The sequence below is a fragment of the Canis lupus genome, chromosome 1 (genome assembly GCF_011100685.1).
Source record: "Canis lupus familiaris isolate Mischka breed German Shepherd chromosome 1, alternate assembly UU_Cfam_GSD_1.0, whole genome shotgun sequence".
Taxonomy (NCBI): Eukaryota; Metazoa; Chordata; class Mammalia; order Carnivora; family Canidae; genus Canis; species Canis lupus.
The window spans coordinates 111936281-112080459 of record NC_049222.1 but is presented as its reverse complement, the minus strand read 5'-3'; the positions used below and the strand labels follow the sequence as shown (position 1 = coordinate 112080459).

At 38.5% G+C, this 144179-nt stretch overlaps 3 protein-coding genes and 4 pseudogenes across 7 annotated transcripts; 3 read left to right on the top strand and 4 right to left on the bottom strand.

Moving 5' to 3' along the window:
* Positions 1-3380: 3380 nt before the first annotated feature.
* Positions 3381-4467, bottom strand: LOC100686117 (annotated as a pseudogene).
* Positions 4468-23040: 18573 nt separating this feature from the next.
* Positions 23041-23517, top strand: LOC100688538 (annotated as a pseudogene).
* Positions 23518-39894: 16377 nt separating this feature from the next.
* Positions 39895-42217, bottom strand: LOC111097991 (annotated as a pseudogene).
* A 549-nt stretch (positions 42218-42766) lies between these two features.
* ZNF283 (zinc finger protein 283) lies at positions 42767-63471 on the top strand. Its single transcript, XM_038528663.1, has 5 exons — positions 42767-42899; positions 43500-43627; positions 48880-48967; positions 50799-50925; positions 58613-63471. The coding sequence occupies exons 3-5, from the start codon at positions 48959-48961 to the stop codon at positions 60310-60312; spliced, it is 1836 nt and encodes a 611-aa protein (XP_038384591.1). The 5' UTR covers positions 42767-42899; positions 43500-43627; positions 48880-48958; the 3' UTR covers positions 60313-63471.
* Positions 63472-74888: 11417 nt separating this feature from the next.
* On the bottom strand, positions 74889-100339 carry ZNF404 (zinc finger protein 404). Its single transcript, XM_038528664.1, has 4 exons — positions 100262-100339; positions 89640-89715; positions 86954-87080; positions 74889-79849 (listed from the first exon to the last, which is right to left on the bottom strand). The coding sequence occupies exons 2-4, from the start codon at positions 89646-89648 to the stop codon at positions 78327-78329; spliced, it is 1659 nt and encodes a 552-aa protein (XP_038384592.1). The 5' UTR covers positions 89649-89715; positions 100262-100339; the 3' UTR covers positions 74889-78326.
* Positions 100340-107464: 7125 nt separating this feature from the next.
* LOC100688264 lies at positions 107465-115178 on the bottom strand (annotated as a pseudogene).
* Positions 115179-126372: 11194 nt separating this feature from the next.
* Positions 126373-143952, top strand: ZNF45 (zinc finger protein 45). 5 transcript variants are annotated; one of them, XM_038528656.1, is made up of 9 exons: positions 126491-126607; positions 129420-129505; positions 132662-132822; positions 132913-132979; positions 133551-133645; positions 134487-134534; positions 138261-138387; positions 139438-139533; positions 141365-143952. In XM_038528656.1, the coding sequence occupies exons 6-9, from the start codon at positions 134520-134522 to the stop codon at positions 143188-143190; spliced, it is 2064 nt and encodes a 687-aa protein (XP_038384584.1). In that variant the 5' UTR covers positions 126491-126607; positions 129420-129505; positions 132662-132822; positions 132913-132979; positions 133551-133645; positions 134487-134519; the 3' UTR covers positions 143191-143952. The 5 variants fall into 5 exon arrangements, with proteins under 5 accessions (XP_038384582.1, XP_038384584.1, XP_038384585.1 ...); XM_038528657.1 differs by lacking the exon at positions 133551-133645; XM_038528658.1 differs by lacking the exons at positions 132662-132822; positions 132913-132979.
* Positions 143953-144179: the final 227 nt, after the last annotated feature.

Sequence of the window (144179 nt, the reverse complement as noted above, 5' to 3'; positions counted from 1 at the left end):
GCATGAAGGTTCCCTTTTTTCCACATCCTTGCCAACACTTGCTATTTCTTGTCTTTTTGATACTGGCCATTCTGACAGATGTGAGGTCGTATCTTACCACGGTTTTCATTTGCATTCCCCTGATCATGAGTGAGATTGAGCATCTTTTGATATGTCCAGATACTTTCTCTGGAACGATGTCTATTCAGGCCCTCTGCCCAGGTCGTTTTAGACATTGAGTTGTATGAGTTCTTTATATATTTTGAGTATCAACTTCTTGGATATATCATTTGCAAGTATCTTTCCCATTTAATAGGTTGCTTTTTCTTTTCTTTTTTTTCTAAAGATTTATTTATTTATTCATGAGAGACACAGAGAGAGGCAGAGACACAGACAGAGGGAGAAGCAGGCTCTTCTTGGGGAGCCTGGTGCAGGACTGGACCCCAGAAACCGGGGATCACGCCCTGAGCAAAAGGCAGACACTCAACCACTGAGCCACCCAGGCGTCCCTCTTTTCTTTTTTCTTATCCATTACCTTCCAACCTTCCACCTCCACCTCCACCTCCTCCTGTTCCTTCATCTCAGTCTCCTGTCTTTTCCTCCTATAATACGGGCTTTGTCTGTTGTTGCCTTTCAGCTCTCTGAAAGAAGTGAAGGAGCAGGCAGTGGGTTGGGCATCGGTTCTGGTGCTTGTGCTTGGGGAGGAGTGGATTTCGGATTTCTGGCATCCACCTGGCCTTCTCTCCCCCTCTTCATGATTTTGACTATTGGGAAGTGGGGGGTCTGGTCAGGTGTGTAAAATTTTTGTCTATCCTCATCTCTCTGGACCAGTAGGTTGCTTTTTCATTTTGTTGATGGTTTCCTTCACTGTGCAAAAGCTTTTTAGTTTGCTGTAGTCCCATTTGTTTATTTTTGCTTTTGTTTCCCTTATATGGGGAAACACCAAAAAAAAAATATTGCTTAGTGGCACCTGTGTGGCTCAGTGGTTGAGCATCTGCCTTTGGCTCAGGTCATGATCTTGGGGTCCTGGGATCAAGTCCTGCATTGGGCTCCCCACAGGGAGTCTGCTTCTCCTTCTGCCTATGTCTCTGCCTCTCTCTGTGTCTCTCATGAATAAATAAATTCAATATTTTAAAAAATATTGCTTAGACTGATGTCAAAAAGCTTACTGGGTGTGTTTTTTTCTAGAAGTTTTATGGTTTCAGATCTTACATTTAAGTCTTTAATCAGTTTTGAGTTTATTTTGGTATATGGTGTAAGAAGGTGGTTTAGTTTCATTCTTTTGGATGTAGCAGTCCAGTTTTCCCAACGCCATTTGTTGAAGAGACCATTCCCCTACACCCCCTGCATTGTATGTCCTTGCCTCATTTGTCATAAATTAATTGATCATATAAGTGTGGACTTATTTCTGGGCTCTATTCTGATCCATTGATCTCTGTTCCTGTTTTTGTGCCAGTACCAGAATGCTTTAATTTTTATAACTTTGTAGTATAGTTTGAAATCAGGGAGTGGGATATCTCCATCTTTGTTTTTTCTCAAGATTTCTTTGGCTATTGAGGGTCTTTTGTGGTTCCATAAAAATTTTAGGATTATTTGTTCTAGTTCTGTGAAAAATGCCATTGGTATTTTGATAGGAATTGCATTGAATCTATGGTTGCTTTGAATAGTATGGACATTTTAACAACACTAATTCTTCTAATCAATGAACATGGTATATCTTTTCATTTATTTATGTTGTTTTCAATTTCTTTCATCAATGTCTTATAGTTTTGAGAGTACAGGTCTTCTAACTCCTCGGTTAAATTTATTCCTAGGCATTTATTTTTTTTGATACAACTGTAAATGGGATTGTTTTCTTAATTTCTCTTTTTGATAGTTCATTATTAGTATATAGAAATGCAGCATTTTTCTATATACTAATTTTGTATCTCACAACTTCACTAAATTCATTTATTAGTTCTAATAGGGTTTTCTTTTATAGCATCTTTTGGGTTTTATATATATAGTATCATGTCATCTGCAAATAGTGGCAGTTTTACTTCTTTCTTCTAATTTGGATGACTTTTATGTCTTTTTCTTGCCAAATTGCTGTGGCTAGGACAATTCCAATACTATGTTGAATAAAAGCGGTGAGAGTGGGCATCCTTGTCTTGTTTCTGATCTTAGAGGAAAAGCTTTCAGCTCTTCACTATTGAGTATAATGTTAGTTGTGAGTTTGTCGTATATGGCCTTTATTTTGTTGAGGTACATTCATTCTATATCCACTTTTTTAAATAGAATTTCTGTTATAATGGATGTTGAATTTTGTCACATGCTTTTTCTGTATCTATTGAAATGTTCATATGATTTTTATCTTTCATGTTGTTAACGTTGTGTATCAGATCAATTGATTTGTGGATGTTAAACTATTCTTGCGTTCCTGGAATCAAACCTGCTTGGCCATGGTATATGATCCTTTTAATGTATTATTGAATTCAGGTTGCTGATATTTTGTTGAAAATTTTTGCACCTATGTTCATCAGAGATATTGGTCTTTTGGTTTTTTGTAGTGTCTTTGTTTTTGGTATCAGGGTAACATTCACTTAGCAAAATGAGTTTGGATGTGTTTCATCTTCTTCAATTTTGGGGAATAATTTGAGAAGGATAGGTATTTTTTTAAAGATTTCATTTATGTATTCATGAGAGACAGATACAGAGAGAGAGAGACATGAATAAATGTCTCTCGTTTGTTTATTCATGAGAGACAGAGAGAGAGGGAAAAGTAGGCTCCATGCAGGGAGCCCCATGTGGTACTCAATATCGGGACTCCACGATCACACCCTAGGCTGAAGGCAGGCACTAAACCGCTGAACCACCCAGGTTTCTCCAAGATATGAGTATTTTAACAAGAAAAAATATTTTTTAAAAATTACAGCAGACATATAGAAGGCTATTAGACCCCAACAGCATGGCCAAACCCTTCTTTGGCAGCATTTATGTAGTTCTGATACAGGTCTAAAATATGTTAATAAAGAATTACTAAATATTATCCTTTTTGCTTAACAAAGTTCTAAAAGAAAGTCAAGAAGTGAATATTTTGAATTAACATAATATAAGCAATGCTTCATAGGTTAGATTTGAAACAAAGGATTATATGGAATGGTAGAGAATCATGATATCATGAAAATAAAGGCTATTTTCCCAAGTTTTATTGTGAAAAAATTTAAAGGTGCAAAGCTTTTGAAATATTAGTTCAATGATTGTCTATATATCTACCATCTAGATAGAAATTATTAGCATTTGTCGTATTTGTTTATCTATGTTTCTACATCATTTAGCTTTTGATGCATAACAAACTGCAAATAAAACTTAGTGGCTTAAAACAACAAGCATTTTATGTTTTTTTTATTTTAATTTTTTTCCCTAGGCAAAGAACTTTATTAACCTTGTTTCAAACTTTATTCCCAGGCTTCTTCAGCTTAATTAGCTGCAAAGAATGAATTGTGTATAAGCAAAAACTGAAAAGAGCTGCAGTGTCCAAGGGGCTTGGGCTTAAAAATATTAGAGATCTAGATTTTAACAGATCCATGAACAAAATTTTAAAAAGCAGTCATAATATAAAATAGCAGCTCCCAGTAACTTCTTCAAGTTTTATCTTCTTCAGAAGTTGACTCAATTCAGTTTGCTTCATTCTTGGAAGCTTCATCAAAATTCTCCACAAGATATGGAAGTGGAAGGTATTACGCTGAGTAAAATAAGTCAATCAGAGAAGGACAAACATTATATGGTCTCATTCATTTGGGGAATATAACAAATAGTGAAAGGGAATAAAGGGGAAAGGAGAGAAAATGAGTGAAAATATCAGGTTGGATGACAGAACATGAGAGATTCCTAACTCCGGGAAGCGAACAAGGGGTAGTGGAAAGGGAGGTGGGCGGGGGGTTGGGGTGACTGGGTGATGGGCACTGAGGGGGGCACTTGACAGGATGAGCACTGGGTGATATGATATATGTTGGCAAATTGAACTCCAATTAAAAATTTAAAAAAAAGGAAAAAAATTCTCCACAAGATCTGGAACTTCATCATCATCCTCCTCTCCGGTAGCAAGTGGTGCTTCTCCATCCACAGATTGTTTGGGCAGAGCTTCAGCCAATCTTCTTAAACTAGTCAGACTGTCTGCACCAAGCTGGTTTAAGATACTGAATAGCATTTCTGTCAGCTGCTTTGTCTCAGCATGGCCTGCAATGGTGAAAGTGTTCACTGCCAGCGATGCCTGAACTTTAGGGTTGTTAAAGTGGATCACTGTTCCTTGGCTTGTGAACACATTCACTTCTTCAATACCAGAGATATTGTTTACCCCTAACTTCTTTAAGGAGAACTGAAGTTTTTATCATCTGCTGTAGCTGTTCTATGAACCACCTTCTTTTGGTGAGCAGTTCCTTTTCCACCAATGCGCACTTGTGCTTGCAGTTTGGCGAGTTTCTCCTGGTTCGTGATAGCTTCTTTCATCTTGTTGGAGTGGAAATGGGACCATGCTGGGGAATAGGGTTGGTGCTCAGGGGATCTCTGGCGGACCAGCTGAAATTAGGTGCACACACGCGGGGATGCAAGATGGCAGCTCCATTTTATGTTTTAGTATGCGTTGACTTGATCCATCTCTCCTACGATCTATCATGTGTCTATGGTCAGCTGGTGGATCCAATGGTGGCTGGATGATCTAAGATGACCTCAGTTACAAGACTAGTACTTGGCTGGCTGTCATCCAGGCCTAGTTCTCCTCTAAATGGTCTTTCAACCTTCAGCAGGCTAGACAGGACTTCTTTCATATGGGAGTGGCAAGGTTCCAAAGGGTAGCAAGAAAGGGCAACTTCCAATAAACAAGTGCTTTTCATGCCTCTGCTCAAGTTATGTTTGCTAACTTGTCCCATTGGCCAGAACGAGTCACAAGGCTAGCAGACAGTCTTTGTGGAAGGGCAGTAACAAAAGTGAATAATTTGTGGTTGTTTTTGCTATCTATCATCTATCTATCTATCTATCTATCTATCTATCTATCTATCTATCTATCATCTCTAATGAACCATTAAAAGCAAATGGTAGATATCATTTGCTTCACTCCTAAATAAAAATCCTGGAGTTGGTAAGGGGTCTTTTCTCAATGTGACTCTCCTCTTCCCTCTCTGTGGGCCATTTTTGAAAAGCTAAATGATTTCAATGCACACACATACCACTCTGCCCAAAATAGGACATCCTTGGCCTGTCATGTGCAGTCATGCAAATGCAACATCACCTTTCACACAGTGAGACACACTCTTGAGTCTATCACACACAATGTTCACACACAACCTCTACTACCATATTTGTGCCTCACCATAACAGAGACACACTCCAGTCTTGTCTCACACCTGTTGCTCCATCACGTGTGACTAGGGAGACACTCTGACCCTATTTTGCCCTTGTCACCCTCAAGTCTGCCACACCATCACCTTCTTCAGCTGCTCATGTTCACCTCCAGCACCTCCTTCCTCCTACTCCCACTGTGGGCCAAGGCCAGCATTCCTACAGCCCTCTGTGCCTGAGTCAATGTCTTCTCAATCTGAGTTGATTTCTGCTCACATGCGAACCCAAGAACCATGAGAATGCTCTAGGGGACTTCAGAGACCCAAGGCGCGGTGGCCTATGGGAAATGTAGCTCAGTGCCAGAAAAGCAGGATACTAGAAAACGTAAGGGTCATTGAATGGCCTGGCTTGGGGAGTTCCTGGTAGTTGTAGTTGGTGTCCCAATGCACAGGTGTTGGCTTGTGCCAGCCTTGCACTGTGGAGTATTTCAGCGTCAGGTCACTGAGTACACATCCAGGACGAGTGTCAGTAAGGCAGTGGTGGCCGCTGAGGTGCCCCAGCCCTTGGAGTAGCACTGGGAACACCAGAGGCAGTGTGTGGGGGGATGTGTTGGGGGGGTGCCTAGGCGCTTGGGTGCCTGATATAATGGAGTGGTGGTAGATGGATGCACGGGTGTGCAGAAGCCAGTTCCTACTGGCAGATTCTCAGAGAATTTGAGACTTGTGTTAAACACAACCATTATTTTTTAATTATGTAAATGTAAATAAATATATTAAAAACTAAGGTAACAGAGTCAAACGAATCACTTTCTTATTAATTATCTGTGCTCTTGAGATTATGTCTATAGTGTCTGTATGACAGAAATACCATATGATTGTGTACTACTGCACATCCCTTTCTAGCTCCACTTTTAGTGATACTACTTTGGTAGCTAGAAATTGGCCATGATTGGACTGTTCACACTGTGGGAATTGACAATCATTACAAATTATTGTTTTTGTATGCTTGATTTATTGTTTTTGTTGATTGTTGGGGATGGGGGTAGTTCTCAAAGTCGGTCCTCTTGCTTCTAAATGTCCCACTCGCGCCCTCTTCTGGTAAAGTGTACTATTATGCTCACTTTGAAGGAGAAATACTGTAATCTTTTCATTTCGTTTTGTTTTAACATCTTCTTTCTTTTTTAAAATTCAAATTCAATTAGCCAACATATATTACATCATTAGTATCAGATGTAGTGTTCAATAGTTTATCAGTTGCATATAACACCCAGTGCTCATCACATCATGTTCCCTCCTTAAGGCCCTCCACCCAATTACCCATCCACCCTGCTCCCCTCCAGCAATCCTGTTTGTTTCTATAGTTAAGAGTCTCTCATGGTTTTTCTCCCTCCCTGATGACTTCCCATTCAGGTTTCCCTCCCTTCTCCTATGATCCTTTGCACTGTTTCTTATATTGCATATAAGAGGGAAACCATATTATCTTTCTCTGATTGACTTTATTGCTCAGCATAATCCCTCCACTTCCATTCACATTGATGTCAACGGTAAGTGTTCATTCTTTCTGATGGCTGAGTAGTATTCCATTATATCTATCTCTATCTCTATCTATCTATCTGGATATTTATCTCACATCTTCTTTATCAATTCTTCTGTTGATAGACATCTTGGCTCTTTCCACAGTTGGGCTATTGTGGACATTGCCTCTGTGAACATTGGGGTGTAGGTGCCTACTTGGATCACTACATTTGTATCTTTGGGGTAAATATTTAATAGTGCAATTTCTGGGTCATAGGGGTAGCTCTATTTTTAACTTCTTGAGGAACCTCAATACTGTTTTCCAGAGTGGCTGTACCAGCTTGTACTCCCAACAACAGTGTACGAGGGTTCCTCTTTCTCTGCATCCTCACCAACATTGTTGTTTCCTGACTTTTAATTTTAGCCATTCTGATCGGTGTGAGATGGTATCTCTTGGGGTTTTGATTTGTATTTACCTGATGCCAAGTGATGTGGAACATTTTTTTTAAAGATTTTATTTATTTATTTATTCATGAGAGACACACACACACACAGAGGCAGAGACACAGGCAGAGGGAGAAGCAGGTTCCACGCAGGGAGCCTGACGCGGGACTCAATCCAGGTCTCCAGGATCAGGCCCTGGGCCGAAGGCGGCGCTAAACCGCTGAGCCACCCGGGGTTGCCCGATGTGGAACATTTTTAAATGTGTCTGTTGGCCATTTGTATGTCTTCTTTGGAGGAATATCTATCCATGTCTTCTGCCCATTTCTTGACTGGATTCTTTGTTTTTTTGTTGAGTTTGATAAGTTCTTTGTAGATTTTATTTGTTTATTTATTTATTATTTATTTATTTATTTATTTATTTACTTTTACTTATTTATTCATGAGAGACACACACAGAGAGAGAGGCAGAGACACAGTCAGAGGGAGAAGCAAGCTCCATGCAGGGAGCCCAATGTGGGACTCGATCCCGGGTCTCTAGGATCAGGCCCTGGGCTGAAGGCAGCGCTAAAACACTGAGCCACGTGGGCTGCCCAGTTCTTTGTAGATTTTGGATACTAGCCCTTTATCTGATATGTCATTTGCAAATATCTTCTCCCTGTAGGTTGCCTTTTAGTTTTGTTGTCTGTTTTTGCTGTGCAGAAGCCTTTTATCTCGATGAAGTCCCAATAGTTCATTTTTGCTTTTACTTCACTTTCCTTTGGAGACATGACGGGCAAGAAGTTGCTGTGGCTGAGGTCGAAGAGGTTGTTGCCTGTGTTCTCCCCTAGGATTTTGATAGATTCTTGTCTCACATTTAGTCTTTCATTCATTTTGAATTTATTTTTGTGTATGGTGTAAGAAAATGTCCAGTTTCATTCTTTTAAATGTGGATGTCCAATTTTCCCAGCACTATTTATTGAATAGACTGTCATTTTTCCATTGGATATTCTTTCCTGCTTGGTCAAAGATTAGTTGACCATAGAGTTGAGGTTCCCTTCTGGATTCTGTTCCTTTGATCTACATGTCTGTTTTTGTGCCAGTACCATACTGTCTTGATGATTACAGCTTTGTAACAGAGCTTGACGTCTGGCATTGTGATGCCACCAGCTTTGGTTTTCTTCTTGGCTATTTAGAGTCTTTGCTAGTTCCATACAAATTTTAGGATTATTTGTTTCAGCTCTGTGAAAAATGTTGATGGCATTTTGATAGGGATTCCATTGAATGTGTAGATTGCTCTGGGTAGCATAGGTATTTTCACAATATTTATTCTTCCAATCCATGAGCTTGGAATGTTTTTCCATTTGTTTGTGTCTTCCTCAATTTCTTTCATAAGTGTTCTGTGGTTTTTAGAGTAGAGATCCTTTACCTCTTTGATTAGATCTATTCCTAGGTATCGTATGGTTTTTGGTGCAATTGTAAATGAGGTTGATTCCTTAATTTCTGTTTCTTCTGTCTCATTGTTAATCTATAGATATGCAACTGATTTCTGTGCATTGATTTTATATCCTGCCATGTTGGTGAATCCCTGAATGAGTTCTAGCAATTTTGGGGTGGAGTCTTTTGAGTTTTCCACATATAGTATCATGTCATCGGCAAAGAGGGAGAGTTTGACTTCTTTGTCAATTTGAATGTCTTTTATTTCTTTTTGTTGTCTGATTGCTGAGGCTAGGATTTCTAGTACTGTTGTGAACAACAGTGGTGAGAGTGGGCATCCCTGTGGTGTTCCTGACCTTAGGGGAAAAGCTCTCAGTTTTTCTCCATTGAGAATGATATTCACTGTGGGCTTCTAATACATGGCTTTTATGATATTGAGGTATGTTCCCTCCATCCCTACACTGTGGAGAATTTTAATCAAGAAAGTCTTTGTATTTTGTCAAATGCTTTTTCTGCATCAGTTAAGAGCATCATATGGTTCTTGTCCTTTCTTTTATTAATGTAACATATAATATTGATTGATTTGCAAATGTTGGACCATTCTTGCAGCTCAGGAATAAATCCCACTTGGTTATGGTGAATAATCCCTTTAAAGTACTGTTGGATTCTATTGGCTAGTATCTTGGTGAGAATTTTGGCATCCATGTTCATCAGGGTTATCAGTCTGTAATTCTCTTGTTTAATGAGGGCTTTGTCTGATTTGGGGATCAAGGTAATGCTGGTCTCACAGAACGAGTTTGGAAGTTTTCCTTCCATTTCTGTATTTTGAAACAGCTTCAGAAGATATGCTCAGTTTGGCAGCACATATACTGAAACAGAAGGATAGATATTAGTTCTTTAAGTGTTTGGTAGAACTCCCCTGGAAAACCATCTGGCCCTAGACTCTTGTTTGTTGGGAGATTTTTGATAACCGTTTCAATTTCCTTGCTGGTTTTTGGTCTGTTCAAGTTTTCTATTTCTTCCTGTTTCAGTTTTGGTAGTTTATAAGTTTACAGGAATGCGTCCAATTCTTCCAGATTGCTTAATTTGTTGGCATTTAGTTGCTCATAATGTGTTCTTAAAATTGTTTGTATTTCCTTGGTGTTGGTCGTGATCTCTCCTCTTTCATTCATGATTTTTTAAATTAGGTCCTTTTTCTTTTCTTTTTTTTTTTAAGATCTATTTATTTATTCATTAGAGACACAGAAGAAAGAGAGGCAGAGACACAGGCAGAGGGAGAAGCAGGCTCCTCACAGGAAGCCTGATGTGGGATTCAATCCTGGATCCCGTGATCATGACCCAAGCCAAAGGCAGGCACCCAACCGCTGAGCCACCCAGGCGTCCCTCTCCTTTCTTTTTGATAAGTCTGGCTAGGGGTTTATCTATCTTATTAATTCTTTCAAAGATCCAGCTTCTAGTTACATTGATCTGTTCTACTGCTTTTCTGGTTTCTATTTCATGGATTTCTGCTCTAATCTTCATTACTTCTCTTCTCCTGCTTGGTTTAGGCTTCATTTGTTGTTCTTTCTCCAGCTCCTTTAGGTGTAATGTCACCTTGTGTATTTGAGATTTTCCTAATTTTTTTGAGAGAGATTTGTATTGTTATGTACTTCCCTCTTAGGACCACCTTTGCTGTGTCCCAAAGGTTTTGAACCATTGTGTTTTCATTTTTATTTGTTTCCATGAATTTTTTAAATTCTTTAATTTCATGGTTGACCCATTCATTATTTACTAGGATGCTCTTTAGCCTCCAAGTGTTTGAGTTCCTTCCAAATTTTCTCTTGTGATTCAGTTCAAGTTTCAAAGCATGTGGTCTGAAAATATACAGGTATTAATCCCAATCTTTTGGTATTGGTTGAGACCTGATTTGTGACCCAGTATGTAATCTATTCTGGAGAATGTCCCATGTGCCACAGACAGGTTTTTTGTTTTTGTTTTTGGCTTGAACGTTACATAATTCATGTGAATCACATGTCAATGGATCTGGCATGTGGTAAGCACTCATGTAATTTTCTTAGACCAGTAATGTCACCACACACCCTCACCAGACCCCTGGAGTTGCTGGATCAAAACTACAATACTGCTTGTCATAACTTATCATCAAGGAAATGCAAATCAAAACCACAATGAGCTATATCACCTCATACCTATCAAAATGGCTTAAATTAGCAACACAGGAAACTGGTGTTGGTGAGGATGTGGAGAAAGGGGAACCCTCTTGCACTGCTGGTGGGAATGCAAACTGGTGCAGCCACTGTGGAACACAGTATGGAGGTTCCTCAAAAAGTTAAAAATAGATCTACTTTATGATCAAGCAATCACACTACTGAGTTTTAACCCAAAGAATTCAATACCATTAATTCAAAGGGATACATGCACGCCAATGTTTATAGCAGCATTATTTACAATATCCAAGTATGGAAGCAGCCCAAGTGTCCCATCAGTTGCTGAATGAGATGTGGTATATATATATATATATATATATATATATATATATATATATATAATGGGATATTATTCAGCCATAAAAAATAATGCAATCTTGCCATTTGCAATGACATGGATCAGGCTAGAGAGTATAAGACTAAGTGAAATAAGTCAGAGAAAGACAAATACCAAATGATTTCAGTCATGTGGAATTTAAGAAACAAAACAAGCCAAGGGAAAAACATAAGAGGGAGACAAACCAAGAAATAGTCTCTTAACTATAGAGTACAAACTGTTGGTTACCCGAGGGGAAGTGGGGATGGGTTAAATAAGTGATGGTGTTAACAAGTGCACTTGTGATGAGCACGGGGTGTTGTATGGAAGCGTTGAATTGCTATATTGTGCACCTGAAACTAATAAAACACTGTATGTTCACTGGGATTAAATAAAAAAACTTTAAAAATATACGGTGATTCTTTCATCAAAGAAGGAGATGGCTGTTGGGTGGGACACCACCAGTGACAGCCACACTAGGAAAATCTCCATCATATACAGGGAACAGAGAAAGACATCTCAGACATGGAGGAACTTAGCAATTATGCCAACCACCTAAACTATCTGAGGGAACTCTTAGGAGAGGGGATCCAGCCAAATGATATTTAAATCATAATTAAGCTTTCAGGGGAGGGGAGAGGAGGTGAACAATGGCCAGTGATACTCCTGCACTTCTGACCTTTCAATGCCTTTCAAAACCTCTAAGCACTCTCTGCTCTTGAGGCCTTTGCAATGCCATTCCTGTCCATCCAGACTTTCCAGGAATCCTTTTCTCCCTGTCTTTGTCTGGGGCACTCATTCTCATCTTTTAAACTGTAGCTTAATTACTAATTTCTCTTACTGGCCTTCTTTACATCCATATATAAGTCGTGATCACCCACCAGTGGTTCTCAAAAAACACTCTTCTTTTTGTTCTTGTCATTCCTTATAACATGGATAACTTTACCTTTTTATATTCTAATTATTCTATGTATCCTCTGGTCAAATAAAATGTTCATTAGAATAAGAATTTTGACTCTTTGATTATCCATCTATAGCAGGCATCAAAAAACTATGGTCCCAGGCCAAATCTGGCCCATCACCTGTTTTGTACAGCTAATGAGCTTTAGAATAGTGGTTATTACATTTTTAAATTATTGAAAAAAGAAAGATGAACAATATTTATGGACAGTTGAAAGTGATAAGATTCAAATTTTATGTCCATAAATAAAGTTTTATTGGAATACTGCTACACCGGATTGTTGACATCTTGTCTATGGCTGCTGTCCCACTGCAATGGCAGAGTTGAATAGTTGTGACAGAGACCCTGCCTAAAATTCTTACTGTCTGGCCTTTTACTGGAGAAGTGTGCCAACCCCTGCTCTATACTAAGTAGTGAGAAAAATGCATGGCAGATAGTGGAATCTATTGGTCCAAATTCAGTGTATCACTTAGACATCAGGCATTTAACTCAAGAGCTGGACTTTTACAAGCCATCATTTTTTTTCAGCAGTGCGAAAATAAGAAGTCCCCATAGGGCTAATGGGCAAAAGGAATCCCTGGCTGATGAAAAGTCAAGTTTTCCTCTGATGGTGAGGCAATGAACCTAGACTAGCACAACTGGAGAGATGTGGTGCGTGAATTGTGGAGTCAGATGAGGAGACACTGGTAGATGAAAATATCAGCATGGGGGGATGCTCAGCAGTTAAGCATCTGCCTTTGGCTCAGGGTATGATCCTGGGGTCCTAGGATAGAGTCCTGCATTAGGCTCCCTGTGGGGAGCCTGCTTCTCCCTCTGCCTGTATCTCTGCCTCTCCCTCTGTGTCTCTCATGAATAAATAAAATCTTTTATAAAAAAAAGAAAATGTCAGCTTGGAGACATGGGAGTTTGTCATTAATCCTGTACCTCACAGGCTCTGCATTCAAGCAATGCAAGTCCTCTCTACCCCATCCTCAAGATACGTTTGTTTCCTTATATCACATGAAAGTTTCTCTACAAGGTACATTGGTCCCTCTGGATTTTTCTCACCCAAGTATTGCTCATGTTATTTATTTATCTTTTTACCTGTGCCAACAGTTCTTCAGGGATATTATTGGTTCCCCTTGCAGACACTGTCATTGCTACCAGTGACATTATAATTGCTGCACTGATGGGAAATGAGATCATGGTGTCCCTAACCTATAACTCGAGGTCAGGTGCTTTCTCACACTCTCAGGCACATACCTTGGCAGTGACAGGCTCACCATCCAGGTATCGGATATCTGCTTGGTGAGGTTTTTTTCTTTTTTTCCCCTTTTAGAAAATGTCAGAAAAAGTGACTTTCAGTGTTAGAGCTTTACCTTGGACTCCTAATATGCTTCCTACCTGGGAAGGCTGGAGTGCTATATTAAATCTGAATACTATAGAGGAACGTATAGATGTTCAGGAGAGTACTAAAATGTCTTATGTTTGTACTGTATTTAGAGTTATCATCTTTCCCTTCCCTTCCTTTTTGTTCTTGGCTTCCTGAGACTTCCTGTCCATCCTTTCTTCCTATCAGACTTGCCAGAATGATTCTCCTTTCCCTTCCAATCTTTTAAATGCTTTCTTTAAAAATGGGGACCACAGAACCTTCATTGTAGGAGTGTTATGAGGAATAAATAAAATAACATACATGCCTGGCTTTAAGCACAGACATAGAAACTGTGGTCAGGGCAGCCCGGGTGGCTCAGCGGTTTAGCGCCGCCTTCAGCCCAGGGCCTGATCCTGGAGACCCGGATCGAGTCCCACGTCGGGCTCCCTGCATGGAGCCTGCTTCTCCCTCTGCCTGTGTCTCTGCCATTCTCAATCTCTCTGTTTTCTCATGAATTTTATTTAAAATCGTAAAAAAGAATCTTTAAAAGAAACTGTGGTCAATTCTTCAGAATATTCACAGAGAGCCATCGCTTTGGGTGGTATGAGGAAAATTCATAGGCCATATTCTTCTCAGATTCTTCTTAGACCCCAGGAAAGGAACGTTAGTTGTTATGTCTAAGTCTTTTAAGAAGAGAGATATTTGTAAATATATTTTCCAGAATCAATAATGGACATACAGCCACCCATTGACTACATTGTCAGTGCTGAGACAGAGTCATAAATAGGCCATGACATTAAGACAGGATATCCTGAGTTTGGGCTCTAATTCAGGATAATTCCCTCCCACATGCTCAGGTCTGACCTTACCCTGTCCTTGGTGTGACAGAGGAAATGAAACAAGAAAACATGCCATACAAGGGGCAGGGCACTGCAAAGGGCCCAGCAAAAAAGCCCACTGAATAAAGAGCTATTTTCAACATTAGTTGTTGGTATCTGCAGGAACCATGTGAAGGTTGCCACCTTGCTTCTCCCCACCTGGCTAAAGGCCAATGCCTAAAGAAGGGAGAAATCCTTCCTTACCTTGGGGCTTCCTTTTCTGCCTATCTGACCTCCTGCTATTTCCTCTCTAATGACCAACTCACTTCTCCTTTCTTGCCCTTATATATGGTGCTTTTTTTTTTTTTTTTGACAAAGGAAGCCTGGACCCTAAATACTTGGATGTCCATGTTCCTATTCCATATTAGTTCTCATTATCTCATGCCTAGTCTTCTTTATCCACACTAGGTTTGTTTCCAATAACTTTGCTCATTCATCATAACACACTGGAATCTGGGGACATATCATAGAGTCTGCTTTGGTGTTCATGACTCTGCGCCCCTCAAAGGCAGATTGAAGCAGGGGAACCCCTTGAACATGGCTGGTGTACCCATACCCTAGGTTCTGTGAGTGTTGGCAGCTAAAGCCTCATATCTGCATCCCTCTCAGAATTACCCTTAGATGTAATGCAACTCCCCTACAATGTTACCTGAATGTCCAGTGGCCAATGATGACTGAACTAGAGTCTGTAAGCCCAGCTGTTGCCTCAATGAGACACTAACTGTGCTGCAGAGTATACACCAGGGTCCCCTGTGTGACTGGGACAAGACCACACCCTTGCTTAGCCTCCTTCCCTCCTCTTTCCTGAGAGTTCTCTCTCACTAGAATACTTTGGAAGCTTCTCCATCTCAGGCTCTGCTCCAAGGAACTGGGCCTAAAACACCAATAGTTTTATTTTATAGTGGACATGAGGCTCAGCAGAAAAGGCGTAAGACCTCAAATCTGAGCTGTTAAGATCTGATGTTCCTGTCATCAAAGATACCTCTGAGATAGAGTGTGGGGTCCCTTCAACACCATGTACTCGGAGCTGGAAACGGGAGGTGGAGGCTTTCCCAGTGTGCCATTATTCCTGAACATTGGAAATTCATTTATTACTACTGAGAATAATACCAGATTTGCCTGCCTGCCTGCCTCCTTCTCTCACCCTCCCTTCCTTCCCTATTGGTTTTTCTTTTTCTTTTTTCTCTTCTTTTCCTTTCCCTTCTCTTCCCTTCCCTTCCTTATGCTTCTCCTGTTATGAGAATGGATTTTTAAGGTGATGTTGCTAATCTGTGATTCCCCTCTCCCTTAAAATAAATACTTCAGCTCCCTCCTCAGAATCATGTAGTGTACACACCCACAAAGAAAGGTGAGTGTCTCCTGACTTCTGAGATTCTGGGGTGAGAATTTGTAGACAAGATACTGCTTACTTCCTCCTCTTCTGAGAAGACTTCATGGTTAGATATAACATAGGAGCTGAGAGTAGGAGATTTGGAAATACCATGCTTGGATTCCAAGGCTCCTATATTACTGTGGAGTGATTTTAGATGATTTTTATTAAATTTTTCTTATTTGAAAATGGGCAAGGATAGTAACATCTCTATTTTTTAAAAAGAAGGTAATAACTTAAAGTATGTAAAGTGATATACTTAGAACAGTGCTTTTCTCCCTGGGTTCTATATATATGGCACAAATGGAAGAGCCAGTGATGCCTCTCCCAGCCCTCGACTCCCAGAGTTTATGCTTAGCATGAAAAAAATAATCTATTTTTTGGTCCAAGCCAGGACCATTTAGCATAAAAGAGGATTTAATCAAATTCTGCAGGGCACATTTTTGCCTTTCTCATTCAATATTTCCGTGTTTTGTTCAGTGAGAATGCTGTCTCCCAACATCAACACATTTATTCCTTTGTTTGGTGCAGTGAAACATTTATTTTTTATTTTGTTTATTTAATTAATTTTTTAGTGCAGTAAAACCTTTTTTATGTATATTTTTCTATTGGAGTTCGATGTGCCAACATATGGTATAACACCCAGTGCTCATCCTGTCAAGCGCCCCTCTCAGTGCCTGTCACCCATTCAAACAATTTTTTTAAAGATTTTATTTATTTATTTGAGAGAGAGTGCGTGTGTGGGGGGGGGGAGGGGGGGAGCAGCGGGAGAGGGACAAGCAGAAACACTATGGATCACCCTATTTGCTAACACTCTGTGACTGAACTCCAAGTTGGGCTGCCCAGTGGCTTGAGAGTCCAATATTCAACAGACAGTTTTGAATGGAAAGTAATTTGAGCTAATTTGAGCTTTATTCAGGAATCCAGCCACCTGGGGAGAAGGTGGGCACTTGTCCCAAAGCCAACTCCAGTGTTTCTGCTGGCCCAGTGGTTTTTAAAGGAGTTTAGGGCAATTAATTAGTAAAGGGAGTGCAGTGGTCTGGAACTCTTTCTTTCTTTCTTTCTTTCTTTCTTTCTTTCTTTCTTTCTTTCTTTCTTTCTTCTTTCTTTCTTTCTTCTTTCTTTCTTTCTTCTTTCTTTCTTTCTTTCTTTCTTTCTTTCTTTCTTTCTTTCTTTCTTTCTTTCTTTCTTTCTTTCTTTCTTCTCTTTCTTTCTTTCTTTCTTCTTTCTTTTTCTTTCTTTCTTTCTTTCTTTCTCTTTCTTTCTTTCTTTCTTTCTTTCTATTTTTTTTAAGATTTTATTTTTGAGTAATCTCTACACCCAATGTGGGGTTCAAACTCACAACCCTGAGATTGAGAGTCACACGCTCCGCCAACTGAGCCAGCCAGGCACCCATGTGACATTTCTTGATTACGTGCAGACTCTGTAGTGCCAGCTACAAATATTACCTCAGTGCTCAGGGGTTGTATGAAGAAGTCCAGTTCCTGTTTTGTGATGTGCAGGTGTACTCTGTTCTTTCTGCAAAGGAGGGCAAGATCCACAGATATACAAAGGGAGGTCAGTAAAATCATTTGTGTGACCTAAACAAAGAAAAAATTTTTACTAAAAATAAACTGCTAGGCTAATCAGAAAGCTGCGGTGGCTTCAAAAAGACTTGACGGCCTCTGTGGCCCTGGAAGGTTTTGGTCCTTCTCTCCTCAAAGTCAGTGATATGTCTGCTATGGTCAGCAAATAAAGAATGTGTTAACTTGAAGCTAGTTAACCCTTAAGACCAGCTGGAGTGCTGTTACTTCTTAGAAAACTTCCCTCGCCAAGGACTCTACTTTAAACTCTAAAGAAGGAGCAGAACTTGGTGAGGGAGATTTCTTCCATAAACTGCCATCCTGAGGTTTGATGGAAAAAGAGAGAAGGTGTAAGCATCTGGGGAGAGCTGGTAATCCTATATATGTTGTCATAATTATCCCAATTCAGCAAGGCTTTTAATCTTCCTGGACAACCTGGTCCAATGTCATGCCACCTGGGATATAGTTGTCTAGTGCTATGGCTATGGACCAATACATATCCTTTAACTACAATGTAGAGGACCAGTAAGTACAGAATATCAAAGCCCTCCAAAATTATTTTCTTTCTTCTTCTTCAAACATTCCTCAAAGTTGTGCACATAATATCTTTTTAGGATATTTAAAGCCAACCTATATCTACTGTAATATTCTTTTACAATTATAAAATTGCTAGTTTTTCCCCTTTTGTCTTGACAATATTTACCAATGTTAGACTCATTTATATATCTATTATATTTTTTGTCAATTATAGAGCTATTTTTATTTCTATTTCATTAATTTGCTATATTGTCTTCAATGATATCTTCCTTCTCCTGTCTTCAATAAAATTTTGCTAAATTCATAGGTTAATTTAAAATTTTTTTCAGTTTAAAATTATTCCATAAAATCTGTTAAGTCAGGCAGACTGTGGTGTTATTTTAATCCTCTATATTTTATTAATTTTTGTGAACTGAGTGGCATTCTCAGATAGAAATCTGTTAAACTCCATCTTATGTCCTTATATTTCCTAAAGCTTTTTATGCATAAAGAGGCAGCTATCCATTCAAAATCCTACAGGGTCGAGCCATTAACATGAATAGAGATAGCTGGTTTCATGAAGGCTATTACAAATTATAGGGTGCCTGCCCCAGTCAATGGAGTTGACATTACCTAGCTTCAACAACCATTCAACATGGAAGAACACTGGACAGGAACATAGCATTTTCTTATTTTGAAAGACAAACAAAAGCTTCCAGATTGTTTAAAATTGACATGTAACCTAAAATATTTAAATTACAGAGTGGGAAAAGGAAGTGAAATATCGGGGCTATTTTCTGGCATTGTGTAGCCTATGTTTAGAAAAATTCATTCATAAATATGCATCCTAAATAAGTATATCCTAAATAAAATGCTAGAAAATCATATATAGGAGGAAGAGAACTAATTTACTCTTTCAGAGTAGTTTGAATCAATATTTGGATATCCAATAACATAAAATAGGATTTTGCAAATATGAATAAAGGTGAAATTTTTTAATATTGAATTTGCTGCACCTTAGTGATATACATATTCTTTCTCTCTAGATCATCTGGCTTTGAATAAAACAAACTCATTCTGAGCATTGACACTATGGCTTCTTGTGAGTTGGTAATGGGGATTCTCTTCCTTTTCCAGACTGCAGTTGGGCTCCTAGGGAATTTCTTACTCCTTTATTTTTATATATTGACTTTGTTCACTAAACATACTCAGAGACCTACAGGTCTAATTCTTAACCAGTTGGCCTTAGCCAACTTTCTAGTTCTTTCTTCTAGGGGAATCTTTGAGGCACTGGCAGCTTTTTGTTTGGACTATTTCCTGGGAGAAGCTCTGTGTAAGATTACCTTTTATACTCATAGGGTGGCCGGAGGGGTTTCTCTCTGCACCACCCACCTTTTGAGCGGCATCCAGACTATCACTATAAGTCCTAATAATTCCAAATGGGCAGAACTCAAACTGAAAGCTTCTATATTTGTTCAAACCTCCTGTTGTTTCTGTTGGATTCTTCATCTCCTGGTAAATATTGTTGTGCCAGTGAAAGTGACTCACCCAGAGAATACTATAAACATCACACACAGAAAATTTGGACTGTGTTCTGTAGAAGGGTCTGATTCATCCATAGCCTCACTCTATGCATTCATCTCTACCTTCCTTGATATTTTGTGTTTGGGATCAATGGGTTGGGCCAGTGGCTCCATAGTGCTCTTCCTGCAAAGACATAAGCAGAGAGTCCAGTACCTTCACCACACCAGTCTCCCTTCCAGAGCTTCCCAGAGACCACTGCCACTCACACTGTCCTGCTTCTGGTGAGCTTATTTGTCTCCTTTTATTTTCTATCCTCCGTCATATTACTGTATATGATTTACGTTGTCAAACCAAGCCAGCAACTGGCGAACATCAGTACATTCTTGGCTGCTTGTTTTCCAGCTTTCAGCCCCTATCTCCTCATCAGTCGTGACATTCAAATCTTAAGAACCTACTTTGTCAGCTGTAAAATAAAAATCTCCAGGAATGCTCATTGGTTGAGCATCTGCCTTCAGTTCAGGGCATGATCCCAGGGTCCTGGGATCGAGTCTCACATCAGCCTCCCCACAGGGAGCCTATTTCTCCCTCTGCCTGTGTCTCTGCCTCTTTCTATGTGTCTATCAAGAATAAATAAACAAAATGTTAAAAAAAAAACACTCCAAATAGTCCCTTTACAAACAGCCACCACTCATTCAATAATTGTTTGAGTGCAAAATAGTCGACATCTGTAGGTCTAACTGTAGACTCACTTAAAAATTCATCCTGGTTATTTTTCAATGTGAGATTTCAGTCCTGTGATTTAATTTTCTAAATGCATTAACATTCTCATTGAATATTGCCTTCCAGTGCAACAAAATACATTTTATTTTCTGCAGAAACTGCATAATCCAAGAAAAAGGGGCTCACTTATGTTAACACTCGGTGTTACCATAATGAGATGCCAGAGCCTATATAATAATTCTAATGAAAGGCCCACTTGATACTCTTCATGCCCTACCAGGCATGATTTGAATGCACTTTTAAAGGTCTCATCCTTTGGGTTGCCTGTGTGGCTCAGTCAATTAAGCGTCTGACTCTTGACTTCAGCTTAGGTCATGATCTCAGGGTTGTGAGACTGATCCCTGTGTTAAGCCTGGCACTGGGCTCTGTGCCTGAGTGTGGAGCTTGCTTGGGATTTTCTTTTCATTGTTTAAATCTTATTTATTTATTTATTTATTTATTTATTTATTTATTTATTTGACAGAGAGCTAAAGAGAGAGCACACACAAGCAGAGGGAGTGGGAGAGGGAGAAGCAGGCTCCCTGCTGAGTAGGGAGCCTGTTGCAGGGCTCGATCCCATGACCCTGGGATCATGACCTGAACTGAAAGCAGCCCCTTAACCAACTGAGCCACCTAGGCGCCCCTGCTTAGAATTTTCTCTCTTCCTCTCTCTCTGTCCCTCACCCCGCTCTCTCTCTAAAAAGGCCTCATCCTTTAATATGGATCAGCCAAAGACCAGCAGGCACTTGAACAAACATTCTATCTGGAAAGAAAAACACAAAGACAAACAGGTGGCGGGGGAGGGGTAGTAACATGGGGGACAAAAGCATATTAAGGAAATAGAACAGTTCTACAATTTGTGTAATATTATTGATGAGATATAAAACTATTGCATGCATAAGGCAAGGGTAGAATGCTATTAAAATGAATGATAGAAGATTAAAAAGACCTTTTGGGAATTAGGACCATGACGGAAGAGATAAAGTACTCAGCAGAGTGGTTGGAAGGTAATATGTCGCCACCTCTAGGAAATTGGAAGAAGGGAAAAGAACTTAGAAACAAAAAAATAGCGAAACATTCCTGGAGGTGAATATCTGAATAATAGATAACCCTAGGAGAAAGAAATATAAACACAGAGAGGAGAATAAAATATCAAAGAAATTATACAAGATGGTTTGTTACATCTATTTACAGACTAAAAGGCCCATTTGTTTAATGGGAAACGAATTTAAATATGCCAATATCCAAATTTTAAAATATCAGAGAGAATAATACTCTTTAGCTCCATCCATGTCATTGCAAACGGCAACTTCTCTTTGTTTTATGGCTGAGGAATATTCCTTTATATATATTTCACTCATATGTGGAATATAAGAAACAAAACAAATGAACATGGTAGGGGGAAAGAAAGAAAGACAAAGCAAGAAACAGACTCTTAACTATAGAGAACTGATGGTTTGTTTGGAGGAGAGATGGGCAGAGAGATGGGTTAAATAGATGATGGGTATTAAGGAAGGCACTTGTGATGGCCGCTGGGTGTTATATGTAAGTGATAAATCACTGAATTCTACACCTGAAACTAATATTATAATGTATGTCAACTAACTGGAATTTATTTATTTTTTAAAAGACTATTTATTCGTAGACACACACACACACACACACACACACAGAGGGAGAGACACAGGCAGAGGGAGAAGCAGACTCCATGCAGGGAGCCCGATATGGGACTTGATCCCGGGTCTCCAGGATCATGCCTTGGGCCAAAGGCAGGTGCCGAACCACTGAGCCATCCCGGCTGCCCACTAACTGAAATTTAAATAAAAACTTGGAAAGACAAAAAAATATTGGAGAGAAATAACAGATTCCTAAGGATTCTGCAAAGCAAGCAGCAGGTCATATCCAAAGGGAGAAAAATCAAAATGGCTCAGATTTCTAAAGAGCAACATTGAAAACTGGAAGGCAACGAGCAATGCTACCAAACTTCTGAAATAATGATTTCTAAACTAAAATTGGGTGTCTGTCACACTAAACTCTATTTAGAATAGAAAGATTTTCAGGAAGCCAAGTTCTCAAAAGGTTCTATTAATGGTTTTCCAGGAATTACTGAAGGCCAAAATATCTAAAGTAAGCGAAAAAGAAGACAATATGAACCCCTGGAAACTGGAGATTCAACCCACCAGAAACGCTAATGAGATCTGTTCAATGGTAGAGGAAGAAAACCTAGGTTGACAGTTATACAGCCAGCCTAGAGATTACGCAGTTGAACTGGTGGCAGAGGAATGTATTGGAGAAGAAAATTAGGGATGCCTGGGTGGCTCAGTGGTTGAGCATCTTCCTTTGGCTCAGGTGGTGATCCCAGGGTCCTGGGATTGAGTCCCGCATCAGGCTCCCCACAGGGAGTCTGCTTCTCCCTTTGCCTATGTCTCTGCCTCTCTCTGTATCTCTCATGAATAAATAAATAAAATCTTTTTTTAAAAAGCAGAAAGTTAAATTGATAGAATTCTTGACATGTTCTGTTGAAAATTTGGGAATGAATAAATAATTTGTACATGGAGAAGCCAAGCATATTAAAATACATTAATTCTAATTTGGGAAAATTAAAATTGGTATGAGAATAGCAATGTAACATGAAACCTCATATAACTCAGCAGTTAACAGTCATAATAGATAAACGCTGATCATTTATTTGACCAAAATACATGTATTTAAGCTAGTGTGGAGGGTTTATTTGCTATTCTGTCAAATGCATCTCTAAATGATACACTGGCAAATATAATTGAAATATATAGTCTATCCCTGACCCCCAGGTGCAGTCTTGTGAGCTGGATCTGGGAGTTCCCTGTCTCCACCTCCGCTTCCAGCAGAAAGTCATTATGTGACTAACACATTTTCATCAGATTTCCTCTGATTTACCCTGAAGTATATGTGAAAATGATGTGCTCTTCCAAGAAATGTGGAATTAGGTTCCAGCCTCCAGCTATTACCTTAATCTTTGAAAATGACATGAAGGGGAAGGTCACCAATGCACCCTGCCAGTCTGAAACTTTTCAAAGTTTTCAGATTGCAGCAGAGCTGCTGAACAATTAAGGAATAATCCACAACACAAAATTTACCTAGAACAGGTATCACTGAGACAGCTAGAGAAGTTATTCATTTTTTTTTATAAGGTTATTTGTTGGAGTAAAATTTGGCAAAAACAGCACAACAAATTCAACTGGAAACAATCATTGATCTGAAGGAAGACCTGAACAAACTAGATGACAAAGAACTTGCTGAAAGAAAGAGCATCATGAACGTTTTGAGAAAAATCAGAAGAAGGATGATCCAAATTTTGTTTATGACACTGAAGTTGAGTTCCCACAGGATGAACAACTGCAGTCTTATGGCTGGGACACAGAGTCACCTAAGTTCTTTTTTTTTTTTTTTTATAAATTTTTATTTATTTATGATAGTCACACACACACACACACACAGAGAGAGAGAGAGAGAGAGAGAGAGAGAGAGAGGCAGAGACACAGGCGGAGGGAGAAGCAGGCTCCATGCACCGGGAGCCCAACGTGGGATTCCATCCCGGGTCTCCAGGATCGCGCCCTGGGCCAAAGGCAGGTGCCAAACCGCTGTGCCACTCAGGGATCCCCGAGTCACCTAAGTTCTGATATAAAAAACTAAAAAAATTAATTGGGCTAGGAGAAAAATCTATGTTTATACAAATAAACATATATAAACATGTATAAAATATATAAACATGGTTCTAGAAAAATGTAACTGTACGTGGTGGGTCATGTTTGGATCAACCATGTTACTTTTCAAAACCAGCATATGTGGAGTATCTACTATGTAGATGCATGAGGAATTCAGGGAAAATAGAATATTGGAATCTGCCTTTAAGGAACTTATAATATAACTGGAAGATAAGTCAAAAACTTGTGAATAGCTAATTAACAGTATTAGGCAGAAAAAAAGATTACAGCCAAATGCTTGATAAAAGTTAAAGAGGGTCAAAGGCTAGATTACCCTAGGGTAGACTAGTCAGGGAAGACTGTCCTTTAGTGGTGAGATGGGACTTTGCCTGGATCTAGAAATGGTAGTGTTTGGGTAGCAGTTTATATAGAATTCCAGATGACGGAACCTGGGATAAAAAAAGGGGGGAGAGAGTAGTGGTAAAGAGATAGGGATTAGAACATTGTGTGTGAGGAACAGTAAGCAATTTATAGCTGGATAAGATTGGAGGGCATATATGGTTACCAGATTACCTTGTATGCATTATGTCTTTTTCCCCCCTTCACAATTTTCTTGGCTATCTTATTCTTTCAGGCAAGGTTCAGAATCAAATCATCAGACACTCCTTTCAAAAAAATCTGGAATTTTGAAAAATATTTACATCTTTTACAAATAAAAAATAAAATAAAATAAAATAAAAAATTAAAAAACCAAATACGTAGGGGATTATTAGCATCTTTTCAATATGGAATTTTCCCATCTAGTAATATTGTTACATATGATATCCATTTATTGAAGGTTTATATTCCAAAATGATCATAACAATGTTAATTAGCATTTGTTATGTACTATGGACCTGGCACATAAATCCTTGACATTTATTGTCTCATAATCCTCAAACTTATGACATAGGTAGTATTATCATTTTGGTTATATGAACAAAACAGAAACACTCTTAAGCATTTAATATGCATTACGTCTTTATATGTATTTAGCTCTGTTTGTTATGTATATTATTTTGGTCTGTTTGTTATGTATTTAACCCTGGAGTAGAAGAGTAGCCCTGTAGAATGCCCTGCAGCTGCAGGTGGATATCATTTGATGAACAACAGGGGAATTCTGCCCCTCCAGGATCAGGAAAATATATATACTAAAGACATTCTGAAACCCTGAAGTTCTTCCCATAAATAAATAGGTTTGTTTGCAAAATAGGAAATCTACCCATAATATATAACAACAGGCATTGCCAGGTTAGGCCTATTCATGAGTTTGGATCTACAAAGAGATCTTTTTTTTTTAATAACAAATTTATTTTTTATTGGTGTGCAATTTGCCAACATACAGAATAACACCCAGTGCTCATCCTGTCAAGTGCCCCCCTCAGTGCCCGTCACCCATTCACCCCCACCCCCCACCCCCCTCCCCTTCCACCACCCCTAGTTCATTTCCCAGAGTTAGGAGTCTTTATGTTCTGTCTCCCTTTCTGATATTTTTTTTAATTTATTTTTTATTGGTGTTCAATTTACTAACATACAGAATAACCCCCAGTGCCCGTCACCCATTCACTCCCACCCCCCGCCCTCCTCCCCTTCCACCACCCCTAGTTCGTTTCCCAGAGTTAGGAGTCTTTACGTTCTGTCTCCCTTTCTGATATTTCCCACACATTTCTTCTCCCTTCCCTTCTATTCCCTTTCACTATTATTTATATTCCCCAAATGAATGAGAACATATAATGTTTGTCCTCCTTGGATGGACTTATTTCACTCAGCATAATACCCTCCAGTTCCATCCACATTGAAGCAAATGGTGGGTATTTGTCATTTCTAATGGCTGAGGAATATTCCATTGTATACATAAACCACATCTTCTTTATCCATTCATCTTACAAAGAGATCGTTGTTGAATCAAGTTATATGTGTACAAATACATCTTTCATCTTATTATACTCTTTAATTGGAAGAAATTCTGTTTTCTTCAAGAAAAATTAGTATTAATTAAATAAAGCTATAAACATTAAAAAAGGAAATATACTAGGCAATATGAAGAATGGTAAAAGATGGGATCAGAGAAGTGGACAGGGCAGATCACGAAGGAGATTATTGCTATGCAGACCATCTTTAAGAGTTTTTAATTTGGCTCTCATTCTTTTTTTAAAATTGTTATTTATTTATGATAGGCACACAGTGAGAGAGAGAGAGAGAGAGGCAGAGACATAGGCAGAGGGAGAAGCAGGCTCCATGCACAGGGAGCCCAACGTGGGATTTGATCCCGGGTCTCCAGGATTGCACCCTGGGCCAAAGGCAGGCACTAAACCGCTGCGCCACCCAGGGATCCCCTGGCTCTCATTCTGTGAAAGCATTTTTTGAATGATTACTTCATTCTGTTAACTGGTATACAGCTGACCTATGGTAACTGAGTTTTTATTTTGTAATGATTATCCGATCCTCACTTCCTTCAAACTCATCCAGCTCTGATTTCCCATCCTAGATGCCTATTCTTGTCATCTACAACACTTTCTGGAAGCAAATGCAAAGTTCACATACTGGAATCTGTATTTACTCTACCAATTTAAAGCATAAAGAAATTTAAGAAAATAGAGGCTTACAAAATCATTGAATGTACTAGAGGAAAGAGTTCTAGACAGAACTTTCAGGAATGACTCCAAGTAAAAGATGACCAAACTGGAGATACTATTTCTGTAATAGATTTCTGTCACAGACAGGAGGATGGGATGTCATGAGGGTACCAGTGGACAGTCATGTTCAAGACCGGACACTATAGCTAAATCTAGGCACCATAATCTTTTGTCACTGACACTCATTTGACTTTTAACATTTAGTAGCTAAAAATTGGAAATATAACCATCTGTAAATCAGATAATTATTTTCACAACTTTGACAGAGCAATCAGCAGGAAAATAACATGTCTACCTTCTATCTTCCAAACATCAGCAAAATTTTAAAAGAACTTTAATTTAGATTTAAAGAGGGATGCCTGGGTGGCTCAGCGGTTGGGCATCTGCCTTCAGCTCCCGGTGCCATCCCACTCTGGGGTGGAGTCTCCAATCGGGCTCCCTCTGGGGAGCCTGCTTCTCCCTCTGTGTCTCTGCCTCTCTCTGCGTGTCTTTTGTGAATGGATGAATAAAATCTTATTAAAAATGTTTTTAAAAATCAGATTTAAAGGAAGTTTTTAAGAGAATTTTAAAAATCTATTTCACTTCTACAAGCTTAGCTAGAAAAGGAACTGGTAAATTTATCTTTTTTAAGCATCCTCCATTTCAGAAAGGAAAAAAAAAGAGAGAGTGGATTGATCCTGAAAGTCAATTTACTGTATCCATTAAAATAATCAAGAAAAGCCTATTCTAGGAACCAAAGTATGAATGTTACAAAGTCTGGTAATATAATTCACCATATAAATCCTGAAAGTAAAAATTCAGGTATATATCTCCATAGAGTATTAAAATTTTTTAAAAATATTTTATTTATTTATTCATGAGAGACAGAGAGAAAGAGAGAGAGGCAGAGACACAGGCAGAAAAAGAAGCAGGCTCCATGCAGGGAGCTCAGTATGGGACTCGATCCCAGGACTCCAGGATCATGCCCTGAGCACAAGGCAGATGCTCAACTGCTGAGCCACTCAGGTGTCCCATCTTTAAAAAAATCTCAGTATAGTTGACATAGTATTCTATTAATTTCATGTGTACAAATCAATTATGGTGATTCAACAATTCTATACAACCCAGGGCTCATCATGGTAAGTGTACTTTTAATCCTTTCACTTACTTTACCCATCTCCCCACTCATCTCCCCTCTGGTAACCATCAGTTTGTTTTCTGTTTTTTGGTTTGTCTTTTTGTTTTTTTTTTTTTTTGGTTTGTTTTCTTTTGTTTCTTAAATTCCACACATGAGTAAAATCATATGGTATTTGTCTTTCTCTGACTGGCTTATTTTACTTAGGCTTATACCCTTTAGATCCATCTGTCATTGCAAATGGCAAGATTTCATTCTTTTTTATGGCTGAGAAATATTCCATTTTATATATAGATGTAATCTCTTCTTTATTCACTCATCTGTTGATGAATGCTTGGGCTGCTTCTATAATTTGGCTATTGTAAATAATGCTCTAATAAATATAGTGGTGCATATATCTTTTTTTGTTTGTTTTTTGGTTTAGTCCATCAGTTTACCAATGACTTTATTTATTTTTAAAGTTTTATTTATTTATTTATTTATTTATTTATTTATTTATTTATTATTGGAGTTCAATTTGCCAACATATAGCATAACACCCAGTTCTCATCCCGCCAAGTGTCCCCCTCAGTGCCCATCACCCAGTCACCCCAACCCCCAGACCACCTCCCTTTCCACTACCCCTTCTTCGTTTCCCAGAGTTAGGTGTCTGTCATGTTTTGTCACCCTCACTGATATTTTCACTCATTTTCTCTCCTTTCCCCTTTATTCCCTTTCACCAATTTTTATAATCCCTAAATGAATGAGACCATATAATGTTTGTTCTTCTCTGATTGACTTACTTCACTCAACATAATACCCTCCAGTTCCATCCATGTCTAAACAAATGGTGGGTATTTGTGTTTCTAATGGCTGAGTAATATTCCATTGTATACATAGACCACATCTTCTTTATCCATTCATCTTTCAATGGACAACGAGGTTCCTTCCACAGTTTGGCTATTGTGGACATTGCTGCTATAAGCATTGGGGTGCAGGTGTTCTGCACCTCATCTTTGTGTCTTCACTGCATCTATATCTTTGGGGTAAATCCCCAGCAGTGCAATTGCTGGGTTGTAGGGCAGATCTATTTTTAACTCTTTGAGGAACCACACAGTTTTCCAGAGTGGCTGCACCAGTTCACATTCCCACCAACAGTGCAAGAGGGTTCCCCTTTCTCCAAATCCTCTCCAACATTTGTTGTTTCCTGCCTTGTTAATTTTCCCCATTCTCACTGGTGTGAGGTGGTATCTCATTGTGGTTTTGATTAGTATTTCCCTGATAGCATGTGATGCGGAGCATTTTCTCATGTGCCTGTTGGCCGTGTCTATGTCTTCCTCCGTGAAATTTCTGTTCATGTCTTTTTCCCATTTCATGATTGGATTGTTTGTTTCTTTTCTGTTGAGGTTAATAAGTTCTTTATAGATCTTGGATACTAGCCCTTTATCTGATAGGTCATTTGCAGATATCTTCTCCCATTCTGTAGGTTGTCTTTTAGTTTTGTTGACTGTTTCTTTTGCTGTGCAGAAGCTTTTTATCTTGATGAAGTCCCAATAATTCATTTTTGCTTTTGTTTCTCTTGCCTTCATGGATGTATCTTGCAAGAAGTTGCTGTGGCCAAGTTCAAAAAGGGTGTTGCCTGTGTTCTCCACTAGGATTTTGATGGAATCTTGTCTCACATTTAGATCTTTCACCCATTTTGAGTTTATCTTTGTGTATGGTGCAAGAGAATGGTCTAGTTTCATTCTTCTGCATGTGGATGTCCAATTTTCCCAGCACCATTTATTGAAGAGACTGTCTTTTTTTCCAATGGATAGTCTTTACTGCTTTGTCGAATATTAGTTGACCATAAAGTTGAGGGTCCACTTCTGGATTCTCTATTCTGTTCCATTGATTTATGTGTCTGTTTTTGTGCCAATACCACACTGTCTTGATGATCACAGATTTGTAGTACAACCTAAAATCTGGCATTGTGATGCCCCCGGCTCTGGTTTTCCTTTTTAATATTCCCCTATTTGGGGTCTTTTCTGATTCCACACAAATCTTAAGATGATTTGTTCCAACTCTCTGAAGAAAGTCCATGGTTTTCTGATTGCCTTAAATATGTAAATTGCCCTGGGTAACATTGACATTTTCACAATATTAATTCTGCCAATCCATGAGCATGGAATATTTTTCCATCTCTTTGTGTCTTCCTCAAATTCTTTCAGAAGTGTTTTGTAGTTTTTAGGGTATAGATCCTTTACCTCTTTGGTTAGGTTTATTTTCATAGGTATCTTATGCTTTTGGGTGCAATTCTAAATGGGATTGACTCCTTAATTTCTTTCTTTAGTCTCATTGTTAGTGTATAGAAATGCCACTGATTTCTGGGCATTGATTTTGTATCCTGCCACACTGCCAAATGGCTATATGAGTTCTAGCAATCTTGGGGTGGACTCTTTTGGGTTTTCTTTCTTTCTTTCTTTCTTTCTTTCTTTCTTTCTTTCTTTCTTTCTTTCTTTCTTTCTTTCTTTCTTTCTTTTTTATCTACGATAGTCACACACAAAGAGAGAGAGAGGAAGAGACACAGGCAGAGGGAGAAGCAGGCTCCATGCACCGGGAGCCCGATGTGGGATTTGATCCCGGGTCTCCAGGATCGCGCCCTGGGCCAAAGGCAGGCGCCAAACCGCTGCGCCACTCAGGGATCCCTCTTTTGGGTTTTCTATGTACAGTATCATGTCCTCTGCAAAGAGGGAGAGTTTGACTTCTTCTTTGCCAATTTGAATGCCTTTAATGTCTTTTTGTTGTCTGATTGCTGAGGCTAGGACTTCCAGTACTATGTTGAATAGCAGTGGTGAGTGTGGACATCCCTGTCTTGTTCCTGATCTTAGGGGAAAGGCTCCCAGTGCTTCCCCATTGAGAATGATATTTGCTGTGGGTTTTTAGTAGATGGCTTTTAATATGTTGAGGAATGTTCCCTCTATCCCTACACTCTGAAGAGTTTTGATCAGGAATGGATGCTGTATTTTGTCAAATGCTTTCTCTGCATCTATTAAGAGGCTCATATGGTTCTTGTTTTTTCTCTTGTTGGTATGATTTATCACATTGATTGCTTTACCAGTGTTGAACCAGCCTTGCATCCTGGGGATAAATCCCACTTGGTCATGGTGAATAATCTTCTTAATGTACTGTTGGATCCTATTGGCTAGTATCTTGTTGAGAATTTTTGCATCTGTGTTCATCAGGGATATTGGTCTATAATTCTCTTTTTTGGAGGGGTCTTTGTCTGGTTTTGGAATTAAGGTGATGCTGGCCTCATAAAACGAGTTTGGAAGTACTCCATCCCTTTCTATCTTTCAGAACAGCTTTAGTAGAATAGGTATTGTTTCTTCTTTAAACGTTTGATAGAATTCCCCTGGGAAGCCATCTGGGCCTGGACTTTTGTGTCTTGGGAGGTTTTTGATGACTGTTTCCAATTTTTTCCCTGGTTCTTGGCCTGTTCAGGTTTTCTATTTCTTCCAGTTCCAGTTTTGGTAGTTTGTGGTTTTCTAGAAATGCGTCCATTTCTTCTAGATTGTCTAATTTATTGGCATATAGCTGCTCATAATAAGTTTTTAAAATCATTTGTATTTCCTTGGTATTGGTGGTGATCTCTCCTTTTTCATTCATGATTTTATTTTATATTTTTACTTACAAATTTATTTTTTATTGGTGTTCAATTTGCCAACATATAGAATAACACCCAGTGCTCATCCCGTCAAGTGCCTACCTCGGTGCCCATCACCCCCACCCCCCGCCCACCTCCCCTTCCACCACCCCTAGTTCATTTCCCAGAGTTAGGATTCTTTCATGTTCTGTCTCCCTTTCTGATATTTCCCACTCATTTTTTCTCCTTTCCCCTTTATTCCCTTTCACTATTTTTTATATTCTCATTCATCTATTAATTTGAGTCTTTTCTCTCTTCTTTTTAATAAGGCTGGCTAATGGTTTATCTATCTTATTAATTCTTTCAAAGAACCAACTCCTGGTTTTGTTGATCTGTTCCACAGTTCTTCTGCTCTCTATTTCATCGAGTTCTGCTTGAATTTTTATTAACTCTCTTCTTCTGCTGGGTGAACTTTTTTTTTTTTAATTTTTATTTATTTATGATAGTCACAGAGAGAGAGAGAGAGGTAGAGACACAGGCAGAGGGAGAAGCAGGCTCCATGCACTGGGAGCCCGATGTGGGATTCGATCCCGGGTCTCCAGGATCGCGCCCTGGGCCAAAGGCAGGCGCTAAACCGCTGCGCCACCCAGGGTTCCCGCTGTGTGAACGTTTTATTTGCTGTTCCTTCTCTAGTTCCTTTAGGTGCAAGGTTAGCTTTTGTATTTGAGTTCTTTCCAGTTTTTTGATGGATGCTTGTATTGTGATGTATTTCCCCCTCAGGATTGCTTTTGGTGTATCCCAAAGATTTCGAAAGGTTGTACCTTCATTCTCATTAGTTTCCATGAATCTTTTTAATTCTTTTCTAGTTTCCTGGTTGACCCTTTCATCTTGTAGCAGGATGGTCTTTAACCTCCACGTGTTTGAAATCCTTCCAAATTTCTTCTTGTTATTTAGTTCTAGTTTCAAAGCATTATGGTCTGAAAATATGCAGGGGACGATCCCAATCTTTTGGTATCGGTTAAGACCTCATTTGTGACCCAGTATGTGGTCTATTCTGGAGAAAGTTCCATGTGCACTTGAGAAGAACGTGTATTCAATTGCATTTGGATGTAAAGTTCTGTAAATATCTGTGAAATCCATCTGGTCCAGCGTATCATTTAAAACTCTTGTTTCTTTGGAGATGTTGTGCTTAGAATATCTATCAATTTCAGAAAGCGCTGTGTCGAAGTCTCCCAGTATTACTGTATTATTATCTAACTATGTCTTAACCTTGTTTATTAATTGATTGATATACTTGGCAGCTCCCACATTAGGGGCATAAATATTCATGATTGTTAGATCTTCTTGTTGGATAGATCCTTGAAGTATGATATAGTGTCCCTCTTCATCTCTTACTACAGCCTTTGGGATAAACTTTATCTGATATGAGGATGGGTACACCTGTTTTCTTTTGAGGATCATTTGAATGGTAAATGGTTCATCAACCTTTTATTTTCAGGTCGTAGGTGTCCTTAGGTCTAAAATGAGTCTTTTGTAGACAGCAAATAGATGGGTCTTGCTTTTTTATACAGTCTGAAACCCTGCGCCTTTTGATGTGATCATTTAGCCCATTCACGTTCAGAGTTACTATTGAAAGATATGAATTTAGTGTCATCATGATACCTATTCAGTCCCTGTTTTTGTGGATTGTTTCCTTGGACTTCCTCTTTCTTTTACAGAGTCCTCCTTAATGTATCTTGCAGAGCTGGTTTGGTAGTCATATATTCTTTCAGTTTCTGCCTGTCTTGGAAGCTCTTTATCTCTCCTTCTATTCTGAATGAGAGCCTTGCTGGATAAAGTATTCTTGACTGCAGGTTCTTCTCATTTATGTCCTAAATGAGAAGAATATGAATGGGTCATATATGAATATATGATATTCATATATTCATATATGAATATGACCCTGAATATATCCTTTCTGGACTGCCAGGTCTCTGTGGAGAGGTCTGCTGTTAACCTAATACTTCTCCCTATAAAGATTAGGGATTTCTTTTTTTAAATTTTTATTTATTTATGATAGTCACACACAGAGAGAGAGAGAGAGAGGCAGAGACATAGGCAGAGGGAGAAGCAGGCTCCATGCACTGGGAGCCCAACATGGGACTCGATCCCGGATCCCCAGGATCGCGCCCTGGGCCAAAGGAAGGCGCCAAACTGCTGCACCACCCAGGGATCCCCAGATTAGGGATTTTTTTTTTTTTTTTTTTTTTTTTTTTTTTATAAATTTTTTATTTATTTATGATAGTCTCACAGAGAGAGAGAGAGAGAGAGAGGCAGAGACACAGGCAGAGGGAGAAGCAGGCTCCATGCACCGGGAGCCTGACGTGGGATTCGATCCCGGGTCTCCAGGATCGCGCCCTGGGCCAAAGGCAGGCGCCAAACCGCTGCGCCACCCAGGGATCCCCAGATTAGGGATTTCTTGTCTTTTGCTGCTTTAAGGATCTTCTCTTTATCTTTGGAATTTCCAAGTTTCACTATGAAATATCGGGATGTTGAATGGTTTTTATTGATTTTAGGGGGGCATCTATCTCCTGGATCTGAATGCCTGTTTCCCTCCCCAAGTTAGGGAAGTTCTCAGCTATGATTTGTTCAAATACACTCTCTGGTCCTCTGTCCCTTTCAGCGCCCTCTGGAACCTCAATTAAACGTAGATTTTTCCTTCTGGCTGTCATTTATTTCCCTTAACCTTTACTCATGATCTTTTTGTTTTTCTCATTTTTCCTCAGCTTCCTTCCTCGCCATCAACTTGTCTTCTATGTAACTCACTCGTTCTTCTACCTCATTAACCCTCATCGTTAGGACCTCCAGTTTGGATTGCATCTCATTTGATTGATTTTTAGTTTCAGCCTGATTAGATCTAAATTCTGCAGTCATGAAGTCTCTTGAATCCTTTATGCTTTTTCCCAGAGCCACCAGTAGCTTTATAATTGTGCTTCTGAATTGGCTTTCTGACATCAAATTGTAATCCAAATTATGTAATTCTGTGGCAGAGTACTGTTTCTGATTCTTTCTTTTGTGGTGAGTTCTTCCTTCTAGTCATTTTGTTCAGTGCAGAGTGGCTAAAAACAAGTTGTACTGGAAAAATGAAGGAAAAAGGGAAGAAATAAAGGAGGAGAACAAACAAAAACAAAAAAAGAAGGAGGGGTATCCCCTGATTCTATATACTGTAAGTCCTTCGACTTCCCCTGGAGCTTTCCAGTGCTGCGTGGTCAAGAACTTGCTCGTCCCCTGTCCTTCCAGCTGGTCTTCTGGGGGAGGGGCCTGGTGTGCTGATTCTCAGGTGTGTGCACCTGGGGGAGCTGTCCCACCCCCTGCCAGGTGCATGGTTCAGTGGGAGCTGTTTATCCTGTGTGACCTCTGCTCCCTGGCAGCCCCGCTCCATCCCAGGCACAGGGTGACACCAGGAGGAAAAACAACAGTGGCCGCAGCCAGCTCTCCAGCCCTGGAGTCAGCTCCAGCAGTAACTACCGCAGTCTCCCAGTCTGCAGGGGCCTGGATGCTCAGGTGGGCAGGGGATGCTGATCTGCAGAGCTCGGGGCGCCCAGCGGCAGGAGCATCCTCGCTGTCCTATGTCCTCCCGGCCTCTGCCTGTGCCAGGGGAGTGCCGGATCTTGGGCTGTGTCCCCTGGCGCCTTGGGCTCCGGGGCCTGCGCTGCTGGAATCGCACTCCCGGGGAGCTCCAGCCCTTTACTGAGCTCTCCTGCAGCATGTGGCATGCTCTCCTCCGGGGTGCACTGCCTCTGTTAGTGACCCCGGGGACCTGGGGGCTCCACTGCCCCTCCTGGGATCCTACCCGAGTTCCCTGCAAGCACCTTTCCATTCAGGAAGATTGGTAAAGTTCCTGCTTCTCCGGGACTGGGGTTTCCTGTCCTGGATGCTCTTGCCACCTGGCCTTAGCCCAGCTCCTCGTGGGGACCCCTCCCCCTTGGATGCTTGTTTGTTTATTTATTTCTGTCTTTCTACCTTGATAGAAGCACGAACTCTTCTCACTGTAGCATTCCAGCTGTTCTCTCTTTAAATCTCAGGCCGAATTCGTAGGTTTTCAGGATAATTTGAGAGTTATCTAGGTAAGTTGGTGGGGACACATGACTTGGGGACCCTGCTCCTCCATCATTTTGCCCTGCCCTTTGCATATATCTTTTTGAATTAGTGTTTTCATATTCTTTGGGTAAACACCCAGTAGTGGAATTACTGGATCATATGGCAATTCTATTTTTAATTTTTTGAGGAAACTCCTTACTGCTTTCCACAATGGTTGCATCAGTGTGCATTCTCACCAACAGTGTATAAGCGTCCCTTTTCCTCCACATCCTCATCAACATGTGTTGTTTCTTGTATTTTTTATTTTAGCCATCTGACAGGTGTGAAGTGATATCTCATTGTGGTTTTGATTTGCATGGCTCTGATGATGAGTGATGCTGAGCATCTTTTCATGTGTTTGTCGTCCATCTGTATTTCTTCTTTGGAGAAATGTCTGTTCATGTCTTCTGCCCATTTTTAATTGGTTATTTGTTTTTTTGATGTTGAGGTGTATAAATTCCTTATGTACTTTGAATACTAACCCTTTATTGGGTATGTCATTTGCAAACATCTTCTCCCATTCAGTAGATTGTCTCTTAGTTGTTTTTGATGATTTCTTCTGCTGTGCAGAAACTTTTAATTTTGATATAGTCTACTTTTGCTTTTGTGTCCCTTGCTTCAGGAGACATATCTAGAAAAATGTTGCTATGACTGATGTCAGATTATGCTCTCTTCTGGGATTTTAATGGTTTCAGATCTCACAATTATGTATTTAATCCCTTTTGAGGTTTTTTTTTTTGTGTGTGTGTGTGTGTGTGTGGTGTAAAAAAGTGGTCTAGTTTCATTGTTTTGCATGTAGCTGTCTGGTTTTCCCAAGGCTGGTTTTTTTTAAAAAGATTTTATTTATTCATGAGAGACAGAGAGAGAAAGAGAGGCAGAGACACAGGGAGAGAGAGAAACAGGCTCCATACAGGGAGCTCAATGTGGAACTGAATCCCGGGATTCCAGGATCATGCCCTGGGCCAAAGGGAAGCCCTCAACCACTGAGCCACCCAGACATCCCCCAAGGCCATTTGTTGAAGAGACTTTTCCCTATTGCATATTCTCGCCTCCTTTGTCAGAGATTAATTGACCATATAATCATGGGTGTATTATGAGGCTCTCTGGTCTCTTCCTTTAATTTATGTGTCTCTTTTTGTGCCAGTACCACAGTGTTTTTTTTTATTTTTAAAATTTAAATTTAATTTGCCAATGTATAGTATAACACCCAGTGCTTATAGTGTTTTGATTACTACAGCTTTGTAGTATATCTTGATATCTGGGATTTTGATACTTCTTGTTTTGTTCTTTCTCAAGATTGCTTTGGCTAATCAAGATCTTTTGTGGTCCCATATAAATTTAAGGATTATTTGTTCTAGTTCTATGAAAAATGATGTTGGTATTTTGATGGGGAATGCATTAAATCTGTAGACTGCTTTGGGTAGTACGAACATTTTAACAATATTTATTCTTCCAATCCATAAGCATGGAAAATCTTTCCATTTGCTTGTGTCATCTTCATTTTCTTTCATCAATGTTTTACAGCTTTCAGAGTACAAGTCTTTCACCTCTTTTTTTTTTAATTTTTATTTATTTATGATAGTCACAGAGAGAGAGAGAGAGAGAGGCAGAGACACAGGCAGAGGGAGAAGCAGGCTCCATGCACCGGGAGCCCCGACGTGGGATTCGATCCCGGGTCTCCAGGATCGTGCCCTGGGCCAAAGGCAGGCGCTAAACCGCTGCGCCACCCAGGGATCCCTCTTTCACCTCTTTGGTTAAGTTTATTCCTAGGTATTTTATTATTTTTGGTACAATTGAAAATGGGATTGTTTTCTTAATTTCTCTTCCCACTAGCAGTGTATTAGTATTATTTAAATTAGAATATAATAATAATAGATTTATTAGAATTATTATTATTAGGGTATAGAAATGCAACAGATTTCTATATATTGATTTTGTATTCTGTGATCTTACTGAATTCATTTATCAGTTCTAATGGAGTTTTTTTGGGCAGTCCATAGGTTTTCTTTAGATTTTTCTATTTATAGTATCATGACATCTGTAAATAGTGAAAGTTTTACTTCTTCCTTACTGATTTGGATGCCCTTTATTTCCTTCTTGTCTAATTGCTGTGGCTAGAACTTCCAGTACTATGCTGAATGAAAGTAGTGAGAGTGGACATCTTTGTCCTGTTCCTGATATTAAGGGAAAAGCTGGCAGTGTTTCGCCATTGAGTATGATGTTACCTGTGGGCTTTGCATATATGGCCTTTATTATGTTGAGGTATGTTACCTCTAAATCCACTTTGTTGAGGGTTTTATCACGAATGGATGCTGTTCTTTGTCAAATGCTTTTCCTGCACCTATTGAAATGATCACATGGATCCTTTCTCTTATTGATGTGTTGTATCATGTTGATTGATTTGTGAATACTGAACCACCCTTGCATCCCAGGAATAAATTCACATGATCGTGGTGAATGATTTTTTTTTAGTTGCTTGATTTGAGTTGCTAATATTTTGTTGAGGATTTTTGCGTCTATGTTCATTAGAGATATTGATCTGTAGTTTTTTATTTTTATTTATTTTTTTGATCTGTACTTTTTAAAAAAAGATTTTATTTTTAAATAATTTCTATACCGAAAATGGGTCTCAAACTTATATCCTTGACATCAAAGGTCACACGTTCTATTGACTGAGCCAGCCAGATGCCCCTATAGTTCTCTCTTTCTGTGTCTCTCTCTCTCTCTTTGTAGTATTTTTTCAAATCTAGTTTTGGTATCAGGTGAATGCTAGTCTCATAGAATTAATTTAGAAGTCTTCTCTCCTATTTTTTGAAATAGTTTGAGAAGAATAGTTATTAACTCTACCTAAATGTTTGGTAGAATTCAACTGCAAAGTCATCTGGTCCTGGACTTTTGTTTGTTGGAGTTTTTTGATTACTGATTCATTTCCATTGTTGGTAATCAGTCTGTTAAAATTTCCTATTTCTTCCTGATTCAGTTTTGGGAGATAAAATATTTCTAGGAATTTATCCATTTCTTCTAGGCTACACAATTTGTTGGCATATAATTTTTCATAATTTTCTCTTATAATTGTACCTGTGATGTCAGTTATTATTTCTCCTCTTTCGTTTCTAATTTTGTTTATTTGGATCCTTTCTCTCTCCCCTCACCTCTTTGATGAGTCTGGTTGAAGGTTTATCGATTTTGTTGATCTTTCCAAAGAACCACATATGTTCTACTGCTTTTTCAGTTTCTATTTTGGGTCATGACCTGAGCCGATTATAGATGCTCATCTGCTGAGCCACCCAGGTGTCCCAATTTACAAAGTAATTATCGATATATATGTACTTACTGCCATCTTGTTACTTGTTTTATGGTTGTTTTTGTAGTTCCCTGTTCCTTTCTTTGCTTGCTATCTTCCCTCATAGTTTTCTGGATTTCTTTAGTGATATACCTGGATTCCTTTCTATTTATTTTTTGCCTATTTATCACCAGTTTTTGATTTGTGGTTACCATTAGGTTTATATATAACACCTTATTTTATATTATTTATTTATTTATTCATAGAGACACAGAGAGAGATAGAGAGGCAGAGACACAGGCAGAGGGAGAAACAGGCTCCATGCAGAGAGCCCGATGTGGGACTCGATCCAGGGTCTCCAGGATCACGCCCTAGGCTGCAGGCGGCGCTAAACCGCTGCGCCACCCGGGCTGCCCTATATATAACATCTTATGCATAAAACAGTCTATATTAAGTTGATGGTTGCTTAAGTTTGAACCCACTCCTTACTTCATACCCTCCCCCATTTTAGGTATATGGTGTCGTACCTTATATCCTTTTATTTTGTGAATCCCTTCACTGATATAGATAAACTTAATTTTACTGCTTTTGTGCTTTCTACTTTTCTTACTCCTGCTTATTGTCTTTTCTTTCCACTCAAAAAGTCTCCTTTAGCATTTCTTGTAGGGCTGGTTTAGTTGTCATGAATTCCTTTAACATTTTACTTTTTCTTTCTGAACGATAGCCTTGCTGGATAGAATATTTTTGGTTGAAGGTTTATTTTCTTTCAGTACTTTGAATACGTTACACCACTCTCTTCTAGCCTGCAAAGTTTCTGCTGAAAACCAGCTGACCACCTTCTGGGGTTTCCCTTGTATGTAACTATTTTCTTTTCTCTTGCTGCTTTAAAAATTCTCTATTACTACTTTAAAAAAAAGATTTTATTTATTATCATGAAAGGCACACAGAGAGAGGTAGAGACACAGGCAGAGAGAGAAGCAGGCTCCCTGCAGGGAGCCCAATGTGGGACTTGATCCCAGGACCCTGGGATCACGCCCTGAGCTGAAGGCAGATGCTCAACCACTGAACCACCCAGGCATCCCAGCTTTTTTTTTTTTTTTAAACAAGGTTTTATTTTCTCCTTTGAGATTATAATGAACAAGGTCATACCACAAGTCAGAAGTAGGGCACAGAATGCTCACAAGGCTGGTTTGGTTATCTGAGATCATTAAAGATGAATGACTCCTAACAACATATACAAAAAATAAGAAATATAAATATAAAATACAAATTTCCCTTTAAAAATACTTTTAAGAAAAAAAGCAGGGCCTTGGAAGCTTTGTTTCTTTTCTCCTCCTGTGTTGCAGATTCCTGCTATGGCTTTGGTGGGTGGTGGAGCAAAGGTGTCATCTGTAGCTGGCGCTGCCCATGTGGGGTATGGGCAGATGGAACTCCCCACTTGAAGGAGACTATGTTTAGATTCTGAGATGGGAAGTGCAAGGTAAATAGTTCATGGTAGCCTTTGTTATTGTTAGATTTAAGTTTTCCTTTTTTGCTGTCCAGTCATCCTCATAGGTCTTCTGTTTCTTGGTGTCCACATTGCCATCCTCATCATCTTCAGCTGCCTGTGTGTTCAAAGCTGCCTAAGCCTCCCCATCTTCCTCTCCATTCTCTTCCTCACCATCACCTTCCTCTTCCTCCTCTTTTTCCCCTCCCATTTTACCTCTTCTTCATCTACCTTGTCGGCCTCCTGCTCTCCATTTTTCTCATGAGCTTTCCTATTAGCAGATGTGTCTCATCCATTCTCTGCCTCCTCCACAACTCCCTTCTCCTGTAAGTCCTTGGTGGTGATCTCAGAGCTGGTGTCCATGGGTCTCTAACATGACCTGGCACACCAGTGATCATCAGATGCAGTGGATTAAAAAGAAAGCAAGAGTTGGAGGACTCTGGTGGTAAGTCTATCATAGTCTGTGGTGGTGGAGGAGGTCCACGGTGGAGGTGGTTAGGGCTGAACACAGAAACAATGCCAAGATGGCTTTTCAGAGCAGCCAGTGGGGTTATGAAATAACCTTGAATCCCTTTGCAAACATCTCTTTCCATCTTTCCTCCTCTCTGAATTTACCACATTCCTGAATTTTATTGGCCGTATCCTTGTTTTCCATTATCTTCCACTTAAGCACAACATATCACTTATTTTCCTTCTTTTTAAATTTTTGTGAAAGGAACACAGTCTATGTAAATTTCTATGGCTCGCTGCTCATCATATATTAGGTTCAGTAATTTTCACTCCTGTGTTCTATTCTAATGTTAAGGTACTTCACACCTAATTATCCATCCTACTTTTGATAGATATGTTTCATTTCCAGATTTGTTACTGCAATGATATTAGTGAAACTAATGTAACAGTGTTTGATAACATGGAAAGCATTTCAAGGATTTTTAGCTGTGATGAAACCAGTTAGGAGGAAGCAAAAGAGAGACTTCTGGAGGAGAAACAACAAAAAGGTCAGAAAAAAAACCATTTTTTCCCCCAGGAACATTTAGGAGTTTCCTCTGAAATTGTAATAGAAAAGGAATTTTATCTTCTTCCCTAATACTACATCCATTATCTCTTCATCTGTTTTTATCTACCAATTCAGATCTGGAGAAATAGTGTCAGAAATGTCAGAAGAAATACAAATATTTAAGTTCAAATTGGCCACAGAGGAATCAGGCACTGTTCAGGAAATGGTAGTCTGTTTTTTTTTTTTTTTTTTTTTTGTATACTCAGAATATAACAAAATATAAAAAAATTATCACTTTTTGAATAAGACAAGTAGTGCTCTGATGGACTAATTATACAGTCTCAAACAGGTTCTCTGCTTGTATGACCTATGAACTAGGACCTCTAAATCCCTAATTCTGGGCTCTGCTCTAATCTACATGCTTCCACCAGTTAGAAATTATTTCCTTAGTCTAGGGTTTTCAAAATTCTCTAAGTTAAGTACTCTTGATATTACAGAAGATTGGAAACCTACAGCAGCCACTCCATGACTGGATGTTACTTGGATTTCTTCTTTCTTCTAAAATATTGATTTGCTTTCTTTCCCATAAAACAGCATTGACTCGTTATAAAATCACGAGGCAGATAAATTGCAAAAATTTTTCTGCATCTTAAATTTGATGCTCCAAGAAGATGTAATAACACTACTCTATTTTATAGATAATGAAACTATGTAAATAATGAAACTCCCTATCCGAACACAGTCACAATTATTCAGGCACATATAGTGCTTGGCAGCCAGATAATCAAACTAACACATACTAAGCCAGATAACACTGCACTGTTTTGTTTTTAGTCCAGGTGGCCGGTGATCCAGTTTTATAATCACCATAGTATGCACACAAAAGAAAAGTATATCAAAAAAAATCTCACAAATATTAAGCCATCCTTGGTGACTAATATTGACACAGAATGTCACATATCTCATCTTCCAGTCCAAAGAGGCCTTTGCATACGATCACAGTATCAGTTCACGACCACGTATTGTTGCTTTTCAACAGTGGCATATCATCTCTAACACAAACCGCCTTACGCCTAAGGGAACAAAGATTCACAGTAGCACGAACTGTCCCATGGATATAAACAATTTAAGGTCCCAGTCACCGAATGGGACCCACGAACTCACCCGGAGGAAGACGCACCCATCTATTCAACTGGCAGACCCTGCCAGTCTCTCGTAAACTAGGGAAGCTCAGAGTTATTCCCGTGGACCTTACTTGAGATGTTCCCGTGCACCGAAGCCTAAATCCCCGGTCACACTCCTGTCACCTTTCCCATCTTCACCTTCTCTGGAGTCCAGAATGTGTTCCTCAGCCTTCCTCGAGAACCATTCATCAAAGACCACAACCATTTGTCAAAGATATAAAAAAAAGACAACTGAGCCGCGGCGCTCGCTGAGCCGGGACCAGCTCCCTGCAGCAGAGGCTAGAACTCCGGGTTGATTTTGGCAAAAGCGCCTTTGCTACACGTAGCGGAGTCGCACGCCTACTGAGGGTCCAGGATCCCAGCTGCTGGGGGTTTGCCCGCCGTGGACTACATTTCCCAGAAGTCTCCGGGCACAGGTCTTTCTTCCGGGCGGGGCGAGTTTGCCCGCGGAGAGCTCTTTGGAGGGCCAGGTTCCCAGCCTCCGAAGACTTTCCGGCTTTTATTTCCCATAAGTCTGTGGGGCCATTTCCGGCGTCCTGAAGGTGCTTGGGCTCTGCGCGGTGAGTTTCTCGCTTCGGAGGAAGTAATCAGCGCCGGGTTAGAACCCGCAGCGAGCGTAGGGGTGACCCCCCCCCGGAGGCGCCCGAGGTGAGGAGGCCCGGGTCGCGGACAGGGCGTGTCGCGTTCGGAGCCTCCAGCCTGTGTGTGCGCGAGCGGCTGAGAAGGATGGTGCGTGACAGATGGCGTGGCAGGGCCGGCGTGTGCCTCCGTGATGGTGTGTGCGACTGGGAATGTGTGACGGGGTGACGGGGTGCTTTGGCTGTGTGCTGGTACCCTCTAGACTTTCTTCGGGCCTGCCAAAGTTTAATGACCGCAGGAGAAGGAGTCCTACACTAAGCGCTAGAGTGAACGTTTCACGCCAGAAGGCATAGGTCCCGTCTTGGGATGAGCAGTGCACATCTGGAAGTGTCCTCGTGACATGCTGCGAGGAAGACGTGATGGGGAGGTCCCAGAGGTAAGATTCCCACAAGGGCGCGTCCAGGAGCTCCTTGGGAGCCAGCTACGTGTTTCATAAGCACTGCAACCAGACCTCTGTCCCCAACAATTGCTGTCAACGCAAAGATAGATTCCAGCCTTCCTTTCAATTCCATTTGGTTTTGTGTGGTTGAAGGCAGACATGGCTCTAGACGGCGTTGTGGTTTTCTTTTTTTTTTTTTTTAATTTTTTTTAATTTTTAAATTTTTTTAGTTAGGTCTGTGCTCCAAGAAATGCTGGTGTCTCATGATTCTTCTTTCCCCCCTGCCGCTGCCGGGTTTCTAAGAAGGACCCTGAGGAGGAAGGAAGAATTGTTGTATTATTTTGAAATTAAGGTTAAGGTGAGTTTGTGTTTCTTCTTTATTCACACACTTATGTTTGTTTTTAGATCATGAGAATATTTGCTTTCCCTGGCCTGCAGTGTCACTGGTAGTGTCCATCCTGGGTTTTCCTTGTGGTCAGTGACCCCCCACACACACACCCCCAGGCACTGCTGCGTCCCTTTTCTTAGTGACACCTTATTGTCCTTATTCTCAATAGCTACCTGTTCAAAGGGCAAATCATTTAAATCCTTTGGTGCATTCCTCCTTTCTAAGTATGCTGATGGTGTAGAAATAACACCTCCTAGAGATTAGTGTTAGAGTTTTATTTTAGACTATGATTACTTGAGGAGATTGGTATTTAGATAAGGCTTTTAGGGATTGGGCTTTGAGCATAAGGGTTTGCAGTTTGCACCAACAAGGACAGAGAGTTTCAGATAATCTTTAGGTAGAAATCTGAAACGGACGCCTGGGTGGCTCAGTGGTTAAGCATCTACCTTTGGGATCAAGTCCCTCATCAGGCTCCCTGCAGGGAGCCTCCTGCTCCCTCTGCCTATGTCTTTGCCTCTCTCTGTGTGTCTCTCATGAATAAATAAATAAATAAAATCTTAAAAAATATATATAATCTGAAACATTGCTAAACATGAGTTATTTCAGGTCCAATTTTGTGAGTGTTATAGAAGTGGTACTGTGTTATGGTTAAGGGTAAGGCTCTGGATCAGAGCATCTATATTCAAATCATGGCTCTGTTACTAGTGGTGTGAGCTTAGGTGACTCAGGTTCTCTGTGTCACGTCTACAAAATTAAGACAAAATAATGCCTACCTAATGGGGGTTATAGAGATTGTAAAATGAGTCAGAGTATTTAAAGCTCCTTAGAATAGAGTCTGCCCCATGATACAGGCTTAGTGAATATTAAGATTTGCTGTTATGTGGTGATTCTTGATTTTCACATCAGCTTTTTATGATTGAAATTTGAAGAGAAATACAAAGATGATTGTGATGGGTGCTTGCAGGTTTAAAAGTGACCAGATGCTCTAGTGGTCTAGTATAGGGAATCTTAACATGAAGTCTTGTTCCATTTATGAGCTGCCAGGTGATTGCAGACTCCTTGAAATTGAGGCATAATTTATGTAAATATTTGTAAATTTATTTATTTGTTTATTTTAGGATTTTATTTATTTATTCATGAGAGACATAAAGAGGGAGAGGCAGAGATACAGGCAGAGGGAGAAGCAGGCTCCATGCAAGGAGCCCGACGTGGGACTCGATCCTTGGTCTCCAGGATCACACCCTGGGCTGAAGGTGGTGCTAAACCACTGAGCCACCCTGGCTGTCCCTGTAAATTTATTTTTTTAAGTGGGCAAAATGTCTATAATTTCATGAGATTGTCAAGTGTACATGACCCAGAAAACATCTAACTCCATTGGTTTGGAATTAAGATTTAATAGCTGGAAAAAAAAAAAAAAAGATTTGATAGCTGGGATGGAGCTTTTACAAAATTAGGGTCCAGTGATAGAGAAACAGTTAATTGCAGTATATCCTGTAATGGAATAATGTGTACCTAATAAAAATTGAGTTTATAATGAATCAAAAGAAGGAAAAATGAAAATAGTAAAATATTAAGTAATAGTTGTAGTTATGAACAAAAGTCTTCAAGAATATTATGGGTTATATAAAGAATCCCATTCAGTAGGAGAAGGTTTTGAAAGACATATTTCAAGGATTATATCCAAAAATTTTTTTTAATGGACTATTCAGTGAAGAAGTGGAGAGGTGTAGCTACACTTGTTGAGCATCCTTTCTGTACCAGATATTTTTCTGTTTATGTACATATATTTCCTTTCTCAGACTTTGAAGGTAACTTACATAATTGATGTCCATTACCGAGGAATCTTGATAGTGAAAGTGTCTCAGTGTAGTGTTGAGCCATTAGCTATAGGATGTTCAACAGCTGGTAGCTGTACTTTGTTTCTGACCCACTGATTTTCAGTGTTGGATCTGTTTTTTCAGTTTTCTTCATGATTGAAATATGCTCCTTCCCTATTATTCAATTCTTTACATTTGGAAATATCTTTATATTTCTTATTGAATTAATATTCAATTAATTGTGTGTGGCAGAAAGTTTAACAATCCAGAAAACATATAGAGAAGGAAGTTAAAATTACATTCTCTAGAGTTGGGATCCCTGGGTGGCGCAGCGGTTTGGCAGTGTGGCAGAAAGTTTAACAATCCAGAAAACATATAGAGAAGGAAGTTAAAATTACATTCTCTAGAGTTGGGATCCCTGGGTGGCGCAGCGGTTTGGCACCTGCCTTTGGCCCAGGGCGCGATCCTGGAGACCTGGGATCGAATCCCACGTCGGGCTCCTGGTGCATGGAGCCTGCTTCTCCCTCTGCCTATGTCTCTGCCTCTCTCTCTCTCTCTCTCTGTGACTATCATAAATAAAAATTAAAAAAAAATAAATACATTCTCTAGAGTTAATCATTCTTAATATTTTGGTGTGTTTCTGTTTAAATTTTTTTCCCTGTGAGCCTATGTGTCTGGTTTTGTTTCTGCAGAATAAGATAACAGTAATTGGTGATACAGTTGAGTTAAAGACTCTCTAGCTCTTATTTTGAAGGAGAAGTCCAATCCAGATGTGGGGTTTATTTTAATCTTGAATATATAGAAAGAAGAGAGAAGTGTCAGTGATTTCTTTTTTAAAAATCTGAAGTATTCACAACTTTTAAGAATATAGAAACACCATTTTAAGAATTATAAGAGCCACAAAGACATTCAGAATTAGATTATTTTAAAGGTTACTTCCATAGAAAATAGTGATAATTTCCAATGTGTATATTCTGTCTTGTGAAAATCTATTTACAAATACAATTTCCAAGGACAGATACTAATATCAGAAGGTAGAATAAGAAGGTTATAGTTATCAATATTCAGATAAACCACCAATTTGCATAGAACAAGATCAAGCCTCTGGTTAATGTTCTGTTCTTGACACCTAATTGGGTTGTATTTTCTAAGCCATCTTTATGATGCTGAGTCCTATCTGCAGCTACTGGGAGGAGAGGATAACTCCTGTATATCTTTCTGAGAACCTCTTTAAAAAAATTTTTTTAAAGTAATCTCTACATCCAGTGTAGGGCTCAAACACTCACAATCCTGAAATCAAAAGTCACATGCCTCTCCAACTGAGCCAGCCTGGCACCTCTATTGTATACCAATATTTTATGTGGATTTTCTTACATAATCTTCAGTGCAGCCATCTGTCGTAGTTGATGTTCCTATTCTTCTTTTGTGGGCAGGGACATAGAAGTGTTGAGAAATTGGTCACCATCATGCCTGGATTCACGTCCTGAAAGTCCAACACAAGAGCTTTATCTTAATTTCAGATACACTTCCCACATTGTGTATCCTTTACAAATCTGCCCACCTCACTAAGAAATTGATTATGTGTGTTTTTCTTCATCAATTAATATGGTCTGATACCATCAGACTAATGAGAACATAGCAGGTTACAATCGAGCAAACCATTTACTTACTGTTATGTAGTTGCTAATTCTTTGTTGTCATAAATGATTTTTGGTTGATTATTTTTTAAAGATTTATTTATTTATTTGAGAGAGAGAGAGAGAACACATGAGAAGGAGGGGCAGGGGGAGAGGGAGAGAGAACTCAAGCAGACTCTTGATATACTCTTGCTGAGTATAGAGCCTGAGACAAGGCTCGACCCCAGGACCATGAGATCACAACCTGAGCTGAAAGAAAGAGTCATATAATTTAACCAACTGCACCACTCAGGTGCACCCATGCATAAATATTTGCATGTATATGTTTATACTTCTCTAGCTGTTTTTTTTTTTTTTTTTTTTTTTTTTTATGATAGTCACAGAGAAAGGGAGAGAGGCAGAGACATAGGCAGAGGGAGAGACAGGCTCCATGCACCGGGAGCCTGATGTGGGATTCGATCCCGGGTCTCCAGGATCGCGCCCTGGGCCAAAGGCAGGCGCCAAACCGCTGCGCCACCCAGGGATCCCTTCTCTAGCTGTTTTAAGGATACATTTCCATCAGGGAATTTTGGGTAAAAATTTGCCCCAAATTTAAGAGCCTGACATAGTACTTGGAAGGTAATAAAATAATTGAGAAACATGGTTGTTACCTTTAAGACAAGGAAGACCAAATAATATACATAGGAGTAACTAAGGCTAACAGCAACAGAGTCCAATAAGCAATCAGGCTGCCTGTCTTAGGAACTTGTTGGAAGGGAATTATGGCAGAACTATTGGGTCATGACCAGCTTTGTGGAGGCATATGGAATTTGTTCTGAGTTTTATACTGTACGATTTTTATCCTACTAATGCTAGTTGCTAGGTGAGACTAACAGGATCAGGTGATTCAGCAGTTATCAGGGGAGTATCCTGTCTAAAAAGACATATCAGATACAAAATAAGCCCATATGTTAGAAGGTGTAAAGAGAAGCAAGGTTGCAATCTCATCCATATATCCATGACATTTCTTGGGGGAATTTCAGCCATTTCTTTTTTCCTAGGCAGGACATAACTATTTAGAAATTATATAGTAGTATAATGAATGGCCATGATTACAAAAACTGTGCAGAGTACTTAAACAAAAAGAGTATTATGACCACAATAAAAAGAAAAACTTTATTGTCTATGGATGTATAACTTTCTAAGCCATTTTTTCCACTATTGATATCTGATTATTGGTCTTTTCTATATTGATAAACACATATAATTTATAAATATAATCATACTGTACATTCTGTAGCTATTTTTTTATTGATGATATATCTTGATTATTTTCCCCAACTTAGCATGGTTTTATAGCATTCCACTGCATGGATGTTCTGAGTGCATTAAGAGATCAGCTTTTTGGGCTTAGGCAATTGTACATCCTGTCCACTCCTATGTCTTGACTATCTTCAGCCCTGAGCCCATGAAGGATGTTCTGGCTTGGATCATGTGGCTGTTTCTTAGTCCTGAGAGATGGGAATGGTGGGAGGAAGATCCAGTCTGGGCAGGCCTTAGTAGTCTAACCTCTGGCCCATATCAGCATTCCCCAGAAGCAGGCACTGCCAGAACCCTTCCTACTGAAGAACATTTGGGTTTTAGGTGAGAGTTTAGATACCACAAATGCTTGTGGGGGTGTGGAGTAGAAGCAGAAATGGAAGAGATGGAAGCTTATATTAGCTTAAGTCAGGATGGGATGGATCATTTAAGCACACCCGGTCTAAAGCTTTTTTTTTTCCCTCCCCAGCTCTGGCTTTTCTGGATTCTCTGCTTCACCAATAGAGGAACCCCATGGATTATTAACTAGTTCTTGCAATTCTAGAACCATGACTGATGTAAGTTGGTATTTCTCTGTCCTTGAAATATTGTGGTTTTTAGGTCATATGAATCTTTAATTGTCCTAAAGCTTTCTACAGAACAGAACCCCAATCCTGACCCTACTTCTCAGTTCCTATTCCAATAAAGGATAATGCCAAATAGCCCAATCGGTGTCATCATATTTATGGTACACATTATCTAACATCTGTGTGCCAGTCTTCTATCAAAAGCAGTGAAGGGATAGAAGTCTTTTGAGGGAAATACTTTAGCTTCCGTCAAAGAATAACTCAAAGAAATACAGTTAACAATGAACACATTTTCACTTGTGTACAAGGAAAACCAATAGCAGATTGATGTCATCTATCAGCACAAACAGAATTTCTGTAAGGGAAGGAGAAAAGAGAGAATGGGAAGACTGTAGACATTTTGAAAACAACAGTTACTCCTTTTTCAGGTTAAGGTGCTGATTGCTAGGCATCTAAGAAGGAAGCCAGTCAGGATACAATGCCCTTAGACAGTCGGGTGGTCACCCAAGAGAACATTTTCAGTTGCTTCTCTGAAAGCAGAGAAAGAGCTCTCTTCTTTCCCTTCTTTGAAAGAGCTTTGGTATTTACCTAGTGATGAGGGTCTCATTTGACCACACAGGCAAACTTGGCACTTCACAGATCTGAGTTTCCCAGAGAGATGATGAAATTTGGGGTTTCTTGGTCTTGGCCTCAGTTTCAGTAAGGCTTTGCAAGGCTCTTTCCAGGGAAAGTGGTTCCCTAATTGATGAACACTGGCATCAGAGTCCATTTGGTTATTGACCAGGATGCGCAGATCTTGCGTGGCATCTGTGTCATATATGATGTGCCCTTTTGGTGTCCTCCAACTTGGGAATGAGGATGGTGTTGGGTGAGTGGTGGTTGATGGTAAGCAAGAAGGTGATCCAGATTTCTAAATACTAGATGATGAGAGATTCCTAGAATTAAGATCTTTAGAAGTTTTGTTCAGCCTAAATGTATAAATATAGTAGAGATATTAATCTCACATCTATATGATGAACTGAACTGCAGCTAATAAAGACATCTTATGTATTCATCAATATAAGAAAAAAGGCTTACGATATAATCTAACAGTGATTTACTTGAGGCTTAACAATTATCCTTAATTTAATGGAAATTTTCTAAAATATTGATTTCATAGTACATTTAGAAAAAAGAGTTTTCTTATTTGTTTTCTGTATTCCTTAAAGGGAAAAACTAAAGAGCAGTTCATGTTAATAAAGAATTTGCGAAGCAGGCACATAGCGGGTTGTGTGTATGTATACATATTCACCTCACCCCTCTTCAACACACGCTATTTTTATTAAATGGAAGAGAAACCGGGATTATTTTATATATTATCAGACAGGTCTAGTTATTTCACAATATCCAAGAAGTTTTTCTGCTGTAACAGGATTTTTCTAGAATATGCAGATACTTTGCTTTGGTCATATTAATTTCTTTTTTTTTTTTTTTTTTGAGAGAGAGAGAGAGAGAGAGAGAGAGAGGCAGAGACACAGGCAGAGGGAGAAGCAGGCTCCATGCACTGGGAGCCTGATGTGGGACTCGATCCCGGGTCTCCAGGATCGCGCCCTGGGCCAAAGGCAGGCGCTAAACCGCTGCGCCACCCAGGGATCCCGGTCATATTAATTTCTTTACTTTTCCCTACCTCTATATATCATAGGCTTCCAACCTGCTTGATTGTTATATTTTCCTCTTCTTGCAGTTTATCCTTCACAATCCTTTTTGTCCCCTCTTGGAAATATTTTCTTAAATTCTTAAATCTCTTCAATTTCACAAGTAATATATGGGTTTTTGGTTTTAGGGCTTGGTGACTTTCAGGGATGTGGCCATCGACTTCTCTCAGGAGGAGTGGGAGTGCCTGGACCCTGCTCAGAGGGACTTGTACGTGGATGTGATGTTGGAGAACTATAGTAACTTGGTCTCATTGGGTAAGGTCACCTGCCTGAAATACTGTAGAATCTTTTCTCTGCACCATCGGCTTTTGCTATGGGAATTATAAGGCTGTCTTAAAGAAACCAAGTGAATATCTTCTCCCAAAGGGATGTTTTGATATTTGTTGGGTTAGAAATGGGTTCATTGAGTTCCTTCCTCTTCTCATACCTTCACACTTTCCTTTGGTTTTTCCTGCAGTGGCCTCTCTTCTTTGTTACCAAGGAGCTGGATTTGCATGATGGGGTATTAATTCATAACCATTGTCAAAGAAACCAGGAGTCATACTGTATTTAACTTTAGCATGTCTATAGATGATCTGTGTCCTTGCTACTCAAGGTGTGATTATTTTGTTTGAGGAACCATAGGAAGACCAGAGCAGAGTGAGCGAAGGAGAGGATACCAAGGAGTTAGTGAAGGAGATCAAGGCCCAGATGATAGGCAGTTTTGTTGGTTTGAGGAAGGAATGTGGATTGTGTTCTCAGTGATTAGAAGCTTTGGTTTATGTGGGGTTTTAGCTTTTTTTTTTTTTTTTTAAGATTTTATTTATTCCTGAGAGACACAGAGAGAGGAGCAAAGACATAGACAGAGGGAGAAAGTAGGCTCCTCACAGGGAGCCTGATGTGGGACTCAATCCCCAGACCCAGGATCATGCCCTGAGCCAAAGGCAGATGCTCAACTGCTGAGCCACTCAGGCGTCCCAGCTTTTTTTATTGGTATGTATTATATACCTAACATCAGCTTCTTCTGGGGCCTGTTAGGTCTTACCTAGACCTGCTGAACAGAATCTGAATTTATACAGGATCCCCAGGTGATTTTTTTTTTTTTTTTTGGAGTTCAATTTGCCAACATATAGCATAACACCCAGTGCTCATCCCGCCAAGTGCCCCCATCAGTGCCCATCACCCAGTCATCCAAACCCCCCGACCACCTCCCCCTCCACCACCCCTTGTTCGTTTCCCAGAGTTAGGTGTCTCTCATATTTAGTCACCCTCATTGATATTTTCACTCATTTTCTCTCCTTTCCCTTTATTCCCTTTCATTAATTTCTATGTTCCCCAAATAAATGAGACCATATAATGCTTGTCCTTCTCCGATTGACCTATCTCACTCAGCATAATATCCTCCAGTTCCATCCACATCAAAGCAAATGGTGGGTACAGGTGATTTTATACACATTGAAGAAGCACTGCTCATTGTTATTTTTTTGACCCACATGCAAGGAGTATAGTTAGAAACAGGGTCCTGATGTACTCGGACTTTCAAAAGAGCCTTCTACTTTATAGAGAGGAGGATTGGCTAAGCAGATTTATTTCATAATAAGTGAACACATTCCTTTCAACATAGTTGTGGTTGAAAGTTGCAATCTGTGAACTTTGCATTTTACGGTTAAATTCGACACTGAATTAAATCCTAAAAATATCTCATGAAACTTCTTTTCCTGTTAGCAAAATAACAGTAGTAACTATAATAATAATCATACTTTACACTGTGCTTACTATAAACCAGGCTCTGTTCTAAGCAGAACAAATACTTTAGCATTTTAACTTTCACAACATCCCCATGAGGCAGGTAATGTTTTTATTCCCTTTCTATAGATGAGAATACAGAAACACCTACAGTGTGGGTCACGCAGCTAGTGGGAGGAAGTAGCAGCAATTGAGTCTGTAAGGAAGTCTGGCTCATGAGTCTGTGTTCTGAACCACCTGCTTTCTGTTTGCTCCAGAGAGATGGAGCCTGAATGAATCTGAAACAAGATCATTTTCCTACTGATGTGATCTCATGTTTTTCATTTCTGTCATCCTTCTGTTCTGTGAAGTCTTTATCAATATGATTTTTAGTTTTTACTGCAAATTTAACATGTTTTGATCTCATCATTAAAAAAAGGTCTATACCATTTAGCATTTCTTTTCTTGTAAGCAGACACTCCCATTTCTCATTGGATGTGACATTATGGGAGCAAGGACAAGAGTCCTGGATGGTTGTGAGGGGAGGGCCAAGAAGTTGGAACCCAGGAAGTCAAAGGCAGGAAGGAACTATCATTGCAGGGAACCAACCTCATGGGTCACACAGGAGGAAGAGAATAGCTGGGATAGTGTTTGGAAAGCTCCCTACAAAGGACCAAGGCCTGTGGAGGAAAGAAATTGAGATCCCACTTTGGGCTACCAAACGAACTTCCATTTGATCTCATTTCTTACTCTTTGTTTTTCTTCTCATATTTCCCTCCCATTTCAGCAAGGAAGGCATTCTCTTTTTGTTTCTGGTGCAACCATTCTACTTATATGTTTGATCAGCTGCTTTCTAGCCCTTTTGCATTTCTGCATGTGTATGAATGAATGCATTCACTCGTAAGTTCTGCAAATATTTTGACTGCTTTCTCCTAGCTAGGCATTGAACTGGGCACTACCAATACAGTCATGAATAAGATTGATAACTTGCCCATTCTCAAATAGAGTTTTATGTAGTCAGGGAGAAACCAAATATAAGTAAATAAATAGGTAAATAATGTTATGTAATGAAACATGGTGGTCAGGGAGGTAAAGATCACAAGAGAATAGAAAATGATAGAAATTGACAGGGCTAATTTCGATAAGATAGTCAGGGAAAGCTTTCTTGAAAACATGAAGGAAGACTGGGATCAAATTATATGAATATCTGGGGGAGGAATATATCAGTCACAGTGAACAGTAAATGCAAAGGCTCTGTGTTTGCAAAGAAACTGTCGGAGGAATTTTAAGGCCAGGGCAAAGTTAGTAAAGGAGAGTAAAGAAATTAGGTTGGTGAGATAGGCGAGGGCCTGATAATACAGTTTTGTTGTTTTTGTTTTAGGGGTTTGATTATGTAGCCTTTCATTCTGAAACAGTCCATACATCCTTCCTTAATCTGCATTCCTGCTGGTTTTTGAAGACTATAGGCCAGTTATTTTGTAGAGTGTCCTTCAGTTTGTGTTTGTACTTTTCTTTATGATTAGATTTAGATTTATGCATCTGTGGCAGCAGGATCACAAAATGGATGCTGTGTTCTTACATTCTGTCAGGTAATACAAATGGTTTGTCATTACTGATAATACTTAGAGCACTTGATTAGGTTAGTGTCTGCTGGCTTCCTCCCTGTAAAATTAATAATTTTTCCTTTAATGTGTATTTTGTGAAGAAGACTTGGAGACTTTTAAATATGGTCCTCTTCAAATTTTCAATGTATTCATATATTGGATCTTTAGTTGGTGGGTTGTAATCTGTTCTTTTTGTTATTCATTTTGAAGTTAAAAATATTTGAACTTGTCCCAGATTTGATCTGTGAGAACCCTCTAATGAGGCTTCTATGTCCTTTGGCATGTCTCTATCACTGATGGAGCATCTCCTTATTTTCTGACACAAAAACATGTTGTGGGGGCAGCCCAGGTGACTCAGCGGTTTAGCCCGCCTCCTGCCCAGGGCATGATTCTGGAGACCCAGGATAGAGTCCCACGTTGGGCTCTCTGCATGGAGCCTGCTTCTCCCTCTGCCTGTGTCTCTGCATCTCTCTCTCTCTCTCTCTCTCTCTCTCTGTGTCTCTCACAAATGAATAAAATCTTAAAAAAAAAAAAAAAAACATGTTGTGTCAGGCTCATCTTCTACTTCCCTGCTACAGTCGTAATGTCAACCATTTCTTCAAGGTGCTCTGGTTCCTTCTTGTGGAGAATGGTAGAAGCCAAAATCTGTGTATTAGGGTTACTCATTGCTTCTGGGAGATGGCTGGCCGCTCCCAGGTCTCTGAGTGGTCAGAGATAGGGAATATACTTATATACATACATTTGTACACACACATTTACATCTGTATTTTAAAAACCATGAGATGACACCCACCTCCCCTCCAGCAACCCTTTTATTTCCTTTAAGCATCTCTTATGGGTGCCTCCCTCTGTTTTTATTTTTCCTTCCCTTCCCCTATGTTTATTTTTTTGTATCTTAAATTCCACACATGAGTGAAATCATATGATATTTGTTCTTCTCTATTTCACTTAGCATAATACTCTCTAGTTCCATCCATGTCATTGCAAGCATGGCAAGATTTCATTCATTTTTTTTTTTAAGATTTTATTTATTTATTCATGAGAGACACAGAGAGAGAGAGAGAGGCAGAGACATAGGCTGAGGGAAAAGCAGGCTCCCTGCAAGGAGCCCGATGCATGACTTGATCCCAGATCCCGGGATCACACCTTGGGCCAAAGGCAACCACTCAACTGCTGAGCTACCCAGGCATCCCAAGATTTCATTCTTTTTGATGGCTGAGTAATGTTCCATTTCTTACACATACACACACACACACACACACACACACACACACATTCTTTATTCATTCATATGTCAATGGATATCTAGGCTCTTTACATATTTTGGCTGTTGTGGACATTGCTGCTATAAACATTGGGGTCCATGTGCCCCTTCAAATCGCTATGTTTGTTTTCTTTGGATAAATACCTAGTAGTGCAATTGCTGGGTCATACGGTAGTGCTATTTTTAACTTTTTGGGGAACTTCCAAAATCTTTGTTGTTTTGGAAAATATAATTTTCACAAGTTTATTATTTGCATTAACAGGCAATGGTTTATTATTTTCAAGTGAATTAATATCTTTAATTTCTCAGTTTTATTTATTTTTTATTTTTTTAAAATTTATTTATGATAGTCACACAGAGAGAGAGAGAGAGAGAGAGAGGCAGAGACATAGGCAGAGGGAGAAGCAGGCTCCATGCACCGGGAGCCTGACATGGGATTCGATCCCGGGTCTCCAGGATTGTGCCCTGGGCCAAAGGCAGGCGCTAAACTGCTGCACCACCCAGGGATCCCAATTTCTCAGTTTTAATTTCTAATATGGTAAATATCAAAAAGTATAAATCACACAAACAAAAGCTCTTTGAGTCCTCAACAATTTTTTTAACATTTAAAAAGAAGTTAAACCTATATTCATTTACTAACATTGTTAAGCCTTACTTACCAAGTAATTGTAATACAAATTCTTGCATGGCAATTCAGATTGGTTGAACTAAATTCAACATTACTGAACTATTTGTTGATGTTAAACTGTACAAAAGTGCATTTCTTTTAGTTTGTATTTGACCATCTTAGAGTAGTTGTAACATTGGGTTGGTCAGTTTAAATATCTTGGCTTCCTTTTGAGTGCATACATAATCCTTATACCCAAATGTTGATGTATATAAAACAATAAGATACTGTTAAGTTAAACAGCACTTACTGCGGTTTGTCTGGGACCAACTGGTCATGACTAAAATTACTCCCCACAAACACATCCACAGTACTTCCCTACTCTTTAGTAAATCAACTAAAATATTATAAAATCACATTAGACAAGTACACTTATACATGAACAAGCAAAGAATTCACCAATAATTTTTAAGAATATAAGGGATTCTGAGGCAAGTAATTTTGAAAACTACTGTCCCAGATGATGAGTCTTTCAATATATGGTCTTTGTGAGGCCTCAGATGGATGCCTCTTTCCACTTGGGCTGTGTTAGCACTCCAACCGCCTTGTGGAGAGGCACCATATGGATACATAAATTAATATTATGTTACAGATCCGAGGGGGGTAATCCCTGCATAGACTTCTGGGATTGTGTTGAATGCTCCTTTATTATTAAACCTTGAATTGCAAATTCCAGCTGCCTTAGCATCCCTAAACTCAGATCCCAGTGTCTTTTGACCAGTGAGACCATTATACTCTATTTAGAGAGCATTTTACTGTACCTTGTTTTGAAGGATACAGCCAGCCATAAAGGGTCAATATGAAGGTTTTATAATCTTCTCTAAAAGCTTCTCAGCCCTGTGTCTAGTATCCTATTTTATAGCTTTTGGTTGTTTGCAATATGAGAGTTAAGTCTAATACCAGATTTTTTTTTTATAACTGGGACTGGAAATCTCTCCCCTTCATTTTGAAGAATATTTTTTGCTTTATATAAAACTCTAGGTTGAAAGCTTTCTTCTTTCAGCCATTAAAGGTTCCATTCCAGGGGTGCCTGGGTGGCTCAGTTGGTTAAGCATCTGCCTTGGCTTGGGTCATGATCTCAGAGTCCTGGGATCGAACTTCACATCAGGCTCCCTGCTCAGTAGAAGCCTGCTTCTCCCTCTCTTGCTCCTGTTGCCTGTGTGCTCTCTGTGTCAAAAAAATAAATAAATCTTAAAAAAAAAAAAGGATATTGTCTTGTAGCTTCTATTGTTACAGATGTGAAGTCAGTCATAATTCATAGTTGTTACTCTAACTGTAATGCTCCTGCTTGCATCTTTTTACAATTGTACTTTATCTTCAGTTTTCAACTGTTTGCTTCTGTTCTCAGTTGTTGCTTTTCTTTGTATTTATCCTGCTCAAAGTAGGTTGATTTCATTCATACATTTTATACATTTTGAGAACATTTCAACAATCTTTTCAAGTACTTACTTGGTTTTGTCCTCTTTCTGGAATGCTGTTCCCTGATGGATTGTTTGATATTGTTGCACAGATCTGACACTGTTCTCTTTTTGCCCCCTTCTTTTTTCTCTCTGTGCTTCAGTTTTATAGTTTTACAGTTTTAGAGTTTCCATTTCTTTGCTGAAATTTCCCATCTGTTCACTGTCCATCTTTTCTTCCAGAATCTATAAAATTTAATTGAATGGTCTTGCCTGCTGATTCTAATATTTGTGTCATCTATTCCTTGTCTCTTTTCTGTTTTTTTTTTTTGGGGGGGGGGGGATGTTATTATATGTTGTACTTTGCCCTTTCCTCAACTACCTCATAATTTTTTATTGTGTGCTACACATTTTGAAGAATACTAAAGAATGGATGGTTCCCTGCCCCTAGAAGTATATGCTCCTTTCTGAGTTATTTAGGGTGAGGAGCTGATAACTCAGATCCCACAGAGCATGGAGCTGAGCTGGGACTGGTCATAGCTTTCATTAGTTTCACTTTATTTCTGGTTTCAAATTAGATTTAAAAATCTTTCTTTGCCATAAACTTCCCACGTGATCATTGACGCATCTCTCTCTTTGATTGTATCAGGATTTGAGCTAAGCAGAGATTGTGTTACAGTTTTAGTTAGTTTTGTTTCATATGTTTCATTTCCAGTAGAGCCTTGGAACTTAGTAACTGCTTGGTTTGCAGAATTTTGTCTGCTTTCTAGCCCAACACCAATTTCTCAGAAAAATTTCTGTGAAGGAGCATTATGTAGCTTAATGTTTTGTTTTTTAAGTATAGTTGACTTATAATAATAGTTTTAGGTGTGCCTGGTTTTGTTTTTGAGTTTGGGGATATTCTAGATTCTAGTTTATCATGCCAGCCTACACAGTCATTAAAAGTTTAGCTGAACTACACCTGGACACATAAGGGCTTGATTGAAGAAGGGCACATTTGGTTTAGGAGGTCATTCACATGGGAAGATGAGGAACTTGTTAAAATGATCTTTGTGGAATCTCCAGAAAACTATCAGATCAGAATATTAAGATCATAAAAGCTGAAAAGTCAAAGCTGAGATTGTTGTTCAACAGGGTAGAGATGTGATATACTTAGCAGTGAGTTCACTAAGTCTCCCAGCCCACTTATGGGTATTATTTCCCATTTGTTTTGTATTTCTACTATTAAGGGTCCCCCCCCCCCGCTCCCACCCCGCCACCCAGTAAAGGAAATAAAATATGTGGTTTTCTTGTTTTGTTTTTCCAGATTTGGAGTCAACATATGAGACCAAAAATACAAATTCAGAAAAAGACATTTTTGAAATAAATTTTTCCCAATGGGAGGTGAAGGAAAGAAGTAAAACTCTTGGCCTTGAGGCATCCATTTTCAAAAATAACTCTAAGTGCAAAAGCAGATTTGAGGGACTACAGGAACATCAAGAGGGATACTTTGGTCAAATGATAATTAGCTATGGAAAAATGCCCACTTACAGAAAAATTAAATCTTTTAGTGCACATCAAAGAATTCATAATAGAGAGAAACGTTATGTTTGTAAGGAATGTGGGAAGGCTTGTAGTCATGGCTCAAAACTTGTTCAACATGAGAGAACTCATACGGCTGAAAAACATTTTGAATGTAAAGAATGTGGGAAAGACTTTTTTAGTGCCTATCAACTCACTGTGCATCAGAGATTTCATACTGGTGAGAAACCCTATGAATGTAAGGAATGTGGGAAGACCTTTAGTTGGGGATCTAGTCTTGTTAAACATGAAAGAATCCATACTGGCGAGAAACCCTATGAATGTAAAGAATGTGGGAAGGCCTTCAGTCGTGGCTATCACCTCACTCAACATCAGAAAATTCATATTGGTGTGAAATCATACAAATGTAAGGAATGTGGGAAGGCCTTTTTTTGGGGTTCAAGCCTTGCTAAACATGAGATAATTCATACAGGTGAGAAGCCTTATAAATGTAAAGAATGTGGGAAGGCCTTCAGTCGTGGCTATCAACTCACTCAGCATCAGAAGATCCATACTGGTAAGAAGCCTTATGAATGTAAAGTATGTGGAAAGGCTTTTTGTTGGGGCTATCAACTTACTCGACATCAGATATTTCATACTGGCAAGAAACCTTATGAATGTAAGGAATGTGGAAAGACCTTTAATTGTGGCTCAAGTCTTGTTCAACATGAGAGAATCCATACTGGTGAGAAACCTTACGAATGTAAAGAATGTGGGAAGGCCTTCAGTCGTGGCTATCACCTCACTCAACATCAGAAAATCCATACTGGTGAGAAACCTTTTGAATGTAAAGAATGTGGGAAGGCCTTTAGTTGGGGTTCAAGCCTTGTTAAACATGAGAGAGTCCATAGTGGTGAGAAATCTTATGAATGTAAAGAATGTGGGAAGGCCTTTGGTAGTGGCTATCAACTTACTCGACATCAGATATTTCATACTGGAGAGAAACCCTATGAATGTAAGGAATGTGGGAAGACCTTTAATTGTGGCTCAAGTCTTGTTCAACATGAGAGAATCCATACTGGTGAGAAACCCTACGAATGTAAAGAATGTGGGAAGGCCTTCAGTCGTGGCTATCACCTCTCTCAACATCAGAAAATCCATACTGGTGAGAAACCTTTTAAATGTAAAGAATGTGGGAAGGCCTTTAGTTGGGGTTCAAGCCTTGTTAAACATGAGAGAATCCATACTGATGGGAAATCTTATGAACGTAAAGAATGTGGGAAGGCCTTTGGTAGTGGCTATCAACTTAGTGTTCATCAGAGATTTCACACTGGTAAAAACCCTTATTGTACGGAATTTGGGAAGACCTTTGTTAATGGCTCAGACCTTGTTCAACACAAGAGAACTCATAGTAATGATAAACCTTATGAATATAAAGGTTGCGAGGAAGCCTTTATATGGACAACTTACTCAAATGAGACAGTTGATACTGGTGATACTTTATGATTGAAGAGATATAAAAGAACATTTTTTTACATGTACGGACAACTTGTCATGAGGTGAATCTTAATCTTGAGAAAGCTATGAATGTAGGGAATGTGCAAAAGCCTTACCTGTGTGTGGACAATTTACTTGATATTAGAAAATTCATACTAGTGAGAAACACTTTGAATATAAGGAATATGAAAAAGCCTTTATAATTTTATATAATCTTATTGAATATTGGTTTATACTGACGTGAAACCATTTAAATATAAGTAATGTGTGAAGATCTTTATTCATGGCGCAGAAGTCTGGTAAACATTGGGGAATTTATACTTGCTAGAAACACTTTAAGGAATATAGGAAGAACCTAAACCCAATTCAGTTTTCGCTGTGCACATTAGAGAACTCATACTGCTGTGAAACTGAATGTAAGGAATGTGGGAAGGCTCACAGATGTGATAAATATCTTAGGGTACATCATAGAATGCATCCAAATGAGTAGCCCTTTAAACTGGGATATAGGGCGCCTGGGTGGCTCACTGTTTGAGTGTCTTCCTTTGGCTCAGGTCGTGATCCCAGGGTCCTGGGATTGAGTCCTGCATCAGGCTCCCTGCAGGGAGCCTGCTTCTTCCTCTGCCTATGTCTCTGCCTCTCTCTGTGCCTCTGATGAATGAATACATAAAATCTTAAAAAAAAAAAACCTGAGATGTAGGAAGGCCTTTATATAAATACTACTAAAACTATTGTTTAGGGACTAGTGCCAGTCCACAAAATTGTTAACAGTCCATCATGAGATGGATGTGAAAAATAAGAGTATATGTTGGAAACTTACAGCAATTTCATATTGTCATAACATTATTACTGTATTTTGTAAAAGTACCAATTCACTCATGAATGATTTGAAGTTAAAAAGTTTACCCTTTCCCAGAAATAATTTGAGAGACAACAATCACGATTTTAAAAACATGGGACAAGTCACAATATAATTTATTTAGAATAAGAAATACTTCATTTGTTACTTTTCTGATTAGAATAGCAGAATATTCACACTATAGGAAGATTTGACTAACATGAGTTACAACTTTGTTATGTCTGTAAAAGCATAATTTATAACAAATGTGTTCATTTTTGGAGGTATAGAAGCCTTCCAACACTATTCAATTTTTGTTAAACTTAAGCAAATTTATTCTAGAGAATAACCTTATCAAGGTATCAAATACAGGGAATCTCTCTTATATGGCACAAACCGTACTTACTATCCTCACCATTTCCACCTCTTTACTACTCATGGGATGTTGGGGAAAATGCTTATCTCCTCTGGGCATCTTCTTTAAAATGTTGGTGATGGTAACTGTTGCAGAGATTGCATGGATTTAGTATGCATCAGATCCTTGGAAGAGTATCTCAAATGTAGCCTATAGTCAATACATGTTTGCTGCTGTTCTTATTATTCTCAGCCTTAGTATTACTACTAGTAAATTCTTATGAAGAGAATGCTCTTTGGTGTAATGAATTGGGAAAAGCTTCCATAACCACTCATCCATTTCTCATTGGTGTAATGAATTTAGGAAAGCTTCTATAACCATTCATCCATTTGAATTTAGGTAGTTCATTATGGGTAAAATATAGAAAACAAAAAAACTTGAGAGGATTTTTTTGAGAGGATTTTAATTCAAAGTTTATACTTTAAGCTGCATAAAAAAAAATGAAGGCTGAAAAGAAATGTGGATTTAGTAAGTGGTAAGATGTTGGGAATACACCTATTGAAAAACTAGGTAAAGGTGTGAAGCAATTTGCCTGTAATGAATTCAAGCAGAGAAGTAGCTAGTGATTAAAATTCTCTGCTCACATTTTGAGATAAATTACAAATTGAAAAGAAACAAAAAGTTGTCCAGTTGGAATTCTTTCCCCAAATTTTATTATGACAAATTTCAGACTCAGAAATTTAAAGAACAGTGTAATAAACATTCATATACTCTATTAACATTTGGTCATACTTGCTTTCTCTCTGAAACTGTATGTATGATGTGTATGTACACCCACATACTTTCATCTTATGATGTAGAAGTGATACTTCATTCTTGAATATATTAGCATGCATCTTTTAAGAATTAGAACAGCCTTAAGTACCATGATCTCACAAGAAAATTATCTGTAATTCTGTAATATTCTTTCACATTCACTTCCTATGTCCCAGTACTCCCAAGGTATCCTATGCTATTTATTTTCTAGCCAGCATTTTTCTATATTCATGCATTGCATTGGTTATCATGTCTCTAGATTTTAATCTTGAAAAGACTTAACTCTTAAGGAAAGCTGTTTTATAGAATGCCATGCATTCTAGATTTGTTTCTTCCCTCAAGGTGAGATTTAATTTGTATGTCTATCCTTTGTATCTATCATAAAGGCAAGTTAGAGTCAGAAGCTTAAACATTTTTGGCCAGAATACACTATAGTTGGTGATACACATTTCATATTGCAACACACCAAGAACACATAATACCCAGTTTTCTTGCTATTGCTAAATTTGGTCATTTGATTAAGACAGTGACTGCTAGAGCTCTCCATTAGCTAGTTAAGGTTGATGAACCTTTCAACTATTTTTGAGAATGTAGTCCTATCATATGTATAAGTTCTGAATTAAAGAGAAAACTGAAATGATTATAGATTGTTCAAAAAAAGAATGATAATTAAATTGTGTATCAGAGGTTGTAGAATGTGCCTGAAGCTCTATTGAGTGGAAAATACCTTTTAATGTGTTTGGAGGAAACCAAGATACATCTGGTCAGATGGAGGACCAGAACTATGCCTTGTTCCCCCAGTATCCTACATGGTCCCTGTCATACCAAAGTAAGAAGCTAGAAAAATGACAAACCCTAAATCAATACACAGAAGCAACTTATACAACTAAAATTGTCCCAGAACTTCTGAAATTATGTCTTGAAAGTTACCAGTACTGAATAGTGCTTGAGAAACAGTGGGATTTTCTGGTTAAAGAAGCTTATGAAGCAGAACCTACAAAATCCCCTCTCAAGGAAAATCAAAAGCACCTTGTCAACTTATCAGAAAAATAAAGAATGTTCTAGCGAATAAAATTGTTTAACTTTGTGGTACCAGTGTATCTCAAACTTTATCATGGAAATACTGATTTCCAAAAAAAAAAAAAAAAAAAAAAAAAAAGGAAATACTGATTTCCATTACCTATTTCCATCTTAGGGATATGAAACTGCATTGGGAAATGCTGCCATAACTAGGAGACCATAAAGTTGGACATTTCAATCACTAAGTCTGCTTGTTAGTTATGATGGAATGGCACTTAGCATCATGCTCTCAAATGATTACCTTCTAATGTTTTGTTTTATTCATGAGTAAATCTTTGTTGTATCTAAGTTGAAAGGGCTCCTGAGTTATAAAATGTCATTTTATGATCTCTTCCTGCAATTGTATAGTATTTAATTTGTTAATATGATAATTTATGTTGACAGGTTGTTGGATTTTTTCTTCCATTTCTGGATATATACCCAGGTTAATTATTGGTATATGTATGTATTCTGATGCACTGCTAGATTTCATTTGCTACTATTTAGAATTTTTACATCTCATGAATGAAATTATATAAAAATTTTATTTTTGAGGTATTTTTGTGTTTTTGTATTGAACCTTTAAAACTATATGTCTATATTGGCCTGTTTTGAATTGGAGATCTTTCGTCACTTTTCTAGTTGCATCTGTTGATTTTCTTGTCTTTAAAATTCTACTTTGGATACAACTAATTCAGAGTGCCTAGCATAATTATTTTAAGGAGCCTTTGCAGCCCAGCCCTGTAGTACCAGCCAAGATACACATAAAAGGGAATATTCTGACATAGCCCCTCATTGAAAATCCTTCATTATGTGTTCTTGGGAATACTATGTTGGGAAATCAGAGCTCCTTATGAGACTGCTATGACCATACTCGTGCAGGTCTTTCTCCAAATACTGGAAGTGGAGTTGCTTGGATTTGGTCATGGGTGGTATACCTGTGTTCAACTTTAGTAAGTTTAATTTTTCTAATGGGATCCCTGGGTGGCGCAGCGGTTTAGCGCCTGCCTTTGGCCCAGGGCATGATCCTGGAGACCCGGGATCGAATCCCACGTCGGGCTCCCGGTGCATGGAGCCTGCTTCTCCCTCTGCCTGTGTCTCTGCCTCTCTCTCTCTCTCTCTGTGTGACTATCATAAATAAATAAAAATTTTAAAAAAAAGTTTAATTTTTCTAAATAGGTTTCCAAAAATACCTGGCACTCCCACCAACAGTGTATGAATGTTCTGCTTTTCTATATCCTTGACAATATTTAGCATCATCAGCTTTAAAAAAATATTTGCCACTCTGGTAGATACCTTGTTTTACATTTCCATTTTTCTGATTATTTATTAGCTATTTAGATATTTTTGCAATATCTATTTCTTCCTCCTGATACTGGATGTATTGGGTATCTCTGGTTTCACAAAGCATCTGTAAAACTTGTAAGCATTTAACACCTACACAGTGACTCTGTGTGTGTGTGTGTGTGTGTGTTCATCTCCCACCAGACATGAGCTGGTTGATGGCTGTGATGAAATCAGTTTTATCTCTGCATCTGTAGCTCCCAGTAGGAACCATGACCCTTAGTTATTTGATGTAGTTAGGATATACTCAGCAAAAACTGAAATAGCAAACTAGCCAAAGCAATAAGGAAGTATATTGAGTCATATAACGGGAGAAAGGAGGTTCCAGAGATTTTTGATTCATCAGAAAAATTAAATATTTAGAGACTCAAATTCTCTTCTTTTTTTTTTTTTTTTGCTATGTATTCCTCAGTGTTGGCTGGGGTACGAAGATGGCTGACAGATTTCAAGACATCATATACAGGTGTGACAATATTCAGGGAAAGAGTAGGCGAGATCATTTTCTGCGACTCTTGGGAGCAAGGAACATGTCCCATTAGTTAACAGTATGTCTGCTCTTAACTCTAATTGTTAACTTGGGTCATAGGTAATTTCTGAAATAATAACTGATATACTTTAAATTAATCAGAGACTCCTGAAGGTATTATTTAAATAAATGTAGCGGGTGCATAAATTTTATTTCCTTTTTATGCGTGAATGAAGACAGAACCAGTGATCCTTTAAGAAAACAAAAACTTTTACAACAAAAACTTATACACATATACATTTCACAAAACAGATGACAATTTAAATTAAATGTATATATTAAGACCATTATGCTTAATTACAGACTAATCAGAGGTTAGTGTTTACTTCAAAAAGAAAAAAATTCTGAAGTATTAAATTCAGTATTATTAGTAAGAACATTTACTAGGAATTTTTTATTATCTTTTTTTTTTTTTTTTGTAGCTATGATAGGGAAAATATTAAGAGTTTAGCCTTGTAAAATTTTTTGTTCTCCCAGAATCAGAAAAACCTATTCTTTTAATTCCTGGAATTCTGTTAGCTTCAAGGATGAGAAGGCCAAAATTAACAATGTGGAAATGAAACAAAGGCATGATTAGAACTGGGGGGAATGTATTTACTAAGCTCATTTTTATAGCACACAAGCATAGTGCAAAACTCAAATGAATGTTAATATCTCCCCTTTTCTCAAGCTATTCAATGACTCCTTAGGGACAGCTATGTTTTTCATCATCTTCTGTGTTCTTAGGCAGATAGTCTATGTGAATTAGCAGAATTTATTGTCTCAGAGTTGAGATTCAAAACTTGAAAATATTCCATCAATGCCTCATAATTCAGTGACATCCATATACAATTATTTTTTTTTCCATATACAATTATTATGGGTTTTACCAATAAAAATTTTGATTCAGTTTACTTTTATGCTATTCCAGAGTGTTTACTATGGAGAAGAGGGTCTGCATTATCATTGGCCATAGTATTTTAATATGATCCATCCTAAACTGGTTGCCTTCTATGCCTGGTGCTCAAGAGATGTGGTCTCCTCTATCACCACCTCTATGGGGATTATTTTTTTCCGTTTCTCTCCTATATTGAATTTTTAATTTTCTGTTCATTTAGTTGGTGGAAAACTTCTAATTGTTTTCTTAGAAGGGGTGATTTTGAAATAATTCATGTGGTTGAAAAAATTACCCTTCTGTTTCTAGTGTCTCCTTATCTGGACCATATTGTGTTAAATTTATGCCTAAGTATAAGTGATTGATTTTTTTTTTAATTTTTAAAGATGTTATTTGCTTTAGAGAGACAGCAAGAGCAGGGAGGAGGGGCAGAGGGAGAAGAAGAAGGAGAGAAAGAGTCTTAAGCAGACTCCATGCTCAGTATGGAGCCTGAAGCCCAATGCAGGGCTTCATCTTAAGACCCTGAGATCATGACCTGCACCAAAACCAAGAGTCAGATGCTTAACTGACTGCACCACCCAGGCACCCCAAAGTGATTGCTTTTAAAAGATCAGCCCTTGAGGTAAATGCTTAGGGAGGAAGACGGAGAGAAAAAATCTTAAGCACACCTGAGATCATGACCTGAACCAAAATCAAAGAGTAAGATGCTTAACTGACTGAGCCACCTAGGTGCCCCCATAATTAACCAATTTAAAACTAGCAATAAAACCCTGCATGTGTGGTAATAATGTTGCCATTATAACAATGAGGAAAAATAGAGCTTATGAACATTAAGCAACTTGCCCAAGGCACACCAATTTCCAAGTGGGATGATATGGATTTGAACTGTATTTATTGTTCTTCAGGGCCTTTATGGCTGAATCAGTCTTTATTATAGAAATATTAAAGAAGGAATGATCTTAAGGATGAAGAAACTTGAATTTCATATTTTTATCAACTAGTTAGAATTAGCCAGTGTCTAATATCAATGTGCCTTTAAAGATACTGTGTTAAGGGGCAGCCTGGGTGACTCAGTGGGTTAGCGCTGCCTTTGGGCCAGGGCCTGATTCTGGAGACCTGGGATCGAGTCCCACGTCGGGCTCCCTGCATGGGGCCTGCTTCTCCCTCTGCCTGAATCTCTGCCTCTCTCTCTCTCTCTCTCTCTGTCTCTCATGAATAAATAAAATCTTTTAAAAATAAAAATACTGTATTAAAAATATAAACATTTATCTACACATTTATATTTTATGGCACATCTGTATCTTTACAAAGTTGGGGAGACCTGTTTTTGTATGTAACACATTTCTTGTTTCTTGAGATCTTGTATCAGTCATTATACCTCTACATATATATTATTAACACCTGTCCTGATTTCCAGTTGTTGGAATAGAATATTCTATTTGCATATTCATAGATGTTGATTATTCTCAAACCTTGCTAATATAAATAATCGTATGGAAAGTATAGTTTTTCACTTTAGTTTAACCATTACTATGAAGTACGTTCTTTTAAGTTGGTTGCATTTGGGACACTTGGGTGGCTCAGTAGTTGAGCATCTGCCCTTGGCTCAGGGTGTGATACTGGGGTCTTGGGATCGAGTCCTGCATCAGGTTCCTCACAGGGAGTCTGCTTCTTCCTATGCCTATATCTCTGCCTCTCTCTGTGTGTCTCATGAATAAATAAATAAAATCTTTTAAAAAAATTGCTTACATTCAAGACATGCTTATTTTTAAAAAGAGCATAAAATACCCTTTAAGAAAGCTGTATATGAATTATCTTACACCAAATTATTTTGGAATTAGTAGTGCATAAAATTTTGGTACAATGGATATTATTTTTGTAAAGATTTGCTAGTTTTTAGGCCAATATGGAATATTTAATAACACTATTATATGTCATATAAATTTAGGTATATTTTCATGTACACATTTATTTTTTTAATTAAATCTATTTATATTCTTAGCTCAATCTTTTTCACATCAGTGTGTTCATCTGTGTATTGGTATATAAAAACTGCTTATTAGGGTGCCTGGTTGGCTCAGTCAGTAAAGCACATGACTCTTGGTCTCAGGGTTGTGAGTTTGAGCCCCATGTTGGGTGTAGAGATTACTTAAAAATTAAATCTTTAAAAAACTGCTTATTAATTCAGTCCAAATATATTTTGTTTCTTATATGTGGAAAAAAGATTTTCTCCTTAATTTGCTTTTAACTTTGTTCAAGGGGGTGTTGAAAGAGGAGTGTTATTTTCACAGACACATCTGTTAACTATTTATTTCATGATTTCACTGGGATGTCATGCACTCAACATTAAGAATTATAATAGCCTTAATTTCTATTTAAAAATACCTTGGTAGTCTATGTTTTCTTCATTATGTTTCTTATTGTGATAAAATATGTAACATAATGTTTACCATTTTGACAGTTTTTAAGTGCATAATTCAGTAGCACTAGTACATTTACACTGTGCAAGCACTATCACTCTTCATCTCCAGAACTTTTCACCATCCCAAACCAAAAGTGTGTACTTATTAAATATATAACTCCCCATTGCCACAGCCTCTCCTCCCTCAAACTCCTGGTAACTGCTATTCTACTTTCTGTCTCTATGGATTTGATTATTCTAGGTACCTCATATAAGTGGAATCATGCAATATTGTCATTTTATGTCTGGATTATTTCACTTAGTGTAATGTTTTCAAGGTTCATCCATGTTGTAGCATTTATCAAAATTTTCCTTAAGGCTGAATAATATTCTACTATATGAAGTAGATATATATAGTGTATATCTATATGATAGATAACACATTTTGTTTAACCATCTATTGTGGCTATTTTTTTTCTACCTTTGGCTTTTGTGGTATAATGTGAACACTGGAGTACAAATACCTGTTGAAATCCCTGCTTTCAGTTTTTTGGGTATATACTTAGAATTGTTGGATTAAATGGTAATTCTATATTTTAAATGTTGAGGAATCACTATACTGTTTTCCACAGCAACTGTGCCATTTTACATTTCTACTAGTTGCACAAAGATTGCAGTTTCTCTGCATCTTCAACCAACATTTGTTCTTTCTTTCTTTTTGTAAAATAGCCATCCTACTATGTTTGAAGTGGTATCTATTTGTGGTTTTGATTTGCCTAATTTCCCTAATAATATTGATCATCTTTTCATGTGCTTATTGTCCATTTGCATATATTCAGAGAAATTTTCAACTCATTTGTTCATATTAAAAAAAAAGATTTATTTATTTGAGAGAGAGAGAGAGAGAGGGAGAGAGAGCAGGGAGGGGAAGAGGGAGAAGAGAGAGTCTCAAGCAGACTCTGTGCTGAGCACAGAGCCTGACATGGGGTCCAATCTCACAACCCTGAGATCACTACCTGAGCTAAAACCACGAGTCAGATGTTCAACCAACTGTACCATCCAAGTGCTCATATTTGCTCATTTTTTCATTGGGTTGTTTCTTGTTTTGTTGCTGAGTTGTAGGAATTTTTTTTATATATTCTGGATATTAATCTCTTGTCACATAGATAATTTGAAATATTTCCTCCATTTCTCAGGGCCACATTTTCACTTTGTTTATAGTGGCTGCTGATGTACAAAGTTTTTTTAATTTTGGTAAAGTCCAACTCATCTATTCTTTGTTTCCTGTGCTTTAGTGTTATACATGAGAAATCGCTATGAAATTGAGTTTCAGGTTTTCTCCCATATGTTTTCTTCTAAGAGTTCTATAAGCTCTTCCTTTTAGGTCTTTGATCCATTTTGAGTTAATTTTTGTTTATTATCTGATTTAAGGACTTCATTCTTTTGCATGTGGATATTCAGTTTTGTCAGCACCATTTGTTGAAGAAATTATTCTTTCCCCATCAAATGGTCTTGGCCTCCTTGTCAAAATCAATTGACAATATACTGTATGAGTTTAATTATGGTCTCTCAATTTTATTCTATTGATTTGTGTATCTATCCCTTATGTCAGTAACAGTTTTGATTATGATAGTTTTGTAATAAGTTGTGAAATCAGGATATTTGAATTCTCTAACTTGGTCAAGTTTTTAAAATAACCCATATGCACTACAGCATGTATTCAGTGTATGTTAAGTGCATGGCTTTTATAATATGCTCATAATATCAGTGTATTCATCATGCAGTTTTTATCTACTTGAAGTATCATTTACTGAGAGATGTGTTAAAATCTCCTATTATGTGTATTTGAATTTGTCTGTTGCTCCTTGTAGCTTCTTGCATCAATTTCATCTCCCAGTCAGTTCATTTTGTAACATTTTAGGTAGCCTCAGCATTATTGATTTTCAGTTTCTGTTTTCACTTTTGCACCGATGCAGATTTATTTAATATTTGTAGATACTCAGCTATTTAAGTATTTGATAGAATATCATTCAACATTTGAGATAGTTTTCCTCTTTTACTAAGCATTTCTAGTAATTTGTAGGATTTTTCACTATCTGCTCCAAACAGAAGTCTTATTATGTTATGAATTCTTGCCAGATTCTGTTTGTTTTCAGTGTCTACCTACCTCAGTCCCCTTTACTATTATTTCATAGCTCTTACTTGTATTGCATTATAAGTATCCTATTAACTGGTCTACCTTTCTAACTCAACAGGCAGATCTTTGAAGGGACATATATTTCAAATTCATCTCTATGTCCTCAGTAGAAGGGCTATCTGTAGGTTAAAATAAGGTTCTTGGTCTATCATTCTGATGGGAAATAAAATCATAAAGTGTCAGAGGTCATGACTGGAACTTATACAAATTTAGTAAATAGTAGGCTGGTGGAAGAAAGACTTGAAATAATTTGTTTCTGGGCTACAAAAGAGAAAGGTCAATCACATGTCTACAGGGATAATTTGGATCTGAGAATCCATAGGAGTACTTACTTATTCCAGGTCTCAGGGCATGATTTGATTCTTGGGGCGCCTGGGTGGCTCAGTGTTTGAGTGTCTACCTTCAGCTCAGCTCGAGATCCCGTGGTCCTGGGATTGGGTCCTGCATCGGGCTCCCTGCAGGGAACCTGCTTCTCCCTCTGCCTATGTATGTCTCTGCCTCTCTCTCTGTGTTTCATGAATAAATAAAATGTTAAAAAAAAACAACACTTTCATTCTTATAGTGCCAAGGACATAAATTGTGTATTTGGATCTTTCTGTCAGGAATTAAGCTCAGGACAGATTAAGGATAGGTATCCTAGGGATCCCTGGGTGGTGCAGCGGTTTGGTGCCTGCCTTTGGCCCAGGGCGCTGATCCTGGAGACCCGGGATCGAATCCCACGTCAGGCTCCCGGTGCATGGAGCCTGCTTCTCCCTCTGCCTGTGTCTCTGCCTCTCTCTCTCTCTCTGTGTATGACTATCATAAAAAAATAAAAATAAAATAAAAAAAGGATAGGTATCCTGGCCTAGACCTTAATTCCCAGACTCATCTCTGTAGGTCTAGTTTCAATTCTACCCTTTTTTTAAAAAAAGATTTTATTTATTTATTCATGAGAGACACAGAGAGAGGCAGAGTCATAGGCAGAGGGAGAAGCAGGTTCCCTGCAGGGAGCCTGATGTGGGACTCAATCCCTGAATCCCAGTATCATGCCCTGAGCCAAAGGCAGATGCTCAACCACTGAGCCACCCTGAGCCAAGGGCCGACGCTCAACCACTGAGCCACCCAGGTGTCCCTCAATTCTACCCTTTGTGAGCAAAATTGTAATCCCCCCTCTGCAAACTTTGAATGAATCAATATATGGCATTTAATAGGCTGGAGTTCTGTCTCCACTCTTGAGAGAACCTAGGGTTCCCACTGTTTGAGGTAGCACTTTAGATTTATTAAATCCGAGTTTAAGAATGGAATTATTGTAAATTGGCTATTTAGGAAACGCAAAACATGACTGTTCATTCATGGATTGTAGCCCCTCTTTCTCTACCTGACTCAAAGCAGTTTTCTATGTCAATTTCCCAAGGTTAGGCATGGGGGAACCATCAGTTTAAAAGCCAAGTATAGCAGGCTTTGATAATTCCACTATCATAAGCTAATGCTCACTGCTTGTGTTTCCCAAGTTTAGAAGCATTTATTTTACTTAAGCTCCTGTCTTACAATATTCTGTAAATTAACTTGGCTCCTCTTCCCCAAGGGATGGTCTCAAATAATAGCCTCTCATGCCTTTTCTTCCAAAGTTCATGTAGTCTTTCAAAATGTCATTTGGCACTATTTGAATTCTGCTAGAAAAGCAAAAAACATACCCTAGAGGGGAAATATATCTCCACCTTGCACTCTGAATTTTTGATGAGGTGATGAATACTTACATGGGAATGTTCATGTAAAATCTCTGTTTTTGATTGAGATGAGATAGGAACATGTGATAACTGTTCTTAGTTTACAATAATCTGAGTGAATCAGTAAAGTTTATGTTGGCTGTAAGACCCAGAATGACTGGTTCAACCAGGAAAATTTTTTCTGTTGCATGAAATTCTGGAAGTGGCAGTCTAAGCCTGGTGTTGTGGCTCTGCTCCAAAGTCCTCCAGGTCATCTTATTCAAATCCAGGCAGCAGAATGGAGGCATGGAAGAGGGAACAAAGGGTGATAACAAGGTGTGTTTAAGGTAGGTTCCCTCAGGGCAGCCCCGGTGGCAGCAGCGGTTTAGTGTCGCCTGCAGCCTGGGGTGTGATCCTGGAGACCCTGGATCGAGTCCCACGTCAGGCTCTCTGCACGGAGCCTGCTTCTCCCTCTGCCTGTGTCTTTCCCTCTCATTCTCTCTCTGTGTCTCTATGAATAAATAAAATCTTTAAAAAAAAAAAAGGTAGGTTCCCTCAAACTGCCTCATAATTTCAGTTATCTCCAGTTGGCCATAATAGAAGATCCATGGACAAATAAGGTGGGAGAATCCTCATCCTTAGTGGTATACACAAGCAAATAAAGAAGTGATTATTCTTTTATTATGGGAGAAAAGGAGATCAATGGCGTGGGGGTAATTATCAGACTTGGCCCTAATTCAAATACCAACTATGGAATCGGACTTCCTGGACACTGGTATTGAACAAAAGATGTAGTAGGCTAGAATTAAATAATTGAAATGAGGGTTTACTGGTACACTTGCAGTATTTGAGAATCTTTCTGGAATTTGTGGTCTCTCACATCCCATCAAGTCCTGCTGATTCTACTTAATATATGAAAAATATTTAGGCTTTTTTCTACCATAATAGCTGTAGTGAATCTTACTTATGTCCAATCTGCATTATTGTAATACCTAGTAATATTGGACAGATACTTTGTTGTCATTTTTTTATGCTCATCTCATTCCCACACATCTAATATATTTTATATGGCCATCAAATTGAACTTTCTAAGACACAAAGCTAGTGCGACTGAGAAATTGATTTAAATTTCATCTCATTCTAATTAGTTAAATATAAAAACAAAAGCAGTGTAAAATATTTTACCATTACTGGCAACTTTATTGTTTTGGTAAGACTACATTTCACTTCAACCATTGCATTGCATAGATGTAATATAGTGTTCATTTCACGTGTATATGTTGTTTCTAGTGTTACACATAAACACATCACTCATCTCGCTGATGTCAAGCAATTGATGTGTTTATTTGGATATTTTATGAAGACAACATGATTTACAGTGATATGAAGGAAATAATTGGTAATTAGATATAAGTACTTATTTAGTTATAATTAAATTATTATTGTAGGTTAGATAAGTATGTACAGATTTTAAAACTTAAAATGAAAGCTTACTAATGATGCATAGTCAAGTAGAGACCTGTACTATGGCCAGAAGAGTAAAAAATAAGAGACTGGAAGAAGTACTATAAATTTCACAACAAATGCCAATTGCAATTTGCTATGAACAAAGCAAACAAAACCTGTTGGATAATGTAAAAAAAATTAAGTAAATAAAGTAGAGAATATTGTGAGACATTTGCAGCAAATACATACATTTGATGAAAGTTTTTCTTTTGATAACCAAAAATGAATGGATAAAATTAGTTGCCTGAAATCAGAATTAAATGGAAAACCAAAATTTTAAACAACTTTGAAACATAATCTGAACTTATAACTGTATATCTATAAAATGGCTCTGTGTCTTACATACACAATCAAATTTTATGTGGAAATACAGGAAGACAAATTATTGTAGTTATGGAAGTTTTGTTAGGATATTATGAAAAAGACTAAAAATATACACATTTTTAAAGATTTTATTTATTTATTCATGAGAGACACAAAGAGAGGCAGAGACATAGGCAGAGGGAGTAGCAGGCTTTTGGGACTTGATTCCAGGACCCTGGAAATATTATTATTGAGCCAAAGGCATATGCTCAACCATTGAGCCACCCAAGTGACCCTAAAAATATTTTATAAAAAGTAAAAAGAACTTGAAGCCACCAGTCAGCTACCCATAAAAGATCTAACAATATCAAAAATTCAAAATTAATAAAGCTACATGTATTCTCCTCTAGCTTTAGATGAGTTGTACGATATGAAATATTGCCTAGTTAATACTCTGGGTAAATTTTGCCTCAGAAGACTTCCAAATCAAATAGAAATGTTGTCAATTTGGAGCCTACAAAATCAGATTCATAGCATAGATATTTATTTTTTAAAAAAGATTTTATTTATTCATGAAAGACACACAGAGAGAGGCAGAGACCCAGGCAGAGGGAGGAGCAGGCTCCCTGCAAAGGAGCCCTATGTGGGACTCAATCCCAGATCCTGGGATCATGCCCTGAGCCGAAGGTAGATGCTCAACTGCTGAGCCACCCAGGTGTCCCCATAGCATAGATAATTTAAAAATATTTTATATATGTAAAAAAAGAATTTCCACTAGATATGAAAAAAATAATTTCTCATATAGTTAACCAGTTATATGAGGTTAAAAATGTGAATTCCTTGGAATTTTAAAGAGCTTGATGTCTCCCTAATTGATTGTTCCACAGTATGAGAAGTATGATGATTTAATATATGCATGTAAATATTATGAATCATTGTCACTTTATAGAACTGTTGAAACAGAAAACAATGAATTTGTTTATCTTATGTTCTTTGCCAGTGCTCATTGGTTGAATGGTTGAAGTTTTACAAAGATTTACTTTATTTTGAACTCCAAGGTTTTCCTTAAAAAAATACTTGGTAAATATTTCATAATCGGGATCCCCCAAAATGACAGTGTGATTTTCTCACCGGTATCACACTGCATATGAACACACAAATCTGAAACTCCAAGGAAAGGAAACCTGTTTTTGTGACCTAGCTAAAAAGGTAGGAATATTTCTTGAAATTGATACTTTTCACAAGTGAATATTAATTTTACTTATTTTTTTTTATCGTGAATCAATATATGAATGATTTTCACTGGCCTCAAAAGCATTGCCAAAATATACAATGAAGAAACAGGAAATCTTAGTAAAGAAACAAACTATAAAAAAAGCACCAAATGAAGATAATAGAACTGAAAAGTACAATATCAAACATTTGATAGATAAGCTTAACAGCATAATTGAGCTGACAAGAAAAAAAATAAATTTGAAGATAGAGCAATAGATATTATCCATATAAAAAGAGTAAAAATGTTGAAGATAACAGCCAGTGACCTGTGGGATAATATCAAAAGATTTAACATGAGTACTTGGAATCCCAGAAGAAGCAAGAGCAGAAAATTAATCTGGATGTGGACAAAAGTTTCTGAAATTTGGGGAAAAGCATGTGTGTACATATTTCAGAGACTCAGAGAACTCCAAAAAAAGTAACATAAACCATACTTAGACCAGCATACTCAAATAGATGAAAACCAAAGATAATGAAAAATCTTGAAAGCATGCAGAGAGAAATGATACATACAGGGGAAAAATAAGTCAAATGACTTCTCATCACAACCTACAGAGGACAGAAGTCAGTGATACAATATCTTTTTTTAAAAAACTACACAACAAACTCCATAATTCTATGGCAAGAAAGATAATCCTTCAAGAACAAAGGCATTCAGTAAAGGTAACTGAAAATTCACTACTAGTAGATATGCACTCCAAGAAATGCTAAATTAAGTTCTTCAAGCTGAAGGAAGATGATACCAGATGGAAATTTAGACCATTGGGAATTGGAAGTGGGAAATCATGAAGAGCATGGGAAAGGGTAAATATAAAATGAGAGTTTTGGCAGGGTTTTTAAAAAATTTCTTTAGAATAATAGCCTGTTTAAATTTCTCAGTTGGAGTGCCAATGTGACTTTACAGGAATTACTAATTGCAAAGAAAAAATGTACCAATACAATGGAGAGAACTTGTGGTCAATATATGAGTGAAGAGATCAAACAATGTTTCACTTGTATCACTTGTATTTGATATTTTATATCAAATACACTTATCTATGAAGCAGTCTTGTAAAAAATGTTTAATCTGAAACCTAATCAAACCTCTGGACATAAGCTTCAGTTCACAATAAATACAAGGGATAGAGGAACAAGTTAAGCCCACTTTGAGAAAAAGCAGGACAAATATGGAATTATATAGGTTACTTCTTTTGAGTCTTCAAAAAATGTAAGGAGGTGGAGAGTAAATTATTGATCAATTCTTACTGGACCCAATAAGCCATAGTCATATAAAGTATATGAGCTTGGTTTGGTTTTTGGCATTTTAAAAAGCCAGCACTTCTAGAATACATTGTTTAACCAATCAGAGAAATTTGTAAATGGGCTGAATATTATAGAACAATATAAGGTTATTATTAGTGCTTTTTAGGTAACAATGGTTTAATCATCATCTAGAATATTATCCTTAATTTTTATTTTATTTTTTTATCCTTAATTTTTAAAAAAGATTTTATTTATTTATTCATGACAGACACAGAGAGAAAGGCAGAGATATAGGCAGGGGGAGAAGCAGGCTCCCTGCAGGGAGCCTGTTGCAGGACCTGATCCCAGGACCCTGGGATCACAACCTGACCCAAAGGCAGATGCGAAACCACTGAGCCACCCAGGTGCCCTATCCTTAATTCTAAGAGTTGTATGTTGACTTTTTAGAGGTGAAGTGATATCTAAAATGTTCACTGAAAAAAAAACAGCAAAATGATATATGTAAATATACTCTATATGTAATAAGAAGGGACACCTGGGTGGCTCATCGGTTGGGTGCCTGCCTTCGGCTAAGGTCATGATCCCGGGATCCAGGATTGAGTCCCGCATCAGACTCCCTGCAAGGTGTCTGGTTCTCCCTCTGCCTGTATCTCTGCCTCTCCCTCTCTGTGTCATGAATAAATAAATAAATCTTTGAAAAAAACAATATGTAATGAGAATGATATATGGTATATGTGCATCTGTATATATACATGTTCATATTTATGCGAGAGAGAGATATACATTGAATTTAGGTGGAGGCAAACAAATTTCACTGTGACACTATTGTACCTTTTATATAAATTTAAAAACTTGAAGAAAAACTTTTCCAAGTCAACCTAGGTCTTTGGCTACCAAATTGTTCTTTTTTTAATTTCTTTCAATTGTAGGGCATGTGGATTGTGTGTTATCTGTATTGTAGAACTTATTGTAAGAAAGTTTCTTCAAACTACTCTCCAATTTTTCAACAGCTGAACTCTCAATATTCAATAAAGGCACAGGGTTTCTTATTATTAGTCTTCAGGATGTTGAGCTTTGAATAAAAATGTCTTAATATATTCTATGGAATTTTGTCCAGAATGAATTATCTGAAGAAAATATGGATGAACCTTGATACATTAAAAAAATGCTTATAGTGTCTTCTTTCCACATGAATTTATGTATAGTATTAATAGTGATTATCGGGGATCCCTGGGTGGCTCAGCAATTTAGCGCCTGCCTTCGGCCCAGGGCATGATCCTGGAGACCCAGGATCGAGTTCCATGTCGGGCTCCCTGCATGGAGCCTGCTTCTCCCTCTGCCTGTGTCTCTGCCTCTGTGTGTGTGTGTCTCATGAATAAATAAATAAATAAATAAATAAATAAATAAATAAATAAATAAATAAATAAAATCTTTTAAAAAATAGTGATTATCATTAAAAACCACAATACTTACTAAGCAAATATTATGTGCAAAATGCATTTAAATTTTATCTTAAATAATTTTATCTTTACCATAACATCATTAGGTGGTAGAACAATGATAATGGTAAAAGATGTGCCAAAGCTAAGTGCTTTTTGATTATTACATCAAGAGTTTCTCACTATTATGAAATCTTTGATGTTGAGTAAGTTGATAGCAACGAGTAAAGGCCTTTCCACATTCCTTACATTTGTGTGGTTTCACACCAGTATGAATTCTCTGATGTTCAGTAAGTCGATCACTGCGATTAAAGGCTTTGCCACATTCTTTACATTCATAGGGTTTTTCATCAGTATGAATTCTCTTATGTTGAGAAAGACCTGAGATAGAACGAAAGGCCTTCTTACATTCTTTACATATATATGGTTTTAAACCTGTATGAATTGTCTGATGATAAACCAGTTGAGAATTAAGTCTAAAGGTTTTCCCACATTCCTTACATTCAAAAGGTTTGTCCCCTGCATGAATTGACTGATGTGTTTTAAGGTCTCCAACACGACTGAAGGCTTTCCCACATTGTTTACATTCATATGGTTTCAGATCAGTATGAATTATCTGATGTTGAATAAGGTATGAATGAAGCTTAAATGTCTTCCCACATTCTTTGCATTCATGTGGCTTCTCACCAGTATGAATTCTTTGATGTTGTGTAAGTTGAGAGCCTCTGCAGAAGGCCTTCCCGCATTCCTTACAATCATAGAGTTTCTCACTACTATGAATTCTCTTATGTTTAAGGAGGCTTGAGCCCCTACTAAAGGCCTTTCCACATTCCTTACATTCATGAGGTTTCTCGCCAGTATGACTTCTCTGATGTTCAATAAGTAGATAGCTGCGAACGAAGGCCTTTCCACATTGTTTACATCTATATGGTTTCTCACCAGAATGAATTTTCTTATGTTGATAAAGACTTGAACGATGACCAAAAGCCTTCCCACATTCCTTGCATATATAGGGTTTCACACCATGATGAATTTTCTGATGTAGGCACATATGTCGATACAATCTAAAAGTTTCCCCACATTCCTTACATTTATAGGGTTTCAAACCAATATGAATTTTCTGATGTTCAGTAAGGTGAGAATAACGTCTAAAAGACTTCCCACATTGCCTACATTCATAGGGTTTTACACCAGTATGAATGATCTGATGTTGAATAAGCTGTGAATAAAACCTAAAGGCCTTCTCACATCCATTACATTCATAGGGTTTCAAATCAGTGTGAATTTTTTTATGTCTAATAAAATGCTGGAGAACTATAAAGGCCTTTCCACATTCCTTACATTCATAGGGTCTCACACCATTATGGTCTCTCACATGTTCAGTAAGGCATGAATATTTTCTAAAGCCCTTCCTACATTCCTTACATTCATAGGATTTCTCACTAGTGTGAACTCTCTGATGTAGAGGAAGAGATATATGTTTTATAAGTGTCATTTGACTATAACATCCTATGTTAGGCCCCTGTTCTCTCCCAAATTCAATTCTGCACTGTGGGTCATTTCTGAAAATAAACCTCATGAGGTTGAAGGTTTTACTCCTTTTCATTGTCTCCCGATGGTATGAATTTACTTCATAACTGCTTTTTCCTGAAGATAACTTGTTGGTTTCAGTTGTAAAATCAATGTCTGAAAGAAAACAAGAAAATAAACAAATGCTATTTTCCTGTACAGGGGATGAGTGGGGGGCCTTCTAGAGTAAAAATAGTGATAAATTGAAAAGTATGTGCACAACAAGTAAAAAGGTCATACAATCCTGAAAAGCTGTCATGAAAAATTTAAAAGGCAAGAAGGCCTCAGAAAATTATGAAAGTTCATATTGAGAACTATAAAGTGTGAGTAGGCAAAGAGAAAAAGTCAGTAGTTCTCACATTAGTTGGATCAAAATTATAGAGGGAGCTTCTTATATACACTACCTTTTAGATATCCACTTGAGACTGAGTGAATCAGAATTTAGAAGAGTAGGTTCTAGTCATCTACATTTCTAACATTATCAGATGGCTCTATGTAATTTTTTCAATGTTTTTTTTTAAATCTTAGAATAAAACCCTAAGTACATAACCATGAATAAAAAGGATCTATGTTATTTACACAAATTTATCTCAAGCCCTTGGCATCTTTTGTTCCCTATATATTATCCCAGAGCATTTCTTCAGCTACTAAAACATGCCATAACCTTTCCCATTTCCTGGGGCTTCATACAGGTGCTCCACCTTTCAGAAATCCTCTTATCTAGATCCTTTAAATTACTATCTTCAGGTGTTGTAGATTAGAAATCACTTATTCAGAAAGGCTGCCTCTGCTAACTCTAAGTATATTAATATCCTTTATTCTGTGTTCCAACAGCTAATTTTTGCCTTCAAAATCCTTTTCTCTATTACATATTTATTTTCTCATTTGTTTTACCACTTACTTTCTTATTCTAAAACTCAAAACTTCTTCCAACTTCTACTACAAAACAAGTTCTTACCACAAGGTAAATACTAATTGTAGGATAAAATACCGAATTTTAGAAATTAATTTGGATGAAAGTAAAGGTAAATAAGAATGAAAATTAAGTTTAAATCATTAAGCTGAGTAAAATATACATTTAGAAAAAAAAAATAAAATAAAATAAAACATACATTTAGTTTCTGAAAATTATGCAACAGTTATCAACCATGTCTCCTTGACTAATCTTTCATACCTATTACAGTAAAATATGCTTTCCTCTATCATTTACCTTACAGGTGAGAAATATGCTCACCCAAACTAGCTCAGTCAAAAATATAAATGGGAACATTTGATATGTGATCATTCTCCAATTGCTTACCATCTTAAATTGTTAACACATCTTTATCACTATTGTTCCATCTTTCCTGTGCCTAGTCATGATTGTTTTTCTGCTTTATCTCAAGATAACCAGATGGTGTATTACCTTCATTAGTAGAATTTTAATATTATTCATTCATCCTACAGATGCCTACTGTTTTGTTTCTCTAATGACTTTCCCAAATTCTCCCTTCCGTTTCTTTATAGCCAAAGCCAATCCCTCTTGAATTTTACAGAAATGTATTTCAGGAGGGAGAGAGAACATGAGAGACTCCTAACTCTGGGAAACGAACAAGGGGTGGTGGAAAGGGAGGTGGGCGGGAGATGAGGGTGACTGGGTGACGGGCACTGAGGGGGGCACTTGATGGGATGAGCACTGGGTGTTATGCTATATGTTAGCAAATTGAACTCCAATAAAAAATAATTAACTAACTAACTAAATAAATAAATAAATAAAATAAATGTATTTCAGGGATTGCAATAGTTAATGTTATTTTAAAAGGCTTATGAAAGTCTAAGAAATTAAACTTGAGGATGTTGAGTAAAAATAAAGTAACTAAATGCAATGGGAATAGACTTTGGGAAACCAAATGCCTGGGACTCTGCATTTATGTTGAATGTTGGCTAAAAATTGGCCTGTAGAGCAGCCTGAAGAACTCTATAATGTGCTAAATGGGTCAACTATGAGTTGAAGGCAAGTGGGATTCTTCTATGAAGTACAATATGTTCAAAAATTTGAAGTAAAGCAATATCTCTGAACCAATGAGAAACGAGTAGCAATCTCAAAAAGCCAAAACACTTTCTATTGATAAATAAAAATCAACAACTACTGTTTGAGAATTATAAATACAAACTGAAGCCACAGTACTTCTTGAAAACAATAATAAAATTATGATAGATCAGAATCTATGGCCTTTAACTGTAGTGCTACAAACTCATAGACTAAAAAAGGCTTACATCTAATGAAAAATTAAATAATTAAAATAAATGAATTAAATATTAAATCCAAATTAAGAAGAGAAAAAAATTAGAAAAAGAATGATAAAGTCTACTGAAAGAAAACAGAAAAGGGAAATCAATATAATAAAAACAAATTTTAAATAAAATTGAACAATTAACACCTAGACTACCTATTCAAGAAACAAAAGATAGGAAAATCTAAACACAATGCCAGTAGGGAAACAGTCATCAATTAGGAAATAGAGAATGTTTAAGAAACCTGTACAAGGCAACAATGCAAATAAATTTAAGATGTACATGAAATGATTTTTTTTGAAAACATAATTTATAAAAACTGACCTCAATTAAATTTACTGACTAGCTTCTAACAAAATATGAAAAGGAAAAAAATAACAACTTTTCAGTGAAGAAAAGTGACAGAAACCACTTTATACAAGTTTTTAAGGTTAGCACCCCACTGATAAATCATGTTGATCTCACATGCCCCTAACATGTAATAAGAAGGGTACTTCTCTGGTATTCTTCCCCCAAATACATAGTCTCAGTTTAATAATAAGAAAACACCAAACACACCAAAATTTGGAGGCACTCTACTAAATACCTGACCAAACAGTATCTTCAAAAGTATCAAGGTCAAGAAAGAGAAGGAAAAACTGAGAAACTGTCACATTTAGAAGAAAGTGAGGACACAGGATGACTAAAAATAATGTAATTTCCTGGACTGGATCCTAAAACAGAAAAAAGACATTAGTGCATAAACTGGTGAAATCTAAATAAAATATTTAAGGTATTGTAAAATGTTACTTTGATAGTTTTCACAAATGTACCATGGTTATGTAAGATGTTATCATTATGGGAATGATATATTGGAACTCTTTGTACCACATTTGTAACTCTTCTGTGAATCTAAAATTATTTCAAAATAAAAGTAAGACAATCACAGAAACAGATTCCAGAAGAGATGAAAAATCTAAACAAATCAATTTCCACAGAATAATTTAAAAATTGTATATTTATCCCAACAAAGAGATGATTACAATTAGTTTCTCTGTTGTCCAAGTTTCAGTCTCTGTAAACTATTTCCAACTGATGTTAATGAGGGTGCCTTGGAGAAACACCTAATTCCTAGTCCAGGGCAGGGAAGATACAAGGTGAATCTAAGATTTATTGTACTAAAGTGCAAAGAAGCTTTCAAAGATAGAATTAATAACTTGTGCTTTTAGTTATACATCATTAAAAGGGATCAAATTTGCCCTCCTACCTTAAAAACTAGAAAACCAAACAAAATGTATGAAACAGCATCTTTCAAATATTGGAAAATAGATAGTACAGGGTTGAAATCTCCTGAGGGAAGGGAAAACAAATGAAGTGTGCCCCACAAGTACCATTGCTGACCATCTAAAGAGAATTTCTAGAACAGAGCACAGGGAGGGGAAACTAAAATAGTGCAACTGTATCCCTGAGTTGAAAATACAGAGTAGGGAATTAAGGGAAAGAATGAGATGCAGACTGCTGGGGATTTACCCCAAAGATACAGATGCAATGAAACGCCAGGACACCTGCACCCCGATGTTTATAGCAGCAATGTCCACAATGGCCCAACTATGGAAGGAGCCTCGGTGTCCATTGAAAGATGAATGGATAAAGAAGATGTGGTTTATGTATACAATGGAATATTACTCAGCCATTAGAATGACAAATACCCACCATTTGCTTCAATGTGGATGGAACTGGAGGGTATTATGCTGAGTGAAATAAGTCAATCAGAGAAGGACAAACATTATATGGTCTCATTCATTTGGGGAATATAAAAAATAGTGAAAGGGAATAAAGGGAGAAAAATGAGTGGGAAATATCAGAAAGGGAGACAGAACATGAAATACTCCTCTAACTCTGGGAAATGAACTAGGGGTGGTGGAAGGGGAGGTGGGCGGGGGGTGGGGGTGATTGGGTGACGGGCAATGAGGTGGGCACTTGACGGGATGAGCACTGGGTGTTATTCTATATGTTAGCAAATTGAACACCAATAAAAAATAAATTTATAAAAAAAAGAATGAGATGCAGAATTTGCAAAGTAGGGTACTGGAGGGGAGGGAGCTGCACAGAGAGATCTCTAGAGAAGTGTGGCTGTATGTGAATCTGGACATCTGTGTGAAGAATGAGAACAAAGAATGTGCTACTGGGTATGAGTAGACAAAACAACCCCTGGAAGTCACAAAGGGCAGGGGATAAATTCTTGTTTCCACCAACCAGAGTGGAAAGACTCCATAATACATGAAGCATCAGAGTCCCCAGAAGGATATTGCCCCAGTAGTGTGGCCAAATTAGCCCTAGATTAAAACCTGTTCTGTTCTAACAAAGCTAAGCCAACCATGAAAGGATCAACAGATTTCAAATTATATAACTACATCCCAAAATGAAGCCTCAAAATATGTAAAAGAATATTAGAATATTAGAAATCCAGCATCCCAACACAGTAAACTTCACAATGTCTGGCATCCAATAAAAAATTAGCAGGCATGTAAAATAGCAGGAAAATATGACTCTTACGAGGAGAAAATTAATCAAAATAAGCACACCAAGGAATGATACAGATAATATAATCAGTAGATAAGGATACTGAAAGAGCTATTATATATTATAAATGTACTTCATATCTTTAAAATGATAGTTACTTTTCTATTCATCTCTTAATTTTCTATATTCTTTGTTAGACTCTATACAAAAAGAGGTCATGGGGAAAATTTTCCCAAATTCTTACATGTTCAAACTGTTGCACATAGTTATACTTTTTTTTAAAAAAAATTTTTATTTATTTACAATAGTCACACACACACACACACACAGAGAGAGAGAGAGAGAGAGAGGCAGAGACATAGGCAGAGGGAGAAGCAGGCTCCATGCACCGGGAGCCCGACATGGGATTCGATTCCGGGTCTCCAGGATCGCGCCCTGAGCCAAAGGCAGGCGCCAAACCGCTGCGCCACCCAGGGATCCCACATAGTTATACTTTAATTACAAACCATATGGGCCTGAATCTTCTAGTTTATGGGAAGACACCTAATGATGGATTCAGTTCCTTTAGGGCTTATGAGAATTTTCATGATTTTTTTTCTTGAGTGGAATTTTTTGTTGATTAAAAATTTCTAATTTATTTCATTTGATTTCTCAACGTTTTTGGCAAAATGTTTTTCAAAATATATTTACAAGACTTCATGGTTTGTAATTTGATGCCTTTTTTCCTTTCATAGATATTTTTCTTGATTCATGTTGATAGAGTTGCACTATTTTTATTAATTCTTTGAGATAACCAAGTTTATAGTTGTGACTTACGCTTTTATATATTTGGTTTTTATTTCATTAATTTCTGTTTTTTCCTTTATTATTTCCTTTCTTCTACTTTATTTAAGCCTGCTGTGCTCTTCTTTTTCTGGTATATCAAATGGATGATCAGCTTATTAATATTCAATACTTCTTCTAGAATCAAGAGACTCATTGGGAGAGGAAGCTTGAAATCAAAACGGGTAAACAACAAGAGCCATGAATTGGCCCTGAGGATCTAGCACTTTGCCCCTGCCAGAAGCTTACTGATTTTGAGTACAGCTAGCAGCAAAGGCAAAGTAATTAAAAAAAAAAAAAAAAAAGGTAGCCGAGAATTACCAAAACTGAAAACCAGCACTGACCCAGCTCAATCCCTGATTGTATTATAGTGACCAGTCTGCCACCCTATTGATTTATAGAGGAAAATGTAAATACTCTGGTGGAAGTATCATCTGGATACCATTCAGTTCTTTTTTAAAATAGATATTTTATTATTTTATTTATTAGAGAGAGAGAAAGCATGCAGGGGGAGGAACAGGGAGAGATGGACAAGGAGACTTTGTTCCAAGCACAGAGCCCAATGCAGGGCTCAATCCCATAACCCTGAAATTACGACCTGAGCAGAAACCAAGAATCAGATGCCCAACCAACTGGGCGACCCAGGTGCCCCCCATTCAATTCTTTTGTACACGTGTCCAGCATACAATAACAATTAGCCATTATCTTGAATAAGAATTACCATATAATGAATAACAAGAGAGAAGAATACACTACATGCATACGCACAGATGAAAAAACATTAATGAAAAGAAAGTAAATAATGAATTTCAACAGATGGTTTGATGTTATAGGACAAATTGAATTTCTAGAACTGAAAAAGATAATATATGATATGAAAAACCCATCTTTAAGAGCAGACTTATTGTAGCAGAATACAGGATAAGTGAGCTGAAATACAGATCAACAGAAAGTAATGGAGATAAAAGGAGATATATACATGATAGAACTGTGAGATACACTCAAAAGATCTAACATTGGTATAACTGGAGTCCCAGAAGAGAGGAAAGAATGGTCAAATATTTTCCAAAAACTGAACAAAGACTTTCATTTCTCAGTAGAATCTATAAAATCACTGCAAGCCAACATTTCCATGCCCTAAGTATAAAAATAACACCAAAAAGATAATGTACTTGATTCATTCTACACTGTAAAACTTACCAAGGTTCTTTTGTAGCAAGGAGAAAACCAGAACACTATGTTACCTATTTTCCATGTAGGTGGATCAGCAGTTAAAACGGAATATTTGTAGATATTCTGACCATACACATAATATGAAATTTGTTTCCTTTGCCATTGGTTATGCAGAAAAAGTCCTGGGATTCAAACCTTTATTTATTTAGAAAAAGAAGGAATTGCAGGATGGGACAGAGGGAGGTAGGAAAGTAAATGAAAGAAAGATTCAGGTGCCGAATAGAAATGCTGTTTCTATCTCACAACGGTTAAAGTAGACCTTTGAGAATATGGAGATTATGAATATGGAGAAACTTATCTGGTTTCTGGACATAGAGCATAAAATATACAGTGGATAAAGCCTCTATTTCAGATAGCAGATTCTACATCACTTCAGGCAGATGTCCTTACCCAGTGAGACCAAGTTAGTATAATTCTCCAACATCACATCTCTGTACAAATCCCTCTGATCGGAATTTAGGCATTCCCACTCCTCCTGAGAAAAGTCTATGGCAACATCACTGAATGTCAATGGCACCTGAAACAACAAACCCATGTATTATTCATAACAGTAAAGAAAAAAATGTTCAAGATGAAATGATTGAATTGCAGTAAGGGGGCAATATAGAAAAACAAATAGACTGAAGTTATGAGATCATGACATGATTAGACAAGAATAAATATATTAACTTCCGAAGTAGCATGCCAACAGTCTAGAATTCTGTTGGAGTGCACACAATTTCTTTAAAAATAAAGGACAACTTAAATACCTAAATTATGAAAATGAATAAAGTAAACAGACTTTCACAGTTAAATGAAACAGTATATATAAGCACATTACCTACTATGTACCTAAATCACATACTATTAGTAAATGCAAGTTCTTCTATCTTTTCTCTTCAAGGAACAGGTAAGAAGAATTGTTCATTTTCCCTCAAATGAATTATAAAATCTCTTCCAGCTAAGATGAGTAACATGGATTAGACTTACCTTCCCATGTGAAATAACCAAAAACATGAACTAATTGTATTAAACAGTGGTTTTCGAGACAGAAAATATTGGGCAGTGATCCCTGAGAGACAAGTAACACATGAAGTGAGCCTTATGATTGCCATGGCTTACTGCTAGGAGACAGTATTACTACACAATTACTAGAATGGCTAAAATTTAAATAGACTAACCATTTTAAGTGTTGCTGGAGTTGTGAAAAAAAATGGAGCTCACACACTGATGGTGGGAATGTAAAGTGATAAATCACTTTGAAAAATAGTTTATTGATTTTGTAAAAAGTTAAACATATTCCACTCCTAGTGTTTACTCAAAAGAAATGAAAGCATATGTCCACACAAAGATTTGTGCATGAAGGTCCATAGCAGCTTTACTTGTAATAGCCAAAAAGTGAAAAGAACTCAAATATCCATCAACAGAAGAATGGATAGACAAATTTTTATATATGCTGAGAACAGAATACTAATCAGCAATTAAATAGAATGCACTACTAATAAATGCAACAATATGGATGAATCTCAAAATAAATATGCTTAATGAAATAAGATTAAAAAGGGCATATGATGTATGATTCTATTTATATAAAATATTAGAAAATGTAAACCAACTTATAGTGGCAGAAAGCAGAACAGCAGATGCCTGCGCATGAAGGGCAATGTTGGGGGCAGGTAGGAATGGGCAATTATAAAGGGGCATGAGAAAAATTTTGGAATGATGGATATGCTCATTATCTTGGCCATAGTAATAGTTTCACAGGTATATACACAAGTCAAATTTATCAAATTCTATACTTTAAATATGAGTAATTCATTGTCAGTTGTATTTCAATAAACCTGCTTTACAAAGACAAAATATTTAATTTTATGTTAATTATACTTCAAAAAGCTGATAAACTTTCTATCTTAGGAAATAGAGTTTGTGTAAAATTAAGTAATTTTATCAAGATATATGTCAGATTATGCATCATAAGCATTTCCTTTATTCTCACAAATTAATGTTTTCATTTAGTCCCTAAGACATCAGATTTAATCTATTTTAAAGTACTAAAGTAGTATTAATATTATTAAAGTAATATTAAATGTTAAAGTATTATACTATTATGATATTTAGGTTGAACACAAATCTTAACCTCTTCCTCACTGTTCAGTATCATCTACCACTTGTAGTTCTAGATGATCTTCCTTTCTACAATCTGTTACAGAACTCCTGTTCCTAGTTAGAATATAGGATATAGGATTATCAGAACAACTGATTTACTCAAGACCAGCAATTTCTCTTTCAATACAAAATAGACCTTACTACCTTATTAAATTCTCAGTGATTCCCTTAGCCAGAGCTCTGATGTCTGTCTGTCTCTCTCAGCATGCACCAATACCATCTCTACCCAAACCTAAAAGCTTTTTAAAGCTGAGATCTCATCTCACACGTGAGCCTGAGACCATAACCCAATTCTCCTTTGTCTTCCTGGAAAACTAAGGAGAAAGTTTTCCCTCTTGTGGCCAAATAGGTCAATTTCCTTTTCTTTCTTTCTTTCTTTCTTTCTTTCTTTCTTTCTTTCTTGCTTTCTTGCTTTCTTGTTTTCTTGCTTTCTTTTTTTTCCTTTTTTTCTTTTTTTTTTTGGTGGGAGGAAGCAAAGGGAGAGAGAGACTCTTAAGCAGACTCCATGTCCAGCATGGAGCCCAACATGGGGCTCAATCTCACAACCCTGAGATCATGACCTAAGCTGAAGTCAAGAGTTGGACACAACCAACTGAGCCACCCAGGTGCTCTAGGACACTTATTTCTATATCATAAACTACAAACCTGACAAGTTTAGCTCAAATATTTCCTTCAAGGTACTTCACTCTTGAACTGCGCCAGCACTGCTTTTTGACAGAAGGCTGAACACAGATGAATGGATTTTTTTAATGAATAATTTCAAGTAAGTTAGAAAGAAAGGGAGCAAATGAGGATGCCATCCTTTTCTGTAAGGGTAGAAACCATGAATCAGAGATACAGCTTTCATAGTTAGGAGGCATGGGGATAAAGAATGAAAGTTTACATGACTTAAAAATCATAGTATTTAGGAGGGAGACACACAACCACTTACCCAGGTCATGGTTTTCAAACTGCTGATCTTCCTCAGGTTCTCTCTATTAGAGAATCCAATTTCAAAGATGCCAGAGCTGGGAGAGGAAAAAGAGGCCTTGAGGTCTGGTGTATCTCAGAACACCAAAAATTATTTAAGGTAATATAGCTTTTCTTCTTTCTTATTTATTCCTGCTTCCCACTGTCCTTGCTCACTCTCCACCCTCCCAAACACATGAACACATGTCAGGGGATATAGAAATCCAGACAAACCCAGGCCCTTCCCTGTACCTACAGATATAAGCCATGCAAGAGTGTATAAGAGCACAGGCACTCTTGCACCAGAGCTAGATTCAGACACCCACACTGCCTTAATTCTCATAATTATCAAGCCAACTAAAACCCAGTCTGGGGTTGTTCAGTAATATTGAACAGATCCTCATCTAGGCCTATCTTTCAGGGTAAAGACCAAGCCACACAACACAAACTACAACAATCTTCATGTGTCTGGGTGGACCTGGACATGAAATCTTTTGCACCAGATAAAAGACAGAAGCAGTAGAAACCAACCTAAAACCTTGACCACTGTATAACTATCTGCCCATGTGAAGCCTTATCCCTAAGCTAGAGCTATGACTTTCAAGATTCTCTGGGCTAACCAACCTGGATTTCCCTATTAGGATCTACTTTTCTGCCATGAGTCTTGCCTGTGCCCCCAGAAACCAACACCCCCAGTACCTACTAGAGAAGAGTGAATTCATGCTTACTGAAGCCATATAGCAATACATAGGTTTTGGCAGCCCTCTATGTTTTGATAGTCTATACACATTAACATTTAGTTCTGCAGTGCAGTTATTACCTCAGTTCAACAGATGAAAACATAAAAGTTCAAAGAATCTTGAAGACATTTTAAAAGAATTTTAAAGACATTTCTCCATATCACAAATAATAAGTAGAAGTGATGTGTTTTGAATCACATTTCTATACTTAAAAGGCCAACTTATTTTTCCAACTATTGCCTTTGAATCCAGATTTTTTGTTTCCTTATGTGAAACCTAAGAATAGGCAATTAAGACATCACCTATCAAAAGATTTACTAAAGAGATGTTTTCAAGCAATAAGGTACTATCATTTATAGGTATTCATTTTTTCAGACTTTAAGGGTTGATGATGCACCACATATAATATGGTTGAAGGGAAAAGAGCATTGCTGTGATGTCCTGTAGACTTGTGAGAACCTAGTGCGGTTGAGACAGAACAGAATTCTGCATAAGAATTTAACCATGAAAGGTCATTTCTGAGTCTCTCTCCAAAGGAGATAACTGTAAAATGTGCCAGTTAAATTTTTTTTTAAACTGGAGAGAAATTTAAAGGTACGAAATCTAAAGGTACATAAATGGGTGGCTAATTAAATAACTGTAGTGCATTCATACAGTGGAAAATGAAGTAGACTTTGAAAATGATTGTGCATTCCATTGGTTCTCAATGGGGAAACGTTCAGCAATGTCTGAAGACATATTTGGTTGTCAAAATGTGGGAAGGGGTACCATTGTTTCTTTTTTTAAAGATTTTATTTATTTATTTGAGAGAGAATGAGAGAGAGAGGAGGCAGAGGGAGAGGGAGAAGCAGACTCCCCGCTGAGTAGGGAGTCTGATGTAGGGCTCAATCCCAGGACTCCTGGATCATGACCTGAGCTGAAGGCAGATGCTTAATCAACTGAGCCACCCATGTGCCCCCAGTGCCATTGTATGTATTAGATAGAGAACCAGGGATCCTGCTAAGCATCCTATAATGCACAGGAAAGCCCCTCACAACCAAGAATTATCTAGCTAAAATTATCAACAGAACTGAGGCTGAAAAAGCCTGAAGTAAACTCATTAAAGCAAGACAACATAATCCAGAATCTGTATATTATCCACAGTGCCACCATACAATAACAATTATTAAACATGCAAAGAAACAGGAAAAAGTTTACTAATAACCAAGAGAAAAAATCTCTCTCTGTAGAAACAGACCCAGAGATAACCTACATAGTGGAGCTAGTAGACAAGGATTTGAAAACATTATGATTAAGATGCCAAAAAAAAATAGAGGAAAACATGGGTAAAGTTGGATTGAAAATGGGCTCAGGGCAGCCCCCGTGGCACTGCGGTTTGGCGCCGCCTGCAGCCCGGGGTGTGATCCTGGAGACCCGAGATCGAGTCCCACGTCGGGCTCCCTGCATGGAGCCTGCTTCTCCCTCTGCCTGTGTCTCTGCCTCTCTCTGTCTCTCTCTGTGTTGCACATGAAAAAATAAATAAAATCTTTAAAAAAAAAGAAAAAAAAAAAGAAAATGGGCTCAGTTGGTAAAGTATGCAACTACTGATCTCATAGTTGTGACTTAAAGCCCCAGGTTGGGTGTAGAGCTTACTTAAAAAGGGACGCAGGGCCACCTGGTTGGTTCAGTCAGAATGCAAAAGGAAGTATATCAATAGAGATTTAGAATCCTAAAGATTCACATGAACATTTTGTAATTATAAAAATATAGTAGTGAAAATTAAGAATGCATTTGGTAGTCAGTGTAAAGTCGAATGAACAATAATCTTATGCAGAGAGAAAAAAGAACAGAACATTAAAGAAATACAGGAAAGTCAAAACATGAAATTGAACACCTAAAAAAATAGGACAGAAAATTTATTTGAAGAAATAATGTACAAAAACATCACAAATCTCCATGAAATGTTTTGATGCATAAATTAAAAAATTCATCAAAGCAAACCAGATAAAGTAAGGAAATCCATACCTAGGCACAGCATGGTCAAACTGTTGAAAAACAGAGTTTAAAAACATATCCTAATAGCATGTAGTTTTAAAAAAGATAACAGTTAAAAGAAAACAACAAGAAAGAGTTCATTTCTCAACGAAACTATAGTGGCCTGATGAATGGAATTTTATCTTTAAAGTGTTGAAAGAAAAAAAATGACAACTGTGAAGTTTATACCCAGAGAAAATATCTTTCAGAAATGAAGGAAAGATCCTTTTCTAACAAAAGCTTAGAGAATTTCTTATTAACAAGAAATATAAAGGACAACAGTCAGGCTAAAGGCAAATAATCCCAGGTGGAAGCATGGATGTGCAAAAAGCTATGGCATATTAAATATATGACTAATATAACTAAACAGATGGATTGTTTAAAGCAACAAAAATAATATTGCTTGTGGGGCTTGTAATACAGGAAGAAGAAATGACAATACTACCATAAATGGAGTTAGACTATTAAAATGTTTTTATATTATTTGATATGTAGTAAAAGCCCTAATTTAAGGGAGATTGTCTTAAAGATGCATTCTATAATAGCTCAATTAACTATTAAAAGAATTATACAAAGATGTACAACCAGAAAATCCTAATAGAGATAAAATGAAATAATAAAAATACATGATTAATACAAAAGAACACAGGTAAAGAGGAATAAAGAAATAAAAATGGAACAAGACAAAAAATATATTGCAAGATGACAGACTTAAGCCAAATTGTATCAGTAATTCTAGTAAAATGTAAATGTACCAAATATCGCAATTAAAATATAAGATCTTCATATTAGATTAAAGAGAAAAACAGGATCAATTATGCTGCCTATAAGAAATACACTTTAAATGTAAAGACACAAATATATTAGACAATAATTAGAAAAACACTAGTATTGGTATATCAATAACAGATACAATAAATATATGTCATACAATTTAAGAAGAATATGGTAGTCCTACATTTCTTATAACATAGCTTTAAAATATAGAAAGCAAAGGTCAACAGAACTAAAGGATAGACAAAGTTATAATTGAAGTTTGAGAGTTTAATACTCTCTATTGGTAACCAATAACAGGAAGAGAAAAAAAATCCAGAGGGCCATAGAAGTTTGAACAGAATTAATCAAATTGACCTAATTGAACATGCTTCTAAATTAAAGACTACACATTCTTTTCAAATGCTCAGAATATATTTATCAGAATGTTCTGAGCGATAAAACAAGCATCTATAAATTTCAAATGATTAATATCAAAAAAGAATGTATATATTTCTAAGCCTTTGGAATTAGAACTTAAAAACAGGTATTTCTCAGATGTTTCCAAATATAAAAAGTTCATCTTTAAATACGTATAGGTCAAAAACAAAATCATAAACTGGAAACCAGAAAATATTTTGAGCTGAAGGTATAACATAAAAAAACTTGTGAGATGTGCTCCAACCAATGCTTACAAAGACATTTTTTAGCTTTAAATATGTTGTTTTGTTTTTTATAAATGCCACTCATTGTTTAATCTCCATCATAGTTGTTAGGTGTACTACAGATATATTGACACAGCAAGTATATTGGTAGTGAAATGATGGAAATCCTTTGTCAAATTACATCAATGCTAAATAAATCTGGAATTTATTTTCTCCCAGTGGAGAGCATGAGCATTTGTAATAACTGTTCTCTTAGTTTTTTCTTTCTATTCTTTGATCTCCTTCATCCAAACATAAATGTATGTATTATTTAAGTAGAAAGGTTAAAAATAAATGATTTACCTTTGGAAGCTAGAAAAAGAAAAGCAAATTTAGCCTATAGAAAGTAGAGCATACTAAAAGAAACCAGTGACAAAACCTCACATATACAACAAAGAAAAATCAATAAAGCCAAAAACTACCTCACTGAAGAGATAAAGTTGATAAGCCTCTTACAAGTCAAGAAAATAAGTGTCAATATCAGGAATATGGAAGGAGATATCACTACATATATTACAGACATTAAACTGGTAACAATTTCATGAACAACTCTATTGTTGAAAATATATATGAAATTTTAAAATGCCTTGAAAATATAATTTAACTGAACTAATATAAGAAATGAAAAATCTGAATATTGTTATACTTACTAAAGAAATAAAATCTTTACTAAGGACCTTCTCATAAAAATGTCAGCCTGAGAGGCTTCAGTGGCAAATTCTCCCAAACATATAAGGAATTTAAAATACCAGTCAAACACAGTATCTTCTAGAAAACAGGAAAAAATGGACCATATCATGAGGCATAACTATGGTATCAAAACCTGACAGGGACATTAATTACAAGAAAGGAAAATTACAGTACATCTCTCATGAACATTGATGTAAGCATATCAAACCAAATATTAGCAAGGATATTAAACCAAATAAGGAATCACAGGGTGGCTCAGTGGTTTAGTGCCTGCCTTTGGCCTAGGGCATGATCCTGGGGTCCCGGGATCAGATCCTGCATTGGGCTCCTTGCATGGAGCCTGCTTCTCTCTCTCTCTGTGTGTCTCTCATGAATGATTAAATAAAATCTGTTAAAAAAAAACAAATATTACCAGTGATATAGAGGGCAAGAGAGATTCAGTCTAGGAATATAAAAGTAATTTAATTAAAAAAATCAATCAACATAACCTTCCAACTTTAAATAATAAAGGAGAAAGCCATGTACATGTCATTATGTGCAGAAACTTTGATAATATTCAACCACTGTTCATAATAAAAATTCTTGGCAAACTAGGAAAAGAAGGGTACTTCTTTTATTTGATAAAGGGGATCTATAGAATTAAACTACAACTATCATGATATGAGAGGTGGAATATGGATCACTGTCCTGAGTTCAGGAACAAGGCAAACTGGTCCATTATTACTAGTTGTACTAAATTTTGTACTGTAAGACCTATCCAATACCATATGGAGGGGAAAAAGTAAAATGAAAGGTATGAAGATTGGAAAAAAAAGTAAAATCATTTTTATTTGCAGATAATATGATTTTATACATAAAAATTTCAGTTCTACAAACTATTAGATTAAATGAATTTATTAGCAAGATTGTTGAATAAAAGGCCAAAGTATAAAACAATTAATTGTATTAAAACAGTTATTGGAAAAGTAAAATTTAAATCCCAACAGTTGGGATCCCTGGGTGGCGCAGCAGGTTTGGCGCCTGCCTTTGGCCCAGGGCGCGATCCTGGAGACCCGGGATCGAATCCCACATCAGGCTCCTGGTGCATGGAGCCTGCTTCTCCCTCTGCCTATGTCTCTGCCTCTCTCTCTCTCTCTCTCTCTCTCTCTCTCTCTCTGACTATCATAAATAAATAAAAATAAAAAATAAAATAAAAAAAATAAAATCCCAACAGTTTATAAAAAACCTATAAAGTACAATACTTTGGAATAAATCTAACAAAAGAAGTAACAAGACTTTTAAACTGAAAACAACAAAACATTAAGGGACTGAAGAAGAATTAAATAAATGTAAACATAATCTGTGTTCATGAATTAGAAGACTCAATTTTAAATATCAATTCTAAGTATCTATTGATTTGATGCATCTCCAACAATGTCAGGAGGGTTTGTTTTTAGAAAATTATAAAATTGTTCTACAATTATGAAAATGCAAAGAACCTAGAACAGTCAGGGCAATTCTGAAGAACAGAGTTCTCAAAATCACATTAGATATCAAGACATGATATAAAGCTACTGTAATTAAAACAGTGATACTGACACAGGATTGAAAAATAGACCAATAGAATAGAGAGTGCAGAAAGAGACTTGCACGTATACAGTCACACTTTTCACAAATAAAGTCTGACTGCAATTTAGAGCAAAAAGGATAGTCTTTTTCAACAAAAGGTGCCCGAGCAATTGGGGGTCTGTGTGCAAAACGTAATTTTGACATTGATCCCACTAAATACAGATATAAATCCAAGATGGATCATATGCCTGAATTTGAAAACTGACACAATAAATTTTCTGGAAGAAGAAACTAGAAAACATCACGATAATGGATATGAAAAAATTTCCTTTTTTGGTTTAATTTTTATTTTCACTTATTTTAGACTTAGAGAAAAGTTGCAAGATGAGTACAGAGTTCTTTTTACCCCTCATCCAATGTTAACATCTTACATAGGACAATTATCAAAACCAGGAAATTAACATTAGTACAATACTACGGATGGCATATCTTTTTTTTTTTTGATGGCATATCTTATTCAAATATCACCAGTTTATCACACTAACGTCCTTTTCTTTTCCAGGATCCTATAAATGATCATACATTGCATTTAGCTGTTATTTCTCCTTAGTCTCTTCCAATCTCCACAGTCTTCTTATGGTAAGTAATAGTTTTCAACTGCTGTTATAAAAAACTACCACAAATTTAACTTAAAAACAACACATATTTATCATCTCACAATTTCTTTGAACCCAGAGTCTGCACACAGTTTAGTTGGATGCTCTCATTAGGCTGATCTCATAAACTGTAAACAAGGTATTGGCTGGGATGTGTTTTCATTTAGAGGTTCAACTGGGGAAGAATCTACTTCAGAGTTCATTCAGATTGTTGGCAGAATTCATTTCCTTGCAGCTATGGGGCTGAGGGCCCCTTTTGCTGGCTGTCCACTGGTGGACAACCTCAGGTCCTAGAGGCCACCTGCAGTTTCTGGCAACAATGGGCTTCCCCAGCATTGCCACTTACTTCATTGAGCCCACGAAGAGAGTCTCTAGCTCTAGTCCACTATAATGGAGTCTTATATGACATAACATAACCACAACAGTGACTTGCCATTTCTTTTCTTTTCTCTTACCATAAAAGCTAACCTTATCACAGGAGTGACATCCCCCTTACCTTTGCTATTTTCTATTGGTTAAAGCAAGTAACAGGTTCTGCTTGTACTCCAGGCATGAGGATTATGCAATGGCACAGACACGGAGTGGGAAGCACTCAGGTGGTCACTCTAAAGTCTGTCCACCACACCTAATCTTCATGACCTTTTCATTTTGGAGGAGTACCAATCATGTTTTTTTGTCAAATATCCTCCCACTTGGTTTTTCTAATATTTTGTAATTGGAATGAGTTTGTGCATTTTTTGGCAGTATCACAGCAGTCTCGTGTCCTTCTCTTCACATAAGAAAGGGTTCATGACACTAATGCCTTATTACTGGTGATGTTAACCTTGATGGCTTTATTCAACTGCTTCTGCTGGGTTTCTCTACTGTAAAGTTATGACCTTTCCCTTTGTTGTTAAAAAGCATCTTGGGTAGTGGGGAATATTTTAGACACTCTGCAAATCCTTTTTCTCCTCAAATTTTCACCCACTAATTTTAGCATCTATCAATTGATTGCGTCTGAAACAATTATTACCATGGTGTTTGCCTAAATGGTCATTTCCTATGTTCCTCTTTCCTTCTACACTTAACCAGAATTCTATCATAAAGAAGAGCTGTCCCTTGTTCCCCAGGAAAAGATGTTTTAAACAGAACATATATGCAATAACCATACAAGAAAAATATTGGTAAATAGCTCTGTTAAAATCAGGGACTTCTGTTCATTTTATCATTAAGAAAGTAAGAAAGCTAATGAAATATTTTTTTCTTTCTCTGTTTCTCTCTTTCCATACACACACACACATACACACACAGAGAGGCATATGCATATGTTTATATATACTCGCAAAGGACTTGTATTCAAAATATACACAAAATTCCTACAAATCAATAGGAAAATGACTAAGAAAGACTAAAAATGGACAAAAGACTTGAAGAGACCTTCATAAGAGTATATCAAAATGGGCAGTATCATACAAAAAGATGCTTATATCATTACTTATCAGACAAATGCAAACTAAAATCACAATGAGATACTACTACACACACATCAGAATGACTAAAATTAAAATTATTAACAATAGCAAGTGATGGCCAGCTTGAGAAGTAACTGTATCCTGCAGTGGAGTGCAAATTAAGTCAACCACTTCCACCCCTAAGTAGATATCCAGGAAAAACAAAAACATATGCCCACAAAAGAACTTGTACAAGAGTGTTCATAGATGGTTTATTCATAATAGTCCAAATATGAGAAACAACCCATCATCATGAGAATGAATAAAGTGTGGTGTGGTCACACAAGGGAGTTCTCATAATGTGATCATATTCTGGCAGGGCTGCTAGAGACAGAATGATGTCTCCTCCTATGAACTCCCAAAGCAGGTCACCTGGATTTCGCTAGTGGCATCTCACATCTTCTTTTTTTATTTTTTTAAAGAATTTCTTTATTTATTTATGAGAGACACACAGAGAGAGAGGCAGAGGAAGAAGCAGGCCCCCTGTGGGGAGCCTGATGCAGGACTCAATCTAGGACCCCAGAATCACCACCTGAGCCAAAGGCAGACCCTCAAGCTGAGCCACCCAGGTTCCCCTTACATCTTCTATCTTACTTATTACTATTCTGATTTCATTTCCTTACTGGATAACAAGTCATTTGAGGAGAGCAACTATATCTTTCTGTCATTGTATTAGACTGAGTACAAGTATATTGACATATTGTAAATGTCTGGTATTTTACTTGAATTTCAAAACTAGAAATTTATCCTTAGGGACTGATTGTAAAAGGACATAAATATCCATGCATAATGATGTTCATTATAGACTAATTCTAGTTGGTAGTCAAAAATTAGAAACATAATAGCTAACAGTAGACAACAGGTTAAATGAATTATGGAGAGAAGGACTTGGGGGCCCTGAGAAGGGTGATCCATCTGCATGGCCTCACACAGAATTCACGGATTTGCCACTATTAGGCAGGACATTTCAGCAGAAGGAAAAGAAAGGGGCTCATATCTTTAAAATTCAAGTGTATTTAATGAATAATGAGGAAACACAAACTCACCTGAACTTTAATTTTTAGATGTCTAACAAAAATTCTTTTCTCTCAGTATCCCCCTCCCCCCTATTTTTAGAGACAGGTAGCACTGGGAAAAGACAAGGAAATTATGAAACATCAGGGTTTTCTTGGATAGCACAGCAACTTGGAAAACCCTGCATGACTACACACTCTCACCTAGTCCCAAACACACACAGCCAGAATAGTAGAAACGATAATGGAATAGTGTTGACCTTGCAGTATAAGAGAGGCCAGGATCACTGACGTCTAGGGAGAAATCGGTGTCTAATTCACAGCAGGTTGCTGGGGCCAGAGTTCTGGAAATGCTGTGGTTATGAAACATGCAGCTGACGTTTAGCAGTTTCCAAGGAGGAACCTTCCAGGAGGGGCTCCTACTCTTGGGACCTCACCAGGTCTTCCCAGAAGCCTGCCGTGGGGCCAATTCCAGCTTCAAAATATCTCATCTCAAGATCAAGTCTGTGTCATCTTGCTGTGATTCTCCATTCTTCCATTCTAAGGCTCAGAATCTGGCTTCCCTCTTTTATCTGCGGCCGGCCCCAAGTGGCTGTGCGGAGACAGGGCAGAGGATCCGCGGAGCCTGGAGCCACGAGTTCCAGTGACAACCCACACGGCCACGACCGTCGGTCACCCATCAGCCACTAAGTTAAATAAACACAATCAAGTATCTGTCACTGACACACAAGCGCGGACGCCGTCACTGAGACACACTGTCACAGTGTCACACACACATAAACACACACACACGCAGGCACACACGTCTCTTGTAAGCACACAAATCCCTGCTGCTCACGCAGACACAGGCCTGAGACTCCGGGGCTCCACACGCCCTGTCAGTTCCGACTGTCCTCGCCTGGAGAGCCTCTCACCCCCTCCAAGGGTTCCCAACCGGCTCTGGTCAGAAACTGTGGCTGCCTCCGCTGAATTTTAACCTTCAGATAGGTCCTACTCACCACGTAGGGACCACAGCTGCTCCGACACCGGAAGAGGAGCCACCGGTCGAGGGGGATGCGAGCCCGGTGGCTTCTGGGAAATGCAGTCCCGCCGGCCGGGAGCGGGAGGTGCAGGCGCCTGTGCTCGGAGTGCGCAGGCTCAGGCGTTTGCCGGCTGCTGGCGGGTAGGACGAGCCGACCTGTGGAGGATCGATCTTGATCTCCAGTGGTCCTGCGTGGGTGGAGGAGACGAGTGGAACTGGAGTCCAGGCTGTAGAAAACCGAGCAGGGGCAGCGGACTCCAGAAGCCTCGACCCTGCTTGCAGGGGAAGTGGAGGTAGCGGGCTACTGGGGATGGTGGTACGGTAGGTGCGAGCTCTGTGAAGAGACCGGGAGTAGGACGTTTCCAAGGTAAAATTCAGCGGAGGCAGCTGTCGTGATCCCAGGGTCCTCGGATGAAACCAGCCATCCCACCCCCTCTTCAGCGAGGAGACCATTTCTCCTTCTCCCTCGGCCCCTCCTCTCGCTCATACTCGCTCTCTTCTCTCCCTCTCAAATAAATAAATAAAACCTTAAAATAATAATAATGAAACAAACGCATACTTAACCTTGCTGTGCTCCCGGCTCTACTCCGGGCGCTGCTGCTACCCTGGGGTCCTACTTGAGCCGAAGGCAGTTGCTTCACCAAACGAGCCACGCCGTTGCCCCTATACGTTTGTTTGTTTGTATGTATGTTTTTATGTATTTATTTATTATTTATTGAAGTTCAATTTGCCAACATATAGCATAACATCCACAATGATTTGGCAGGTGTTTGGGTTTTCGTTCTCTGTGACACTGTAGAACCCGTTGTGTGTGTGTGTGTGTGTGTGTGTGTGTGTGCGTGGTTGTGTTTCTGGTTGTGGTTTGTTTCAGAATTTGTTCTTTGAATGTGAAAGTGGCTTGTATTTCAGATTTTGAGGTTATATAAAATCTATTAAGCCCTCTTCCTCCTCACACCTACATCCCCATCACTCCTCATGCCCAGTAAGTTGTCTTTCCATTAACACTGAGTCTGAGTGACTTTTATCCAAGACACATCCTAGCAGGGCTGACTCATTCATGAGTCACAGTAGCAAAATGCTTAGGGCCCACAATACTTTTGGAGGCACACAAAAAGTCATGTATGTATGTATGTTTATATGTATTTATTGTTATTTTTTATTTTATTATTTATTTTATTTTATTTTATTTTTTAAGTCTTTTCAAAGTCAGAATTAAAAATGAACTTTCAGGTCGAAGCAAATGTTTGTTAAAGAAACAATATATTAATTTTTATATATTATATTTATATATTATATATTATATTATATATATTTTATATATATTTTATATATTATATTTATATATTTTATATATAATAATTATACTACTATTAGTAGTAGTATACCTGAACAGTCATAAAATATATTGTTTTCTCTTTTTTTATGGAGGAAGGACCCATGAAAGTCATAATGCAGCTCAGCATCTTAGCCAAATCAAATCAGATTTCTATCCATCCAAATACCTCTTCCAACTCCACACTGGGACTTGGGAATACAGCACCGTACCCTCCAACTTTAGGTGCAACTGCCTGTGAACTCTGAGCTCTCATGAGAGCCCCTCCATGGGTCCAGTATGGAGTGCAGCATTTCCTTCCCCAGCTGTGAGCACCTTGAAAATGAAATTTTTTTAATTTCATTTTTATCTATTCATAGACACAGAGAGAGAGAGCCAGAGACACAGGCAGAGGGAGAAGCAGGCTCCATGCAGGGAGCCCGTTGTGGGGACTCCATCCGGAGTCTCCAGGATCACACCCCAGGCTGCAGGCGGCGCCAAACCGCTGCGCCACCGGGCTGCCCTGAAGATGAAATGTGAATGTGTGTTTCAGGCTCCTAAGAAAATTTTCCTTCCCAGACTTCAGAATAAACAGCAAGTGTGAGTGCCATGATGTGATAAATATGAGAGGTTATATACAACTGATAAAGTATTGAACACTACATCTGAAACTAACAATGTAATATGTTGGCTAACTGAATTTAAATTTAAATTTAAAAAGTTTTACTGAGGGGGGCACTTGACAGGATGAGCACTGGGTGTTATGTTATATGTTGGCAAATTGAACTCCAATAAAAAATATACTAAATAAATAAATAAATAAAGTGAAAAATTTGAGTGCCTTTGTGACTATACATGGAATTATATAATATGCATTTTTGGAGGTCTTTGTGACTTTAGTTATGAGACTGTGTCTATCTGTAAGACTTAAAATTTATGTGGTATTTTGAAAGATACACTTTTCTTATATGTGCATTCTGTACATACTGTGAATGTGAATCCATCTGTAAACAGGCTTGTGTGAGAAGCTGCGTGACCTTAAGCTGGATATGTGTGATTTCAATTATATAAATATAAAACCCTGTGATATTAAGACTATGTTCATTTGTAAGTGACCATAAACCTACTTACTCTTTTCAACAATGAAATAAAGAAAGGAATATGACATCTTTTCGGAGCAAGAACTTTAAGATTTGAGTAAAAGAGGATTTGTCATTTATATGTCAAATCATTTGGATATTTTATGTTTACATATTTTTTTAAGGGGAAGAATACAAATCAGCATATCTTTCATGAAAGAAGGAATTCATAGTCCCATGTTCTGTATGCAAAAGGTTGCAGCTTTTGTGTCTACCTTCTGTCCCGAAGTAAGCTCCATTCTCCTAAGCTGTGAAGGAATTTTTATGGATAAGTTTGAAAAGCCCTGGACTAAAGACATAATTTACACATAGAGAAGCAATTTGGCTTAGGGCAGATAATTAGGAGTAGGACTAGGGAGTCATGACTGGAATTCTGTGTCAAGCATTGTTATTTCTATTTGCTGAAGAGTAAACTGGTTCAGAGAAGACAACTGTTTAAGATAATTCAGTTGGTCCATCAGAGAACTACTTGCCATATTTCAAATTATAGGTAATCAAAACATTGTTACTAGTAATCTAGTGAAAGCTATATAAATAGGGATCCCTGGGTGGCGCAGCGGTTTGGCGCCTGCCTTTGGCCCAGGGCGCGATCCTGGAGACCCGGGATCGAATCCCACATCGGGCTCCCGGGGCATGGAGCCTGCTTCTCCCTCTGCCTGTGTCTCTGCCTCTCTCTCTCTCTCTATGTGACTATCATAAATAAATAAAATTTAAAAAAAAAAAAAAAAAAAAAAAGAAAGCTATATAAATAGAACACATTACATAAGGGGAAAATGTACAAATGATTGCTGACTTGTCATTAAAAAATGGAAAGACTGAAGACAATGGAGCAATATAATTAAAGGGCCAAAAGAAAAGAAATGAGAAAGAATAACCCCAAATTATTCATCCAGTAAAAATATCCATCAGTAATGAAAAGCAAAATGAAGATATTTTTAGATTAAAAAAAAAAGAGAGAGAATTTATGATCAGAAGACCTTAACTACAGGGAATGCTAAAGGAATTTCTGCAGGCTGAAGGGAAAGATATCAAAGGAAAACAGATTGTTAGGAAGAAAAGAAGTGTACACAAAATAGTAAATATATGGGGTACCTTATTCTTTCTCAGTGTCTTTAAAACTAACATTTTGTTGTGTGATTTAAGGCATATATAAATGTAACATATAATAAGTTCGATATAAAGCATAAAAGTAAATGGAACATTATAGATACAGCTGAGATGGACTGAGCCCACTACAGCCTATCTCCCCAATGGATTAAAACTAAAAACTCTGTACAAAATACAAAGAGCAACTACCTGAGGACTTTGAAAAGCAAATAATATCAGGCAGATTAAGGAGAGAAATAAAAACTTGAAGATCAATTCATATGGCATGGTGAATTTCCTTTATTATTCATTTTCCCCCTTCTTTTGTCTCCTGGCTTTGAACTGATGGTTGGCCAAACTGGGAAATAGCCTGGGAACAGAGAGGCAAAAATACTGAGAGAAATTTATCTTCTGACCAGAGCATTAGAAAAGAGGGCACTTGTGATTCTGAGAGGATTGGAGGGGAGCCCCCTTTTATTGTTTCCCCCCCTCCCATTTCTTGGTGCCTTCCCTTGGTGCAGCACCAGAGGTGGAACTGCACTGATGTCAGTGCATATGAAATCCCAAGTTAAAACCCATTTCTCTAAATGCAGAAACTGAGAAAACAGCTTTTGTTATGTAGAGTGTGGGGAGGAATGGTCATTATATATCTAACTTTCTTTCATCAGTGTAACCCAAGGGTGGCCTGGTTAGTACAGAAGTATGTGATAGAGTGGGAGGCTAAAACTATGAGAGAATCTCATCTTTTGGGTCAAAAAAACTTGGAAAGAGGGCCCTTAGGGTCTAAAGTGGGAGAGAAGATTCAGAAGGGGTCATCGCTAAAGAAGGAGATACACTGGTTCTATGAATGAACTGATAGAATTTTCAGGCTTACCCCTAAGCTGCACATTCACAACATACATATCCAAAGAAATATAGAAAAGACATTGTTCAGCATTCAACTAATTTCTGGGGTGCCTGGGTGGTTTAGTCAGTCAATCTGATTTCTACTCCGCTCATGCTCTCAGGGTCCTGGGTTCAAGCCAGTGTCAGACTCAGCACTCAGCAGAGAATCTGCTTATCCCACTTCCCCTCCTTCTGCAGCTCCCTCTGCTCATCTTCTTTCTGTCTCTCTCTCAAATAAATAAATAAATAAAATCTTAAAAACCTCAACTAATTTCTGAATGGCTCAATGAATGATAGACCCAAACAATATATCCAAGGATTTAGAAATAACACATACAGAAAATGAAGTACAATTTGTGATTTGAATCTAACCCAGTAGATTGCCTGCTAAAACAAACAAACAAAAAAATCAACATACTCCAGAGATTGTAATAGGAACCACGGTTTCATACTGTTATATTAAAAATGTCTAGTATACAATCCAGAATTACTTGATACACAGAACCCAGAAATATCTGATCACCTTCAAGAGAAAAGATGCCAACCCCTAAATACTTCAGATATTTGAAATCCAAGGCAAAGATTATTTTGTTACAATAAAGCAGATATTATAACCATTCTCCATGAAGTATAGGTAAACACTCTTGAAATGAATGGAAATATAAAAGGTCTCGAGAGAAGTAGAAACTATAAAAACAACCAAATTTTATTTTATTTTATTTTATTTTTTAAAGATTTTATTTATTTATTCATGAGAGAGAGAGAGAGGCAGAGACAGGCAGAGGGAGAAGCAGGCTCCATGCAGGGAGCCCGACATGGGACTTGATCCCGGAACTCCAGGACTACAACCTGGGCCAAAGGCAGGTACCAAACCGTTGAGCCACCCAGGGATCCCCAAATTGAAATTTTAGAACTTCAAAACTGCAATAACTTAAATTTAAAGATTCAACCAAGGGGCATAAAAGCAGAGTACAGAAGAAAAAGGCAGCTCAATAAACTTTAAAAGTGATCAGTAGGAAGTATCCAGTCTGAAGTAGGGAAAGAAAAATTAGAAAAGACTCCACTAGTACCTGGGTGGCTCATTTGGTTAAGTGTCTGCCTTCAGCTCAGGTCATGATCCCAGGATCCTGGGATTGAGCCCTGGATCAGGCTTCCTGCTCAGCAGGGAGTCTGCTTCTCCCTTTCCCACTGCCCCTCCCTCCAGCTTATACTCTCTCTTTCTTAAATAAACAAAATATTTTAAGAAAATAGAAAAACTCCACTGAGCCTCAGCAATCTTTGGGCCACTATCAAAAAGCCTAGTATTTGTGTCATGTCATTGGAATTCCAGAAGGAGAGAAGAAAGAGGAATAAGAAATTTTGGAGAGGTGGAGTGGGGCAAGATGGTGGAAGAGTAGGGTCTCCAAATCACCTGTCTCCACCAAATTACCTAGAAAACCTTCACATTATCCTGAAAATCTATTAATTCGGCCTGAGATTTAAAGAGAGAACACCTGGAATGCTACAGTGAGAAGAGTTCGCGCTTCTATCAAGGTAGGAAGACGGGGGAAAAATAAATAAACAAAAGGCCTCCAAGGGGGAGGGGCCCCGCGAGGAGCCGGGCTGAGGCCGGGGCGAGTGTCCCCAGGACAGGAGAGCCCCGTCAGGGAGAAGCAGGAGCTGCACCGACCTTCCCGGGCGGAAAGGGGCTCACAGGGAGTTAGAGCAGGACCCAGGAGGGCGGGGATGCCCGCGGGCTCCCGGGGACACTAACAGACACCTGCGCCCCGGGAGAGTGCGCCGAGCTCCCTAAGGGCTGCAGCGCGCACGGCGGGACCCGGAGCAGCTCAGAGGGGCTCGGGGGCGGCTCCGCGGAGGGAACTGCGCGGCCCCAGGAGCAGCCTCGGAGGGGCTCGGGCAGAGGAGGAGGCTCCGTGCGGAGGGGGCTGCGCGGTTCCAGGAGCAGCTCGGGGTGCTCGGGCGGCGGCTCCGCAGAGGGGGCTGCGCGGCCCGGGAGCGCGAATCCAACAGCGCAGACTCCGGAGCACTGGGCGCCGGGACACAGCCCAGGATCCGGCCTCCCCCGGGACAGGCAGAGGCCGGGAGGGCCCAGGACAGCAAGGACGCTCCTGCCCCGAGCTGAGCAGATCAGCGGCCCCGCCCCGGAGCCTCCAGGCCCTGCAGACGGAGACCTCCGGAGTTCCTGCCGGAGCTGAATCCAGGTTTCCAGAGCTGGCCCCGCCACTGGGGTTGTTCCTCCTGCGGCCTCACGGGGTAAACAACCCCCACTGAGCCCTGCACCAGGCAGGGGCACAGCAGCTCCCCCAACTGCTAACACCTGAAAATCAGCACAACAGGCCCCTCCCCCAGAACACCAGCTAGACAGACAACTTCCAGGAGAAGCCAAGGGACTTACAGTACACAGAATCAGAAGATACTCCCCCGTGGTTGGGATCCCTGGGTGGCGCAGCGGTTTGGCGCCTGCCTTTGGCCCTGGGCGTGATCCTGGAGACCCGGGATCGAATCCCATATCAGGCTCCCGATGCATGGAGCCTGCTTCTCCCTCTGCCTGTGTCTCTGCCTCTCTCTCTCTCTCTCTCTGACTATCATAAGTAAATAAATAAAAATTAAAAAAAAAAAAAAAAAAAAAAAAAAAAGAAGATACTCCCCCGTGGTTCTTTTTTTTGTTTTGTTTTGTTTTGCTTTTTGATTTGTTTCCTTCCCCCACCACCTTTTTTTTCTCCTTTCTTTTTCTTTCTCTTTTTCTTCATTTTTTTTTTCGTTTTTTTTCTTCCTTTTTTTTCTCTTTCTCTTTTCTTTCCTTCTTTCTCTCCTCTCTTTTTCTCCTTTTCCCAATACAACTTGCTTTTGGCCACTCTGCACTGAGCAAAATGACTAGAAGGAAAACCTCACCTCAAAAGAAAGAATCAGAAACAGTCCTCTCTCCCACAGAGTTACAAAATCTGGATTACAATTCAATGTCAGAAAGCCAATTCAGAAGCACTATTATACAGCTACTGGTGGCTCTAGAAAAAAGCATAAAGGACTCAAGAGACTTCATTACTGCAGAATTTAGAGCTAATCAGGCAGAAATTAAAAATCAATTGAATGAGATGCAATCCAAACTAGAAGTCCTAACGACGAGGGTTAACGAGATGGAAGAACGAGTGAGTGACATAGAAGACAAGTTGATAGCAAAGAGGGAAACTGAGGAAAAAAGAGACAAACAATTAAAAGACCATGAAGAGCTCTCTCTCTCTCTCTGTGTGTGTGTGACTATCATAAATAAATAAAACATTAAAAAAAAACTATTCTTCTAAAAAAAAAAAAAGAAAAGAAAAGACCATGAAAATAGATTAAGGGAAATAAACGACAGCCTGAGGAAGAAAAACCTACGTTTAATTGGTGTTCCCGAGGGCGCTGAAAGGGACAGAGGGCCAGAATATGTATTTGAACAAATTCTAGCTGAAAACTTTACTAATCTGGGAAGGGAAACAGGCATTCAGATCCAGGAAATAGAGAGATCCCCCCCTAAAATGAATAAAAACCATTCAACACCTCGACATTTAATAGTGAAGCTTGCAAATTCCAAAGATAAAGAGAAGATCCTTAAAGCAGCAAGAGACAAGAAATCCCTGACTTTTATGGGGAGGAGTATTAGGGTAACAGCAGACCTCTCCACAGAGACCTGGCAGGCCAGAAAGGGCTGGCAGGATATATACAGGGTCCTAAATGAGAAGAACATGCAACCAAGAATACTTTATCCAGCAAGGCTATCATTCAAAATGGAAGGAGAGATAAAGAGCTTCCAAGACAGGCAGCAACTGAAAGAATATGTGACCTCCAAACCAGCTCTGCAAGAAATTTTAAGGGGGACTCTTAAAATTCCCCTTTAAGAAGTGCAGTGGAACATTCCACAAAAACAAGGACTGAATAGATATCATGATGACACTAAACTCATATCTCTCAATAGTAACTCTGAACGTGAATGGGCTTAATGACCCCATCAAAAGGCACAGGGTTTCAGACTGGATAAAAAAGCAGGACCCATCTATTTGCTGTCTACAAGAGACTCATTTTAGACAAAAGGACACCTACAGCCTGAAAATAAAAGGTTGGAGAACCATTTACCATTCGAATGGTCCTCAAAAGAAAGCAGGGGTAGCCATCCTTATATCAGATAAACTAAAATTTACCCCAAAGACTGTAGTGAGAGATGAAGAGGGACACTATATCATACTTAAAGGATCTATTCAACAAGAGGACTTAACAATCCTCAATATATATGCCCCGAATGTGGGAGCTGCCAAATATATAAATCAATTATTAACCAAAGTGAAGAAATACTTAGATAATAATACACTTATACTTGATGACTTCAATCTAGCTCTTTCTATACTCGATAGGTCTTCTAAGCACAACATCTCCAAAGAAACGAGAGCTTTAAATGATACACTGAACCAGATGGATTTCACAGATATCTACAGAACTTTCCATCCAAACGCAACTGAATACACATTCTTCTCAAGTGCCCATGGAACTTTCTCCAGAATAGACCACACATTGGGTCACAAATCGGGTCTGAACCGATACCAAAAGATTGGGATCGTCCCCTGCATATTCTCAGACCATAATGCCTTGAAATTAGAACTAAATCACAACAAGAAGTTTGGAAGGACCTCAAACACGTGGAGGTTAAGGACCATCCTGCTAAAAGATGAAAGGGTCAACCAGGAAATTAAGTAAGAATTAAAAAGATTCATGGAAACTAATGAGAATGAAGATACACCGTTCAAAATCTTTGGGATGCAGCAAAAGCAGTCCTAAGGGGGAAATACATCGCAATACAAGCATCCATTCAAAAACTGGAAAGAACTCAAATACAAAGCTAACCTTACACATAAAGGAGCTAGAGAAAAAACAGCAAATAGATCCTACACCCAAGAGAAGAAGGGAGTTAATAAAGATTCGAGCAGAACTCAACGAAATCGAGACCAGAAGAACTGTGGAACAGATCAACAGAACCAGGAGTTGGTTCTTTGAAAGAATTAATAAGATAGATAAACCATTAGCCAGCCTTATTAAAAAGAAGAGAGAGAAGACTCAAATTAATAAAATCATGAATGAGAAAGGAGAGATCACTACCAACACCAAGGAAATACAAACGATTTTAAAAACATATTATGAACAGCTATACGCCAATAAATTAGGCAATCTAGAAGAAATGGACGCATTCCTGGAAAGCCACAAACTACCAAAACTGGAGCAGGAAGAAATAGAAAACCTTAACAGACCAATAACCAGGGAGGAAATTGAAGCAGTCATCAAAAACCTCCCAAGACACAAGAGTCCAGGGCCAGATGGCTTCCCAGGGGAATTTTATCAAACGTTTAAAGAAGAAACCATACCTATTCTCCTAAAGCTGTTTGGAAAGATAGAAAGAGATGGAGTACTTCCAAATTCCTTCTATGAGGCCAGCATCACCTTAATTCCAAAACCAGACAAAGACCCCACCAAAAAGGAGAATTACAGACCAATATCCCTGATGAACATGGATGCAAAAATTCTCAACAAGATACTGGCCAATAGGATCCAACTAGTACATTAAGAAAATATTCACCATGACCAAGTAGGATTTATCCCTGGGACACAAGGCTGGTTCAGCACCCGTAAAACAATCAATGTGATTCATCATATCAGCAAGAGAAAAACCAAGAACCATATGATCCTCTCATTGGATGCAGAGAAAGCATTTGACAAAATACAGCATCCATTTCTGATCAAAACTCTTCAGAGTGTAGGGATAGAGGGAACATTCCTCGACATCTTAAAAGCCATCTATGAAAAGCCCACAGCAAATATCATTCTCAATGGGGAAGCACTGGGAGCCTTTCCCCTAAGATCAGGAATAAGACAGGGATGTCCACATCTCACCACTGCTATTCAACATAGTACTGGAAGTCCTAGCCTCAGCAATCAGACAACAAAAAGACATTAAAGGCATTCAAATTGGCAAAGAAGAAGTCAAACTCTCCCTCTTCACCGATGACATGATACTCTACATAGAAAACCCAAAAGTCTCCACCCCAAGATTGTTAGAACTCATACAGCAATTCGGTAGCGTGGCAGGATACAAAATCAATGCCCAGAAATCAGTGGCATTTCTATACACTAACAATGAGACTGAAGAAAGAGAAATTAAGGAGTCAATCCCATTTACAATTGCACCCAAAAGCATAAGATACCTAGGAATAAACCTAACCAAAGATGTAAAGGATCTATACCCTAAAAACTATAGAGCACTTCTGAAAGAAATTGAGGAAGACACAAAGAGATGGAAAAATATTCCATGCTCATGGATTGGCAGAATTAATATTGTGAAAATGTCAATGTTACCCAGGGCAATGTACACATTTAATGCAATCCCTATCAAAATACCATGGACTTTCTTCAGAGAGTTAGAACAAATTATTTTAAGATTTGTGTGGAATCAGAAAAGACCCCGAATAGCCAGGGGAATTTTAAAAAAGAAAACCATATCTGGGGACATCACAATGCCAGATTTCAGGTTGTACTACAAAGCTGTGGTCATCAAGACAGTGTGGTACTGGCACAAAAACAGACACATAGATCAGTGGAACAGAATAGAGAACCCAGAAGTGGACCCTGAACTTTATGGTCAACTAATACTCAATAAAGGAGGAAAGACTATCCATTAGAAGAAAGACAGTCTCTTCAATAAATGGTGCTGGGAAAATTGGACAGCCACATGCAGAAGAATGAAACTAGACCACTCTCTTTCACCAAACACAAAGATAAACTCAAAATGGATGAAAGATCTAAATGTGAGACAAGATTCCATCAAAATCCTAGAGAAGAACACAGGCAACACCCTTTTTGAACTCGGCCACAGTAACTTCTTGCAAGATACATCCATGAAGGCAAAAGAAACAAAAGCAAAAATGAACTATTGGGACTTCATCAAGATAAGAAGCTTTTGCACAGCAAAGGATACAGTCAACAAAACTAAAAGACAACCTACAGAATGGGAGAAGATATTTGCAAATGACATATCAGATAAAGGGCTAGTATCCAAGATCTATAAGAACTTATTAAACTCAACACCAAAGAAACAAACAATCCAATCATGAAATGGGCAAAAGACGTGAAGAGAAATCTCACAGAGGAAGACATAGACATGGCCAACATGCACATGAGAAAATGCTCTGCATCACTTGCCATCAGGGAAATACAAATCAAAACCACAATGAGATACCACCTCACACCGGTGAGAATGGGGCAAATTAACAAGGCAGGAAACAACAAATGTTGGAGGGGATGCGGAGAAAAGGGAACCCTCTTACACTGTTGGTGGGAATGTGAACTGGTGCAGCCACTCTGGAAAACTGTGTGGAGGTTCCTCAAAGAGTTAAAAATAGACCTGCCCTACGACCCAGCAATTGCACTGTTGGGGATTTACCCCAAAGATACAGATGCAGTGAAACGCCGGGACACCTGCACCCCGAAGTTTATAGCAGCAATGGCCACGATAGCCAAACTGTGGAAGGAGCCTCGGTGTCCATCGAAAGATGAATGGATAAAGAAGATGTGGTTTATGTATACAATGGAATATTACTCAGCTATTAGAAATGACAAATACCCACCATTTGCTTCAACGTGGATGGAACTGGAGGGTATTATGCTGAGTGAAGTAAGTCAGTCGGAGAAGGACAAACATTATATGTTCTCATTCATTTGGGGAATATAAATAATAGTGAAAGGGAATATAAGGGAAGGGAGAAGAAATGTGTGGGAAATATCAGAAAGGGAGACAGAACGTAAAGACTGCTAACTCTGGGAAACGAACTAGGGGTGATAGAAGGGGAGGAGGGCGGGGGGTGGGAGTGAATGGGTGACGGGCACTGGGGGTTATTCTGTATGTTAGTAAATTGAACACCAATAAAAAATAAATTTTAAAAAAAGTGCAAAAAAAAAGAAATTTTGGAGAAATAATAGTTGAAAACTCCAATTTGGTAAAAGACATGCATTTTTCAGATTAAAAAACCTCAATAAAACCCAAACATGTTGGAATGCCTGGGTGGCTCAATGGTTGAGCATCTGCCTTTGTTTGGTTCAGATCATGATCCTGGGGTCCCTGGGATTGAGTCCCATATCAGGCTCCCCTTAGGAAGCCTGCTTCTCCCTCTGCCTGGGTCTCTGCCTCTCTCTGTGTGTCTCTCATGAATAAATAAATAAAAACTTTATTATTTTTTATTTTTTAAAGATTTTATTTATTTATTCATCAGAGACACAGAGAGAGAAACAGAGACACAGGGAGAGAGAGAAGCAGGCTCCATGCAAGAAGCCTGATATGGGACTTCATCCCAGAACTCTGGGATCACGCCCTGAGCCAAAGGCAGATGCTCAACTGCTGAGCCACCCAGGCGTCCCTAAATAAAATCTTAAAAAAAAAAAACAAAAACGTGTTAAAATCAAAGAAAATTACCAGACTTAACATAGTTAAACTATAAAAGACCAAGTAAAAATTTTAAATGCTTAAAAGTGTGTAGAAAAAAATTACGCTTTAAAAAGCTTTGGACAACAATGTTTCACATCACTGCATATTTCTGATTAGAAACCATGTATGTGAGAGGACAATGGAACAACATCTTAAATGTGCAGAAAGAGATGAATTGTCAATCCAGGAAAACAACTAAAAAATGAAGACAAAAATAGACATTTTCAGATGAAAACTAAGAGAATTTATCACAGCAGACCTACTCTAAAAGAACGGTTGAGAAATGATCACAGATGAAAAATCTCAGGAAGAAAAGCAGAGCAATAGAAATGGTAAATATTTAGCTATATATAATACAGTATTTCCCTTTTTATTCCCCTTTTAAGTTCTTTAACATATGCATGATGGTTGAATAAAAGATCATAATGTTGTCTGGTATGATTTTTCAATGTATGTAGATATAATACATATGACCATTATAACATAAAGGGGGATGACGAAAGGACCTAGATAGTTGTAAGGCTTCTGTGTTTTTATTGTTTGTTTGTTTTTATTTTTGTCTTAGTGCCAGGAATTTAAGCAGAGACCCAAGGTAAAATCAATTGATCTACACAGTAGTAAATGTAAAGCAATGATCTTGGCTTGAGCTATCTGGTTCAGTGATCTGGCAAAATGTCACACACAAGCTTGGTTGCTGCAAACAATGGTTTTCTCACTGTCACTTGTAGCATTGTAGAATCATACTAGAGGGAATGGAAAAAGTGAGCACCACTTCTTACCATGTTCTCCCTCACCCTCCTGGTCTCCCTTGGCCTCTGTGTTGGATCCTGCAGAGATCACTCACCAATCAGGCCAGGAAAGACCCAGCAGGGAGGGGCCAATCTGTCCTCCAACTATGGCCACACTTGCCTCCACAGCAGTATCTGTGGCTATAGCGTGGGCCCCTGTGCAGGAATCTGGCTCTGGCAATGGCAGCTGGAGAGGGTAATAGGACCTGTGGCTGAATGAAGGCAGTTGAGTGAATGAATGAATGGGTGAGCAGCAGGGGTCACTTGCAAAGAGACCAAGAATGATAAGTTAAACACTCATTCAGGCAGATGCTTTTGACATCTAACTCCCAAACCTGTCTGCTGCATGAGGGAGCCATCTCTCTTGGATGAGAAGTCAGTGGGGTGGGAGGCTATATTCTCACCTAGTCTTTGCAGGAGCCAGGGCTTCTAGGCACAAGGCTCCTGATTCTTCCTTCTCTCAACTACCCCCTCTACTCTCATTCTCACTTCTTGTGCTCCTCCTGCGCCTCCTCCTCTCCTCCCCCTCTTCTTCTCCTCCACCCCCTTCTTTGCTGCCTTGCTGTATTTTGATGTGTGTCTTGCCCTCTTGACTGTGTCATTCTCATAGTCTTAGCTGCCAGAGTCAGATGACTTCCTTTTTCTGTGCTTCTTTTTCTTCTTTTCCTTCTTTCTTTTTCTAGAATCCCTCATGGGGTCAAGCTTCTCAAGCTCTGCTGACTTTGCTTCTTCCTTTCTTCCTCATTAAATATCAGAGAATACCTGGTCCCTCCTGGCTGCATAAAATAATCCTTTGCAAAGTAGCTTTTACAGCCACACTTCTTGCAGGTAGTGTTCAGGAGAGCCTTGAGGGTGATCTGCCCAGTGTAATCCTGGAAGGACTGCCCCCACCTCTCTTGTTTAGTGATAACATTGTTGGGGCTCAGGTTTTTTCTAGTCCCTTGATTGAGGATATCCTCTCATTTTTCATCCCTTGATAAATAAGCTTCACCCACACTTTGTCTCCAACATCTGCTATCTCAGAGGGCTTTTCCGTGTGACAGGATGACATGTGAGCTTGATGGTCCAGAGTTTGCTTCTGACTGTGGGATTTTGATAAAGGCTCCATAGTCTGTCACCATAGCAACCTGTCCTTGGAAAATAGTGTAGAGAGCAGGCAAGTTCTCAATGGTCTTGGGTCTTCCTGAATTTATCCTTAATGTTCTATGGCTTCTATTTCTCTTCTGCTAAAGGTAATTCAACCTTACCTTTAAGGTTCTGGGTCAACTCCGGGTCTCCCAAGACTTCTGTGTTTTTTGTCAATTCATAAAATATTAACTTGAAAAGTTATATACATGTATTTATCTGTACATATATACACATACATACATACGTATATAAAGTTTCCCAGAGCAACACTAAAACAAATAGAAAATAAAAAACCAAACCAAAATAGTAAAGCTAAAAAGACATATAAATAAAAATGAAACACTCAATGGGGATCCCTGGGTGGCTCAGCGGTTTAGCGCCTGCCTTTGGCCCAGGGCGCGACCCTGGAGTCCTGGGATCGAGTCCCACGCCGGGCTCCCGGCTTGGAGCCTGCTTCTCCCTCTCCCTCTGCCTGTGTCTCTGCCTCTCTCTCTCTATGTCTATCATAAATAAATAAAATATTTTTAAAAAATGAAATACTCAAAAATATAGAAACAACCCAAAAGAAGACAGAAAATGTGAAACATAAGAACAGAAAAAGGCAAACAAAATAATAAAATGGTAACCTAAATCAAACCATATCAATAATTAAATGTAAACTCTAAACACACTGAATAAAGACAATGTTTATCATACTGTTTACAAAAACGTGACCCAACTATATACTATCTTCAGGAAAATCACTTTAAATATAATGATATAGAGAGATTGAAAATAAAATGATAAAAAACATGCATATAAAGACATGAATCAGAAGATAGCTGAAGCAAGTGTTGCCATGAATGTGGAAAAGTGGAACTCAGGCAGCCCGGGGTGGCTCAGTGGCATAGCGTCGCCTTCGGTCCCGGGTGTGGTCCTGGAGACCCAGGATCAAGTCCCACTCAGGCTCCCTGCATGGAATGGAGCCTGCTTCTCCCTCTGCCTGTGTCTGTGCCTCTCTCTCTCTCTCTCTCTCTCTCTCTGTGTGTGTCTCATGAATAAATAAATATTTTTTTAAAGTGGAACTCTTAAAAAAATAAAAAAATAAAAATAAAAATAAAAAAGTGGAACTCTTGTGCATGTAGGAAATGGAAAATGGTACTGGTTCTGTGGAAAATGGGATGGCAATTCCTCAAAAATTAAACATAAATTTACAATTTGATTAATCAATTCCATTTCTGGGTATATAAACAAAAGAACTGAAAGCAGGGACTCAAACAGATATTTGTACACCAATGTTCATAGCAACATTATTCACAGCAGCCTATAAAGGTGGAAATAACCCCAAATGTCCATCAACGGATGAATGGATAAACAAATTGTGGTAAATACATACAATAGAATATTATTCAGCCTTTAAAAGGAATGAAATTCTGACACATGCTAAAATATGGATGAATCTTGAAGTCCTTATGCTAAATGAAGTAGGCCAGACACAAAAGGACAGATGTTGTACGATTCCACTTATATGAGGTACTTAGAATAGTCCAATCAGTAGAGAATGTATAACAGTGTTTACCATGAGCTAGGGGGAGGGAGGATGGAAAGTTACTGTTGTTGTTGTTATTAATATTTTATTTATTCATGAGAGACGCAGAGAGAGAGGCAGAGACACAAGCAGAGGGAGAAGCAGGCTTCCTGCAGGGATCCAATGTGGGACTGGATCCCAGGACCCCGGGATCACAACCTGAGCCAAAGGTAGATAGATGCTCAACCACTGAGCCACCTAGGTGCCCCGGAAAATTGTTTAATGAGTATAGGTTTTTTATGAGATGATAAAAAAAGTTGAAGATCTATAGTAGTGCTGGTTGCACAACAGTGTGAATACACTTAAAACTATTGAATGGATGGATAGTAGGAACACTTGGGTGGCTCAGTTGGTTAAATGTCTGACTCTTAACTTCAGCCACGTTGGGCTCTGCACTGACTGTGGAGCCTGCTTAATATTCTCCTTCTCCCTCTCCCTCTTACCCATCCTGATCTTTTTCAAAAATAAAAAAAAAGTAAATAGTAAATTTTATGCTATATATATTTTACCACAATAAAAATATAAATGATGTGATTACATTAATATCAGACAATCTAGACTATAGAATGAGGAAAATTAGTAGGGATAAAGTTGGATATTATACAATTATAGAGAATCAATCCACTAAGAAGACCTTATAATCCCAAATATGTTTTATTTAACAAAATAGCTACAAGATATATGAAGCAAAACTGATCAAAATTGAAAGGAGAAATAGATAAGTACATAATTAGAAATTGAAAGTAAAAGTAACACTAGCATTTTTAAAAATGAAATATTCCTAAAAGGGAGTCTCTTCAACCAATGGTGATGGGAAAATTGGACGGTCACATGTAGAAGAATGAAACTGGACCATTTTCTTACACTATACACAAAAAGAAACTAAAAATGGATGAAAGACCTAAATGCTATATAGGAATCTATCAAAATCCTAGAGGATTTTGACCTCTATGACCATGGCTGTAGCAACTTCTTGCTAGATATGACCCCAGAGGCAAGGGAAACAAATAAAAAATGAACTATTGAGACTTCATCAGAATAAAAAGCTTTTGCACAGCAAAGGAAACAATCAACAAAACTAAAAGGCAACCTACAGAATAGGAGAAGACATTTGCAAATGGCATATCTAATAAAGGGCTAGTATCCAAAATCTATAAAGAACTTATCAAACTCAACACTCAAAAAACAAATAATCCAGTCAAGAAATGGGCAGAAGACATGAACAGACATTTCTCCAAAGAAGACACACAAATGGCTAACAGACACATGAAAAAATGCTCAACATCACTCATCATCAGGGAAATACAAATCAAAACTACAATGAGAAGCCACCTCACACATGACAGAATTGCTAAAATTAACAACACAGGAAACAACAGCTGTTGAAGAGGATGCAGAGAAAGGGGAACTCTCCTACACTGTTGGTGGGAATGCCAACTGCTGCAGCCACTATATAAAACAGTATGGAGGTTCCTCAGAGTTAAAAACAGAACTACCCTATGACCCAGCAATTACGCTACTAGGTATTTATCCAAAGGATACAAAAATTGTGAATTGAAAGGGTACATGCACCCCAATATTTATAGCAGCAATGTCCACAATAGCCGAAATATAGAAAAACCCCAGATGTCCATTAACAGATGAATGGATAAAGAAGATGTGGTATACATGTATAATGGAATATTAGCCATAAAAAGAATGAAATCTTGCCATTTGCCATAATGTCGATGGATCTAGAAGGTATTGTGCTAAGCAAGATAAATCAGTCAGAGAAAGACTGATTCCACTCATAAGTAGAATTTAAAAAACAAAACAGATGAACAAAAGGGAATGGAAGGAAAAAATAATACAAAAAAAGAGAGGGAGGGGCAGCCCCGGTGGCGCAGCGGTTTAGCGCCGCCTGCAGCCCAGGGCATGATCCTGGAGACCCTGGATCGAGTCCCACGTCAGGCTCTCTGCATGGAGCCTGCTTCTACCTCTGCCTGTGTCTCTGACTCTCATTCTCTCTCTGTGTCTCTATGAATAAATAAATAAATAAATCTTTAAAAAAAAAGAGAGGGAGACAAACCATAAAAGACTCTTAACATAGGAAACAAATTGAAGATTGTGGGAGGGGAGGTGGATGGTGGGATGGAGTAGGTGGATGATGGGCATTAAGGAGAGTACTTGATGTAATGAGCACTGGGTATTATATGGAACTGAAGAATCATTAAATTCTACCCCTGACACTAATACTCTGTATGTTACCTAAGTTGAATTTAAATAAAAATTTTTAAATTAAATATTCATATGTAATTATGTAGCTACTCTGCCGATAAGGGAGGGAGCATAACTCCTCATTTTCTCATTTTGGGGTACACAGTGACTTCCCTTCCAAAGAGTGCAATATGGAATGGGAGAAAGAAGAGAAACTTTATAATGGAGAAACCTGACAAACCCTACCTCATCTGGATGATCAAGGTCAGCATCAATAGTCACAAATCATATTGATGGTGCATCTTTACTATGATGTGATAATGAGGCATTTTCTTCTGTGATAGGCTGAAATTAAAAAAAAAACCTGCCAACCAAGACAAGGATATCCTTCAGAAATGAAAGAGAAATGACTTTCCCTCACAAGTGAAAACTGAAGAACTTTATCACCAGTAGACCTGCCTTACAAAATGCTAAAAAGAGTTCTTCAAGCTGAAATAAAATGATGCTAACTAGTAACGTACGAAAACATATGACAATATACAACATACTGGTAAAGGTAAATGTACAGTCAAATTAAGAATACTCTAATACTTTAGCATGGTGGTGTGTTAACCACTTAACTATTGTATAAAGATTAAAAAACAACATAAAAATAAGTGTAGCTACTATAATTTGTTAATACAAGAAGAGCTAAATTGTGACATTAAAACACAAAAGTAGGGATCCCTGGGTGGCACAGCTGTTTGGTGCCTGCCTTTGGCCCAGGGCGCAATCCTGGAGACCCGGGATCGAATCCCACGTTGGGCTCCCGGTGCATGGAGCCTGCTTCTCCCTCTGCCTATGTCTCTGCCTCTCTCTCTCTCTCTCTCTCTCTCTCTCTCTTGACTATCATAAATAAAATAAAAATAAAAAAAATAAAACAAAAAAGTGTGGGGTGGTGGTTTTGAGTTTTTGGATGTGATCAAAGCTAAGTTGTTATCAGCCTAAAATAGACTGTTCTAAGATGTTTTATGTAAGCCTGCTAATAACCACAAAGCGAAAGTCTATAGTTGGTTCTCAAAAGGTAAATAGAAAGGAATCAGAACATACCACTATAGAAAATCACCACTTCTCTAAAGAATGTAGCAAGAAAGGAATGGCACACTACAAAATAGCCAGAAAAAATAAAATGGCATAGTAAGTCCTTATTCTATCAATAATTATCTGAATTATATAATCAGAAAGCTTAGAGAGGCCAAATGGATTTTTTAAATGACCAAGCAATATGCTGTGTAGGAGACTCACTTTAGCTTTAAGAACACACATAGGATCAAAATGAATGGCTGGAAAAAGATATTCCATTCAAGTGGAAACCAAAAGAGCAGGGATAGCTATACTTATATCAGACAAAATAGACTATAAGCCAAAATGGGAACAAGAGATAAATAATGTCTTTATATAATGAAAAAGGGGCCAATTCATCAAGAAGATATCAGAATTATAAATATATACAGACCAAACATTGGAGCACTATACTATACTATAACTATACTAGGCAAATACAGATCTAGAGAGAGAAATAGGTAACAATGCAATAATAGTAGGGGATGTCAATACCCCACTTTCAACAATAGATAGATTATCCTGACAGAATATCAACAAAGAAATGTTGGACTTGAGTCATATTTTAGACCAAAATAACAACATATAGAACATTCAATTTAACCGTAGTAGAATACACATTCTTCTCAGGCACACACAGAACATTCTTTAATAGGTCAAATGATAGATCACAAAATAAGTCTTTGCAAGTTCAGTAAGAGTGAAATCATATCAAGTGTCTCTTCTGACCACAATAGTATGAAACTAGAGATCAGTAACAGGTGGAAATCTGGGAGATCTTTTTTTTTTAATTTTATTTATTTATTCATGAGAGACACAGAGAGAGAGAGGAAGAGAGAGAGAGAGGCAGAGACACAGACAGAGGAGAAGCAGGCTCCATGCAGGAAGCCTGATGTGGGACTCGATCCTGGGACTCCAGGATCACGCCCTGGGCCAAAGGCAGGCGCCAAACTGCTGAGCCACCCAGGGATCCCTGGAAAGCTGGAAGATCTAAAAATATGTAGAAATTAAACAGCATTCTCTTGAACAACCAATGGGTCAGAGAAGAAATAAATCAAAAGGGAAATCAAAATACATATTGAAATAAGTGAAAGTAGAAACACAACATACCAAACCTATGGGATGCTACTAAAGCAGTTCAAAGAGGGAAACTTATAGAAACAAACCTCTAGATTAGGAAAATATAAAAGATCTCACACAACCTAACTTCACACCTGTAGGAACTAGAAAAAGAACAAACTAAGCCCAAAGTTAGAAAAACAGAGGAGAAAACAGACTAGAGCATAAATAAGTGAAATAGAGACCAAAACAAGAGAAAATATCAAACTAAGGGCTATTTTTTTTAAAGATAAGATTGACAAATCTCTAGGTACATTAAAAAAGTACTGATACAAAGTCTCAAAGGAAAGAGGACATATTATAACTGATACCACAGGAATTCATAGAATCATAAGAGTATGACCAATTATATGCAAACAAATTAGATAACCCAAGAAGAAAAGGAAAAATTTCTAGAAACATACAACCTACCAAGACCAAATAAGAAAGAAATAGAAAATCTGGGCAAACCAATATTGAATAAGGAAAAAACAAAACAAAACAACAACAACACCTCCTCCCCAAATCCAACACAGCTCAGGACTAAATGGTTTCACTAGTAAAGTCTACCAAACTTTTAATGAAAAATTAACACCAATCCTTCTTAAAGCCAGATAGGGACACTACAATCTCAGAAAACTGCAGACAAATGCTATTGTAGACAAATGCTATTAATGATTATGGATGTAAAAATTCTCAACAAAATATCAGCAGACCAAATTCAACAGCACTTTATAAAAATCATACACCATCACTAAGTGGAATTTATCCCTGAGATTCATGGATAGCTCAACACATGCCAATCAATAAATGTGATATACCACATTAGCAGAATCAAAGATAAAAATCACATGATAATCTGAACAGAGGATCAAAAAGCATTAGAAAAAATACAACACCCTTTCATGATAAAAGCTCTCAACAAATCACATCTAGATGAAATGTACTTCGACAGAAAAGAGGCCATATACATCAAATCCTCATACTCAATGGTGAAAGGTTGTAAGCCCTTCTTCTAAGATCAGGAATAAAATAGTGTACCCTCTCTCATCGTTCCTATTTAACACAATGCAGGAAGTCCTAGCAGAACATCAGGCAAGATAAAGAAATAAAAGACACCAACTCAGAGAGGAAGAAGTAAAATGATCTTTGTTTGCAGATGATATGATCTTATATATACAGAAAATCTGAAGACCCCTCCCAATCAGTGAATTCAGTAAAGCAGCATGGTAAAGAATCAACATATAGATATCAATTGGGTTTCTATACACTAATACTTGGGATATCTAAAAAAGAAAGAGAGAAAACTATTCCATTAACAACAGTATCAAAAATAAAAATACTTAGGAATAAATTTAAACAAGGAAGTAAAATACTTGTATACTAAAAATGATAACACTTTGATGAAAGAAATTGAAGACAGAAATAAATGGAAAGAGATCTTAAAAAAAATGGAAAGAGATCTTGTATACATGAAGTAGAATTAATATTGTTAAAATGTTCCTACAACCCAGTCAAAATTCTAGTGGCGTATTTCACAGAAATAGAAATAAATTATCCTAAAATTTTTAAGATTTTTTATTTTATTTATTCATAGAGACACAGAGAGAGAGAGAGAGGCAGAAACACAGGCAGAGGGAGAAGCAAGCTCCAGGCAGGGAGCCCGACGTGGGATTCCATCCAGGGCCTCCAGGATCACACCCTGGGCTGCAGGCGGCACTAAACCGCTGCGCCACCGGGGCTGCCCATAATCCTAAAATTTTAAATTGAAAGCATAAAAGATGCCTAATAGCCAGAGCAATTAGGATAAAGAAGAATAAATCTGGAGGTATCCACACTTCCTAATTTCAAACTGTCCTACAAAGCTATAGTAATTAAGACAGCATGGTCCTGACATAAAAGTAGATACAATGGAACAAAATTGAGAGCTCAGAAATAAACCCCTGCATAAATAGTCAACAAATATTTAACAAAGGATCAAAGAGCACTCAATAGAGAGAGGATAGTCAAAAAATGGTGTTGGGAAAACTGGATAACCACATGCAGAAAAATGAAATTGGACCTCTGTTATACACTACTCACAAAAATTAACTCAAAATGGAATAAAACCTTGAACATAAAACCTGATACCATAAAACTCCCAGAGAAAAACATTGGGAAGAAACTCCTTGACATTGGAATAGGCAATGATTTTTTGGATATGACACCAAGAGCACAGGCAACAAAAGCAAAAATCAACAAGTGGGGTTATGTCTATCTAAAAAGCCTCTACACATCAGCAAAAGACAAGTACCATATGATTTCACTAATATGTGGAATTTAAGAAGCAAAACAAATGAACATGATGGGGCAAAAGGCAAGCCAAGAAATAGAATCTTAACTATAGAGAACAAATTGTAGGTTACTGGAGGAGAATGGGCATGGGGGATGGGTTAAATAGGTGATGGGTATTAAGGAGGGCACTTGTGATGAGCACAAAGTGTTGTATGTAAGTGATGAATCACTGAATTCTACACTTGAAACTAACATTATACAGTATGTTACCTGGAAGTTAAATAAAAGCTTGAGAAGAAATTTAAAACTAGAAAGCCTCTGCACAGCAAAAGAAATAATTTTAGAGATTGTTTTTATTTATTTGAGATAGAAAGAGATAGTGAGAGATAACAAGCCAGGAGGAGGGGGAGAAGCAGGCTCCCCACTGAACAGGGAGCCCAACGCAGGGGTTGATCCCAGGATCACGGGATCATGACCTGAGCTGAAGGCAGATGCTTAACCGGGTGAGCCATCCAGGCGCCCCAAGAAATAATTTTTTTAAAGATGAAAAGGAAATTTATGGAATGGGAGAAAATATTTGGAAATCCTACATCAGATAAGGAGTTAATATATATATATATATTAAAATATAAAAACTCATACAACTCAATAACAACAAAAACCAAATAATACAATTTTTAAAAATGGGCAGAGGAACGAACATACATTTTTCCAAAGAAGTGATCTAAATGGCCAACGTACATAAAAAGGTTCTCAACATTGCTAATTATCAGGCAAATACAAATCAAAACCACAGTGAGATATCACCTCACACCTGTTAGAATGGCTACCACAAAGAAGACAGGCGATAATGAGTGTTGGTGAAGATCTGGAGGTAAGAGAACCCTTGAACACTGCTGGTGAGAATTTAAACTGATTCAGCCACTGTGGAAATCAGTATAGAGGTCTCTAAAAAAATAAAAAATAGAATTACCATATGATAAAGCAGTTCTACTATATCTGGAGATAGAATCAAAGGAAATGAAAATGGGAGTTTGAAGAAATACATGCACTTACTCCCATGTTTACTGCAGCATTATTTAAAATAGCCAAAATAGGGAAACAACCTAAATGTCAATGAATGGATAAATGAAGAATTTGTAGTATACATACAGTGGAAATTATTCAACCATAAGAGCGAAGGAAATGCTGCTGTTTGAGACAACATGGATGGCAGCCTTGAAGGCATTATGCTAAGTGAGATAGGTCAAAGAAAGACAAATACTGTATGCTATCTCATGTGGAATCTAAAAAGGGCGAACTTGTAAAAGCAGAGACTAGAATGATGGTTACCACAGCATGGGGAGGAGCAATTGGGGATATGCTGTTTAAGGGTACAAATTTGGAAATAGAATAAATCCTATGGAGCTAATGCATAGCATATTGTAATCAACAATACTGTATTATAAACTTAAAAATTGCTATGAGACTAGATCTTGTTTTCACCACAACAAAGAAATGATTAAGGGAGGTGGTACTAGTGTTACCTGAAGCTAAGGCACTAATCATATTGCAATATGTAAATGTATCAAATCAACATATCAAACTTATGCAATGTATAAGTCAATTATATTTCAATTAAAAAGAGCAAAAATATGATTCCTTAATTTGAACTCAAAGAGATTTTTAAATTTTATTTATTTATTTTTGTGTATATTTTTTATTGGAGTTCTATTTGCCAACATATAAAACCCAGTGCTCATCCCATCAAGTGCCCTTCTCAGTGCCCGTCACCCAGTCACCCCATCCACCCCACCTCCCCTTCCACCACCCCTTGTTCGTTTCCCAGAGTTAGGAGTCTCTCATGTTCTGTCACCCTCTCTGATATTTCCCACTCATTTTCTTTCCTTTCCCCTTTAATCCCTTTCACTATTTTTTATATTCCTCGAATGAATGAAGCCATATAATGTTCATTGTCCTTCTCCGATTGACTGACTTCATTCGGCATAATACCCTCCAGTTCTATCCACGAAGAAGCAAATGGTGGGTATTCATCCTTTCTAATGGCTGAGTAATATTCCCAAAGAAGATTTTTTAAAAAGATTTTATTATTTGAGCCAAGGTGGGAGGGCAGGGGGGCTGGACCGAGAAAGAGAGAGAAGCCAACTCCCTTCTGAGCAGGGAGCCTAAGGCAGGGCTTAATCTCAGGACCCTGAGAGACTTGAGCCAAAGGCAAACACTTAACTAAGCCACTTGGGTGCCCCTCAAAGATTTTTTTAAAAATATTGTATAGGGTGGACCCTATTCTATATTTTCTCCAATCCCATGTCAATGCAAGAAAAAAATTCCTACAGCCAAGGAAAAGCAGAGAATTTTGCTCCTTCTGTTTTATATCCTGCTGGATGGTTGCATATCCTTTTTTTTTAAACTATATTACTTTAATTTTTTTAGAGTAAGTGCATGAGCAAGGGAAGGAGAAGAATTAAAGGAAGAGAGAGGATCTCAAGCTGACTCCATGGTGAGCACACAGCCTGGTCCCAAGACTCCAAGACAATAACCTGAATCCTAACCAAGAATGAGATGCTCGACTGACTGAGCTACCCAGGCGTCCCTTGTTATATCTCCTTTTTAATGGGTTCTTGGTCATAGGTGAAGTCAGGTCCATGTAATAAAGTAGGCTTGTTCAGTGCAGCTCAGTCTGCCCCTTTTATGATCTCTCTCTTTTTTTTTTTTTTACCTAACACATAGCAGCCTTTGTAATTATTTTCCTTTTTTTTTTCTGTTTCCAACTATGTTGCATGTGAAAGGCAGCCGTGAGAAAGAAAAAAAAAAAAAAAAGAAAAGAAAAATACAAGTCCAGTTCCACAGCATCCAAGAGCTTATTTAGACTCCACCTGCTAATTCAAAAGACAAATTGCAGGTAGGCGGGAAGCTCACGCATACAGAGGATTCTGGGATGTGTAGTCCAGTCGCTTTCAGGCATTGGGGCACTTCCGCTACCGGAGAGCTCAAATCTATTTGCTGTGCTGAAGAAATAGAATATAATACAGTGCTCTGCGTGTTCGGAGGCATTTCGGCCACCGGACGACAAGAATGCAAACCCCTCTCCTTTCGTGGACTCCAGGAAATTGGATTCAGGCCGTCGCGGGGTGCGGGACAGCGACTCGGGGGCCTCTGGGGAATGCTGGGAAATGTAGTCCAGGAGCCCCGCGTAGTCGGAGGTATTTCCGCTGCGGAAGGTTAAGATCGCGGCCTTCGGGCTCTTTCTGGGAGGTGAGTGATTCCCGGGACCCCACGACCTCTTTTAAGTTTTTGGTCTGGTCGTGGGATCCGGCGCGCCGGGCCCTGGGTGACAGGGAGGGAAAGTCTCGGCCAGTGGCAGCGAGATTAAGGGACGGGGCGGCAGCTTGCCTTCCCCTCGCCCGAGTCCTACGGAGCGGTTCGGGGTCTCGGGCTGGGAGGCGGACCCGGCTCCGCGGAGGTCGAGGGTCTCGGGGCTCTTGCTGCCCAGCTCGCCGTCCCCTCACCTTCCACACGCTCCGTCACTTCTGCAACTTAATCTTTCTGTGCCTCAGTTTCCTTTTCTGGAAACGGGGATATTACCTACCGCATACATTTGCCTTGGGAATTAACGGTATAGGACAAGTGAAATGTTGAGAACAGTTCAGACGTGTGTCATCATCAGAAAAGTTACCTCTTTGCAGCCTCTTCCAAGTACCGCTGGCTATTCTCAGTGCACGAAAGGGGCTGTGCCTGGACTACTTCTGATTCGTTTTTTAGAGAAAGAGAGCATCAGCCATAGATACCTTTTGTGGTTTTTCTAGGGCCACAGACAGGATTGTAGTATCTCAGACTCCTTTCTTCCTCCTGTCCTGATTCCTTTTTTTTTTTTTTTTAAGATTTTATTTATTTATTCATAAGAGACACACAGAGAGAGGCAGAGACACAGGCAGAGGGAGAAGCAGGCTCCCCATAGGGAGCCCGATGTGGGACTAATCCCAGGACCCTGGGATCAGGACCTGAGCTGAAAGAAGATGCTCAACCACTGAGCCGCCTGGGCGCCCCCTGTCCTGACTTCTGAAAGAGGGCTCCTGGCAGCAGAGCCCCACTGTGACTGTACTTAGGCTTTTGTCTTCCTTTTCTGCGGTGGTAGAGGTATTTCATTCATTAGCAAATGTTAAATAATTGGGGAAATATGTAGAATAGGTACAGGGCATGAGTGATAGTCGTAATGTTTACAACCTTGAGTGCTAAGCATCGTCCTGAGGGTTTTATAACAATGAACATTTCTAGTCTTCACAGAGCCCTGTGAGGTGAATACTGTTACCGCCTCTGTTTTACAGGTGGAGGCAAAGGAGCAAAAATTACATGTTCTATGTTACAGTGCTAGTGGAGGAAGTGGATTTGAGTCCAGGGTGTGTGTTCTTTATGTGTGTGCATATCCTTGGTCCCAAAGTTTAAAGTCCCCAAATTGGAATTAGGAAACATAATAGAAAAATAAACGGTATAAATATTTAACCATAGGAAACTGGCTGCAGAGGAGTGATTTGGGATCAAATTATGGAGGCAGGTTGGAATTTTTATTGTAGAGTAGTTTGTTTTTTAAAGATTTTATTAATTTATTCATGAGAGACACACAGAGAGAGGCAGAGACATATACAGAGGGAGAAGCAGACTCCCCATGGAGAGCTTGATGCGGTGCTCCATCCCAGGACCCTGGGATCACAATCTGAGCCAAAGGCAGATGCTCAACCACTGAACCACCCAGGTGCCCCTATTGTAGAATATTTTGAAAGCAGGATTCATGAGTCTGGAGTTCTTTATACAATTTTGGAAGCATTCTCTTTTTATTTTATTCCAGATAATATAATTCTATTCCCATTATGGAAGATATACACACTCATTGTAAAGAATTCAGAAAATATAGAAATACATTTAAAAAAGCATTCAGAATAACTGCCAATACTAGAATATAGATGGTTTAAATGTGTATTTATTTATTTTATGACATTCTTCTCTCAATATTCATAGTTCCTCCCTAAATTCTTTGCTGTAGAATTTTCCATACGTATCCAAAATAAAATGTAATGAACTCCTTTGTAACAATCACCCTGATTTAATCATTGCTAATTTTGTTGCTTCTCTACTCTCCATATATCTATTTCTCCTATTTTAAAAGCTTTTATTTATTTATTATTATTTATTTTAGAGAGAGGGAGTGAGAACCAGCAGGGGGAGGAGTAGAGGGAGAGAGAGATTCTCTAGCAGATGCTGGGCTAGGTGCAGATCTGATATGGGACTCGATCCCAGGACCCTGAGATTGTGACCTGAGCAGAAACCAAGAGTTGAACACTTAAACGGACTGAGCTATCCAGGTGCCCCTATCCTTGAGTATTTTTATTTTATTTTAATTTATTTGAGAGAGCATGTGAGAGCACATGAGAGAATAATGTGGAATAAGTGGGAGGAAGGAGCAGAGGGAGAGGGAGAAGGAAGGACAGGCAGCCCATGTGGAGCTCTATCCCAGGATCACGACTTGAGCTGATGGCAGACACTTAGCTAACTTAGCCATGCAGGTGCCCTTCTCCTTGACTATTTTAAAGCAAACCCAAGATGTTGAGTTGGTGGGACTGAAAAACTATCACAAATTATTTATATGTGAAAACCAGTGGAAAGGAGATTGTGTTAATATGTCAGGACTAGTGTAACAAAATACCCTAGCCCTTGGGTGTCTAGATTTCCTCTCACTAGACATCAATCAGATTGGCTTAGGGCCCACCCTAAAGAACTTATTTTAAGTTAATCACCTCTTTAAATGCCCTATGTCCAAATATAATCACATTCGAGGAACTGGGGTTTAGAACTTCAACATAAAAGTTTTAGGGGGGGTCATAATTCAGTCCATCAAAGAGATGTTGGCAGCAACTCTAAGGTTTTCACTCTTGGGAACTAGAAGAATGTTACTCATAGGAGAAAGTTAGAAAGAGTTGCAATTAGGCAAGATGATGGATTGTCTTTCCTTCTTCGGAGTTGCTCTTGCCACTGGCATGTAACTGATTTCTTTTGTCTCTCCTGTTGGCTGCAGGGACCACTGTTTCCTGGACCTCATCATATTCTTTTTAGAGTGCCTAGCAGCAACCGAGGGGTTGGCCAAGAAGAGTTATTCAGTCAGTAAGTGGGATTCATGTAGCTCTCCAAAAGGGAGCCACAGCCTGGGATGAGGGAGCAAAATAGAAAGATAATTCTAATAGAAGATAACATCTACATTCATTGTCTTTTATCTCACGTGTGGTGGGCTGCAGATTATACCAACGTTTTTAGAGTATTCAGACGTTGATGTACAATTATGCATAATATGTCATGATCTAAAACAAATCTCCATAAAAACAAGTTGATGCTGATGTTTCATTTTTTTGCTTATTGCATGGAGGTCATAATGGGAATGATGAGAAGAGCTAACTTGTTGGGCACCTCTAACAACCTGGAGAAGTTCCAATGCTTTACATGTACTCATATATTTATTTTTCATAACAATGCTATTATTGTTCGCCTTTTAAAAAGGAAGAGATAGGGGTGCCTGGGTGGCTCTGTGGTTGAGCATCTGCCTTTGGCTTAGGTCTGATCCCAGAGTCCTAGGATCCAATCCCTGCATCAGGCTCCCCACAGGAAGCCTGCTTCTCCCTCTCTGCCTGTGTCTCTGCCTCTCTCTCTGTGTCTCTCATGAATAAATAAATAAAATCTTAAAAAAAAATAAAATAAAATAAAAATAAGGAAGAGACAGGGGCACCTGGGTGGCTCTGTGGTTGAGCATCTGCCTTTGGCTCAGGTCTGATCCCAGGGTCCTAGGATCCAATCCCCGTATCAGGCTCCCTACAGAAGCCTGCTTCTTCTTCTGCCTATGTCTCTGCCTCTCTCTCTTCTTTTCTTTAAAAGAAAAAAAAAAGAAAGACCGGCAGAGACAAATGACTGTTGGCACAGTCAGCAGGGTGCAGAACAGGATCGAACTTGAGCAGCTACATTTGAAACCTGGCTCTAGCACTCTTCCACTGGATGACCTTGGGCAAATTATTTAACTTGTCTGTTCTTCAGTTTTCCTACCTGTCCAGGTAGGGCTCTCAGTACCTACCTCCTAAAATTTTTGTGAAGATTAAAAGATATGCTATGGGGCAGCCCAGGTGGCTCAGCGGTTTAGCGCTGCCTTTGGCCCAGGGAGTGATCCTGGAGACCCAGGATCGAGCCCCACGTCGGGGTCCCTGTGTGGACCCTGCTTCTTCCTCTGCCTGTGTCTCTGCCTTTCTCTCTGCCTCTGTCTCTCATGAATAAATACATTATTTATATATATATATATGCATATATATATATATATATATATATCATTTTTTTAAGAGATATGCTATGTAAAGTGCTTGAAGTAGGGCTGCCTGGGTGACTCAGTCTGTTAAGCCTTTGCCTTCAGCTCATGTCATAATCCTGGGGTCCTGGGATCGGGCCCTGAGTTGGGCTCCCTACTCAGTGGGGAGCCTGCTTCTCCCTCTGCCCCTCACCCCTCTCATGTTCTCTCTCTCACTCTGTCTCAAATAAATAAATAAAATCTTTTTTAAAAAGAGAGTGCTTGAAATAGTGCCTGGCACGTTGTTAATCATCTGTGTATTATAGACTAAAGTTGTCCTTTTCCTGTTATGGGTAGCTATGAGATAGGAAAAACGTAGCAAGTTATTAAAACAGCAGAAGATTTTAAGGTATTCTTTTTTGTTTCACCTGCCTGCTGTTTTCACTGCTTCAATTCTATCATTCAATTGAAAAATTAATAGTTTCAGTAATAGCCGTTGGTTAAATGTAGAACTAAGGCTGATTTGCTGTCCTTTGAACCCAGAGAGTCTCTGAGGTGTGGTTGTATGGTCTCTATTGCTTTAAAAAGGTTCAAGTCATCACTATCCAATATGGTAGCCATCAGGCACATGTGACAAATGAGTACTTGAAATATGGCTAGTGCTAATTGAGATGTACTGTGAGTGTAAGACACACAATGGATTTCAAAGACTAGTATGACAAAAAGGAATGTAACATCTCTCAGTAATTTTTATGTTGATTGCAGGTTGAATTGGTATTATTTTGGATATATGGGGTTAAATAAGAAATATATATATTTTAAATATTTTATTTATTTATTCATGAATGACACAGAGAGGCAGAGACATAGCCAGAGGAAGAAGCAAGCTCCCCATGGGGAGCCTGATGCAGGGATTTGATCCTAGGACCCCTGAGCCAAAGGCAGACTCTCAACTGCTGAGCCACCCAGGTGCCTGAAAACCTCAAGTTTTTAGTCTGTCTGAAAATATCTGGAGGGTAGGTCAAGTGTCAAGACACTGACACTGGGTGTCTCCTGAGCAGTTTCTGTTACACAACATACTGTTTCAGGTGCTTGAGATATAAAGCTGAGTAGGTATTAATTACAAGATCGATTTACCAGTTATCCCCCAGAGGTGATGAAGAGCTCTCCCTGCAGAATACTCTTACTGAGCAGAAATCATAGGACAAATAAGAGTCAGAACAAAATGAATCATAAATCCCAAAGGGTGTTTTTTCCAAGATTGGGAAGCTTTCCATTGCCCTTTTCAGTATGAGGGTTCTTTTATCTAAAGATGGAGAGATAACTAATAGTAATGAACTAATAAGTAATAAATTAACCAACAATTAACCAACAATAATCCCTTAGCCTGAGTATTATTGTATTGTATTGTTTCTACCCTCCTGAGAATCAGAATCCTAGTATGAGAGCAACAAGGAGAACATGTATTCAGGCCACCAGTGTGGTTGGGCAGGTCGCTCACTGCCCAGGGCTTTCAGCTGGAGGGAGTGTGGTCTCTGGAATCTTGCCCACACTCAGCTTGTCAAGCAATATGCAGCTGCAGCCACCCCAAGTAAAGGGTTCCTTGGCTATTCCTTGTAAAGCAGCCATACAGGTAACTTGTATTGAATATTTAAGCTGCTGGACGCTGTCCTACATGTTTGACATACAGTCACTTAGACCTACTACCCTTCCCCTGAGGTTGGTAATATTATTGTTGTCATTATCATTATTATCTCCCAATTTATAGATTGGAATTAGAGACACAAAGTATTAGCAAGTTGGGAATGCCAGGATTCACAACCTGGTGGTCTGATTCCAGAGCCTACACCCTTCACAATTCTATTCTTTTCTCCCTGAAGCAGATCCTTTGGCTTTAGAGTCCTCTCCCTGGTTCTGTGTCTATCATCCCTGGTCCTCAGCTCTTGTTTCTCCTTCTCTGAGACCTCAGAGTCCCATCTGCATATTTGTGTCTTTAGAAGCAGCAGAGAGACAAGATCTAGAATACCGATTTCAATGTGAGAGCTGGATTCCAATTCCACCCATGTGTTGTGACCTCCCCAAGTCCCAGCTTCCTCATCTCTTAAATAGGAACAACAGTCCTCATCATCATTGATTGAGAACTTCCTAAAAATGCCAGGTATAGTGCCGGGGCATTGCATGGATTAGCTCATTTATTCCCCCACAGTAATCCTATGACTGAAATTCTGTCATTATCTCCTTGTTATAGCTGAGAACAGAGGTGTAGGTGATTGGATCAGAGTCACACAACTAGTACCACTGTAGCTTCTTCACAAGTAAGTGGGCAGGACCTTCTGGAAACAGTGTGTGTCCTGTGCTTTGTGAGGCCCCTGACACATACTTGGTGCTCACTGAATGCCAACTGTGTTGCTGTTTTTGTTGTTTTTAATCACTTCCTATGATTACTGTAGCTCGTTAGTCTGAATGACAAACTGATTACCCAACTTATGGGTAAATAAATCTGGCCGCGTCACAGGTTTTTTATTAATTTTTCTTCATCTTCATGATAGTCTTTTCAATGCCCTGCTGTTAACAGAGTAGTTTGGGCAAGATTATATATCTTTTAAAAAACAGTTGCCTGTGAAAAACAACAACAATGACAAAACCCACAGTTGTCCGTATAGTTAAATTGACAGAGAGAGAAAGTAGAATAGTGACTATTGGGGGCTGAGGAGAAGGGTTATGGGGAGCTGTGGTTTTATGGGTATAGTTTTAGTTGGGGATGGCGAAAAAGTTCTGGAGATGGATGGTAGTGATGATTGCACAGCAGTAGGAATGCACTTAAGTGTAATGAACTGTACACTTACAAATGGTTAAAAGGGTAAATTTTATGTTTATTTTACACAGGAAAACAAGTCATCCTTGTAACCTTAAATATTACTGCAAAGACATCATGTTAAGTATGACAGACCAGAGAGAATAACATATTTCAGAAGTTAAAGGTGATTTTCATATGATGGAGTGATGGTCTCTAAAGCCTTCATAGATAAAAACCATTTATGAAAAAAAAAACATTTATGAGGACAGGTTTTATGTTAGTGAATATTATGTGCTTTTCTATAGCTACTAAGAAATAAGATACCCTGAAAGTGTTCTCTGTGCTCTCTGCCTTCTGATTTCATTCTGAAAACCATCCTATGAAGTAGACATTGCTAATCCCTCCATTTCTACAGATGAAAGAATTGAGGCATGGAGATTTTTAAAGATTTTATTTTAAGAGACTCAGAGAGAGAGGCAGAGACATAGGTAGAGGGAGAAGCAGGCTCCCTGCAAGGAGCCCAGTGTGGGACTCAATCCTGGACCCTGGATTCACGCCCTGAGCCAAAAGCAGACACTCAACTGCTGGGCCACCTAGGTGTCCCTGAGACACAGATGTATCAACAATTTGTCAGAAGATTTCACAGCAAATAAGTAGCAGTACCATAGACCTAAAACATTTGGCCCTAGAGATTACTCTTTCAACCCGGGTACTTTACTCTGTATGTTCACCCTCCCTAGAATCAGATTCCTACCCTAAAAGCAACGAGGAGAACTTGAGTTAGAGCCACCATATGTAGTTGGGCAGGTTGTTCACTGTGTAGAGGCTCTCCGCTGAAGGGGTCAGTGGTCTCAGGAATCCCCCCCCATGCTCTGCTCATCAAGCCCATGAAAAGGGCACCATTGATATTTTATGTAAAGCATGAAATACGGGTAATGAGTATACGTTAGCCATAATGGGTTAACAACAGTCTTGGCTCTACTCTGATCGCTTTCTTTTCTCCTTCCCCTTTCGTACCTTCTCAGGACTCAGCCCTTCCCTGGAAGGAGAAGAACAGAATGACCAAGTTCAAGGTGAGTTGGGCTTCCTTTCTAGATTTTAAACCGTTGTTTCATTTCTCAGTGACTAGATGCATTCTTGAAAATGATTAAACAGAATAGTAAGCATTTCAAAAACTCTTGTTACCAGAGGATCACGACTTTTTATTTTAGTGTAGTTTAATTATTGTTATTTAATTTTATCACCTTTTATAGTTTCATAAATAAAATAGAGGAGAAAAGTGAATAGCAGTTACGAAAAACCTCCTCCCACTTTACTACTGTTTTCCTTATTATAAAAAGTTTTCATTTTCCCACATTCTTTCCCTCATATGCATTCATAACTGTATATTTGTAATAGTTCTATAGTTAAAATTTTCAGGGGATCCCTGGGTGGCTCAGCGGTTTAGCTTCTGCCTTTGGCCCAGCACGTGATCCTGGAGACCTGGGATCGAGTCCCACGTTGGGCTCCCTGCATGGAGCCTGCTTCTCCCTCTGCCTGTGTCTCTGCCTCTCTCTCCCTCTCTCTGTGTATCTCATGAATAAATAAATAAAGAACATTAAAAAAATAAAATATAGTTAAAATTTTCAAATTATGCCTTTCCTAATTAATTGATATTCTATTCCCTACATATTTAATGGCTACATCATATTCCCTTGAATTGATGTACTCTATGGATGTGTCTTAACTTTTGCCCCATTCGTAGACATTTAGGTAATTTAGAATTTTTACTGTGTTGAACATTGTTGTAACGAGCACCAGGTGTTGCAAGGAAATGGTGAATCACTATATAGTACACTTGAAATTAATATTACACTGTATTTTAACTAACTGGAGTTTAAATAAAAGCTTAAAAAATAATAAAACCCAGGATGCCTGGGCGGCTCAGTGGTTGAGGGTCTCCCTTTGGCTCAGGTCATGATCCTGGGGTCCTGGGATCAAGTGCTACATCGGGCTCCCACAGGGAGCCTGCTTCTCCCTCTGCTTGTGTCTTGCCTCTCTCTCTGTCTCTCTCATGAATAAATATTATCTTAAAAAACAAATAATAAAACCATCACTCATCACATCATGTGCCCTCCTTAATGGCTAGTAAGCACTGGGTATTATACGCAACTGATAAATTATTTAACACTGCATCTGAACCTAATGTTGTACTACTGTATATTGGCTAATTGCATTTAAATTAAAAAATAGTGAAGAAAAAAATAAAACCAGGAAAGTGAAATAGTAACAAATTCTGTTTTTGACATAATTTTTAAAATATATTTTACTAACAGTTTTCCTAACAACCATTTTCCTTAAAAAGGAATTTGGAGGAGTTTGCTCTTCTTTGTTCTTAATGTTTTAGGAATCGAAATAAAAAAAGTACACTTGATATGCAGTATCTTGGGGATTTTGTACATAGAACACTCTGATATGGCATAATGCCGTCAGGTATAATCGATGTATCACAGAGAGAGAATATTCGTTCATATTTTCCCATAAGAAAACTAGATTCTTTTTAAAAAATATTTATTTATTTTAGAGAGAAAGAGCAGGAGGGGCAGAGGAAGAGGGAGAAAGACAATCTCAAGCAGATGCTACAGTGAGTGAGGAGCCAGACACAGGGCTCAATCTCACGACCCTGAGATCATGATCTGAGCCACAGCCAAGAGCCAGATGCTTAATTGACTGAGCCACCCAGGCACCCCCAAAGCTAGATTCTTTCTAACCTATGTCTCAGTCCTATCATGTGTGTGGTATTTACGGATATTTATTTATTTATTTATTTATTTAAAGATGTTATTTATTTATTTATTTATTTATTTATTTATTTATTTTTTAATTTTTATTTATTTATGATAGTCACAGAGAGAGAGAGAGAGGCAGAGACACAGGCAGAGGGAGAAGCAGGCTCCATGCACCGGGAGCCCGATGTGGGATTCGATCCCGGGTCTCCAGGATCGCGCCCTGGGCCAAAGGCAGGCGCCAAACCGCTGCGCCACCCAGGGATCCCAGATTTTATTTATTTATTGGAGGGAGCAAGAGGGAGAGAGCAAGAGAGTGAACATGAGAGGCAGAGGGAGAGGGAGAAGCAGACTCCCCACTGAGCAGGGAGCCCGATGTGGGACTGGATCCCAAGACACTGAAATCATGACCTGAGTAAAAGGCAGACACTTAACCGGCTGAACCACCCAGGCGCCCCTGATTTATATTTTTAATTTACATATTGATTTATTTTTATCAAAGTAATAATGTTCTTAATTTTAAAAGCCTAGTAGTTCAGGAAGACATACCGATGCTTTTCTTACTGCCTTTGGTTTCCGATCAACCTTAAGAGGCAGTCCTTGGTCATCCCTGCATGTTAACTACAAAGAAACAGGATTAAAGCATGTTAGAAAACTCCAAAGGTTAAACTGATCCAAAAAAGTCTCCTAGGAGTTTTAGTTAGATAAAGAGGGAGGTGAGGGAAAATAATTTTTCTCAGGGACTTAGCCCTTTCTGTGTGCTTGGCTGCTATAGTACGTGGAAGACACCGCAGACCATACTTCCTCTTGTTGGTCACCCTTCGGTAACACCTTCTTTATGATCTCTGTTGCTCATTTAGGGCACCTGGCTGTGCAGGGCTCCAGTGAGGAACACACAATTTCCATATGAAAAATTATGACTGTATTGTACACCAGCAATTATTTTTTTAAAGATTTTATTTGTTTATTCATGAGAGACACAGACAGAGGGAAGAGAGATAGGTAGAGGGAGAAGCAGGCTCCCTCTAGGGAGCTCAATGTGGGACTTGATCCCAGGACTCTGGGATCACGCCCTGAGTCGAAGACAGATATTCAACCACTGAGCCACACAGGTCCCCCGTACATCAGCAATTCTTAAGCATGGGCAAATTTTGTCCCTGGGTAATGTCTGGAAACATTTCTGGTGTCACAACTTGAGGGAGGCTTCAGCATCTAGCACATAGAAGCCACGGATACTGCTAAACATCCTACAGTGCATGGGACAGCCCTCACCCCACCCCACCCCCACACACAACAGTTACCTCCATGTGAGTAGTGTCAAGGTTGAGAAACCATGATGTACACAAAGCTATATAAGAACAATAGCAAAATGTAGGTGATAACACTTATATAATATTTTTAAAAACAGCTCAAAGTCTCTAACAGAATTTTTAAAGTCATAAAATAAACCCCCAAGTAGAATATAAGCAAAGAATATTGACTGGCAACATATAAAAGAAATAAAGATGGCCAGTGGATATATGATATATGAAAATATGATAGCTTGTTAATTATCAAGTAAGTACAAAATGAAAAATAAGTTGCTTTTTCAGATTACCTAGGACTTAAAACCACTGGTTATATTCAGTGTTGTGTATGGTGTAGAGAATCAGGGCTGCTACTTCTATTCTCTTGGGGGAGGGATAAAATATAGAAAAAGTTGAAAAGGAAGCCTGCCATTCTACATAGTAATTTTGAAGTGGCATATTTGATATTGCCATTTTTCCTTCTTGGAAGTTATTCTAAGAAAATAATTAAGACAGGAAGCTAATATTTATTTAAAAGTTGTTCTTTTTGGTATTTATTTTGGAAAGAAAAAATCTAATGTGATATGGTATGTATTATTTGAAATGTTTATTTTTATTGTAGTAAAATTGACTTTTGTCTCTTAGACTCAGGAACTACTTCCTATACATCCTTTCCAGTTTTCTCGGTGCTCTTTCTCCCAGTGGCCACCAGGTACAAGACTGAGGTTGCGTGTTCTTGGTGTTACAGGAGACGGTGACATTCAAGGATGTGGCCGTGATCTTCACGGAGGAGGAGCTGGGGCTGCTGGACCCTGCCCAGAGGAAGCTGTATGGAGATGTGATGCTTGAGAACTTCAGGAACCTGCTCTCTGTGGGTGAGGACAGGCGCTCTGTGAACTTTACCCTGTGGTGTTTATTGTATCTTTGGATGTGTGGGGCTTTGGAGCTCTTGAATTGGATGGCATTTTTTCTGGTCTTTCTCTCTTCGTTAGTGTGTTTTGTAAATGAGCCATAAATTGACACTATGACCGCCTCTGTATGCATTTTTGGCCTTTCTCTCTCTCTCTTTTTTTTTTAAAGATTTTATTTATTTATTTGAGACAGAGGGGGAGAGAGAGAAGCACAAATGGGGAGGAGCAGAGGCAGAAGGAGAGAAGTAGGCATACTCCTCACTGAGCACAGAGCCTGATGCATCCCAGGACCCTGAGATTATGACCTAAACTGAGGACAGATGCCTAACCAACTGAGCCACCCAGGTGCCCTTTTTGGCCTTTCTTAAGTTGTGGTCATCTCTGATTAGTGGGTAATGACACACATTTAGAGCATTACACCAACATTTTATTTTTTATTTTTTATTTTTGAGAGAGAATGAGAACTCACAAGTGGGGAAAGGAGCAGAGGGAGAGGCAGAGAGAGAATCCCAAGCAGACTCCATGCTCAGCACACAGGGCTCAATCTCATGACCCTGAGATCATAACCTGAGCTGAAATCAAGAGTTGGGTGCTTAAATGATTGAGCCACCCAGGTGCTCCTTGTACCAGCTTTGTGTAATGAAATAAAATAGAGTAGAAAATAACAGAGCCCTTGGCAATAACTGCACATTGTGGCAGAAACTACAGCCTGTTGCTAAAAATCATGTGGGAAATGGTAGAAAGAGTCTGAAAGAAACAGACCTTTTTTTTTTTCAATGATTTTTTTCTTTCCAATGATTTACACTTATGTCTCCATATCCTGGATTTTTTTTTTAATTTAATTTTATTTTTTTTCATATCCTGGATTTTTGCATAAAACGTAGTCCTCTGATGGGCTATTTGGAAGTCACTAGTTTTGATGTCCTAAAGATGCAGTGGTGAGAGCCACATTTTTAGGTTAGTTATTCTAGTAATTTTTAGTAATTTTAAATGTGTGTCCTTGCCTTTTGACAGGGCATCAGCCCTTCACGCCAGATGTAATACTCCAGTTAGAGAGGGGAGAAAAGCTTCGGATGGTGAAGATGGCAGCCTGGGGTCCCAGCGCCTCAGGTGAGAGCCATGCGGCTGCATCGGCCATGCTTCTGGTTCCTCCATCACTCTGCCTCACCACTCAGTGTCTCACCTGTGAATCCTGCAGCACTTTTCCACCCTCTTCCTCTCTGCATTTGCTACTTTTACAGTTGTTCTCCATTCAAAGTGATTCTTTTTTATGTGTGTTAGATCTTGTCCTCTGTTTCCATCTCCGGTAGCTTCTTATCTGACTGAGAGTAAAAGCCACATACTTCAAGTGGCTCCTGATGTCCCACCTGCCTGCTCCTTGCTATTTCTCCACCCTTCTGCACATGTGACTTGTCACTTGCCCCCATGTCAGTCTGTCCCATCCAGTTTTGCCACTCTGCTTGCCACCCATGGCCCTGCTTCATCACCCTCTACTTGTTCTTCCTTCTGTCATGAGTGCTCTTTCTCTCTGTCATCCTCTCGGCCCCTCCTTTACTTCATGTAGGTTTTTTCTCAAATCATAACATCATAAGAAAGACCTCCTATGACCACTGTGTTCATGACCCCTTTTCTTCTTCCCCCGTTCTCCTTTCCTTACCGTGCCCAATTTGGTGTTTAGGCATTCATCACTACTTAACCATGTTAACATATATTTTTGTTTATCTCACTATATTCCCACTAGAATATAATTATCAGGAGGGAAGAAATTCTGTTTTCATTTTCTTTTTTTTTTTAAAGATTTTTATTTATTCATGAGAGACACACAGAGACAGGCAGAGACATAGGCAGAGGGAGAAGCAGACTCCCTGCAGCAAGCCCACTGTGGAGCTTGATCCTGGGACCCTGGTATCACAACCTGACCCAAAGACAGACGCTCAACTATTGAGCCACTCAGTTGCCCCAAAATTCTGTTTTCTTTATTGCTTTATCTTCAGTGTATAGAACAGACTTGGTAGAGGACAGACATGCTGTAAATACTTGTTGGCTGACTGAATGAGATAATCATGGTTTACATGGACTTTTTTCCATTAGTTGTGGACATATTTAATGAGTGATAAACAGAAATGTGATGAAGGCATAGTCCAGAACAGCACCCCCTCCTCATGATTCTCTAATCTAATTCTAATTTATTAGGTGCTTTTGGATGAATGTAGGTATGTATCCAGAAAAAAAAACACATCTAGGGCACATCTGGTTCCACCTGGGTGGAACTTTATTGCTGTGAGGTTTTAGAATAATTTATTGTACTATAAACCTTTTCTGCCATTGCCATCCTGAAGAATATTTCCCAGTAAGAGGTGAAAGACCACTCCCTGCTTATACTCTGAATTTTAAGCACCTAGGTGATACGATGTGTTCTCCCAAAAACATGTCTCTTTCCAGCCAACCTAGTTCTTCAAGGCTTCTAACATGGAATAAACTTCCAATGAAATAGTTTCAAACAAAGGTTTTCAGCATTGCCTGGGGACACCTTCTGATCATCTGTCTATAAGGGTCTTACTAGACATTTTGAGCATTGGGTCAGATGTGCATCCAATAGGCAGAATTGTGGAAACTATTTATCAGACACCTGCTTAGCAAAGAAGACAAGGCTTTTAGTAGGTGCAGCTTCTTCTTGGTAAAGACTCCCTAGGAAGTATTTTTCTTGATCTGCACCCACCTGCTCCTCACATGTAAAATTTAGTATGATTCTAAATGTATCTCATTAACATGTAGTGAATGGGAGCTGGGTGGAATGCCTCTTGGTTTTTGATGATGGAGTAAAATGGAGTCTTCTCCTGATTCAAGATAAGCCTTAGGGTATGGGCCTAAGTATCTAGCCTTGACATCTCTAAACAAAGTGTTTACATGCCTCATCTCTAAATTCTCTTAATCATTTTAGGAGACAAGAATCTAAATGACACGGAGACTCTTCAGGAAATTGGATTAAAGTACCTGCCACATGAAGAGCTGTTTTGCTCCCAAATCTGGCAACAGGTTACAAAGGAGTTAACCCTGTGCCAAGATCCCATGGTAAATATTCAAGGAAATGGCTGTCAGTTGGAGAAACAAGGTGATGCCCTCTATAAAGATGAGGAGTTGGGTAAAGGCTTTAATCAGAATTTACATCTTCAAGTTCACAAAGATCACAAGGGAGGAAAACCTTACCAGGGGGAGGAGTGTGAAAAAGGTTTCATTCATCACTCTCGTCTTCAAACTAACCAGACAGCCCATGTAGGAGAGAAGCCCTATAAATGTGAAAAATGTGAAAACACCTTCCGTCGGCTTTCAAGCCTCCAAGCCCATCAGAAGGTCCATACCAGAGATAAATCATATAAGTATGATGTATCGTGTAAGGGTTTCAGACAGAGGTTGTATCTTCACCATCATCAGAGAGTCCCCACTGGAGAGAATCCACAGAAATATGAGGAATTTGGTAGGAACGTCAGGAAAAGCTCACATTGTCAAGCTTCTCCAGTAGTCCACACATTAGAGAAACCTTATAAATGTGAGGAGTGTGGGCTGAGCTTCAGTCAGAGTTCATATCTTCAAGTCCACCAGAGAGTCCACATGGGAAAGAAACCTTATAGATGTGAAGAGTGTGGGAAGGGCTTCAGTTGGCGTTCACGACTGCAGGCTCATCAGCGAATCCACACTGGAGAGAAACCATACAAATGTGAGGCATGTGGCAAGGGCTTTAGTTATAGCTCACACCTTAACATTCATTGTAGAATCCACACAGGAGAGAAACCCTATAAATGTGAAGAGTGTGGAAAAGGCTTCAGTGTAGGTTCACACCTTCAGGCACATCAGGTAAGCCACACTGGAGAGAAACCTTACAAATGTGAGGAGTGTGGGAAGGGCTTCTGTCGGGCCTCAAATCTTCTGGACCATCAGAGAGGCCACACTGGAGAGAAACCGTATCAGTGTGATGCATGTGGAAAGGGCTTTAGTCGTAGCTCAGATTTTAACATTCATTTTAGAGTCCACACAGGAGAGAAACCCTATAAATGTGAGGAATGTGGGAAAGGCTTCAGTCAAGCCTCAAATCTTTTGGCCCATCAAAGAGGCCACACCGGAGAAAAACCATACAAATGTGGTACATGTGGGAAGGGCTTCAGCCGGAGTTCAGATCTCAACGTTCATTGTAGAATCCACACCGGAGAGAAACCCTATAAATGCGAGAAGTGTGGTAAGGCCTTCAGTCAGTTCTCGAGTCTTCAGGTGCATCAGAGAGTCCACACAGGAGAGAAACCATATCAGTGTGCAGAGTGTGGGAAGGGCTTCAGTGTGGGTTCACAGCTTCAAGCCCATCAGAGGTGCCACACTGGGGAAAAACCATACCAATGTGAGGAGTGTGGGAAAGGATTCTGTCGGGCTTCAAATTTTCTGGCTCATCGTGGAGTCCACACAGGAGAGAAGCCATACCGGTGTGATGTGTGTGGTAAGCGTTTCAGACAGAGATCCTATCTTCAGGCCCACCAGAGGGTCCACACTGGAGAGAAACCGTACAAATGTGAGGAGTGTGGGAAGGTCTTCAGCTGGAGCTCCTACCTTCAAGCCCATCAGAGAGTTCACACTGGAGAAAAACCATACAAATGTGAGGAGTGTGGGAAGGGCTTCAGTTGGAGCTCAAGTCTTATAATTCACCAGCGAGTACATGCCGATGATGAGGGTGATAAGGACTTTCTCTCCCCGGAGAAATCACATAGGAAAGAAGCGCCATAAAATTATATGTTCTAATACCTCAAATGGGTGCTGAAACAGTCCAATGATCAGACCTGTCCTAGAAGACATAGCATTGGCTTATAAAAGAGTCAGTATTTAGCCAGGGCTTGACATGTCAACAGTGGTTGAGTGGCCACACAGCAGGGAAGCCTCATGAGAGTGGCGACATAAGGACTTCATTCAGAACCTTGACATTTAGCAGATACTACACAAGAGGAGAGGCTTAGGAAGGACCAATCTGATCTGAAATTCACTGAAGGGTTGAGCTGGAAGTGCCAGGATTTCTTCCGTTAGAATACAAGCTCCAAGAGAATAGAGATTTGTTGACTGCCATATCTATTCAGTCTTCTTAGTGCCTAACACATGATAGGTATTTAATAATGTTAAATGAATGAAAGGGAGAACGGTCATGTTTGAAATTTTTATTCAGTTCTCTAAGAACTATGAAATGTACTTAAAAGATGAATTCTGCAAGGCTTGGAGGACATTTAAGTTAGACACATAGACTCATTTTCCCAACCCTGCAGGTCCTGTGAACAAATGTTTATCAACCTGCTAGTAGGTCCAAAAATCACTTCAGGGGGTTGCGACCAGCACTTTTGTATGCTAATACTTTATTGAGGTATAATTTGCAGACAGTAACACATGTAAATCTCAAGCTTATAGCCTCATGAATTTTGACAAATGTATACACTTATGTCATCATCACCAAGATCGATATATACAATATTTCTATTAAACCAGAATGTCTCCTTGTGTACATTTCTAGTTATTCCCACCTCCAGCAGCAACAAGTATGATTGCTATACCTCATATTAGACTGTCTGTTTTCTTGAGCTTCATGTGGGTTCAGTATGCGTTCTTTTATGTCTGGATTCTTTTGATCAAAATATATGATCATTTTAGTAGGTTGAGGGAAAGTAAAACACAAAATTCAGTATCCATTCATGCTAAAAATTCCTCAGTGAGATACAAGGCATCTATGAAAA

Excerpts from the sequence above, each read along its gene's own strand:
- ZNF283 (XM_038528663.1), top strand. Across the intron at positions 50,926-58,612 it reads TAGTAACTTGGTCTCATTGG|ATTTGGAGTCAACATATGAG; the intron begins GTAAGGTCACCT and ends TTGTTTTTCCAG.
- ZNF404 (XM_038528664.1), bottom strand. Across the intron at positions 79,850-86,953 it reads TACTAACTTGGTCTCACTGG|ACATTGATTTTACAACTGAA; the intron begins GTAAGGACATCT and ends GTTTTCTTTCAG.
- ZNF45 (XM_038528654.1), top strand. The coding sequence starts at position 126,428 with ATGCAAACCCCTCTCCTTTCGTGGACTCCAGGAAATTGGATTCAGGCC. Across the intron at positions 126,608-134,486 it reads CTTCGGGCTCTTTCTGGGAG|GACTCAGCCCTTCCCTGGAA; the intron begins GTGAGTGATTCC and ends GTACCTTCTCAG. Across the intron at positions 139,534-141,364 it reads CTGGGGTCCCAGCGCCTCAG|GAGACAAGAATCTAAATGAC; the intron begins GTGAGAGCCATG and ends TAATCATTTTAG.